Genomic DNA, 144,179 nt, shown 5'->3' with positions numbered 1-144,179 from the left:
GAGGAGGTCTGCTGGACGGAGAAAGAAGCTCTGGTGAAAGAGGAGGAGGAGGAGGAAGAGGAGGCTGTTACAATACAAAAACAAGTAGAGGGTGAGGCTGTTACAGTGAAAGAAGAAGAGAAAGACGTTACAGAGAAAGAAGAGGAAGACGCGTTCAGAGTGAAAGAGGAGGATGTTACTGTTAAAGAAGAGGAGGAAGATCCAGTTTTTGGAGTGGAGGATGAAGTGAAAGAAGATGAAGACGTTTTTGGAATGAAGGATGAAGAGGGGGGAGATTACTGTCACATTAGAGGAGGACGAAGAAGAGAAGACTGGAGAACTGATTAACACCAGTAAATACAGTGAGTACTATCTTATAAAACAGGGACATTGATCTGATTAACACCAGTAAATACAGTGAGTACTATCTAATAAAACAGGGACATTGATCTGATTAACACCAGTAAATACAGTGAGTACTATCTAATAAAACAGGGACATTGATCTGATTAACACCAGTAAATACAGTGAGTACTATCTTATAAAACAGGGACACAAACTCTGCAGTTGTTGAACTAATGTGTGATTTTTAAAAGGGCATTCTACACTCAAATATGTTTTTGTACTGTCGGAATTGTTCATGACGTCCTCTAGTGATTTAAAAAAAAACTTTTCCTGTTGAAAAGTGATATATAAATACAGTGAAGTATAAACACACTAAAAGGAAACAAATAAATGTTTTGAGCAAAATAGTGTTTTTTTAGACAACTGCAAACTAGACGGAGTGAGTGATGTCATAGTAAGGCCTCCAAGGAGTTGGCTTGATGGGAAGTCGTGATGTCATCCAATAGGAGACTGATCTTCATGTGAATATTCATTATTCTTTTAAAATCATTCATGTTCTGTCAAGTTGGTTGTTGTTCATTGCTAGAAAGCCATTTTCTAGTATTTCCGTAGACTTTCAAGACGATTTAAGTCCAAACTGTAACTAGGCCATTCAGGAACATTCAATGTCATCTTGGTAAGCTCCTCCAGTGTAGATTTGGCCTTGTGGTTTAGGTTATTGTCATGTTAGGACAGTTTTTTTGTATTCAGATCTCTGAAATGCTCTCTACCTACGTAACATTTAGTGTCTCCTTATGTTACGGTGGGAAAACAGTTTTCATGGGCACAGAAATCCTAAATGATTTCAGAGTTTACTAAATCCAATGGTTCTAACCAAGAGTCACCTTAACTTTATTGACAACACCCAAATGGATACTGTCATTAATGCGGTTCTTCAATAATTACACATAATTCTTAATTCTGTAGCTGTTTAGTTACAGTCACATGTTCAACTATCATCAGCTGATCCAGGAAATCATTTTCTGAATGACAGTCACATGACAAACATCACGACATGCAACAACAACCAAAGTGCTTCTTCATTCATTACTCTGGTAAAGACAGTTATGCTGTGCTCCACTTTGGATCCAACATCCCTAACAAATGGATGTTTATAGTGTGTTATTGTCTGCTTGATTTACAGTAGGGTCTCGTTAGTCTTTTTGGACACAGAGATACTTAGCTCATAATGTGTAGAGAACTGTTCCTTGATGGATAGGCTATTGTTCAACACACAGAGCTATTTTCCTTTATTCAGGACATTTAGAATGACAACACATTACAGAGTAGCCTCGTGGGATTATTCACAAAATTATCTGGTGATCAGGTTATGAAATGTCATGACAAAGACATTTTAGTTTCCTTGTTTCACCTGAAATATTAAATTATATATAGTCTTAGGTGAAGTTATGGGTCCTACAGTAGGTCTATGTTGTTGTTAGGTGAAGTTATGGGTTGTACAGTAGGTCTATGTTGTTGTTAGGTGAAGTTATGGGTCCTACAGTAGGTCTATGTTGTTGTTTGGTGATGTTATGGGTACTACAGTAGGTCTATGTTGTTGTTTGGTGATGTTATGGGTCCTACAGTAGATCTATGTTGTTGTTGGGTGGAGTTATGGGTCCTACAGTAGGTCTATGTTGTTGTTAGTTGAAGTTATGGGTCCTACAGTAGATCTATGTTGTTGTTAACCTCTATGGGCTAGGTGGGACGCTAGCGTCCCCCCCCGTGGTGCACTCCATCAACAGCAGGTGCATTTCAAGAGCGGCAAATTTGAAACCAAATAAATGTCAAAATTCAAATTTTTCAAACATACAACTATCTTACACCCTTTGAAAGATAAACATCTCCTTAATCTAACCACGTTGTCCGATTTCAAAAAGGTTTTACGGCGAAAGCATAAAGTTAGATTATGTTAGGAGAGTACATTGACAATAGCTGTGTGTAATGTTTTGTCAATTCAAAGACAGGGTCACCAAAACCATAAAACCAGCTAAAATCATGCACTAACCTTTTACAATCTCCATCAGATGACACTCCTAGGACATTATGTTAGACAATGCATGCATTTTTAGTTCTATCAAGTTCATATTTATATCCAAAAACAGCGTTTTACTATGGCATTGATGTTGAGGAAATCGTTTCCCTCCAATAACCGGCAGTCAAGTCAGCACCACAAATTAAATAATTAAAATTAGAAAACATTGGTAAAATATTATATTGTCATTTAAAGAATTATAGATTTACATCTCTTGAACGCAATCAACTTGCCAGATTTAAAAATAACCTTACTGGGAAATCACACTTTGCAATAATCTGAGCACTGCGCCCAGAAAAATACACGTTGCGATACAGACTAGCCGCCATGTTGGGGAGATCTAAAATCGAAAATACTATGTAAATAATCCATTACCTTTGATTCTCTTCATCAGATGTCACTTCCAGGTATCACAGGTCCATAACGAATGTAGTTTTGTTCAAAAAAGCTCATCATTTATGTCCAAAAATCTCCGTCTTGTTAGCACATGATCTAAGCCCGCCGGACTTCACTTCATGAACGAGGGGAAAAAATATATTTACGTTCGTTCAAACATGTCAAACGTTGTATAGCATAAATCATTAGGGCCTTTTTTAACCAGAAGATGAATAATATTCAAGGTGGACGAATGCATTCTCTTTTATAACGTATTGGAACGAGGGTACCCAACATGAACTCGCGCGCCAGAGTCTAATCGGCCATCACCGTTCCATGGCTCTTGTTCGGTCAGATCTCACAGTAAAAGACTCAAAACACTTTGTAAAGGCTGGTGACATCTAGTGGAAGCAATAGGAAGTGCCAAAACATTAATCAACCCCTGTGTGTTTCAATGGCATAGGCTTAAAGGTAATTCAACACATCAGGTATCCACTTCCTGTCAGAAAATGTCTCAGGGTTTTGCCTGCCAAATGAGTTATGTTATACTCACAGACACCATTCAAACAGTTTTAGAAACTTTAGGGTGTTTTCTATCCATATATAATAAGTATATGCATATTCTAGTTACTGGGTAGGATTAGTAACCAGATTAAATCGGGTACGTTTTTTTTATCCAGCCGTGAAAATACTGCCCCCTAGCCCCAACAGGTTAAATCAAATCAAATTTCAAATCAAATGTTTTTATGTAGCCCTTCTTACATCAGCTTATATCTCAAAGTGCTGTACAGAAACCCAGCCTAAAACCCCAAACAGCAAGCAATGCAGGTGTAGAAGCACGGTGGCTAGGAAAAACTCCCGAGAAAGGCCAAAAACTAGGAAGAAACCTAGAGAGGAACCAGGCTATAATGGGTGGCCAGTCCTCTTCTGGCTGTGGCGGGTGGAGATAATAACAATACATGGCCAAGATGTTCAAATGTTCATAGATGACCAGCAGGGTCAAATAATAATAATCACAGTAGTTGTCGAGGGTGCAACAGGTCAGCACCTCAGGATTAAATGTCAGTTGGCTTTTCATAGCCGATTATTGAGAGTATCTCTACCGCTCCTGCTGTCTCTAGAGAGTTGAAAACAGCAGGTCTGGGACAGGTTGCACGTCCGGTGAACAGGTCAGGGTGCCATAGCCGCAGGCAGAACAGTTGAAACTGGAGCAGCAGCACGGCCAGGTGGACTGGGGACAGCAAGGAGTCATCATGCCAGGTAGTCCTGAGGCATGGCCCTAGGGCTCAGGTCCTCCTCCGAGAGAAAGAAAGATAGAATTAGAGAGAGCATACTTAAATTCACACAGGACACTGGATAAGACAGGGTAACTACACTAGATATAACAGACTGATCCTAGCCCCCCGACACATAAACTACTGCAGCATAAATACTGGAGGCTGAGACAGGAGGGGTCAAAGAGACACTGGCCCCATCCGATGATACCCCAGACAGGGCCAAACAGGCAGGATATAACCCCACCCACTTTGCCGAAACACAGCCCCCATACCACTAGAGGGATATCTTCAACCACCAACTTACCATCCTGAGACAAGGCCAAGTATAGCCCACAAAGATCTCCGCCACGGCACAACCCAAGGGGGGGTGCCAACCCAGACAGGAAGACTACGTCAGTGACTCAACCCACTCAAGTGACGCACCCCTCCTACGGACGGCATGGAAGACAACCAGTAAGCCAGTGACTCAGCCCCTGTAATAGATAATAATAATAGATTAATTAATAATAATAATTAATAATGTAATAGAGTCAGAGAATCCCAGTGGAAAGAGGGGAACCGGTCAGGCAGAGACAGCAAGGGCGGTTCATTGCTCCAGTGCCTTTCCGTTCACCTTCACACTCCTGGGCCAGACTACACTCAATCATATGACCTACTGAAGAGTTGAGTCTTCAATAAAGACTTAAAGGTTGAGATCGAGTCTACGTCTCTCACATGGGTAGGCAGACCATTCCATAAAATGGAGCTCTATAGGAGAAAGCCCTGCCTCCAGCTGTTTGCTTAGAAATTCTAGGGACAATTAGGAGGCCTGCGTCTTGTGACCATAGCGTACGTGTAGGTATGTAGGGCAGGACCAAATCGGAAAGATAGGTAGGAGCAAGCCCATGTAATGCTTTGTAGGTTAGCAGTAAAACCTTGAAATCAGCCCTTGCCTTAACAGGAAGCCAGTGTAGAAAGGCTAGCACTGGAGTAATATGATACAATTTTTTGGTTCTAGTCAAGATTCTAGCAGCCGTATTTAGCACTAACTGAAGTTTATTTAGTGCTTTATCCGGGTAGCCAGAAAGTAGAGCATTGCAGTAGTCTAACCTAGAAGTGACAAAAGCATGGATTAATTTTTCTTTATCATTTTTGGACAGAACATTTCAGATTTTTGCAATGTTACATAAATGGAAAGAAGCTGTCCTTGAAACAGTCTTGATATGTTCGTCAAAAGAGAGATCAGGGTCCAGAGTAACGCCGAGGTCCTTCACAGTTTTATTTGAGACGACTGTACAACCATCAAGATGAATTGTCAGATTCAACAGAAGATCTCTTTGTTTCTTGGGACCTAGAACAAGCATCTCTGTTTTGTCCGAGTTTAAAAGTAGAAAGTTTGCAGCCATCCACTTCCTTATGTCTGAAACGCAGGCTTCCAGCGAGGACAATTTTGTGGCTTCACCATGTTTCATCGAAATGTACAGCTGTGTGTCATCCGCATAGTAGTGAAAGTTAACATTATGTTTTCGAATGACACCCCCAAGAGGTAAAATATATAGTGAAAACAATAGTGGTCCTGAAACGGAACCTTGAGGAACACCGAAATGTACAGTTGATTTGTCAGAGGACAAACCATCCACAGAGACAAACTGATATCTTTCCGACAGATAAGATCTAAACCAGGCCGGAACTTGTCCGTGTAGACCAATTTGGGTTTCCAATCTCCAAAAGAATGTGGTGATCAATGGTATCGAAAGCAGCACTAAGGTCTAGGAGCACGAGGACAGATGCAGAGCCTCGGTCTGATGCCATTAAAAGGTCATTTACCACCTTCACAAGTGCAGTCTCAGCGCTATGATGGGGTCTAAAACCAGACTGAAGCATTTCCTATACATTGTTTGTCTTCAGGAAGGCAGTGAGTTGCTGCACAACAGCTTTTTCAATTTTTTTTGAGAGCAATGGGAGATTCGATATAGGCCGATAGTCTTTTATATTTTCTGGGTCAAGGTTTGGCTTTTTCAAGAGAGGCTTTATTACTTTATTACAAGATAAAGCAAAGCAGTGCGACAGAAACAACAACACAGAGTTACACATGGAATAAACAAGCGTACAGTCAATAACACAATAGAAAAAAGGAAAGTCTATATACAGTGTGTGCAAATGGCATGAGGAGGTAAGGCAATAAATAGGCCATAGTAGCAGAGTAATTACAATTTAGCAGCTTAACACTGGAGGGATAGATGAGCAGATGATGATTAGCAGATGAAGGTGTGTAAGTAGTGATACTGGTGTGCAAAAGAGCAAGAAAGTAAATAAAACAATATGGGGATGAGGTAGGTAGATTGGCTGGGCTATTTACAGATGGACTATGTACAGCTGCAGCGATCGGTAAGCTGCTCAGATAGCTAATGTTTAAAGTTAGTGAGGGAAATGTAAGTCTCCAGCTTCAGTGATTTTTGCAATTCGTTCCAGTCACTGGCAGCAGAGAACTAGAAGGAAAGGCGGCCAAAGGAGGTGTTGGCTTTGGGGATGACCAGTGAGATGTACCTGCTGATATACCTGAATGTGAATATTGAAGTCACCAAAAATTAGAATATTATCTGCCATGACTACAAGGTCCAATAGGAATTCAGGGAACTCAGTGAGGAACGCTGTATATGGCCCAGGAGGCCTGTAAACAGTAGCTATAAAAAGTGAATGAGTAGGCTGCATAGATTTCATGACTAGAAGCTCAAAAGACGAAAATGTCAGGTTTTTTTGTAAATTGAAATTTGCTATCAATAAATGTTAGCAACACCTCCGCCTTTGCGGGATGCGCGGGGGATATGGTCATTAGTGTAACCAGGAGGTGAGGCCTCATTTAACACAGTAAATTCATCAGGCTTAAGCCATGTTTCAGTCAGGCCAATCACATTAACACATTAAAATTATGATCAGTGATTAGTTCATTGACTATAACTGCCTTTGAAGTGAGGGATCTAACATTAAGTAGCCCTATTTTGAGATGTGAGGTATCACAAGCTCTTTCAATAATGACAGGAATGGAGGAGGTCTTTATTCCAGTGAGATTGCTAAGGCGAACACCGCCATGTTTAGTTTTGCTCAACCTAGGTCGAGGCACAGACACAGTCTCAATGGGGATAGCTGAGCTGACTACCCTGACTGTGCTAGTGGCAGACTCCACTAAGCTGGCAGGATGGCTAACAGCCTGCTTCCTGGCCTGCATCCTATTTCATTGTGGAGCTAGGGGAGTTAGAGCCCTGTCTATGTTCAAATATAAGATTAAAGCACCCCTCCAGCTAGGATGGAGTCCGTCACTCCTCAACAGGCCAGGCTTGGTCCTGTTTGTGGGTGAGTCTGTCACGCGAATTTCTATCCCAATGTTCTAACTAAACTATTTTATATCTGTCTAATTCCTGAAGGTTGTAAATCTCCAGTTCAATGAAATAGACAGTCAGCCTGCAATAGATCAATTCATTATTCAGAGAGCGCTCTGTCTTTAAAATGAGAACAGTCTTTTTATAGCACACACACAATTGAACTCACATCAGTAGAAACTCCACCTCTCTTTAGGTGGACTGTATTTTTCCACAGTTCACATACATTGTTTATCACACTTCTGCAATATGTTTCATCTTCTGCAAGCCTAGCCGTTTCTAACAGTTTCTCTCCTCCCTAGGTTGGGGAGGCCTCTTTCCAGTTATTAGTTTCACCGTTATCACAAGTCGACAGTTCAGCTGTCCTTGAATGTCTCAACTATACCCTGCTCATATTGCGAAATAGTAACACAATGACCTAGTCTTAAAAAGTCACACACATTATTGGATTATGACTCTAACACATTTCATACAATTATATGGTTTCAGGGTGGAATACTTTAGTCATTATCTTAAACATACAAATTCTTCTATCAGAGTCCCAGAAAGAGGTCCAATTATCTACAAATTCTATCTTTTGGGAGGGGCAGAAAACAGTTTTCAACCAGCGATTGAGTTGTGAGACTCTGCTGTAGAGCTCATCACTCCCCCTAACTGGGAGGGGGCCAGAGACAATTACTCGATGCCGACATCTTTATAGCTGATTTACACGCTGAAGCTATGTTGCGCTTGGTGACCTCTGACTGTTTCATCCTAACATCGTTGGTGCCAACGTGGATAACAATATACCTATACTCTCTACACTTGCCAGTTTTAGCTTTAGCCAGCACCATCTTCAGATTAGCCTTAACGTCGGTAGCCCTGCCCCCTGGTAAACAGTGTATGATCGCTGTATGATTCGTTTTAAGTCTAATACTGCGGATAATGGAGTCGCCAATGACTAGGGTTTTCAATTTGTCAGAGCTAATGGTGGGAGGCTTCGGCGTCTCAGACCCCGCTCGGCCTCTAACTCCGACTCGCTGCTTAATGGGGAGAACCGGTTGAAAGTTTCTGTCGGCTGAATAAGCGACACCGCTTGAGCATTCCTACAGCATTTCCCTCCAGAAGCCATGAGGAAGTTGTCCGGCTGCGGGGAGCGTGCGAGGGGATTTATACTACTATCTGTACTTACTGGTGGCACAGACACTGTTTCATCCTTTCCTACACTGAAGTTACCCTTGCCTAACGATTGCGTCTGAAGCTGGGCTTGCAGCACAGCTATCCTACAGCTATCCTCGCTGTAAGGCGATCGTTCTCCTGTATATTATGAGTACAGCGACTGCAATTAGAAGGCATCATGTTAATGTTACTACTTAGCTTCGGCTGGTGGAAGTCCTGACGAACCATGTCCAGAGTGAAAAAGTTTAATGAAAATAGAAAGTTGAGTGAGGGAAAAACTAACAATATAAACGTAATTAAAAAGCTAAAAACCGTAAAGTTGTCAGGTAGCAAAGTAAGGTTAGCAACAAAACGCACAGCAGCACGTAACAAGTCTGCAAGTTGTGACCGGAGACTTGTTAGGTGAAGTTATGGGTCCTACAGTAGGTCTATGTTATTGTTAGGTGAAGTTATGGGTCCTACAGTAGGTCTATGTTATTGTTAGGTGAAGTTATGGGTCCTACAGTAGGTTTATGTTGTTATTAGGTGAAGTTATGGACCCTACAGTAGGTTTATGTTGTTAGGTGAAGTTATGGGTCCTACAGTAGGTCTATGTTGTTAGGTGAAGTTATGGGTCTTACAGTAGGTCTATGTTGTTGTTAGGTGAAGTTATGGGTCTTACAGTAGGTCAATGTTATTGTTAGGTGAAGTTATGGGTCCTACAGTAGGTCTATGTTGTTAGGTGAAGTTATGGGTCTTACAGTAGGTCTATGTTGTTGTTAGGTGAAGTTATGCGTCCTACAGTAGGTCTATGTTGTTGTTAGGTGAAGTTATTGGTCCTACAGTAGGTCTATGTTGTTAGGTGAAGTTATGGGACCTACAGTAGGTCTATGTTGTTGTTAGGTGAAGTTATGGGCCAGTTGGTTAAAAACTTAGTGTACGAACCCTTATTGTCAGGCTGATGGAAAAGCTAGCCAAAGAGCATTTTTGTAGTTGAAGTGTTTAAGTATAAAGCAGTTGATTTGCGACAGTAACACAAACATATTAAGCAGGGGATTCAAGCGAGCCTTACAATTAAAATCCAAAAGTAATGTGAAATGCACTCATATGCAACCTGTAAATGGAGGTTATTTTTTCTGTCAGCCTATGAGAACTCCCCTGAGTTTTCCCCCATGGTGGTGAATTAGTGAATAGACACAGAGCTTAATGTAAGTTTCCTTGAGTAGCACTCCTGATCTAGTGCTGTAATATTCAGAATGCTTTGTGAAAAACTAAAATCTTTCCTCACCATTTTTTGCTCCAGGCAGATATACTACATCCATAACTAGTGGTTTCCTCATTACCAGATATACTACATCCATAACTAGTGGTTTCCTCATTACCAGATATACTACATCCATAACTAGTGGTTTCCTCATTAGCAGATATACTACATCCATAACTAGTGGTTTCCTCATTAGCAGGGAGGAGTTTCTGCAATCAAATTGTGTGTGCATTGCCCTCGTGCTGCAATTTTAGCAAACACAGAAAGGGTCCCATATTGGAGGCCAAAAGTCATCTGGCACACTGCTTAGAGTTTCAACAACTTTAATAACTTATTTCTAGTTACTACTAATGTGAAAACAAGACAAAATATGATTGTTGCTAAGTTGACTGTCTTAATGGTCAAATAATTTAACAGACATCAATTGTTGTATAACTTCATGGGTATGATCTGGGCATCACCTTTTACCTCAAATAAACAATGGATTTCTGCTGTTGTGGGCCTTTAACCATCTGTCTGACTTTGTTGTTCACACAGGAGAGATACGGGACTATCGTGGATCCTCTGGGGAGCCTCATAAACCTCATGATGCTGACGAGGCAGAGAAGAGTCTCTCCACATCAGAACACCTCAAGAAACGCCAGCGGAGAACCACAGGGATAAGATCTCACCGCTGCTTTGACTGTGGGAAAAGATGCACCTCATTAGGCATTAAACTACACCGGAGAATTCACACAAGTGATAATTCTCACTGCTGCTCTGATTGTGGGAATTTTTTTAAATCTTCATCAGAACTCAAAATACACCTGAGAAATCACACAAAAGAGAAACCTTACTTCTGCTCTGACTGTGGGAAGAGTTTTCCTCTGTCAACCAGCCTGATATCACACCAGAGAACACACACAAGAGAGAGAACTTACAGTTGTGATCAATGTGGGAGGAGTTTTCCTATTTTAATCGCCCTGATATCACACCAGAGAACACACACAGGAAAGAAACCGTGTAGCTGTGATGAATGTGGGAAGAGTTTCGCTTCACCTGGTGGCCTGACAGCACACCAGAGAACACACACAGGAGAGAAACCTTTTGGCTGTAATCAATGTGGGAAGAGTTTTACTCTGCTAAGCAGCCTGATATACCACCAGAAAACACACACAGGAGAAAAACCTTATAGCTGTGCTCAATGTGGGAAGAGTTTTACTTACTTTAGCATGTGGACCAGACACCAAAGAACACACACAGGAGAGAAACCTTATAGCTGCAATCAATGTGGGAAGAGATACTCTCAAAAACGTTCTCTGATTAAACATCAGAAAATACATGAAGGAATTGATGGAGTTGTTTCATGATATCAATGAATTAATGTCACAATGTAGAATGTTTTAACATTGTAGTAGGAGTATTTTAATGATGTCACAATGTAGAACGTTTGTCCCCTGTTCTATTGATTTCAGCATGATATGGATATTAGCCTCAGGGGGAAAATCCAGGCTCTGAAATGGAAGAGTTACTATTTATGAGATTTAACAAAAAATGACTAACAAAAAAAGAGTTGTTACACTTACCACGTTGGTGACGCACTGGAATCAAAATGCAACACTTCAAAATGTATCTAGCTGTTTTATACAAGTTGTCCTCTAACCAGGGATGTACACATTATTCCCAGATTCCATGTGGTTTTTGAGCTGTTCGTTTTAACAGGACGTGCAACCTCATCTCCCTCCTCTCGGCACAATTGATTTTAGCATATCGATGAGTGATGACAAATAAGTTCCTTTGTTTAGCGACCCCTACATTTAAAATCATCACTCCAAAATGTAGCTGACTTTCTTTTGCTGGTTGTCCTCTAACCAGTGAGGTAAAATATATCTCCCATTTCCATGTGTTTTTTTAGTTGTGTTAGTTTCAACAGCATGAACAGCCTGATTTCCCCCCTAATCGATATCAGTGATTTATTGCTACTTGTCAAAACAAGGTGCTTGTTTAAAAAAAATACAAGTAATATGATTATTGTGGCAGATGTTTGTGTATATAGCACATTTTATGTTTAGGTTTTCAATTCATCCCAAGCTGTTTCTGCGTATTGGTTATTGATTTGGACACGTTAAAACTGTGTTTTGACATTGGGGCTATTTCATATTTTTATTTCATGTAACATTTAGTAATCATAATTATTTATGCAACCAACTGACAATGTTTTGGTACAATTATATTGACATTGTTGCCCTGTTTTTAGAATATCAGGGTTCATTCTCAGATGTGCCAAACCAAATGTACCAGAGCATGACATTGGGGACTGGGCCCCGATCCAACAACATGCCTATCTAGTGAACCCTGAAAAGAGAGAGAAGCTCTGCAGTGAGGTGGAAAGTTACTGCGGATATTGCAGGAGTTTCCTCTTGAAATCAGACATGTCTGTGTCCTATTGGAGATGAGTTTTGTTTGGGCTCGTTCCAAGAGGATGAGAGTTCTAGAAGCTAAGGAAGGATTGTATAGAACGAAAGATGAAGGAGAAAAGATACTGTATATTATTTAGAAATGTTTTTTCTTGTTTTTAATTGTTGAAAGCCAGTAGACACCATGTTTATATTGTAGAAGGGAATCAATTTAGTTGATTATAATGTGAAATAGAAGTTGTTTTCTGTTGGTGGTGAGCAAACTTGTCCAAAAGAAATGTAGGATATATTTGTTGTCTTAAGGGGGAAGGTGTTACAGGCTTTGGTTTTTCCATTTATGTTTTGAGGTTGGACTTTAGCACGTCTAGCTCGTTAGCACGTCTAGCTCGTTAGCGCGTCTAGCTCGTTAGCCCGTCTAGCTCGTTAGCACGTAGGACGCACTGATTGGTGTCACCTCGTTAGTCAGTATGTGTTACTCCTGTGCTGGCTTGTCCACCTCGTTAGTGGGAAGGTGTTTCACCTGAGCTGGTCCAGGTTCTATTTAAGAGTGTCTTGCCCAGTGCTCCAGTTGTCTTGATACATGTGGAGAGTCAACACCTTTAGTTGCTCCACCTTTTTGGTTTGTTTCCTGTCTTTAAGTTTGGTGTGGGTTTTTCTTTTGTTTTCCTCTTCTTGGGCAGATTTAGTGGGTCTCATGGTGGGTGTCTTTTAGGTCTCAGTTGTTGTTTCTAGTCAACTTTCAGTGTCCCAAGCTTATATTTTGGGTTGGATATTGCATCCAATTAACATTTTAATCATTCGTTTTTCAGTTTAGTCTTCTGTTTTTTATCCTCTTGTTTGTTGTGTACTAAATATTTCTGTTTATTTTCAATGTTTTTTAAAATCTTTTTCCTGTGAAGCCATTTTGTTGCATCGATGTCTGAAATGTGCTGTATGAATCAAGGTTGATTTTATTTGAACATATAATAAAACAAATTAACCCAATGACCGACCAACCACTTTTCCAGCCTGCTGAAGGCGTGGTGGAGTGGTAAACACCACCCCCGGCTCTACCAGGTGCTTGAGGTGGTCTCCCACAGCTCTGCTTATGTCATGTTCTGTGGCCTTGCTGTTCCATTTATTGACTGTCCCTGCAACACAGAAACACTTTTAGTCATATTATATATAACACTCAAAGTAATGGATATGGAGCACCTCTGGCCTCAGTTACACCTGGCACCTAAATGTGACTTCTGTCATCTGATCACTCCAAGCTGCATTAGGTTCAGATCTACCAGGATGGGCTTTTGATATAGTATGGATACAGTCAGGCCACCAAATAAGCATAAGCAATGTAAAGAGATGTTGGGAAAAGTACATTATACACAAATGACCTTCGTAATATCAAATAACAAATGCGTGTGCCTGAGGGGAAATTAACTTCATACAGCCAAGAGGGGTGAGAAATTACACCAATATCAGTGGACAATTTGCACTAATGTAAATAAACATAGATGGAACATATTCCCTTTTGCTGAAGTGATGAACCGCTAAGGGGACATAAATATTTACCATCTAAACCATGTGTGACCTCTCACCTCTCTGGCTGTAGAAGTGTTCTTCCTAACCAGTCCCTCAACAGCTCTCTGACTGAGCTCCACCCTCACTGGGTCTTCAGAGGAGAGGAAGGCTGAGGAGGGATGGAAGGATGAATGGATCAGTCAGTCAATAAAGTGTAGAGCTGCTGTCTGACAAAATCACTATTTTAGTAGTTCATTAAAGTAAATAAGGCTTTATGACTGCTGAATACCAACTATCAATCACTTAGATCATGTATTTTCAGGTAGAGATACATCCTTGGGACGTCCCTAGCCCGTTGAAGTTGACATTTAAAATGGTTAAGGTAGGGGTTAAGGTTAGGGTTTAGGGTAGGGATGTCCCAAGGATCCCAGATAGCATTGACCATTGTGCATTCTTCTGTCTATTTTACATAGCAGGTGATGGGTTCTGACTTCTGAACTTTTAAATATTAAATATCCTTATGTGAAATTGAATGAAACAATAATGTATGTTGATGCTAATATGATGTACAATATTCCATGATGTTTCTATATGATAACAATAGAGTAATATATTTAATATGATGTACAATATTCCATTATGTTTCTATATGATAATAATAGAGTAATATATTTAATATGATGTACAATATTCCATGATGTTTCTATATGATAACAATAGAGTGATATATTTAGTATGCCATATACTATTTTTTAACCGTTTCACAAATTCGTTTTAATTAACTTAATCATTATGATTCAACATCAGTTCACCGTCTCACCTCATACTGTATTGGAGCAGCAGCAGCTGACTGTCCAGTTCAACATCAGTTCACCGTCTCACCTCATACTGTATTGGAGCAGCAGCAGCTGACTGCCCGGTTCAACATCAGTTCACCGTCTCACCTCATACTGTATTGGAGCAGCAGCAGCTGACTGCCCGGTTCAACATCAGTTCACCGTCTCACCTCATACTGTATTGGAGCAGCAGCAGCTGACTGCCCGGTTCAACATCAGTTCACCGTCTCACCTCATACTGTATTGGAGCAGCAGCAGCTGACTGCCCGGTTCAACATCAGTTCACCGTCTCACCTCATACTGTATTGGAGCAGCAGCAGCTGACTGCGCGGTTCAACATCAGTTCACCGTCTCCCCTCATACTGTATTGGAGCAGCAGCAGCTGACTGCCCGGTTCAACATCAGTACACCGTCTCACCTCATACTGTATTGTAGCAGCAGCAGCTGACTGCCCAGTTCAACATCAGTTCACCGTCTCACCTCATACTGTATTGGAGCAGCAGCAGTTGACTTGATCGTTGATACTAATCATCATGTTTGAATCTGAGAGTAAATAGAGCCGACTACACTCTAAAAATGAAGGGTTCAACTGGAGTTGTTCTCAGATCCCCTAAGAACCGTTGGGTTCTTGGTCAATGAAAAACAGCCCCAAAAGGTTCTTCAAAGAACTTGTTAGAAGGTGGGTTCATCGAGGGACCTCCGTTGTTGCTGGACTTCTTCCGGGAACTTCGCAATTACAACTGAAAACGATGGTGACAAGTTTGGATGCGACAACAGTTAAAAGGGTTAAGTTGGGTTGATGTTTGGCTCTGAATATGTCTCGAAATCATTTATTATAATAATATAACATAGTAATAATGAATAACGAAGACAATGATGGTTTTCTGTGAATATCTTCCATAACGTTACTATAGTTAATGAACGTAAATATTAGAAAGCCGGGTTTGACCGTCGGCGTTGTATGAGCTACAGTACAGTACCGTTAGCTAGCTAGCTAACGTTATGTCCTAACTAGGCACAACTAGGTTTGGATTATTTCCTCAACTATATTCTTTCCCATATATTGTATATCGTTTCCATAAAGCCAACATGGCTTTACACTCTCATTAACGTAAGTTTCCAATCTAGAGCAGTTTTCACTTTTGTGATAATGAACTAGCTAACGTTAGCTTCGTTAACTAACTAACTAAGGACTGTGACCTGTCCAGACGAGATGTTACAACGAACTGAATCGTCAATGGAGGTCTTCCTCTTTATATAGCCTGCTACAGCTTGCAATACTATTAACTCACAAGGGGGCATAACGTTACATGGACAATACTATCCCATTTTGGAAACGTTACATGTACAATACTATCCCATTTTGGAAACGTTACATGTACAATACTATCCCATTTTGGAAACGTTACATGTACAATGCTATCCCATTTTGGAAACGTTACATATACAATACTATCCCATTTTGGAAACGTTACATGGACAATACTATCCCATTTTGGAAACGTTACATGGACAATACTATCCCATTTAGGAAACATTACATGTACAATACTATCCCACTTTGGAAACGTTACATGTACAATACTATCCCATTTTGGAAACGTTACATGTACAATACTATCCCACTTTGGAAACGTTACATGTACAATACTATCCCATTTTGGAAACGTTACATGTACAATACTATCCCATTTTGGAAACGTTACATGTACAATACTATCCCACTTTGGAAACGTTACATGTACAATACTATCCCATTTTGGAAACGTTACATGTACAATACTATCCCATTTTGGAAACGTTACATGTACAATACTATCCCATTTTGGTAACGTTACATGTACAATACTATCCCATTTTGGAAACGTTACATGGACAATACTATCCCATTTTGGAAACGTTACATGTCCGCCCCCTTGTGGAGGGAAATTAATATCTTAGATGGTAGCTGTAGATGGGATTCACTCCTCTCATACTGGGAAGAACCCTAAAGTGGACACACTCCAGTTTCTGAGACAACTGCCCAGACTTTGTACTGTTTAATAATGCTTAAAACTCATCTTTATCAAATTATCCATTAAAGATACCAACTCAAAACCTATGTTCGTCTACATATGGGTTGTTTAAATTGTATCTAATTATATTCCCAGTATTACTTTATCAAATCTCTAGTAATCGATTATACACACATACAATTCATCATATTTTCATATATTTACAGAATCCATATAAAACGTAAGAAATTCTCAGGTACTCACAACAACCATTCCATTTGCTTTTTCAAGGACTCTCCACAGCTACGAAGCAGCTCTCCAAACATGCACCCAGCAGAACCAAAAATAAACTTTTCTTTCCCAGACAATGACCATGGGATCCTCAACGGTTCTCTAACCTCCCAGAGACCACGGCAAAATCAAGCCTCCCAGGAACTATAGACCTTCCGCTGCTTTCTAAAATATCATCCCGCTTATTATCCACATTTCAATCATCTGATTCAGCAAATTTCTATATGTTACTATCCAGACGACAGATTAAGACTCATTTCCACAGTCACACAACTCTCATATCACAGTCACACAACTCTCATATCACAGTCACACAATACTATTCTCAAACATACCTAATCAATTAGTTGTTTTTCAACAATATTTTAACCTGCAGGAATATTTTCACATTTCTATCTCATGGTTAGTTCCTAGAATAATGCAACTCATACATTTACATCTTTCAATACTTCTAAAATGGGGTACAGGTTTAAAAAAATTACAGGTTTAAAACAATTACAGGTGCACCGTACTATCTTATACTTTACCATAAATGGTCTTAACTAGTAAACACAGATTCTAGTTTTCATCCAGTTCATACAGATAGCTGACTCAGCCTCAGAGCCTGCTGACTCAGCCTCAGAGCCTACTGACTGGGCCCTGTTTACACCTCCACACAGGAATACACACTCAGAGCCTCCTGACTGGGCCCTGTTTACACCTCCACACAGGAATACACACTCAGAGCCTCCTGACTGGGCCCTGTTTACACCTCCACACAGGAACACACACTCAGAGCCTACTGACTGGGCCCTGTTTACACCTCCACACAGGAACACACACTCAGAGCCTACTGACTGGGCCCTGTTTACACCTCCACACAGGAACACACACTCAGAGCCTATGAGGATTTTCTAAAAAATCCACTTTGTGTGTTTCGCTCACCTCTTTCTTTTTTTAAAACTATGTTCGAGATGTGGTATCCACTCGGCTCGCTGCCTCACAGATCAAAGGTGGGTCCATTTGCTCCGTTCCCGAAGTGTGGTCTCCCTGAGATCCCAAGTTAGAGGGATCCCTCGTGCACGATTTACCCAGGTCGTCAGGAATGGTCACCAAGTCAAGATACACATCCCCAAATGTGGTTAATTTCTTTAATATCAATTGAGGAGACAAACTTATCACACAAGTCAGAGTTATTCTAAAACTAAATCTTTATTCACTTATTAATACGGGAGCAGGTCAATACAACACACAAATATAAAGTGAATCAATTGAGTGTTCTACGATAAACGATGGCTGGTCGGCGAATCACCCCCAGATGATTCGTTGAGAGCCACGATACAAAAGTACAAAGGTATTTTACAGCCAAGATATACCCCTTTCAACCTACATGACCAACAACAGATGTATAGAACGGGTCACAAGGTTAAGATTTGTATGAATGATACTTAATATTCTCAGCAGACAGTATCTGCTGTAAAAACAGTACTCTTTGTGTAGAGACCAGGGTCTGGCCCTGGGGTCATATCTCATTTACATTTTAGTCATTTAGCAGACGCTCTTATCCAGAGCAACTTACAGTAGTGAATGCCTACATTTCATACATTTAATTTCATTTTATGCATTTTTTTGTACTGGCCCCCCGTGGGAATCGAACCCGCAACGCTGGTGTTGCACACACCATGCTGGCGTTGCAAACACCATGCTCTACCAACTGAGCCATCTCCCTGGTACCATATAGAACAGAAACATTAACTCATGCTCTGGAATGCGGTCTCTTTAGGTTTTATCCCCCAAAAGTCATTGTAAATCTCCTGTCAGTGTTTTCTCCCAGAGGCCCATCCTCAGTAGAACACACAGACACAATAGTTCAAAGAACCCTCTATTCTGTTGCATAAAACAACCATTTGATGCAATAAAAGTATTAAAACAATGTTGCAGTTTTGCTCTCAGTGTCCACTGAAAGTTGCCTAGTAACAACAACTGGGACATAAAAGACACCCACCATGAGACCCACTAAATTTGCCCAAAAAGAGGCAAACAAAAGAAAAACCCACACCAAACTTAAAGACAGGAAGCAAACTAAAAAGGTGGAGCAACTAAAGGTGTTGACTCTCCACATCTATCAAGACAACTGGAACACTGGGCCAGACACTCTTAAATAGAACCTGGACCAGCTCTGGTGAAACACCTTCCCACCAACGAGATGACAAGCCAGCACAGGTGTAACATATACTGACTAACGAGGTGACACCAATCAGTGCGTCCCTACGTGCTAACGAGCTAGACGTGCTAACGAGCTAGACGTGCTAAAGTCCAACCTCAAAACATAAATGGAAAAACCAAAGCCTGTAACACCTTCCCCCCAAAGACAACAAATATATCCTACATTTCTTTTGGACAAGTTTGCTTACCACCAACAGAAAACAACTTAATTTCCCAATATAATCAACTACAATGCTTCACCTTCACCAATATAAACATGGTGTCTACTGGCTGTCAACAATTAAAAACAAGAAAAAAACACGTATTTCTAAATAATATACAATAGTATCTTTTGTCCTTTTTCTTTCCATAGAATCCTTCCTAAAACTCACTAGCTTCTAGAACTCTCGTCTTCCTAAAACTAACTAGCTTCTAGAACTCTCGTCTTCCTAAAACTCACTAGCTTCTAGAACTCTCGTCTTCCTAAAACTCACTAGCTTCTAGAACTCTCGTCTTCCTAAAACTCACTAGCTTCTAGAACTCTCGTCTTCCTAAAACTCACTAGCTTCTAGAACTCTCGTCTTGCTAAAACTCACTAGCTCCTAAAACTCACTAGCTTCTAGAACTCTCGTCTTGCTAAAACTCACTAGCTTCTAGAACTCTCGTCTTCCTAAAACTCACTAGCTTCTAGAACTCTCGTCCCCTTGGAACGAGCCCAAACAAAACTAATCTCCAATACTGAAAAACGTGCAGTCAAAATAAATTGTGATCCATGGCAACGCACTGACTAAACGCAAAACACAAATCTTTTTGACTGCCCACCCTTGAGACAATCAGAAACCAAGTTGTCCTTACCACAGACATGTCTGATATTCTGCCTAGCAACAGGGACATGTGATCGATGCTGATATTCTGCCTAGCAACAGGGACATGTGATCGATAAGCCTGACTTCTCCCCTCTCTGGACCCAAGGTGATTGAGGCCCATTTGAGGGAGGAAGTGCAGCTGCCAACACCAGAGTCAGAAAGGAGACATTCTAATAGCAAGAGGTTAATAGTTCATATCAGCATATTCTGCAGATAAGACATCTTAATGATCTATGTTACCTAGCTAATTCTGATTTCTCCACCACAATCCTTCCCCAGAAACAGGCTCCAAAACAATGGCTCTGTTACTGGTGCACAGGATATAACCTTTACTCTGTGGAGGATCAAGAGGAACCAGTCAGTTTCTGTCATATTCTTGGCTGACAGTCCGAACATCATGGGTTCATTCTATACACCCAGAACAATTAGAACAGGCCTCTATCAACACACTTTTCTATGTTAATAGGAGTTAGGTTCTTTACCAATCTCAAGCCTAATGCCTCGGCTTAAACAATTATATTTTACTACACCAGCATTAGTAAGGTTTAATAGAAATTTCCCTCACAGTGCTAATGAGCTATATGGGCTAAAGTCCAACCTCAAACATAAATGGAAAAACCAAAGCCTGTAACACCTTCCCCCTTAAGACAACAAATATATCCTATATTTTTGTGAGACAAGTTTGCTCACCACCAACAGAAAACAACTTTAAAATCAATCAAAATCAATATTAAAATCAACTAAAATGCTTCACCTCCTGTCAACAATTAAAAACAAGAACACACTTATTTCTAAATAATAATATACAATTGAAATATTTTTTTCTCCTTTTTCTCTTCTTACTATAGAACCCTAAAACTCACTAGCTTCTAGAACTCTCATGTTCCAAAAACCCACTAGCTTCTAGAACTCTCGTCTTCCTAAAACTCACTAGCTTCTAGAACTCTCGTCTTCCTAAAACTCACTAGCTTCTAGAACTCTTGTCCCCTTGGAACGAGCCCAAACAAAACTAATCTCCAATACGTGCAGTCAAAATAAATTGTGATCCATGGTAACGCACTGGCTAAACACAAAACACATATTTTTGACTGCCCACCCCTGAGACAATCAGCAACCAAGTTGTCCTTACCACGGACATGTCTGATTTCAAGAGGAAACTCCTGCAATATCCGTAGTAACTTTCCACCTCACTGCGGAGCTTCTCTCTCTTTTCAGGGTTCACTCAATAGGCAGGTTGTTGGATCGGGCCCAGTCCCCAATGTCATGCTCTAGTACATTTGGGTTGGCACATCTGAGAATGAACCCTGATATTCTAAAAGCAGGGTAACAATGTCAATATAATTGTACCCAAAGATTGTCAGTTGGTTGCATAAATAATTATGATTACTAAATCTTACATGAATATTAAACATGAAATATAAAAACCAAATGTACACCCCTTTGTTAATATGTATTAGCAATAATTCACTTAATGGTGAGGCATAAAATGTATATTTTGTCAGGCTGGATGTTTGAAATATGATGTGATTTGAGTCATGCTTCTTCAGTAGTGGAATAAAGACATTTAGCACATGAATGTTGTAAATAAATACTGGAGTGATGTAGGATTGTTCATAAAATTGATTATAGACCAATTTATTATACTGCGTCCATGTGTATAGGCTGCAGGCACGTTGAAATGAAGTTGTTTTCAAGTCATTGACAAAACGACCAGAAAAGACATCTTCTCAACTTTCACTTTCAACTGCAACCGAACATATATTGGATGTCAGGCATAGTCTTATTTTCAACAACATGTTGCTAGGTGGGATAGCCCCAATGTCAAAACACAGTTTTAACGTGTCCAAATCAATAACCAACATGCAGAAACAGTTTGGGATATATTGAAAACCTGAAACATAAAATGTGCCATTCTGTATACACAAACATCTGCCACAATAATCATATTACTTGTATTTTTTTAAACAAGCACCTTATAAACTGCACAAGCACCAAAAACGCTGTTGTTTTGACAAGTAGCAATAAATCACTGATATCAATAAGGGGGAAATCAGGTTGTACGTGCTGTTGAAACTAACACAACTAAAAAAACACATGGAAATGGGAGATATCTTTTACCTCACTGGTTAGAGGACAACCTGCAGAAGACAGTCAGCTATATTTTGGAGTGATGCACTTTGATTCAAGTGGGTCACCAACGTGGTAAGTGTAACACAACTCTTTTTGTGTTAGTCACTGTTTGTTAAATCACATAAATAATACTCTTTCAATTCAGAGCCTGGATTTTCCCCCTGAAGCTAATATCCATATCACGCTGAAATCAATAGAACAGGGGACAAACGTTTAGGGTTCTACATTGTGACATCATTAATATACTCCTACAATGTTAAAACATTCTACACTGTGACATTAATTCATTAATTGAGGTATTTTATCAGATTATCTCTGGTCACACTGATCACAGCTGAAGTTTCTCTCCTGTATGTGTTATATGGTGTGTAGTCCGCTTGCTAGACGTAGTAAAACTCTTCCCACATTGAGCACTGCAATAAGATTTCTCTCCTGTGTGTGTTTTCTCTGGTGTGATATCAGGCTGGTTGACTGAGTAAAACTCTTCCCACATTGAGCACAGCTATACGATTTCTCTCCTGTGTGTGTTCTAAGGTGTTTAGTCAGACAGCTAGACTCAGTAAAGCTCTTCCCACATTGAGCACAGCTATAAGATTTCTCTCCTGTGTGTTTACTCAGACAGCTAGACTCAGTAAAGCTCTTTCCACATTGAGCATAGCTATAAGATTTCTCTCCTGTGTGTGTTCTCCGGTGTCTAGTCAGACCGCTAGATGTAACAAAACCCTTCCCACATTCATCACAGCTATAAGATTTCTCTCCTGTGTGTGTTCTCTGGTGTGATATCAGGCTGGTTGATTGAGTAAAACTCTTCCCACATTGAGTACAGCTAAAAGGTTTCTCTCCTTTGTGGATTCTCTGATGAATTTTAATGCCTGATGAGGAGGTGAATATCTTCCCACAGTCAGAGCAGCAGTGAGATCTCTTCCCTGTGGGTCTCTGCAGGTGTTTCTTGAGGTGTTCTGATGTGGAGAGACTCTTCTCTGCCTCCTCAGCATCATGAGGTTTTTGAGGCTCCCCAGAGGGTCCACGATAGTCACGTCTCTCTCCTGTGTGAACAACAAAGTCAGACAGACAGTTAAAGTCCCACAACAGCAGAAATCCACTGTTTATTTGAAGTAAAAGGTGATGCCCAGATCGTACCCATGAAGTTGTACAACAATTGACGTCTGTTCAATTATTTGACAATTAAGATAGTCAACTTAGCAACAATCATATTTTGTCTTGTTTTCACATTAGTAGTAACTAGAAATAAGGTATTAAAGTTGTTGAAACTCTAAGCAGTGTACCAGACGACTTTTGGTCTCCAATATAGGTCCCTTTCTGTGTTTTCTAAAATTGCAGCACGAGGGCAATGCACATGAAATTTGATTGCAGAAACACCTCCCTGCTAATGAAGAAACCACTCGTTATGGATGTAGTATATCTGGTAATGAGGAAACCACTAGTTATGGATGTAGTATATCTGGTAATGAGGAAACCACTAGTTATGGATGTAGTATATCTGCCTGGAGCAAAAACTGGTGAGCAAAGATTTTAGTTTTTCACAATGTATTCTGAATATTACAGCACTAGATCAGGAGTGGTACTCAAGGAAACTCACATTAAGCTCTGTGTCTATTCACTACTTCACCACCGTGGGGGAAAACTCAGGGGAGTTCTCATAGGCTGACAGCAAAAATAGCCTCCATTTACAGGTTGCTTACTTTTGGATTATAACTGTAAGGCTCGTTTGAATCACCTGCTTAATATGTTTGTGTTATTGTCGCAAATCAACTGATTTATAGTTAAACACTTCAACCAGTAAAATACTCTTTAGCTAGCTTTGCCATCAGCCTGACAATAAGGGTTTGTACACAAAGTTTTTAACCAATTGGCCCATAACTTCACCTAATAATAACATAGACGTACTGTAGGACCCATAACTTCACCTAACAATAACATAGACCTACTGTAGGACCCATAACTTCACCTAACAACAACATAGACCTACTGTAGGACCCATAACTTCACCTAACAACAACATAGACCTACTGTATGACCCATAACTTCACACAACAATAACATAGACCTACTGTAGGACCCATAACTTCACCTAACAACATAGACCTACTGTAGAACCCATACATTTATTTTTATTTTTTTTAATTTCACCTTTATTTAACCAGGTAGGCTAGTTGGGAACAAGTTCTCATTTGCAACTGCGACCTGGCCAAGATAAAGCATAGCAATTCGACACATAGTTACACATAGAATAAACAAAACATACAGTCAATAATACAGTAGAACAAAAGAAAACAAAAGTCTACATACAGTGAGTGCAAATGAGGTAAGTTAAAGCAATAAACAGGCCATGGTGGTGAAGTAATTACAATATAGCAATTAAACACTGGAATGGTAGATGTGCAGAAGATGAATGTGAAAGTAGAGATACTGGGGTGCAAAGGAGCAAGATAAATAAATAAATAAAATAAATAAATAAATAAATACAGTATGGGGATGAGGTAGGTAGATAGATGGGCTATGTACAGGTGCAGTGATCTGTGAGCTGCTCTGACAGCTGGTGCTTAAAGCTAGTGAGGGAGATATGAGTCTCCAGCTTCAGAGATTTTTGCAGTTCGTTCAAGTCATTGGCAGCAGAGAACTGGAGGGAAAGACAGCCAAAGGATGAATTGGCTTTGGGGGTGACCAGTGAGATATACCTGCTGGAGCGCGTGCTATGAGTGGGTGCTGCTATGGTGACCAGTGAGCTGAGAAAAGGCGGGGCTTTACCTAGCAGAGACTTGTAGATAACCTGTAGCCAGTGGGTTTGGCGACGAGTATGAAGCGAGGGCCAACCAACAAGAGCGTACAGGTCGCAATGGTGGGTAGTGTACGGGGCTTTGGTGACCAAACGGATGGCTCTGTGATAGACTGCATCCAGTTTGTTGAGTAGAGTGTTGGAGGCTATTTTATAAATGACATCACCGAAGTCGAGCATCGGTAGGATGGTCAGTTTTACGAGGGTATGTTTGGCAGCATGAGTGAAGGATGCTTTGTTGCGATATAGGAAGCCGATTCTCGATATAATTTTGGATTGGAGAAGCTTAATGTGAGTCTGGAAGGAGAGTTTACAGTCTAACCAGACACCCAGGTATTTGTAGTTTTCCACGTATTCTAAGTCAGAACCATCCAGAGTAGTGATGCTGGACGGGCGAGCAGGTGCGGGCAGTGATCGATTGAATAGCATGCATTTAGTTTTACTTGCGTTTTTTTTACATAGATGGCAATGGCAATAAAAGTTACTTTTAGATTTGTATAATTTTCATTTAGATAGAATGTAGATTAATCACAGACAATGATTTTGAGATACTATTATAAATTAAATGAAACTGTTCCAGTAAAATGTGCATATGAAAATCATAACTGGCACGCAGGTTGGTAGAAACGGTGAGATAACTTGCCACTCCAAATGGAAAAGGTTGTCGACCGCTGGTGTAGCCCATTACTGGAAACTATAGGAGCATAACGACCGCTGGTGTAGCCCATTACCGGAAACTATAGGAGCATAACGGCAGAATTCTTCTCCTTCTGGTTAGGTTATCTTGATCTCTGGCTCCCTCCAGTCATTTGTGTGTCTTAATTATTTGATCAAACAGCTTAAAGCATCAGACCAGTTCAGTACATACAGTTGATTTTATTAAAACACATGAGGTGTGTCTATATATGGAAAAATACACATAACATTTCAACCAATCGATTGGTAGAAATAACAGATGACTCTAATTGGGGACAGCACTAGAACATGATTTTGGGGCTCCTGAGTGGCGCAGCGGTCCAAGACATAAAATAGACTAAAATAAAAAGTAACACAATAAGATTAAAAATAACCAGGCTATATACAGGGGGCACCGGTACCGAGTCAGTGTGTGGGGGTACAGGCTAGTTGAGGTAATCTGTACATGAAGGTAGAGGCGTAGTGACTATGCATAGGTAACAAACAACCAGCGAGTAGCAGCAGTGCACAAAAGTGAGGGGGGTGGGGGGGTCAATGTAAATTGTCCAGTGGCGATTTTATGAATTGTTCAGCAGTCTTATGGCTTGGGGGTAGAAGCTGTTGAGGAGGCTTTTGGTCCTAGACTTGGCGCTCCGGTACCGCTTGCAGTGCGGTGGCAGAGAAAACTGTTTAAAACTTGGGTGACTGGAGTCTCTGACAATTTTATGGGCTTTCCTCTGACACCGCCTATTATATAGGTCCTGGATGGCAGGAAGCTTGGCCACAGTGATGTACTGGGCCGTTCGCACTACCCTCTGTAGCGCCTTATGGTCAGATGCCGAGCAGTTGCCATACCAGGCGGTGATGCAACCGGTCAGGATGCTCTCGATGGTGCAGCTGTATTAGCTTTTGAGGATCTGGGGACCCATGGAAAAGGTTTTGTTGTGCCCTCTTCACGACTGTCTTGGTATATACCCATGTGGGTGATTGAAAGATGAACTGAGGTCCACACCCCAGTCCAGTTGGTGGTGGTAAATGCACCTTAAAGTTGGTTGCCAACCGCCATATAAAGTCCAAAGAAGAAAAAGAAGCCCGAAGGAAGGAGAAATGACGAGAAACTAATTTGGTTTACCGTTTGGGGCGTTACTTGTTACGATGTGATATGAAAGTATTGTGTGAAATGATTTTGATGTGATATGAAAGTACAGTGATTTATGTTTCTAGAAACTTATCGCAATTGAGAATCGATTCATATTTAGATAAACTTCAGTTAGTGTTAAATACGGCTGCTAGAATCCTGACTAGAACCAAAACATTTGATCATATTACTCCAGTGCTAGCCTACACTGGCTTCCTGTTAAGGCAAGGGCTGATTTCAAGGTTTTACTGCTAACCTACAAAGCATTACATGGGGTTGCTCCTACCTATCTTTCCGATTTGGTCCTGCCGTACATACCTACACGTACGCTACGGTCACAAGACGCAGGCCTCCTAATTGTCCCTAGAATTTCTAAGCAAACAGCTGGAGGCAGGGCTTTCTCCTATAGAGCTCAATTTTTATGGAATGGTCTGCCTACCCATGTGAGAGACGCAGACTCGGTCTCAACCTTTAAGTCTTTACTGAAGACTCATCTCTTCAGTAGGTCCTATGATTGAGTGTAGTCTGGCCCAGGAGTGTGAAGGTGAACGGAAAGGCTCTGGAGCAACGAACCGCCCTTGCTGTCTCTGCCTGGCCGGTTCCCCTCTCTCCACTGGGATTCTCTGCCTCTAACCCTATTACAGGGGCTGAGTCACTGGCTTACTGGTGTTCTTCCATGCCGTCCCTAGGAGGGGTGCGTCACTTGAGTGGGTTGAGTCACTGACGTGGTCTTCCTGTCTGGGTTGGCACCCCCCCTTGGGTTGTGCCGTGGCGGAGATCTTTGTGGGCTATACTCGGCCTTGTCTCAGGATGGTAAGTTGGTGGTTGAAGATATCCCTCTAGTGGTGTGGGGGCTGTGCTTTGGCAAAGTGGGTAGGGTTATATCCTGCCTGTTTGGCCCTGTCAGGGGGGATCGTCGAATGGGCCACAGTGTCTCCTGACCCCCCTGTCTCAGCCTCCAGTATTTATGCTGCAGTAGTTTGTGTCGGGGGTCTAGGGTCAGTCTGTTATATCTGGAGTATTTCTCCTGTCTTATCCGGTGTCCTGTGTGAATTTAAGTATGCTCTCTCTAATTCTCTCTCTTTCTTTCTTACTCTCTCTCTCGGAGGACCTGAGCCCTAGGACCATGCATCAGGACTACCTGGCATGATGACTCCTTGCTGTCCCCAGTCCACCTGGCCGTGCTGCTGCTCCAGTTTCAACTGTTCTGCCTGCAGCTTTGGAACCCTGACCTGTTCACCGAACATGCTGCCTGTCCCAGACCTGCAGTTTTCAACTCTCTAGAGACAGCAGGAGCGGTAGAGATACTCTCAATGATTGGCTATGAAAAGCCAACTGACATTTACTCTTGAGGTGCTGACATGTTGCACCCTCGACAACTACTGTGATTATTATTATTTGACCATGCTGGTCATCTATGAACATTTAAACATCTTGGCCATGTTCTGTTATAATCTCCACCCGGCACAGCCAGAAAAGGACTGGCCACCCCTCATAGCCTGGTTCCTCTAGGTTTCTTCCTAGGTTTTGGCCTTTCTAGGGAGTATTTCCTAGCCACTGTGCTTCTACACCTGCATTGCTTGCTGTTTGGGGTTTTTGGCTGGGTTTCTGTACAGCACTTTGAGATATCAGCTGATGTAAGAAGGGCTATATAAATAAATTTGATTTGATGATGGAATATTTGACTATTTTAGCTGCCAGAGCCAGTCTACCTCTGAAAATAACATACAGTCCTTGGACCTTGAGGAGTAACGGGGGCAGCAATCAGCAGTAGAAACAATAACAAAGCGTACTCCCTGCCCGTTTCGGTAAAAAGCTGAGGGATGGGGCTGGAGAAATGCAACCATCCATGATATCAACATTCTAGTTTTAACCATGTTTTGAGGATATAGAGTGTTTGTTTATATTTACTGACAAACATTGGAGTTAAAAAAAGCTTATATTTTGGGTTCTGATGGGGTACGACAGTTGAACTAAGCTCATGAGGCATTTATAAGGGATTTCTTCAAGAAACAATGGGTACATATCATTAATGTATAAGTCCCAAAATGGATGTAACAACTGCTGATTGCCCCTTTAAGAGAACATCTTGGGCTAATCTAATAGGAGATATTGAGGACTACAGTATTTCAGGCATTGTCATTGGATGCATTTGATCAATTGTTAACGTTTTGTTGATGGTCCACTCTTGATGTTCTACACGTTACAGTGTAGCTTCAGCCATTCCTACAGAACAACATTAAAGTGTAGAACCCCTTTACTGCATATTAGCCTTCCCTGTAGCTCAGTAGCCTTCCCTGTAGCTCAGTTGGTAGAGCATGGTGTTTGCAACACCAGGATTGTGGGTTCGTTTCCCACGGGGGGCCAGCACAGATAAAAAATGTATGAAATGTATGAAATTGTATGAAATGTATGCATTCACTACTGTAAGTCGCTCTGGATAAGAGCGTCTGCTAAATGACGTAAATGTAAATGTATATTGGTTCAACGACTGCAGAGACGTTACTTACTGGTGTTAAACAGATCTCCAACGTCCTCTTCTTCCTACAATGTGACAGTCATCTCCCCCTCCTCCTCTTCTTTCACTCCAAAAACGGCATCCTCCTCTTCCTCCTCTTCTTTTACTGTAACATCCTCTTTCACTCTGAACGAGTCTTCCTCTTCTTTCACTGAAACGTCTTTCTCTTCTTCTTCTTTCACGGTAACAGCTTCACACTCTACTTGTTTTTGTATTGTAACATCTTTCTTTTCCTCCTCCTCTTTCACTAGAGCTTCTTTCTCCGTCCAGCAGACCATCTCGTCTATAGCAGGAGGAGAGTAGCTTAGTGAACTCATGGTCGGAGATGTTAGCTAGCTAGCATTAGCGACTAGCCTAGTTCTAAGCTAACTTAGCAAACCAGCTAGCTGACAAACAACGTAAATATATAATTAAATGGGCCAACAAGTACATACGACAGACGTGTGTTTAAAACACTGCGACTAATATACACCAAACCAGTGTAAAGAGCGTGAATGTTGTAGCTATGTTTGCTAGAAAGCGACCGAGGTGTCTGACTAACTGTTGTTGTTGAAGGAGCGTCCCGTCCACTAGATTATACGTCACACTGGCGTCATCGCCTGAACCTAAAAGACGCACATCGCCATCTGCTGACTGGAGGGCAACGCAGTTGAGGAACCAAACGTTTATTTTTCATTTATTTCAGAAAAGTTTAATATTATATTAAGTCGTTTAAAGAGAAGCATGTGTTGATTGATTTGTTTTTAATGAGTGAGAATTTAAAACAAACTTTACACCCACTACATATTTGCATTGAACCATACTTCTGACATGGATCATTTTGACCCCAGAGGCATATCTTTTATCATAGCCAAAATGTGGTTCATTCAATTCTTCCAATTTTTAATGACTTTGTCAAACAACTTGTTTTTAATATATATAAATCATGGTTTAGTGTTTCTTTATCAAAATGGACTTTTAATTCAAATCCTTTGGAGTCATTTTGACCCCAGAAAAAAGCACCTTTGATAAATAGGACGTTTATTTCAAATAAAAATCAAATCACATTTTATCATACACATGTTTAGCAGATATTAATGTGGGTGTAGCGAAATGCTTGTGTATCTATCTCCGACAGTGCAGTAATATCTGACAAGTAATATCTAACAATTTCACAACATATACCCAATACACACACATCTAAGTATTTGAATCTAGGTTTCTCTGTAGACATGATCCATCCCACCAGAGGGTAGAGGGGCACCTGTATCAGTGGTTTTGACCAGATAGACACCTGCAGATACACAGTATAGTGCCTCCCATGTACTCTCCTAAGATTGGACTTTTCTATGCCACGTATCACATGACTTTGAACAAAACTGCAAGAGGCAGCAGGGTAGCCAAGTGGTTAGAGCGTTGGACTAGTAACCAAAAGGTTGCAAGTTCAAATCTCTGAGCTGACAAGGTACAAATCTGTTGTTCTGCCCCTGAACAAGGCAGTTAAGCCACTGTTCATAGGTCACCATTGAAAACAAGAATTTGTTCTTAATTGACTTGCCTAGTTAAATAAAGGTTAAAAACAAATGTTAGAAAACTCTGCCAGCAATATACATACAATCCCAAAACAGGTTTTTAGACATTTTTACAAATGTACTTAAGTATTCAGACCATTTGCTATGAGACTCGAAATTATGCTCAGATGCATCCTGATTTCACTAATCATCCTTGAGATGTTTCTACAACTTGATTGGAGTCCACCTGTGGTAAATTCAATATATTGCACATGATTTAGAAAGGCACACACCTCTCTATATAAGGTCCCACAGTTCACAGTGCATGTCAGAGCAAAAACCAAGCCATGAGGTCAAAGGTATTGTCCGTAGAGTGCTGAGACAGGATTGTTTTGAGGCACAGATCTGGGGAGGGGTTCCAAAAATGTCTGCAGCATTGGAGGTCCCCTAGAACACAGTGGCCTCCATCATTCTGAAATGGAAGAAGTTTGGAACCACCAAGACTCTTCCAAGAGCTGGCCGCCCGGCCAAACTGAGCAATCGGGGGAGAAGGGCCTTGGTCAGGGAGGTGACCAAGAACCCGATGGTCACTCTGACAGAGCTCCAGAGTTCCTCTGTGGAGATGGGAGAACCTTCCAGAAGGACCATCATCTCTGCAGCACTCCACCAATCAGGCGTTTATGGTAGAGAGGCCAGACGGAAGCCACTCCTCAGTAAAAGGCACATGACAGCCCACTTGGAGTTTGCCAAAAGGCACCTAAAGGACTCTCAGACCATGAGAAACAAGATTCTCTGGTCTGATTAAACCAAGATTGAACACTTTGGCCTGAATGCCAAGTGTCACGTCTGGAGGAAAATTTGCACCATCCCTACGGTGAAGCATGGTGGTGGCAGCATCATGCTGTGGGGATGTGTTTTAGCAGCAGTGCAAATTGTCCACTGATATTGGTATAACTTCTCACCCCTTTTGGCTGTATGAAAGTTAATTTCCCCTCAGACACACACATTTGTTCTTTGATATAATGAAGGTCATTTGTGTAGAATGTACTTTTCCCCACCTCTTTATTTTTTTTCAAGAGAAAAACTGCTGATGCACAACCACATTTCTAAATGACACCTTGTCTATTCTTCTATTCTAACTCTCAACAGTAAGTTTAGACCCCGACTGATTAAAAAAAATATATATATATTATTATTTATTACAAAAAACACAAGGAAGGGGTAACATTAAAGTATTAGAACATGAAGGACAAACAATACAGCATCAAGACACTATCAAGCATGTATCAGTCTTTCCACAACAGAGCCATCCTTATGTGTGAGGGTGCGTGTGCATGATAGTGATATAAAATGTAGGTCATAGTTTCCTTTTTCACGATCACAATCTTTTAAAACCCGAACCTTCCAAGATCCCCCCACTGCTCCCCAATAGGGTTCCCTCATACCATTCGAGACCCCCCCCCCCCTCGGAAGAAAAAATAAAAAATACAATGAATTCCATTCCCCACCTCCAAGAACCCCCCAATGCACCAACAACCAAGAGAATGAACTAAAGAGAAAAAAGGAAAAGACAGAAGAAAACAGCAAACAACAATGCAAAAAAATTATAAAACAAAATAATACATTTAAAACAAATGACATCAAGGACAACTAAAATCATAACAGCAATGCCAACTGTCTATGTTTTTGTGCATGTCTGGCACTAGTACATGTATGTGTGTGTTCTTGTATGTGTTTATTTGAATGAGAGTGTGTGTATATGCATGTGTACCAACACCTGCACGGCATCAGCTTCAGGCAAACCGGCATTAGTTGTAAAAACACTGCCACTTAGTGTCATTCAAATGTACTTTTATTATGTTTTATTTAGATTTTTATCTTTTGACCATCATTCTATCTCCTATAATCTATCTACCATGAGGTAGTCACCTGGAATGCATTTCAATTAACAGGTGTGCCTTGTTAAATGTTCATTTGCGGAATTTCTTTCTTTCTTAATGCATTTGAGCTAATCAGTTGTGTTGTGACAAGGTAGGGGTGGTATACAGAAGATAGCCCTATTTGCTGAAAGACTAAGTCTATACTATGGCAAGAACAGCTCAAATAAGCAAAAATAAATGACAGTCCATCATTACTTTAACACATGAAGGTCAGTCAATGCGTAAACTTTCAAAAACTTTGAAAGATTCTTCAAGTGCAGTCGCAAAAACCATCCATCGCTATGATGAAGCTGGCTCTCATGAGGACTGCCACAGGAAAGGAAGACCCAGAGTTACCTCTGCTGCAGAAGATAAGTTCATTAGAGTTAACTGTGAAGACAACACAACTATGCCTATGAGATGGTTTGGGATGAATCGGACCGCAGAGTGAAGGATATGCTGCCAACAAGTGCTCAGCATATGTGGGAACTAACACAACGTGCCATTGGAACAAAGGAGTGATGGTTGCTGATAATGGGCCTCTTTACGTCTATGTAGATATTCTATAAAAAAACTGCGGTTTTCAGCTACAATTGTCTTTTACAACCTTAACAATGTCTACACTGTATTTCTGATCAATTTGATGTTATTTTAATGGACAAAAAATTTGATTTTCTTTCAAAATTAAGGACATTTCTAAGTGACCCCAAACTTTTGTACGGTAGTGTACATCTACATGATGTATTGTTACACCATGTAGGAGCAGTATAGACCTAGTCTGTTCATTATATACATCTAAATGATGTACAGTGAGGGAAAAAAGTATTTCATCCCCTGCTGATTTTGTACGTTTGCCCACTGAAAAAGAAATTATCAGTCTATAAATTTAATGGTAGGTTTATTTGAACAGTGAGAGACAGAATAACAACAACAAAAATCCAGAAAAACACGTCAAAAATTTTATGAATTGATTTGCATTTTAATGAGGGAAATAAGTATTTATTACACCATGTAGGAGCAGTATAGACCTAGTCTGTTCATTATATACATCTACATGATGTATTGTTACACCATGTAGGAGCAGTATAGACCTAGTCTGTTAATTATATACATCTACATGATGTATTGTTACACCATGTAGGAGCAGTATAGACCTAGTCTGTTAATTATATACATCTACATGATGTATTGTTACACCATGTAGGAGCAGTATAGACCTAGTCTGTTCATTATATACATCTACATGATGTATTGTTACACCATGTAGGAGCAGTATAGACCTAGTCTGTTCATTATATACATCTACATGATGTATTGTTACACCATGTAGGAGCAGTATAGACCTAGTCTGTTCATTATATACATCTACATGATGTATTGTTACACCATGTAGGAGCAGTATAGACCTAGTCTGTTCATTATATACAGCTACATGATGTATTGTTACACCATGTAGGAGCAGTATAGACCTACAGTAGCTGGCTACTTATTTATATGTTGTTTGACAGAATGAAACTGCCTTAAATGTGCTGTAGTAAACATTTTTTATTCTCACTAATCAATCACCACATTCCTGTCTTTGTATGTCTCAATATAATAGTATTATTTCATTAAATCCATGTAAAATAATCTTTGTCTGAAAATAAAATGTGATCCTCAACTGCGTTTCCCTCCAGTCAGCAGACGGCGATGTGCGTCTTTCAGGCGATGCTGCAGCGTGACGTATAATCTAGTGGACGGTTCTTCATAAACAGCTCGTCAACCACCTCGGTAGCTTGCTAGCCAACATAGCCGAAAGATTCAAGCTATTTAGACGCTTTCGGTGTATATTACCTACTGTGTTTTAGACACACTTCTGTCGTATCTACTTGTTAACCCATTTAATTTAATATTACGTTATTTTTTATTAGTCAGCTATAGTAGCTGGCTGGTTAAGTTAGCATTAGCCTAGTCGCTAATGATAGCTAGCTAGCTAACATCCCCGAACATGAGCTCCCTAAACTACTCCCCTCCTGTTAAAGAAGAGGAGGTCTGCTGGACGGAGAAAGAAGCTCTGGGGCTGAACATTGTCGTGAAAGAGGAGAAGGAAGAAGAGGATCTTACAGTAAAACAAGAAGTAGAGGGTGAGGCTGTTACAGTGAAAGAAGAAGAGAAAGACGTTACAGTTAAAGAAGAAGATGTGTTCAGAGTGAAAGAGGAGGAGGATGTTACAGTAAAAGAAGAGGAGGAAGAGGAGGATGTTACAGTAAAACAAGAAGTAGAGGGTGAGGCTGTTACAGTGAAAGATGAAGAGAAAGACGTTTCAGTTAAACAAGAGGAAGAAGAGGATGATGCTGTTTTTGGAGTGAAGAAGGAAGGAGAGATTACTGTCACATTGGAAGATGAAGAGGAGGAGACAGGAGATCTGATTAACACCAGTAAGTACCGCCTTCAATTAGTTTTTAACTTTGGATATTCGGAGTTGGCTCGTCAATACCTCTTCAACGGAGGGCCCTGGGATGATGACTGATATGTCTAGAATCAGACGGCGTAGAGACAAGCTACCCCTTGTTTTCTCCGTTCCTTTTCCAAAAAGTGACTTAACATATATATTTGAGAAGGGTCTATCTGCTGACCGCAGACTGGGGGCCACGGCATGTAGTGATTTTAATGTAGTGATGTTTTACTACACACCGTGTCCCCCAATAGAGCCATGTGAGAGTTGGGTTGGCTACACCAAAGATTATGGATATACTGACAAGATGTCTCTCTGCCCTAACAAGGGGAGTCGTTGTCCACAAAGCTGCACTGTGGGTTGTCTCGCTCCCACCTATCCTATCTTTGGATTGGTGGATTCATCTTATTATTGTAATCTATTGTTTATATTCTATGAGGGTTGTTGTCGTCAACCGCCTGTATTCAATGGAGAGAGATGCTAAGCTACTAGCATGAATATGCATAGCGATCTGGAGACAACTCCTATAGTGTTTTTATCAAAGTTGTCGGTATGTCACGTGTCCACATAACAACATAATCATTACGAAACTTCTGTTAGATCAAGTAAACCTCACGTAGCAAATAAGCCATTCATTTTGTTGTTGACCAAATTCAACACTTTCCACATTGGGTTGATAATTGTTTCCACTTGGATACAGCCAACTGTAACCTACTGGCATGACCTAGAGAGTTACAACCTACTGTAACCTACTGGCATGACCTAGAGAGATACAACCTACTGTAACCTACTGGCATGACCTAGAGAGTTACAACCTACTGTAACCTACTGGCATGACCTAGAGAGATACAACCAACTGTAACCTACTGGCATGACCTAGAGAGATACAACCTACTGTAACCTACTGGCATGACCTAGAGAGATACAACCTACTGTAACCTACTGGCATGACCTAGAGAGTTACAACCTACTGTAACCTACTGGCATGACCTAGAGAGATACAACCTACTGTAACCTACTGGCATGACCTAGAGAGATACAACCTACTGTAACCTACTGGCATGACCTAGAGAGATACAACCTACTGTAACCTACTGGCATGACCTAGAGAGTTACAACCTACTGTAGCCTACTGGCATGACCTAGAGAGTTACAACCTACTGTAACCTACTGGCATGACCTAGAGAGATACAACCTACTGTAACCTACTGGCATGACCTAGAGATACAACCAACTGTAACCTACTGGCATGACCTAGAGAGATACAACCTACTGTAACCTACTGGCATGACCTAGAGAGTTTCAACCTACTGTAACCTACTGGCATGACCTAGAGAGTTACAACCTACTGTAGCCTACTGGCATGACCTAGAGAGTTACAACCTACTGTAGCCTACTGGCATGACCTAGAGATATACAACCTACTGTAACCTACTGGCATGACCTAGAGAGTTACAACCTACTGTAACCTACTGGCATGACCTAGAGAGATACAAGCTACTGTAACCTACTGGCATGACCTAGAGAGATACAACCTACTGTAACCTACTGGCATGACCTAGAGAGATACAACCTACTGTAACCTACTGGCATGACCTAGAGAGATACAACCTACTGTAACCTACTGGCGTGACCTAGAGAGATACAACCTACTGTAACCTACTGGCGGGGCTAGGGGGCAGTATTTGCACGGCCGTATAAAAAACATACCCGATTTAATCTGGTTACTACTCCTGCCCAGTAACTAGAATATGCATATAATTATTGGCTTTGGATAGAAAACACCCTAAAGTTTCTAAAACTGTTTGAATGGTGTCTGTGAGTATTACAGAACTCATTTGGCAGGCCAAAACCTGAGAAGATTCCTTACAGGAAGTGGCCTGTCTGACCATTTCTTGCCCTCCTTGATCATCTCTAAAAAATACAGGGGATCTCTGGCATGACGTGACACTTCCTACGGCTCCCATGGGCTCTCAGAAGGCGGGAAAAAGCTGAACGATGTAATTCCATCCCCAGGCTGAAACACATTAGCGCGTTTGGCAAGTGCTCTATCAGAGGGCCATTAGACTGAGGCTCGTGCATGAGGGGATAGCATGCTTTTACTTTCACTCTCTTTGTAATAAAAACGATTTCCCGGTCGGAATATTATCGCTTTTTTACGAGAAAAATTGCATAAAAATTGATTTTAAACAGCGGTTGACATGCTTCGAAGTACGGTAATGGAATATTTAGAATTTTTTTGTCACGAAATGCGCCGTGCTCGTAACCCTTATTTACCCTTTCGGATAGTGTCTTGAACGCACGAACAAAACGCCGCTATTTGGATATAACAATGGATTATTTGGGACCAAACCAACATTTGTTATTGAAGTAGAAGTCCTGGGAGTGCATTCTGACGAAGACAGCAAAGGTAATAACATTTTTCTTATAGTAAATCTGACTTTGGTGAATGCTAAACTTGCTGGGTGTCTAAATAGCTAGCCCTGTGATGCCGGGCTATCTACTTAGAATATTGCAAAATGTGCTTTCACCGAAAAGCTATTTTAAAATCGGACATATCAAGTGCATAGAGGAGTTCTGTATCTATAATTCTTAAAATAATTGTTATGTTTTTGTGAACGTTTATCGTGAGTAATTTAGTAAATTCACCGGCAGTGTTCGGTGGGAATGCTAGTCACATGCTAATGTAAAAAGCTGGTTTTTGATATAAATATGAACTTGATTGAACAAAACATGCATGTATTGTATAACATAATGTCCTAGGGTTGTCATCTGATGAAGATCATCAAAGGTTAGTGCTGCATTTAGCTGTGGTTTGGGTTTATGTGACATTATATGCTAGCTTGAAAAATGGGTGTCTGATTATTTCTGGCTGGGTACTCTGCTGACATAATCTAATGTTTTGCTTTTGTTGTAAAGCCTTTTTGAAATCGGACAGTGTGGTTAGATTAACGAGAGTCTTGTCTTTAAAATGGTGTAAAATAGTCATATGTTTGAAAAATTGAAGTTTTTGCATTTTTGAGGTATTTGAATATCGCGCCATGGGATTACACTGGCTGTTGAGTAGGTGGGACGCAAGCGTCCCACCTAGCCCATAGAGGTTAAAGTATTAGAACATGAAGGACAAACAATACAGCATCAAGACACTATCCAACATGTATCAGTCTGTCCACAACAGAGCCATCCTTATGTGTGAGGGTGCGTGTGCATGATAGTGATATAAAATATATGTCATAGTTTCCTTTTTCATGATCACAATCTAGTGAAACCCGAACCCTCCAAGATCCCCCCACAGTTCCCCAATAGCTGTCCCTCAACCCTCCAAGATCCCCCCCACAGTTCCCCAATAGCTGTCCCTCAACCCTCCAAGATCCCCCCCACAGTTCCCCAATAGCTGTCCCTCAACCCTGCAAGAACCCCCCCCACAGTTCCCCAATAGCTGGCCCTCAACCCTCCAAGAACCCCCCCACAGTTCCCCAATAGCTGTCCCTCAACTCTCCAAGATCCCCCCACAGTTCCCCAATAGCTGTCCCTCAACCGTGCAAGAACCCCCCCCACAGTTCCCCAATAGCTGGCCCTCAACCCTCCAAGATCCCCCCACAGTTCCCCCTAATAAAAAAATACAATTAATTCCATTCCCCACCTCCAAGAACCCCCCAATGCACCAACAACCAAGAGAATGAACTAAAGAGAAAAAAGGAAAAGACAGAAGAAAACAGCAAACAATGCAAAACAATTATAAAACAAAATAATACATTTAAAACAAAGGACATCAAGGACAACTGAAATCATAACAGCAATGCCAACTGTATATGTTTGTGTGCATGTCTGGCACTATTACATGTATGTGTGTGTTCTTGTATGTGTTTGTTTGAATGAGAGTGTGTGAATATGCATGTGTTCCAACACCTGCACGGCATCAGCCTCAGGCAAACCGGCATTAGTTGTAAAAACACTGCCACTTAGTGTCATTCAAATGTACTTTTTATTATGTTTGATTTTGACTTTAAAAAAATTAAAAAACGTTTGTCTTTTGACCATCTCCTGTCATCTACCATGAGGTAGTCACCTGGAATGCATTTCAATTTACAGGTGTGCCTTGTTAAATGTTCATTTGTGAAATTTCTTTCTTTCTTAATGCATTTGAGCCAATCAGTTGTGTTTTGACAATGTAGGGGTGGTATACAGAAGATATCCCTATTTGTCTATATTATGGCAAGAACAGCTCAAATAAGCAAAAAGAAATGACAGTCCGTCATTACTTTAACCCCTGTGCATGCGGGACGGACATCCAGCGAAAAATCATATCGCCATTACCATAACAAAATGTAATAATTAAAACAAAAAAAACAAAAATTCAAATTATATCGTTTTATAGATACACCTCTCCTGAATCGAACCACGTTGTCCGATTTCAAAAAGGCTTCACAGCAAAAGCAAAACATTAGATTATGTTAGAGGAGTATATCGTAAAAGTAGCCACATAGCCATTTTCCGACCAACCACATGCATCACAAATAACCAAAAAACAGCTAAATGCAGCACTAACCTTTGACAATCTTCATCAGATGACACACTTAGGACATCATGTTACACAATACATGCATTCTTTTGTTCGATAAAGTTCATATTTATATATAAAAACAGCATTTTACATCGGTGCGTAACGTTGACTAACTATTTTCCCTCAAATGCATCCGATGAAACAGAGCTACAATTTACTAAATTACTATTCGAAAACGTTTTTAAAATGTAATATTTGTCATTCTAAGATTTATAGATGAATATCTCTTGAAAGCACCTGCAATGCCAGATTTAAAAATTAACTTTACTGGGTAATCATACTTTGCGATGAAAGGGGATGCGATACTCTGAAAAATAGGCTAACGTTACAGTTCAGCGCCATCTTGGAACAATCGCATATCACATCTAGTCTTGTATACTATTGTCAATAATCCCTTACCTTTGGTTGTCTTCATCAGAAAGCACTTCCAGGAATCCCAGGTCCACAACAAATGTATTTTCGTTAGAAAAAAATACTCCTTTATGTTCCAAGAGCTTGTTCTTGTGAGCGCGTCTGAAGGCTGCTCCAAAACTTCCGTCGTCCACGGGACAGCCATTTCGAGAAAATGCATTTTTTTCCCATTTAGGTTCGTTCAAACATGTCAAACGTTGTATAACATAAATCTTCAGGGCGTTTTTCAACAAGAGAGCCAATAAGATTCGAGGGGGACGATTGCATTGTGGTTCAAAACGTTTCGAAAGGGGAGGGTAACCAGGAGCGCCGGCGTCATAATGGTGATGGCCCTCTCCGTGTGACCACGTTCCACAGCGTCTCATTCATTCAATTTTAACAGTAGAAGGCTCAAACCAATTTGTGAAGACTGGGGACATCTAGTGGAAGCAATAGGAAGTGAACCATAGCTCACGATGTGATTAATAGGCAACGTGATGAAGTTGAGTTCACAATTCAGAATTCCACTTCCTGTTTCCATCTGTCTCGGGGTTTTGACTGCCATATAAGTTCTGTTATACTCACAGACACCATTCAAACAGTTTTAGAAACTTTACGGTGTTTTCTATCCACAAGTATTAATTATATGCATATCCTAGCTTCTGAGTTTGAGTAGGAGGCCGTTTAAAATGGGCACGAATTTTTCTCAAAAATCGCTTTAGCGCCCCCTATCCTAGGGGAACGCCAAGAGGTTAACACATGAAGGTCAGTCAATACGGAAACTTTCAAAAACTTTGAATGAATCTTCAAGTGCAGTCACAAAAACCATCCATCGCTATGATGAAGCTGGCTCTCATGAGGATTGCCACAGGAAAGGAAGACCCAGAGTTACTTCTGCTGCAGAAGATAAGTTCATTAGAGTTAACTGTGAAGACAACAACTATGCCTATGCGATGGTTTGGGATGAATCGGACCGCAGAGTGAAGGAAATGCAGCCAACAATTGCTCAGCATATGTGGGAACTCCTTCAAGACTGTTGGAAAAGCATTCCAGGTGAAGCTGGTTGAGAGAATGCCAAGAGTGTGCAAAGCTGTCATCAAGGCAAAGGGTGGCTACTTTGAAGAATTTCAAATATAAAATATATTTTGATTTGTTTAACACTTTTTTGGTTACTACATGATTCCATATGAGTTACTTCATAGTTGTGTTGTCTTCACTATTATTGTACATTTTTTACATTTTAGTTATTTAGCAGAAGCTCTTATCCAGAGCAACTTACAGTAGTGAATGCATACATTTCATGCATTTTTGTATTTTTTTTTGTACTGGCCCCCCGTGGGAATCTAACCCACAACCCTGGCGTTGCACACACCATGCTCTACCAACTGAGCCACAGGGAAGGCCAACTTAGACAACAGTTAAAATAAAGAAAAAACATTGAATTTGTAGGTGTGTCCAAACAATTGGCCGGTACTGAATATGCATTGTGGAGGAGAACTGATCTTAGATCTGTACAAAGGCATAACATTTACATTTACATTTTTGGTCATTTAGCAGACGCTCTTATCCAGAGCGACTTACAGTAGTGAATGCATACATTTCATGCATTTTTTATTTTTTTTTGTACTGGCCCCCCGTGGGAATCTAACCCACAACCCTGGCGTTGCACACACCATGCTCTACCAACTGAGCCACAGGGAAGGCCAACTTAGACAACAGTTAAAATAAAGAAAAAACATTGAATTTGTAGGTGTGTCCAAACAATTGGCCGGTACTGAATATGCATTGTGGAGGAGAACTGATCTTAGATCTGTACAAAGGCATAACATCTACAGCAGGAACAACTGTCTGTGTTAAAAAGGCCCAGCTGGATTGAATTTAGCTATTTAAAATGACATTTGAATGTCAAATGATTTGTTCTGTTTGTCAATACAAGACAGGGTCTGTGGAGGCTTGGTCTATTAGTGTTAGATTTGGGGGAGAATTTGAGTTGGAATAGTGATAGATTTTTGGAGGGACCCTTGTCACTACAGCCAATCAGTGAGCAGCGTCCCTTCCCCCACACCGTAGGCAGTTCTGTTACTCACAACACTTCCCCTGCTTTCCTCAACAATGGAAAAGCCCACTGAACTAAAGCCTTGCCATTTCAGATCTTTTTTAAAAGATTGGGGAATTTTTTACAATTAGGAAATAATATGTCATGTTTTACTCGTACCTCAGCCAGCATTGTGAATGGTTAGGAAATAATATGTCATGTTTTACTCGTACCTCTGCCAGCATTGTGAATGGTTTCTGATGCAGTGACATACTAGACCATGGCAGTAAATCTAATACTTAGGTGTTTTTAGTCATGCATGAAAGGTCTGGGGTGGTTCTGTGGTTATAAGTTACTGACCTTGGAATACATTTCTGGCCATGCTGGCAGGGTCTGAATCAAACCCAATGTCCACCTGGTACACTGGCAGGGTCTGAATCAAACCCAATGTCCACCTGGTACACTGGCAGGGTCTGAATCAAACCCAATGTCCACCTGGTACACTGGCAGGGTCTGAATCAACCCAATGTCCACCTGGTACTCTGACAGGGTCTGAATCAACCCAATGTCCACCTGGTACACTGACAGGGTCTGAATCAACCCAATGTCCACCTGGTACTCTGACAGGGTCTGAATCCACCCAATGTTAAGGGGAGGGAAGATTGGTCAAGAGGGTGATGATTATTGTTGTTCTACTGCCTGATTGTTATGCAACAACACTGTTTACAAAAGCTTTGTTAAATCAGCACAACAGTTTTCAGCTGTGCTAACATAATTGCAAAAGGGTTTTCTAATGATCAATTAGCCTTTTAAAATGATAAACTTGGATTAGCTAACACAACGTGGCATTGGAACACAGGAGTGATGGTTGCTGATAATGGGCCTCTGTACGCCTATGTAGATATTCCATAAACAATCAGCTGTTTCCAGCTACAATAGTCATTTACAACATTAACAATGTCTACACTGTATTTCAGATCAATTTGATGTTATTTTAATGGACAAAAAAAGTGTTTTTCTTTCAAAAACAAGAACATTTCTAAGTGACTCCAACCTTTTAAACGGTAGAGTTAATCATTTTAGAGTAAGGCTGTAATGTAACAAAATGTGGAAAAGGTGAAGGGGTCTGAATACTTTCCGAATGCACTGTATTGTTACACCATGTAGGAGCAGTATAAACCTAGTCTGTTCATTATATACATCTACATGATGTATTGTTACACCATGTAGGAGCAGTATAGACCTAGTCTGTTCATTATATACATCTACATGATGTATTGTTACACCATGTAGGAGCAGTATAGACCTAGTCTGTTCATTATATACATCTACATGATGTATTGTCACACCATGTAGGAGCAGTATAGACCTAGTCTGTTCATTATATACATCTGCATGATGTATTGTGTTAATGTTGCGACAGTTCGTTTCTGGTAACAGAACAAAATAGTCAGCACATAGTAACTTCTGATTTAGCTTTACTTTAATTAATGCAAACACGTGCGTGGTATATGTGTGGTTGGTATATATACGGTCTCGCTGTTTTACCTCGCAGGGCAAAACAGAGAAGAGAGCGACACATCCTATTGTTCTCTCTTTTATACTGACAGAGATAGTTCCCGCTCAATGCTGGCCTGTCCGAGGGAGGAGGAGCGTGGTTTAAACTTGCTCCTCCTGTCGTCAGCGTGTAGGCTGATCCCAGCGTCGTGACGCACTTCCTGTTGCCGGTTGTAGTTCTTCTTGTCTTCAGTTGATTTACTCGCAGTTCATATACTTAATATTGTAGCATAGCTTCCCCAGTATATTATATAAGTTATGCATACAAATAGCCAGTTCAACCCTAACAATCCCTTTTCACACGCCTTGGGGTGTGAACATACTCCAATAAGACATTTCAGGGTAATATAAGAGTCCCCCTTTTGACACCCCCTAGGGTATCACTCAACACAATTTGTATATCTCCATTTTAATGATTAGTTAATTCCTTATAAACCCTCACATCCTTCCGGCTACACCTCACTTGTACTAGGTTGACTATCAGTCACCCAGGAACTTCAAACCCTCACATCAGGAAAGACAAATAGTATACACGACAAATTCATAACATATTATTCAACACGTATAAAAAGAAAACCTTTTTGCGACAGTGGCTACACCTAACATGTGTGGGACAGACTCTTTGTCCCAGAACTTAAAACCTTCTCTTCCACCTGCCACTACATTCAATACATTTGAATTTATTGTGCATACGCTTTATTCAACCACTTCCTCAACAGTAAAACAAGGATCGTCCTCCGACAGATCCATCTTTGGCCCAGAGCTGGATTTAGTGTTCTCTGGGGTCAGTTCCATCAAAGGCATCATTCCGGTTGCTCTGACAACTTCTGTAAGAGACTTTCTTATGCAAGGGATTATACAGGCAGCACAACATATCAATAATAGGAACACAAGTACTAGGGTCAGAATTCCAGTAGCCACCATAGATGTGTACTTGCCAAAAAAGAAATTCATCTAATTTCCCTCGTCTACCCCTGCTTCACCCTTCATCTCAGCAGATAGCTTGTCAAGTCTCAATAGGGATTAAAATCATATCATTTCCATTACAATCCACCCGTTTTGCTAGATATTTCACATACATTATAACCCCTCTATTTTTATTGGATTCAATAATTTCCCACAAATTCAAACTAATTCATGCATCCCAATAGATGGTCTCATCTAACATGTGCTCCTCATATTTGAATGAATCCTCCACCTTGCTCGGCGGTAGGTACTTGTCGTCTCATTGGTCTGAACTTTGACTCGGTCCGTAGCTCACCATCTGCTCCGTTATCCATCTCTCTAGAGTTCTGGTGATTAAACCTCTCGCACACGGGACCAAACAACAACCACACAACCCAAACACACTCATACAGGTGAAAGCAGCCCATAATACAGTTCTTGCAACACTTTTCCATTTCCCAAACATTAGCTGTGTTATCAAAAATGTACGTACAGCAATGAACCTAATCATTCTACCTACACCATCCTCTTTGCCCGTAACCTATCGAGAGTCAGTCTATTTTACCAGGTCATGAGGGAGGTGGCGGATAATTGGTCAGAGAACCTCTTTACTGCATCCCCGGTTTCATTCATGAATCTCTGTTGATTATAAAAGATGTCATTAATTCAATCCACATTATTATTTATTGTCAACTACCAAAATAATGTAGTGTTAAAGCCTTCACATATTTGATTCATAACTTTGTATTCATCTGGAACCTCCCTGAGGATGCCAATGGCATCCATCTAGACAAAGCCATTCCCATCCTGATCAAAACTCCTCCTGTGCCTAGTTTAGCCTCCTATAACTGGTCTCTGATCACTAATTCAAACTGGTTGGACCAATAACCCCAGGGCGCAAACTCCTAACCCCCCTTTGTGGTATTTTCTGTCGTATGCGTCCTTTGCTGGTACTAGCCCACCCTTCATCAGTTATAGGTGCTATGAGGTTACACATTTTCTCCTGTGCTTTCAAACCTAAGTCAGTCACATTAACGATTACCATTCCAGCCATTAAAATCATCTTAATTCTCGGTGCCATTCTTGTATCTATCACACTGGTGCTCATCAGGAATTTAGGTGAACCGAGGTGGGTTGGCTGAGTACTTCAATCTGGCCAACCCCTATTCCTGTACAGTTGTCTGCTTCCCCAGGAAATTGTTTAATGTTTACCTTAAATTCTACATCTTGATCTTCTTTGATTCCTTATTCTGTAAGTCACTCATCAGTGTATTATATAGTTTATCTTTTACTTCTTCTCAATGACAACGGTAACCTATGTTTAGTACCCGTATGTGGTGGATCTGAATATATCAGAAAGATTAGACTATGATGCAGCTCAGAGTTTCTACTCTTCCCAAAAACCGCCAACCCTCTCCTGCCCTTAGTCTCTCTGCTAGGTACCACCCCGTACTCACACCTCTAGGACCACACACAGTGATGAACGGTCGGGATAGGAAATCTTCGTTAAGGAGGTAACCCCCGGGCCCTGTTGGTACTCGGTTCTTCTCCTAACTCTGTGTGTGTGATCAGCAGTGCTCATATGTGTACATACCTTCTTGCAGTGGATAACGTGGACCCAAGTGTCTCTCTCAGCTTTTCTAATGGCAAAGGCAATGGTTTAACAGCACCTGGTATGGGCCTTCCCCACGGGGCTGCTTCCAGTCTTTTCTCCTCAGGGACTGGATCCACACCCAGTCTCCTAGTTGGATTGAGTGAATCACCTTCTCCTGTAATTCACCTGTTGGACACAAAATCTTGGACATACGGGTTTGGTTAACAAACAGTCTTCTCATGTGCTCTGCTAGTATTTCTTCAACTTCTATGTCTACCTGTTCTGGTCTCTCTAACTCTGGCATTCTATAGGCTCTACCTAATTAGCTAAAATGTCATCCATCATTTAAAGAGATAGATCCCAGTATCAACACTAGGGATAATATCTTGTCCTAATATTCTAGCTACCATAATCATGTCCACCAAGTAAGTTGGGAACGCTTCTACCCATTTGCTATGCTTATCTGTTATTTTTAAACACCCCTTCTTCCCCTCAATTCGGAATAGTTCAATAAGTCTATTTCCAAATGTTGGAATGGACATTCTACAAAAAATGTTTTTGTTCTAGTAGCATCCTATCCTGTTCTATCACCTGCTCTACCATACTCCCCCTTTTTATACATGGCTCAAGCCATGTATCAATTTTGCTGCATTTCTTAACAATGTCTTTGGTAAGGTTAGTAAATTATCCTTATGTCAGCCCTTCTCTTGTAGCATTGCCCCCTTTTACTTTCCACATGTCCAATTCTCCCTGTGGCATTCCTCCTTAGCTACCCTGTGCATTTCTCTATCAAGTGTCTTATCTTCTTTAAGATTTAACAGATTTCAACTAAATTATCATATCTTTTCCTAGCGAATTTTACCAAACATAACTTAAAATCAAAACTAAAATACATGCTCATGGAGCCGATAGTCTCTTCATGAACTAATATCCTAAAGCTAAATGAACCAAACTAAATTATCTTCCTATCTTTTATTCCTATGTCTTTTCTGTCTCTCCCAGTGTTATTTCTGTCCTCACCCGTTTATAATTTAACTATGCTGGTCTCCACTCACTAACCGTTATCTAATTCTTTTGTTTCACATTTATCTTCTCTTCCTTGCTTATGCTCTCCTCCTGTTACTTCCAACCCATCAAGGTCTCAGCAGTGCAGGGGAGTACTAGATGTCTCATTGTCCTATTCCATAGCTACTTAAATTTATCTCGATACACTCAATGATCCTGGATCACCTACAGATGTCATATATTCCTGTCCTGTTGGCTTAGAATATATCCTAATGCTTGACATAAGTCTACCATTTAAAACTTATTTAACAACAAAATATAATATTACTATTATATTAATTCCAGTCTTGTTGTGTTAAATCTCTTCCACTAAATACAACCACAGCTGACTTCCTAAGGGAAAATAAACTTATCTAGATAATGTAAAAAGTACTCTTGCTTATTAATCTGAACTACTCCACTAAAAAATGTATTATACCCTTGTTGTCATTCTGTCTTTTCATTAGTTCAAATTATCACTTGTGTCCAAGAACTTTAACTCCATCATAATTATCAGTTCTCCAAATTTCCTTAAAGTCAGTATCACAAATGACCTTAAATTCACCATCCAAATGGCTTTTCATTGCGGCTGATCAGACCACAAAAGGAAAAGTCACCAGTGGGGTCAAAAATCATACCACCCTTTCAGAACCGTATTTCTTACTATATTAGACAAATGAAGCTAGTAACTTTATCTACATTTTTATCTCAATTTCCCAGAACATTCCCTATTAAAAGAATTTCACGTGTTTAAATAAAACTCTGAAAACAAAACTTCAAAATGCCATGTGTGTCTACCCCTTTAAGATATCCTGTCCCTAGGAACTTTTCCCAAAGTGCTCCTTTTTCCATAAAATAACCACTTGGTCAGCATTTCCTCATACTACACCGATTCAGAAACCCAAAAGTTAACTACAAACAAAACCTAAAAATGCTTGTACTTCCATTGTACTCCCCCCAATCATTAGTTTTAAACTTAAATGAACATGCGCTACCCTTGGATACAATACTGTACTTCAATTTATGAAACCCCATATTTTAACGTACTATTTAATCAATTTGACCCAAGATTGCTTAAAACCTTAAAACCCTTTCAGTTTGTCTGCAAACCGGCCCATTCTGTTTGCTAGGAATACCCTGCCATTATACACAACTGTGTTTAATGTGCACCGTCCCTGTTATTATAAAATTAACTCCACCTGTAATTCACCTTAATGACTTGATATATTTCCTTGCAATGTTCAATTCACTGGTGTTACTAAACAATCAATACCACGAATCAATAACCAGAATTTATCACAAAACAAAACGCTTCTTTCCCGCCAAACATAGCCCAGCGATTACCTCTTTTCAAACAGCGTTCTGCCTTTCCTCTATCGCAAGATTAAAACCAATGTTCCAACTGTATCTCTCTTTCGGCTTCACACTTATGAAATGTCTATGACCTTATATGTACCATGTAAATCGCCAAATTTATATAATACTTAATACAATTTATTACTACTCCCTTTAATCCTATCCGCTCATTATAATTCATTAGATTTCGGTAACTGTCTCTTCATTTTAAACTAAACAAGCCATCAAAACGTTCGGTTTATATCTTAACTTCTCTAGGGAAATCAGCCCTTGCCTTAACCTCTCTAGGGTCGGCGGGACGAAATCGTCCCACCTACGTAACAGCCAGTGGAATCCTGTGGCGCGTTATTCAAATACCTTAGAAATGCTATTACTTCAATTTCTCAAACATATGACTATTTTACACCATTTTAAAGACAAGCCTCTCGTTAATCTAACCACACTGTCCGATATCAAAAAGGCTTTACAACGAAAGCAAAACATTAGATTATGTCAGCAGAGTACCCAGCCAGAAATAATCAGACACCCGTTTTTCAAGCTAGCATATAATGTCACAAAAACCCAGAAGACAGCTAAATGCAGCACTAACCTTTGATGATCTTCATCAGATGACACACCTAGGACATTATGTTATACAATACATGCATGTTTTGTTCAATCAAGTTCATATTTATATCAAAAACCAGCTTTTTACATTAGCATGTGACGTTCAGAACTAGCATACCCCCCGCAAACCTCCGGTGAATTTACTAAATTACTCACGATAAACGTTCACAAAAAGCATAACAATTATTTTAAGAATTATAGATACAGAACTCCTCTATGCACTTGATATGTCCGATTTTAAAATAGCTTTTCGGTGAAAGCACATTTTGCAATATTCTCAGTAGATCGCCCGGCATCACAGGGCTAGCTATTTAGACACCCAGCAAGTTTAGCACTCACCAAAGTCAGATTTACTATAAGAAAAATGTTATTACCTTTGGTGTTCTTCGTCAGAATGCACTCCCAGGACTTCTACTTCAATAACAAATGTTGGTTTGGTCCCAAATAATCCATAGTTATATCCAAATAGTGGCGTTTTGTTTGTGCGTTCAAGACACTATCCGAAGTGTAAATAAGGGTCATGCGCATGACGCATTTCGTGACAAAAAAATTCTAAATATTCCATTACCGTACTTCGAAGCATGTCAACCGCTGTTTAAAATCAATTTTTATGCCATTTTTCTCATAAAAAAGCGATAATATTCCGACCGGGAGCGGTGGTTTTCGTTCAAAGATAAAACATGGAGTCCACTCGTGCACGCGCCCGAGTCTCACAGTACTGTTACCGGCCACTATCCAAACGCGCTACTTTTTTTCAGCCAGAGCCTGCAAAGCCACGATTCAGCTTTTTACCGCCTTCTGAGAGCCCATGGGAGCCGTAGGAAGTGTCACGTAACAGCAGAGATCCCCTGTAATGGATAGAGATAATCAAGAAGGCCAAGAAATTGTCAGACAGGGCACTTCCTGCATGGAATCTTCTCAGGTTTTGGCCTGCCAAATGAGTTCTGTTATACTCAGACACCATTCAAACAGTTTTAGAAACTTTGGAGTGTTTTCTATCCAAAGCTAATAATTATATGCATATTCTAGTTTCTGGGCAGGAGTAATAATCAGATTAAATCGGGTACGTTTTTTATCCGGCCGTGAAAATACTGCCCCCTAGCCATAACAGGTTAACCTATTTAATTTAATATTACGTTATTTTTTATTAACCAGCCAGCTACTAGTAGCTGGCTGGAAGTTAGCATTAGCCTAGTCGCTAATGATAGATAGCTAGCTAACATCCCCGAACATGAGCTCCCTAAACTACTCCCCTCCTGTTAAAGAAGAGGAGGTCTGCTGGACGGAGAAAGAAGCTCTGGGGCTGAACATTGTCGTGAAAGAGGAGAAGGAAGAGGAGGATCTTACAGTAAAACAAGAAGTAGAGGGTGAGGCTGTTACAGTGAAAGAAGAAGAGAAAGACGTTTCAGTGAAAGAATAAGATGTGTTCAGAGTGAAAGAGGAGGAGGATGTTACAGTAAAAGAAGAGGAGGAAAAGGAAGAGGAGGATGTTACAGTAAAACAAGAAGTAGAGGGTGAGGCTGTTACAGTGAAAGATGAAGAGAAAAACATTTCAGTTAAACAAGAGGAAGAAGAGGATGATGCTGTTTTTGGAGTGAAGAAGGAAGGAGAGATTACTGTCACATTGGAAGATGAAGAGGAGGAGATAGGAGATCTGAGTAACACCAGTAAGAACCGCCTTCAATTAGTTTTTAACTTTGGATATTCGGAGTTGGCTCGTCAATACCTCTTCAACGGAGGGCCCTGGGATGATGACTGATATGTCTAGAATCAGACGGCGTAGAGACAAGCTACCCCTTGTTTTCTCCGTTCCGTTTCCAAAAAGTGACTTAACATATATATTTGAGAAGGGTCTATCTGCTGACCGCAGACTGGGGGCCACGGCATGTAGTGATTTTAATGTAGTGATGTTTTACTACACACCGTTCCCCCCAATAGAGCCATGTGAGAGTTGGGTTGGCTACACCAAAGATTATGGATATACTGACAAGATGTCTCTCCGCCCTGACAAGGGGAGTCGTTGTCCACAAAGCAGCATTGTGGGTTGTCTCGCTCCTCTTACCTATCCTGTCTTTGGATTGGTGGATACATCTTAATATTGTAATCTATTGTTTATATTCTATGAGGGTTGTTGTCGTCAACCGCCTGTATTCAATGGAGAGAGATGCTAAGCTACTAGCATGAATATGCATAGCGATCTGGAGACAACTCCAATAGTGTTTTTATCAAAGTTGTCGGTATGTCACGTGTCCACATAACAACTTAATCATTACAAAACTTCTGTTAGATCAAGTGAACCTCATGTAGGAAATAAGCCATTAATTTTGTTGTTGACCAAATTCAACACTATCCACATTGGGTTGATAATTGTTTCCACTTGGATACAACCAACTGTAACCTACTGGCATGACCTAGAGAGATACAACCTACTGTAACCTACTGGCATGACCTAGAGAGTTACAACCTACTGTAACCTACTGGCATGTCCTAGAGAGTTACAACCTGCTGTAACCTACTGGCATGACCTAGAGAGATACAACCTACTGTATTCTTTCTACCAATTGATTGGTTGAAATTTTATGACGTGTATTTGTTCATATAGACACACCCCATGTGTTTAATAAAATCAACTGTATGTGCAGAACTTAAATTGAACTGATGCTTCAAGCGTTTGATTAAATAATTAACACACACAAATTACTTGAGGAAGCCAGAGGTCAATATAACCAGAAGAAAATAACCAATTCCCCACCTGCAGCTGGCCTTCGTTAATTCTGACGTTATGCTCCTGAAGTTTCCGGTAAAATAGGCAAACTTTTTCCATTTCCTTTTGAAGTGCCAATTTATCTTACCATTTCTACCGATCTGCGTGCCAGTTATGAACGAGTTACAACACCTGTTTGGCTCCGCCACTTCCTGGGTCGGTGAAGTGAGGTATTAAATTTAAGGATTAAATCATTTAAGGAATATATCCGAGTCTCACGCTCATCACCTGTGGAATGCGGGGCTTCCAGCGAGGTGTGGATTTAATAGTATGTTGTACCTAGTTCCCCTCCTTCAGGGAACAGTAGTTATAGTCATAACGTTAAGCTTGTCATATGATGAACTTTAACTTATATACTGGATCTTGCTGTCGGACAGTTTTTTGTATTCAGATCTCTGAAATGCTCTCTAACTACGTAACATTTATTGTCTCCTTATATTACGCTGGGAAAACAGTTTTCATGGGCACAGAAATCCTAAATCATTTCAGTTTACTAAATCCAATGGTTCTAACCGAGAGTCACCTTAACTTTATTGACAACTCCCAAATGGATACTGTCATTAATGCGGTTCTTAAATAATTACGCATAATACTTAATACTGTAGCTGTTTAGTTACAGTCACATATTCAACTATCATCAGCTGATCCAGGAAATCAGTAAAGACAGTTATGCCGTGCTCCACGTTGGATCCATCATCCCAAACAAATCGATATTTATAATGTGTTATTGTCTACTTGATTTACAGTAGGGTCTCGTTAGTCCGTTTGGAAACGGAGATACTTAGCTCATAATGTGTAGAGAACTGTTCCTTGGTGGATAGGCTATTGTACAACACACAGAGCTATTTTCCTTTATTCAGGACATTTAGAATGACAACACATTACAGAGTAGCCTAGTGGGATTATTCACAAAATGATCTGGTGATCAGGTTATGAAATGTCATGACAAAGACATTTTAGTCTCCTTGTTTCACCTGAAATATTAAATGATTTATAGTCCTAGGTCTATGTTGTTGTTAGGTGAAGTTATGGGTCCTACAGTAGGTCTATGTTATTGTTAGGTGAGATTATAGACCATTTTGGCGTGGACAAAATCTCATTGTCAGGCTGATGTCAGGCTGATGGAAAACTAGCCAATGATCATTTTACTGGTTGAAGTTGTTTTTAAATATAAAGTAGTACATTTTCGACAATAACACAAACATTATATTAAATCAGGACATTCAAACGAGCCTTACAATTATAATCCAAAGTAGTGTCAAATGATGATAATAATAATCATAATCAACCTGGAAATGGAGGCTATATTTGCTGTCAGCCTATGAGAACTCCCCTGAGTTTCCCCCACGGTGGTGAAGTAGTGAATAGACACAGAGCTTAATGTGAGTTTCCTTGAGTAGCACTCCTGATCTAGTGCTGTAATATTCAGAATACATTGTGAAAACAAATTTTTGCTCACCATTTTTTAAATATATATATTTTTTTCACCCCTTTTTTCTCCCCAATTGGTACTTACAGTCTTGTCTCATCGCTGCAACTCCCATACGGACTCTGGAGAGGCGAAGGTCGAGAGCCATGCGTCCTCTGAAACACAACCCAACCTAGCCGCGCTGCTTCTTGACACAATGCCCATCCAACCCGGAAGCCAGCAGCACCAATGTGTCGGAGGAAACACCGTACACCTGGCGACCTGGTCAGTGTGCACTGCGCCCGGCCCGCCACAGGAGTCGCTAGTGCTTGATGAGACAAGGATATCCCTGCCGGCCAAACCCTCCCCTAACCCGGACGACGGTGGGCCAATTGTGCGTCGCCCCATGGGCCTCCCGGTCGCGGCCGGCTGCAACAGAGCTTGGACTCGAACCCAGATCTCTAATGGCACAGCTTAGGCCACTTGCTCACCATTTTTGCTCCAGGCAGATATACTACATCCATAACTAGCGGTTTCTGCATTAGCAGGGAGGTGTTTCTGCAATCAAATTGTGTGCGCATCGCCCTTGTCGCAATTTTAGCAAACACAGAAAGGTGCCTATATTTGAGAACAAAAGTCGCCTGGCACACTGCTTAGGAGTTCAACACCTTTTACTTATTTCTAGTTACTACTAATGTGAAAATAAGACTAAATATGACTATTGTTGCTCACTTGACTGTCTTAACCTCTATGGGCTAGGCGGGACGAATTCGTCCCACCTACGTAACAGCCACTTGAAGCCTGTGGCGCGATTTTCAAAACCTTAAAAATCCTATTACTTCAATTTCTCAAACATATGACTATTTTACAGCTATTTAAAGACAAGACTCTCGTTAATCTAACCACACTGTCCGATTTCAAAAAGGCTTTACAACGAAAGCAAAACATTAGATTATGTCAGCAGAGTACCAAGCCAGAAATAATCAGACACCCATTTTTCAAGCTAGCATATAATGTCACAAAAACCCAGAAGACAGCTAAATGCACCACTAACCTTTGATGATCTTCATCAGATGACAACCCTAGGACATTATGTTATACAATACATGCATGTTTTGTTCAATCAAGTTCATATTTATATCAAAAAACTGCTTTTTACATTAGCATGTGACGTTCAGAACTAGCATACCCCCCCGCAAACTTCCGGGGAATTCGCTAACATTTTACTAAATTACTCACGATAAACGTTCACAAAAAGCATAACAATTATTTTAAGAATTATAGATACAGAACTCCTCTATGCACTCGATATGTCCGATTTTAAAATAGCTTTTTGGTGAAAGCACATTTTGCAATATTCTAAGTACATAGCCCAGGCATCACGGGCTAGCTATTTAGACACCCGGCAAGTTTAGCACTCACCACTATCAGCTTTACTATTATAAAAGTTTGATTACCTTTTGTTGTCTTCGTCAGAATGCACTCCCAGGACTGCTACTTCAATAACAAATGTTGGTTTGGTCCAAAATAATCCATCGTTATATCCGAATAGCGGCGTTTTGTTCGTGCGTCCCAGACACTATCTGAAATGGTAAATCAGGGTCGTGCGCATGGCGCAATTCGTGACAAAAAAAATCTAAATATTCCATTACCGTACTTCGAAGCATGTCAACCGCTGTTTAAAATCCATTTTTATGCCATTTTTCTCGTAGAAAAGCGATAATATTCCGACCGGGAATGTCCATTTAGCTAAACTGAGGAAAGTAAACAAAGCTTTCGGTCGACGCGGGCACGAGCCTGAGTCTCACAGTACTGTAACCAGCCACTACCCAAACGCGCTACTTTTTTTCAGCCAGAGCCTGCAAAGCCACGATTCCGCTTTTTGCCGCTTTCTGAGACCCTATGGCAGCCGTAGGAAGTGTCACGGGACAGCTAAGATCCTCACTCTTCAATAAACAGAGACAAGAAGAACGACACCTTGTCAGACAGGCCACTTCCTGCCTGAAACCTTGTCAGGTTTTTGCCTGCCAAATGAGTTCTGTTATACTCACAGACACCATTCAAACAGTTTTAGAAACTTTAGGGTGTTTTCTATCCATGTGTAATAAGTATATGCATATTCTAGTTACTGGGTAGGAGTGGTAACCAGATTAAATCGGGTACGTTTTTTATCCAGCCGTGTCAATACTGCCCCCTATCCTAAACAGGTTAAGACAATTGTCAAGTAATACTAACATTCATTACAGACGTCAATTGTTGTACAGTATCATGGCTACGCTGTTGGCATCACCCTTTTCAGTGGATTTCTGCTGTTGTGAGCCTTTAACTATCTGTCTGACTTGTTCACACAGGAGAGAGACGTGACTATCATGGATCCTCTGGGGAGCCTCAACATCATGATGCTAACGAGTCAGAGAAGAGTCTGTCCAGATTCTATCACCTCAAGAAACACCAGCAGAGACCCACAGGGAAGAAATCTATCTGTTGCTCTGACTGTGGAAAACATTGCAAATCTTCATCAGAACTTAAAATACACCAGCGAACACACACAGGAGAGAAATCTCACCACTGTTTTGATTGTGGGAAGAGTTACTTAAGATTAAAAGCACTAAAAGTACACCTGAGAATTCACACTGGAGAGAAACCTTACAGCTGTGATCAATGTGGGAGGAGTTTTACTACATTTTTCTCTCTGACTCTACACCAGAGAATACACACAGGAGAGAAACCCTACAGCTGTACTCAATGTGGAAAGAGTTTTTCTCAGTCAAGCAACCTGTTGTCACACCAGAGGATACACACAGGAGAGAAATCTTTTAGTTGTAATCAATGTGTGAAAAGTTTTATTTCATCTAGTTACCTGACTGTACACCAGAGAACACACACAGGAGAGAAACCTTATAGCTGTGATCAATGTGGGAAGACTTATATTTCATCTTGCCATCTGACTAGACACCAGCGAGTACACACAGGAGAGAAACCTTATAGCTGTAATCAATGTGGGAAGAGTTTTACTCGGCCAGACAGCCTGATATCACACCAGAGAACACACACAGGAGAGAAACAATATAGCTGTAGTCAATGTGGGACAAGATTTGCTTGGCTAACAAGCCTAGTATCACATCAGAAAACACACACAGGAGAGAAATCTTATAGCTGTGATCAATGTGGGAAGAGTTTTGCTGCATCTGGCTCTCTGACTCTACACCAGAAAACACACACAGGAGAGAAACCTTATAGTTGTGGTCAATGTGGGAAGAGTTTTACTACATCTGGCTCTCTGACTCGACACCAGAGAAGACACACAGGAGAGAAACCTTATAGCTGTGGTCAATGTGGGAAGAGTTTTACTACATCTGGCTATCTTACTCTACACCAAAGAACACACACAGGAGAGAAACCTTATAGTTGTGGTCAATGTGGGAAGAGTTTTACTACATCTGGCTCTCTGACTCGACACCAGAGAAGACACACAGGAGAGAAACCTTCTAGCTGTGGTCAATGTGGGAAGAGTTTTACTACATCTGGCTGTCTCTCCAGATCAAAACACCTCAAGAAACACCTGCAGAGATCCACAGGGAAGAGAACTCACTGCTCCTCTGACTGTGGGAAGACATTAACATCTTCATCAGGCATTAAAATTAATCAGAGAATCCACACAGGAGAGAAATCTTTTAGCTGTGGTCAATGTGGGAAGAGTTTTACTAGGTCAACCAGCCTCATATCACACCAGAGAATCCACACAGGAGAGAAACATTTTAGCTGTACTCAATGTGGGAAGAGTTTTACTTCGTCTAGCCATCTTACTCTACACCAAAGAACACACACAGGAGAGAAACTTTATAGCTGTGATCAATGTGGGAAGAGTTTTGCTGCATATGGCTCTCTGACTCTACACCAGAGAATACACACAGGAGAGAAACCTTATAGCTGTGATCAATGTGGGAGGAGTTTTGCTAAATCTTTCTCTCTGACTCTACACCAGAGAATACACACAGGAGAGAAACCTTATAGCTGTGATCAATGTGGGAAGAGTTTTGCTGCATCTGGCTCTCTGACTCGACACCAGAGAAGACACACAGGAGAGAAACCTTATAGCTGTGGTCAATGTGGGAAGAGTTTTACTACATCTGGCTGTCTGACTCGACACCAGAGAACACACACAGGAGAGAAACCTTATAGCTGTGATCAGTGTGACAAGAGATTCTCCGGTAAAAGACATCTGATCAAACATCAGAAAATACATGAATGAGTTGTTTCATGATATCAATGATATAATGTCACAATGTAGAATGTTTTAACATTGTACTAGGAGTATTTTAATAGTGTCACAATGTAGAACCCTAAACGTTTGCCCCTGTTCTATTGATTTCAACATGATATGGATATTAGCCTCGGGGAAAATCCAGGCTCTGAAATGGAAGAGTACTATTTATGAGATATAATAAAAAGTGACTAACAAAAAAAGAGTTGTGTTACACTTACCATGTTGGTTACGCACTTGAATCAAAATGTATCTGGCTGTTTTCTACAAATTGTCCTCTAACCAGTGATGTACACATTATTCCCAGATTCCGTGTGGTTTTTGAGCTGTTAGTTTTAACAGGACGTGCAACCTCATCTCCCTCCTCTCGGCACAATAGATTTCAACATGATATCGATGAGTTATGACAAATAAGTGTTGTGTTCCTTTGTTTAGGGACCCCTAAATTTAAATGCATCACTCCAAAATGTAGTTGTCTTCTGCAGGTTGTCCTCTAACCAGTGAGGTAAAATATATCTCCATTTCCATGTGTTTTTTGTTTTGTTGTGTTAGTTTCAAGAGCAGGTTCTACCTGATTTCCCCCCAAATGGATATAAGATATGTGTTTTGCGTTTAGCTAGTGCGTTGCTATGGATCTTTATTTATTTTGACTGCACGTTTTTCCGTATTGGAGATGAGTTTTGTTTGGCCTCCTTCCAAGGAGACGAGAGTTCTAGAAGCTAGTGGGATTTAGAAAGAGGAGAGTTCTAGAATCTAGTGAGTTTTAGGAAGACGAGTGTTCTAGAAGCTAGTGGGATTTAGGATTCTATAGAAAGAAAAAGGAGAAACAAATAATACTATTGTATATTATTATTTAGAAATACGTGTTTTTTTCTTGTTTTTAATTGTTGACAGCCAGTAGACACCATGTTTATATTGGTGAAGGTGAAGCATTGTAGTTGATTATAATGTGAAATGGAAGTTGTTTTCTGTTGGTGGTGAGCAAACTTTTCCAACAAAAATATAGGATATATTTGTTGTCTTAAGGTGTTACAGGCTTTGGTTTTTCCATTTATGTTTTGAGGTTGGACTTTAGCACGTATAGCTCGTTAGCACGTATAGCTCGTTAGCACGTATAGCTCGTTAGCACGTATAGCTCGTTAGCACGTATAGCTCGTTAGCACGTATAGCTCGTTAGCACGTAGGACGCACTGATTGGTGTCACTTCGTTAGTCAGTATGTGTTACACCTGTGCTGGCTTGTCCATCTCGTTAGTGGGAAGGTGTTTCACCTGAGCTGGTCCAGGTTCTATTTAAGAGTGTCTGGCCCAGTGTTCCAGTTGTCTTGATACATGTGGAGAGTCAACACCTTTAGTTGCTCCACCTTTTTGGTTTACTTCCTGTCTTTAAGTTCGATGTGGATATGTCTTTTGTTTTCCTCTTCTTGGGCAGATTTAGTGGGTCTCATGGTGGGTGTCTTTTAGGTCCCAGTTGTTGTTACTAGTCAACTTTCAGTGGACACCCCCATAGTGTCTTTCAGAGCCCCTCCTAAAAACATGCTTATATTTGGGGTTGGATGTTGCATCCAATTAATATTTTAATCAATGGATTTTCCTTAGAATGCTAATTCGTCTTTCAGTTGTTAATCTTATGTTTGTTGTGGTAAATATTTCTGTTTATTTTCATTGTTTTATTTTTTTCCTGTGAAGCATCCATGTCTGAAATGTGCTGTATAAATAAAGCTTGATTTGAACATATTGCAAAATAAATGAACCCAATGACTGACAATCAACAGACTCTTGCAAAACCAATACGTATCTTGGTCCATCTTATTATGAAAAAAGTCAAAATAGTGCTGGTATGTACGTTTAGTATCACTTTTCAAGCAACCCAGTGCATTTGTTGAAGATAAATGTTTAATTCAACAATACGTCAAAGGATTCAACTACTGCAAACCGAAACAAACAAATGGATCAACCAGATCAATCCCACTTTTCCAGCCTGCTGAAGGCGTGGTGGAGTGGTAAACACCACCCCCGGCTCTACCAGGGGCTTGAGGTGGTCTCCCACAGCTCTGATTATGTCATGTTCTGTGGCCTTGCTGTTCCATTTCTTGACTGTCCCTGCAACACAGAAACACATTTAGTCATATTATATATTACACTCAAAGTAATGGATATGGAGCATCTATGGCCTCAGTTACACCTGGCACCTAAATGTGACTTCTGTCATCTGATCACTCCAAGCTGCATTAGGTTCAGATCTACCAGGATGGGCCTTTGACAAAGTCTGGATGCAGCCAGGCCACTGAATATGCATCAGCAATGTAAAGAGATGGGGTGAATGAGTGGGGAAAGGTACATTTGACACAAATGACCTTCATAATATCAAAGAACAAATGTGTGTGTCTGAGGGGAAATTAACTTTCATACAGCCAAAAGGGGTGAGAAATTACACCAATATCAGTGGACAATTTGCACTAATGTAAATTAACATAGATGGAACATATTCCTTTTTGCTGACGTGATGAACCGCTAAGGGGACATAAATATTTACCATCTAAACCATGTGTGACCTCTCACCTCTCTGGCTGTAGAAGTGTTCTTCCTAACCAGTCCCTCAACAGCTCTCTGACTGAGCTCCACCCTCACTGGGTCTTCAGAGGAGAGGAAGGCTGAGGAGGGATGGAAGGATGAATGGATCAGTCAGTCAATAAAGTGTAGAGCTGCTGTCTATGCTGTCTGACAAAATCACTATTTTAGTAGTTTATTAAAGTAAATTAGGCTTTATGACTGCTGAATACCAACTATCAATCACTTAGATCATGTATTTTCAGGTAGAGATACATCCTTGGGACGTCCCTAGCCCGTTGAAGTTGACTTTTAAAATGGTTAAGGTAGGGGTTAAGGTTAGGGTTTAGGGTAGGGATGTCCCAAGGATCCCAGATAGCATTGACCATTGTGCATTCTTCGTCTCTTTTACATAGCAGGTGATGGGTTCTGACTTCTGAGCTTGAAAATATGAAATATCCTCATTATGTGAAATTGAATGAATCAATAATGTATGTTGATGCTAATATGATGTACAATATTCCATGATGTTTCTATATGATAACAATACAGTAATATATTTAATATGATGTACAATATTCCATGATGTTTCTATATGATAACAATAGAGTAATATATTTAATATGATGTACAATATTCCATGATGTTTCTATATGATAACAATACAGTAATATATTTAATATGATGTACAATATTCCATGATGTTTCTATATGATAACAATACAGTAATATATTTAATATGATGTACAATATTCCATGATGTTTCTATATGATAACAATAGAGTAATATATTTAATATGCCATAAACTACAGTTTCACTAATTCATTTTAATTAACTTAATCATTATGACACACCCCTCACTATTGTCATTGGTTACACTAATTGCACTGTTTGTCTACATAACCTGGTTCAAGTATTCATGACATCACCCTGAGGAAGGCACAGTGATGCCGAAACGTTGGTAAATACCCTTTACAGTGCCTTGCGAAAGTATTCGGCCCCCTTGAACTTTTTGACCTTTTGCCACATTTCAGGCTTCAAACATAAAGATATAAAACTGTAATTTTTTGTGAAGAATCAACAACAAGTGGGACACAATCATGAAGTGGAACGAAATTTATTGGATATTTCAAACTTTTTTAACAACAAAAAAAACTGAACAATTGGGCGTGCAAAATTATTCAGCCCCCTTAAGTTAATACTTTGTAGCGCCACCTTTTGCTGCGATTACAGCTGTAAGTCGCTTGGGGTATGTCTCTATCAGTTTTGCACATCGAGAGACTGACATTTTTGCCCATTCCTCCTTGCAAAACAGCTCGAGCTCAGTGAGGTTGGATGGAGAGCGTTTGAACAGCAGTTTTCAGTTCTTTCCACAGATTCTCGATTGGATTCAGGTCTGGACTTTGACTTGGCTATTCTAACACCTGGATATGTTTATTTGTGAACCATTCCATTGTAGATTTTGCTTTATGTTTTGGATCATTGTCTTGTTGGAAGACAAATCTCCGTCCCAGTCTCAGGTCTTTTGCAGACTCCATCAGGTTTTCTTCCAGAATGGTCCTGTATTTGGCTCCATCCATCTTCCCATCAATTTTAACCATCTTCCCTGCCCCTGCTGAAGAAAAGCAGGCCCAAACCATGATGCTGCCACCACCATGTTTGACAGTGGGGATGGTGTGTTCAGGGTGATGAGCTGTGTTGCTTTTACGCCAAACATAACGTTTTGCATTGTTGCCAAAAAGTTTGATTTTGGTTTCATCTGACCAGAGCACCTTCTTCCACATGTTTGGTGTGTCTCCCAGGTGGCTAGTGGCAAACTTTAAACGACACTTTTTATGGATATCTTTAAGAAATGGCTTTCTTCTTGCCACTCTTCCATAAAGGCCAGATTTGTGCAGTATACGACTGATTGTTGTCCTATGGACAGAGTCTCCCACCGCAGCTGTAGATCTCTGCAGTTCATCCAGAGTGATCATGGGCCTCTTGGCTGCATCTCTGATCAGTCTTCTCCTTGTATGAGCTGAAAGTTTAGAGGGACGGCCGGGTCTTCGTAGATTTGCAGTGGTCTGATACTCCTTCCATTTCAATATTATCGCTTGCACAGTGCTCCTTGGGATGTTTAAAGCTTGGGAAATCTTTTTGTATCCAAATCCGGCTTTAAACTTCTCCACAACAGTATCTCGGACCTGCCTGGTGTGTTCCTTGTTCTTCATGATGCTCTCTGCGCTTTAAACGGACCTCTGAGACTATCACAGAGCAGGAGCATTTATACGGAGACTTGATTACACACAGGTGGATTCTATTTATCATCATTAGTCATTTAGGTCAACATTGGATCATGCAGAGATCTTTCAGTTTTATATCTTTATGTTTGAAGCCTGAAATGTGGCAAAAGGTCGAAAAGTTCAAGGGGGCCGAATACTTTCGCAAGGCACTGTAAATTACTGGGAGTTTATATATGGAGTGTGCGACTTTCTTTATTTTGATAGTTTATAGTTTATTTGCCGTTAGTCAGCACCTCCACACAAACTATTTTTCTGGGTGTGGCCAGCTCATGTTTTTTAAGGGTAGGTAACAACACATCCGCCACACTGATCCTCAACACAGGGGCTCCTCAGGGGTGCGTGCTCAGCCCCCTCCTGTACTCCCTGTTCACTCATGACTGCACAGCCAGGCACGACTCCAACACCATTATTAAGTTTGCCGATGCCACAACAGTGGTAGGCCTGATCACCAACAACGACGAGACAGCCTATAGGGAGGTCAGAGACCTGGCCGTGTGGTGCCAGAAAAACAACCTCTCCCTCAACGTGATCAAGACAAAGGAGATGATTGTGGACTACAGGAAAAAGAAGACTGAGCATGCCCCCATTCTCATCGACGGGGCTGTAGTGAAGCAGGTTGAGAGCTTCAAGTTCCCTGGTGTCCACATCACTAACAAACTATCATGGTCCAAACACACCAAGACAGTCGTGAAGAGGGCACAACAAAACCTATTCCCCCTCAGGAGACTGAAAAGATTTAGCATGGGTCCTCAGATCCTCAAAAGCTTCTACAGCTGCACAATCGAGAGCATTCTGACTGGTTGCATCCCTGCCTGGTATGGCAACTGCTCTGCCTCCGACCACAAGGCACTACAGAGGGTAGTGCATACAGCCCAGTACATCACTGGGGCCAAGATTCCTGCCATACAGGACCTCTTTACCAGGCGGTGTCAGAGGAAGCCCCCCCACACACACACTCTGTTATCATCTATGCATAGTCACTTTAATAACTCTACCTACATGTACATATTACCTCGACTAACCGGTGCCCCCACACATTGACTCTGTACCGGTACCCCCTGTATATAGTCTAGCTATTGTTATTTAACTTCTGCTCTTTAATTACTTGTTCCTTTTATTTATTATTCTTATTTGTACTTTTTAAAACTGCATTGTTGGTTAGCGGCTTGTAAATAAGCATTTCACTGTAAGGTAAAATTCGATTTGATTTGATAGACTCATAGTACAGAATGAATGAGTGACTGCCCAGTTCAACATCAGTTCACCGTCTCACCTCATACTGTATTGGAGCAGCAGCAGCTGACTGCCCAGTTCAACATCAGTTCACCGTCTCACCTCATACTGTATTGGAGCAGCAGCAGCTGACTGCCCAGTTCAACATCAGTTCACCGTCTCACCTCATACTGTATTGGAGCAGCAGCAGCTGACTGCCCAGTTCACCGTCTCACCTCATGCTGTATTGGAGCAGCAGCAGCTGACTGCCCGGTTCAACATCAGTTCACCGTCTCACCTCATACTGTATTGGAGCAGCAGCAGCTGACTGCCCAGTTCACCGTCTCACCCCATACTGTATTGGAGCAGCAGCAGCTGACTGCCCGGTTCACCGTCTCACCTCATACTGTATTGGAGCAGCAGCAGCTGACTGCCCAGTTCACCGTCTCACCTCATACTGTATTGGAGCAGCAGCAGCTGACTGCCCAGTTCAACATCAGTTCACCGTCTCACCTCATACTGTATTGGAGCAGCAGCAGCTGACTGCCCGGTTCAACATCAGTTCACCGTCTCACCTCATACTGTATTGGAGCAGCAGCAGCTGACTGCCCAGTTCACCGTCTCACCTCATACTGTATTGGAGCAGCAGCAGCTGACTGCCCGGTTCAACATCAGTTCACCGTCTCACCTCATACTGTATTGGAGCAGCAGCAGCTGACTGCCCAGTTCACCGTCTCACCCCATACTGTATTGGAGCAGCAGCAGCTGACTGCCCGGTTCACCGTCTCACCTCATACTGTATTGGAGCAGCAGCAGCTGACTGCCCAGTTCACCGTCTCACCTCATACTGTATTGGAGCAGCAGCAGCTGACTGCCCGGTTCAACATCAGTTCACCGTCTCACCACATACTGTATTGGAGCAGCAGCAGCTGACTTGATCGTTGATGCTAATCATCATGTTTGAATCTGAGAGTAAATAGAGCCGATTACAACTCTAAAAATGAAGGGTTCAACTGGAGTTGTTCTCAGATCCCCTAAGAACCGTAGGGTTCTTGGTCAATGAAAAACAGCCCCAAAATGTTCTTCAAAGAACTTGTTAGAAGGTGGGTTCATCGAGGAACCTCCGTTGTTGCTGGACTTCTTCCGGGAACTTCGCAATTACAACTGAAAACGATGGTGACAAGTTTGGATGCGACAACAGTTAAAAAGGTTAAGTTGGGTTGATGTTTGACTCTGAATATGTCTCGAAATAATTTATTATAATAATATAACATACTAATAATGAATAACGAAGACAATGATGGTTTTCTGTGAATATCTTCCATAACGTTACTATAGTTAATGAACGTAAATATTAGAAAGCCGGGTTTGACCGTCGGCGTTGTATGAGCTACAGTACAGTACCGTTAGCTAGCTAGCTAACGTTATGTCCTAACTAGGCACAACTAGGTTGGGATTATTTCCTCAACTATATTCTTTACCATATGTTGTATATCGTTTCCATAAAGCCAACAACAGCTCTTATTCCTTCCCTTTCTCTAATGTATTTTGTAATAAAATGAGCAAGTGTAGTGAGATCAATGCTTTACTTTACTAGGACTGGAGACCACAGCAGTGATTCTGCTCTTGCCCTACCTCTTCAATGAGGACCCGAGTGGCCTTTATGTCCGTGACAAGGTATGCCTATGCACCAATCATCTGTTTCTTCATAAACATAGGTGTGCATGCTTATATAAAACTACAGCTGAACATTTGTTCTGTTCTTTGTTAATTGTATGTGTATTCATCTTTTCTTACTTTTGTTGACACAGATTTCACCGCTCTTCACTCCTTTACTGCACATCGGTGGAAACCCATTTCACCATGAGAGTGAAATCCCGCTGGCCTTTGATGGGGAGAACATCCAGGCCCTCGAGGACGTCCCCGTGGGACTTGGGGCTCTGCTACGGCTGTATTTTTATTTTCCCTTAAATTTCCCCAAAATTTCAGAAAAACACTTATGTTCTTTAGTTAATGTGTTCTGGAGATAAGAGAAGTTGGGGTGAAGTTACCAGGGCATATATATATTATACACACATACAATTCATCATATTTTAATATATTCACAGAATCCATATAAAACGTAAGAAATTCTCAGGTAGTCATGACAACCATTCCATTTGCTTTTTCAAGGACTCTCCATGGCTACGAAGCAGCTCTCCAAACATACTCCCAGCAGAACCAAAAATAAACTTTTGTTTCCCAGACAATGACCATATTTCAACGGCATTCACACAACTCCCATATAACACAGCCACACAATGCTATTCTCAAACATACCTAATCAATTAGTTGTTTTTCAACAATATTTTAACCTGCAGGAATATTTTCACATTTCTATGTCATGGTTAGTTCCTAGGATAATGTAACTCATACATTTACATCTTTCAATAATTCTAAAATGGGGTCCAGATATAAAACAATTTTAGGTGCACCTTACTATCTTATACTATATCATAAATGGTCTTAACTAGTAAACACAGATTCTAGTTTTCATCCAGTTCACACAGAGAGCTGACTCAGCCTCAGAGCCTCCCTGTTTATACCTCCACACAGGAATACACACTCAGAGCCTACGAGGCTTTTCTAAAAACTACACTTTGCGTGTTTCTCTAACCTCTTTTTTTTTTTTTACTAGGTTTGAGATGTATCCACTCAGCTCGCTGTCTCTCAGGTCAAAGGTGGGTCTATCTGCTCCATTCCCAAAGTGTGGTCTCCCTGAGAACAAGTTTGAGGGATCCCTGGAGCACCACTTACCCAGGTCATCAGGAGCGGTTTTAACATCCCCAAATGTGGTTAATTTCTTTCATAACAAATGAAGAGACAAACTTGTCACACAAGTCAGAGTTATTCTGAAACTAAATCTTTATTCACATATTAATAAGGCAGCAGGTCAATACAACACACACATATCAATTGAGTGCTCTACGATAATGATGGCTGGTCGACGAATCACCACCAGATGATTCATTGAGAGCCCCGAGACAAAAGTACAAAGGTCTTTTACTGCCAAGATACACCCCTTTCAATCTACATGACGAACAACAGATGTATAGAACGGGTAACAAGGTTAAGATTTGTATGAAAGATACTGTCTGCTGAGAATAATAAGTATCTGCTGTAAAAACAGTACTCTTTGTGTAGAGACCAGGGTCTGGCCCTGGGGTCATCTCTCCCTGGTACCATATAGAACAGAAACATTAACTCATGCTGTGGAATGTGGTCTCTTTAGGTTTTATCACCCAAAAGACATTGTAAATATCCTGTCAGTGTTTTATCCCAGAGGCCCATCCTCAGTAGAACACACAGACACAATAGTTCTAAGAACCCTCTATTCTGTTGCATTAAACAACCATTTGATGCAATAAAAGTATTATAACATAATCTTGTAGTTTTGCTCTCAGTGTCCACTGAAAGTTGACTAGTAACAACAACTGGGACCTAAAAGACACCCATCATGAGACCCACTAAATCTGCCCAAGAAGAGGAAAACAAAAGAAAAACCCACACCAAACTTAAAGACAGGAAGCAAACCAAAAAGGTGGAGCAACTAAAGGTGTTGACTCTCCACATCTATCAAGACAACTGGAGCACTGGGCCAGACACTCTTAAATAGAACCTGGACCAGCTCAGGTGAAACGCCAGCACAGGTGTAACACATACTGACTAACGAGGTGACACCAATATGTACCCAAGACACATTTCAGTTGAATGCATTCAGTTGTACAATCAATCAATTCAGATCAAATGTATTTATATAGCCCTTCTTACATCAGCTGATATCTCAAAGTACTGTACAGAAACCCAGCCTAAAACCCCAAACAACAAACAATGCAGGTGTAGAAGCACGGTGGCTAGGAAAAACTCCCTAGGAAAAACTCCCTAGAAAGGCCAAAACCTAGGAAGAAACCTAGAGAGGAACCAGGCTATGAGGGGTGGCCAGTCCTCTTCTGGCTGTGCCGGGTGGAGATTAGAACAGAACATGGCCAAGATGTTTAAATGTTCATAGATGACCAGCAGGGTCAAATAATAATAATCACAGTGGTTGTCGAGGGTGCAAAAAGTCAGGACCTCAGGAGTAAATGTCAGTTGGCTTTTCATAGCCAATCATTCAGAGTATCTCTACAACTTCCATTTCACATTATAATCATCTACAAAGCTTCACCTTCACGAATATAAACATGGTGTCTACTGGCTGTCAACAATTAAAAACAAGAAAAAACACATTTCTAAATAATAATATACAATCAACAAATAAAAACAAGAAAACAAAATAATAATTATTTATTACACGTATAATTTTTTTTATCCTTTTTCTTTCTATAGAATCCTAAAATTCTAGCTTCTAGAACACTCGTCTTCCTAAAACTCACTAGCTTCTAGAACTCTCGTCTTCCTAAAACCCACTAGCTTCTAGAACTCTCGTCTTCCTAAAACCCACTAGCTTCTAGAACTCTCGTCTTCCTAAAACCCACTAGCTTCTAGAACTCTCGTCTTCCTAAAACTCACTAGCTTCTAGAACTCTCGTCTTCCTAAAACTCACTAGCTTCTAGAACTCTCGTCTTCCTAAAACCCACTAGCTTCTAGAACTGTCGTCTTCCTAAAACCCACTAGCTTCTAGAACTCTCGTCTTCCTAAAACTCACTAGCTTCTAGAACTCTCGTCTTCCTAAAACTCACTAGCTTCTAGAACTCTCGTCTTCCTAAAACCCACTAGCTTCTAGAACTCTCGTCTTCCTAAAACTCACTAGCTTCTAGAACTCTCGTCCACTTGGAACGAGCCCAAACAAAACTCATCTCCAATACGGAAAAACGTGCAGTCAAAATAAATTGGGATCCATGGCAACGCAATGGCTAAACACAAAATATTTTTGACTGCCCACCCCTGAGACAATCAGCAACCAAGTTGCCCTTAAAACGGACATTTCTGATTTCAAGAGGAAACTCTGGCAATATCCGTAGTAACTTTCCACCTCAGCTTCTCTCCCTTTTCAGGGTTCACTAGATAGGCATGTTGTTGGATCGGGGCCCAGTCCCCAATGTCATGCTCTAGTACATTTGGGTTGGCACATCTGAGAATGAACACAGATATTCTAAAATGACATTATAAAATGATCCCTGATATTACGTCAATATAATTGTACCCAAAAATGGTCAGTTGGTTGCATAAATCATTGATTACTAAATGCTACATTAATTGTAAATATGAAATATCAAACCAAATGTACACCCCTTTGTTAATATGTATTGGCAATAATTAACTTAATGGTGAGGCATAAAATAATAAAACATGTATCTTTTGTCAGGCTGAATGTTTGAAATATGAGGTGATTTGAGTCCTGCTTCTTCAGTAGTGGAATAAAGACAATTAGCACTTGAATGTTGTCAATAAATGCTGGAGTGATGTAGGATTGTTAATACAATTGATTATAGACCAATTTATAATACTGAGTCCATGTGTATAGGCTGCAAGTACGTTGAATTTAAGTTGTTTTCAAGTCAATGAAAAAACGACATCTTCTCAACTTTCACTTTCAACTAAAACTGAATGTGTATTGGATGTTGGGCATAGTCTTATTTTCAACATCTTTTCAATTACATTTTGCTAGGTGGGATATTTTCCATGCATGGAAAGGGGTTGGAGGCAAAGGACAAATAAATAAGTGCTACCAAACATAACAAGCATTTCACAAACACTACAGTGTATAAATAAGACGCATTAAATAAAACAACAATGAGGACAAGTTTTCATTAATCATTGGGTACATCGTACGAAAAGCATCAGAATTATCTTAAATAGGGAAATAATTCAAGTTCAGAATCACAACATAAAATACATAGGCATTTCATCATTAAGTCCTTTAGGAAATAATGTCTGGTGGGGTGTCCAAATCAAAAACCAAAATGCAGAAACAGTTTGTGATATATTGAAAACCTAAACATAAAATGTACAATATACACAAACATCTGCCACAATAATCATATTACTTGTATTTTTATTAAACAAGCTTCTTATAAACTGCACAAGCACCAAAAACACTTGTTTTGACAAGTAGCAATAAATCACTGATATAGTCAGGGGGGAAATCAGGTTGTACTGTTGTTGAAACTAACACAAATAAAAAAACACATGGAAATGGGAGATATATTTTACCTCACTGGTTAGAGGACAACCTGCAGAAGACAGTCAGCTACATTTTGGAGTGACGCATTTAAATGTAGGGGTCGCTAAACAAAGGAACACAACACTTATTCATCGATATCATGCTAAAATCATTTCTGTGACAGGAGGGAGATGAAGTTGCACGTCCTGTTAAAACTAACAGCTCAAAAACCACACGGAATCTGGGAACAATGTGTACATCACTTGTTAGAGGACAACTTGTAGAAAACAGCTAGCTACATTTTGAAGTGTTGCATTTTGATTCAAGTGGGTCACCAACGTGGTAAGTGTAACAACCCTTTCAGAGCCTGGATTTTCCCCAAGGCTAATATCCATATCATGTTGAAATCAATTGATGAAGGGGCAAACGTTTAGGTGTCTACATTGTCCTACTACAATGTGTTAACATTCTACATTGTGAAGTTTATTTATTGATATCATGAAACAACTCCATGTATTTTCTGATATTTGATCAGAGATCTTTTATCAGATTATCTCTGGGCAGAGCTAAGAGGTTTCTCTCCTCTATGTGTTCTCTTGTGTACAGTCAGATTCCCAGAATGAACAAAACTCTTCCCACATTGATCACAGCTATAAGATTTCTCTCCTGTGTGTATTCTCTGGTGTACAGTCACATTCCCAGAATGAACAAAACTCTTCCCACATTGATCACAGCTATAAGATTTCTCTCCTGTGTGTATTCTCTGGTGTAGAGTCAGATTGCTAGATGCAGCAAAACTCTTCCCACACTGATCACATGTATAAGGCTTCTCCCCTGTGTGTATTCTCTGGTGTAATGTCAGTTTGCTAGATCTTATAAAACTCTTCCCACATTGATCACAGCAATAGGGTTTCTCTCCTGTGTACAGTCAGACTCCCAGAATGAACAAAACTCTTCCCACATTGATCACAGCTAAAAGATTTCTCTCCTGTGTGTAGTCTCTGGTGTAATGTCAGTTTGCTAGATCTTATAAAACTCTTCCCACATTGATCACAGCAATAGGATTTCTCTCCTGTGTGTATTCTCTGGTGTTGAGTCAGATTGCTAGATGCAGAAAAACTCTTCCCACATTGATCACAGCTATAAGGCTTCTCTCCTGTGTGTATTCTCTGGTGTCTTGTCAGATTGCCAGATTCTGTAAAACTCTTCCCACATTGATCACAGCTATAAGGTTTCTCTCCTGTGTGTATTCTCTGGTGTAGAGTCAGATTGCTAGATACAGCAAAACTCTTCCCACATTGATCACAGCTATAAGGCTTCTCTCCTGTGTGTATTCTCTGGTGTACAGTCAGCTGCCCAAATTGACCAAAACTCTTCCCACATTGATCACAGCTATAGGGTTTCTCTCCTGTGTGTATTCTCTGGTGTTGAGTCAGATTGCTAGATGCAGAAAAACTCTTCCCACATTGATCACAGCTATAAGGCTTCTCTCCTGTGTGTATTCTCTGGTGTCTTGTCAGACTGCCAGATTCTGTAAAACTCTTCCCACATTGATCACAGCTATAAGGTTTCTCTCCTGTGTGTATTCTCTGGTGTAGAGTCAGATTGCTAGATGCAGCAAAACTCTTCCCACATTGATCACAGCTATAAGGCTTCTCTCCTGTGTGTATTCTCTGGTGTTGAGTCAGATTGCTAGATGCAGAAAAACTCTTCCCACATTGATCACAGCTATAAGGCTTCTCTCCTGTGTGTATTCTCTGGTGTCTTGTCAGACTGCCAGATTCTGTAAAACTCTTCCCACATTGATCACAGCTATAAGGTTTCTCTCCTGTGTGTATTCTCTGGTGTAGAGTCAGATTGCTAGATGCAGCAAAACTCTTCCCACATTGATCACAGCTATAAGGCTTCTCTCCTGTGTGTATTCTCTGGTGTACAGTCAGCTGCCCAAATTGACCAAAACTCTTCCCACATTGATCACAGCTATAGGATTTCTCTCCTGTGTGTATTCTCTGGTGTAGAGTCAGATTGCTAGATGCAGAAAAACTCTTCCCACATTGATCACAGCTAAAAGGTTTCTCTCCTGTGTGTATTCTCTGGTGTAATGTCAGTTTGCTAGATCTTGTAAAACTCTTCCCACATTGATCACAGCAATAGGGTTTCTCTCCTGTGTGTATTCTCTGGTGTAGTGTCAGATTGCTAGATGCAGCAAAACTCTTCCCACATTGATCACAGATAAAGGGTTTCTCTCCTGTGTGTATTCTCTGGTGTAGAGTCAGATTGCTAGATGAAGCAAAACGTTTCCCACATTGATCACAGCTAAAAGGTTTCTCTCCTGTGTGTGTTCTCTGGTGTAATGTCAGCTGGTGAGATTGAACAAATGTCTTCCCACATTGACCACAGCTATAAGGTTTCTCTCCTGTGTGTGTTCTCTGGTGTACAGTCAGCTGCCCAAATTGACCAAAACTCTTCCCACATTGATCACAGCTATAGGATTTCTCTCCTGTGTGTATTCTCTGGTGTAGAGTCAGATTGCTAGATGCAGTAAAACTCTTCACACAATGATCACAGCTATAAGGCTTCTCTCCTGTGTGTATTCTCTGGTGTCTTGTCAGATTGCCAGATCCTGTAAAACTCTTCCCACATTGATCACAGCTATAAGGTTTCTCTCCTGTGTGTCTTCTCTGGTGTACAGTCAGATTGCTAGATGCAGCAAAACTCTTCCCACATTGATCACAGCTATAAGATTTCTCTCCTGTGTGTATTCTCTGGTGTAATGTCAGTTCACAAGATCTTGTAAAACTCTTCCCACATTGATCACAGCAATAGGGTTTCTCTCCTGTGTGTATTCTCTGGTGTAATGTCAGCTGGTGAGATTGAACAAATGTCTTCCCACACTGATCACAGGTATAAGGCTTCTCTCCTGTGTGTATTCTCATGTGTACAGTCAGCTTCCCAGAATGAACAAAACTCTTCCCACAATGATCACACCTATAAGGTTTCTCTCCTGTATGTATTCTCTCAGGTTTTTTAAGGTCTGTTGACTGGGTGCATCTCTTCCCACATTGAGCACAGCTATAAGGTTTCTCCCCCGTGTGTATTCTCTCCTGTGATTTTAAATGTCCTGGAGAAACAAACCTCTTCCCACAGTCAGAGCAGCAGTGAGTTCTCTTCCCTGTAGATCTCTGCGGGTGTTTCTTGAGGTGTTCTAATGTGGAGAGACTCTTCTCTGCCTTGTCAGCATCATGAGGTTGTTGAGGCTCCCCAGAGGACCCACGGTAGGTCCGTCTCACTCCTGTGTGAACAACAAAGTCAGACAGATGATTAAAGGCCCACAACAGCGGTAATCCACTGTAAAAGGTGATGCCAACAGCGTAGCCATGATGTTGTACAACAACTGACATCTGTAATGAATGTAAAAATTTGACATTTGCCTTAAAATGAGCAAGAATAGTCATATTTTGTCTTGTTTTCACATTAGTAGTAACATCGATGATTGTAGGCTAGAAATAAGATATTCATGTTGTTGAAACTCTAAGCAGTGTGCCAGACAACTTTTGGTCTCCAATATAGGCCCCTTTCTGTATTTGCTAAAATTGCAGCACGAGGGCAATTTGATTGCAGAAACTCCTCCCTGCTAATGAGGAAAGCGATAGTTATGGATGTACTATATCTGCCTGGAGCAAAAATGGTGAGCAAAGATTTTAGTTTTTCACAATGTATTCTGAATGTGAATGGGGGAAATTCAGGGGAGTAACATCCATTTCCAGGTTGCTTATGAGTACATTTCACACTACCTTGGATTATAATTGTAAGGATATTTGAATCTCCTGTTTAATATGTTTCCTAAAGCATTAAGAATTATGTGTAATTATTGAAGAACCGCGTTAATGACAGTATCCATTTGGGTGTTGTCAATAAAGTTAAGATTTTAGTTATTTACTTAACCAGGTAGGCCAGTTGAGAACAAGTTCTCATTTACAACTGTGACCTGGCCAAGATAAAGCAAAGCAGTGCGACACAAACACAGAGTTACACGTGGGATAAACAAATGTACAGTCAATAACACAACAGAAAAATCTATATACAGTGTGTGCAAATGGAGTAAGGAGGTAAGGCAATAAATAGGCCATAGTAGCAAAGTAATTACAATGTAGCAAATTAACACTGGAGTGATGGATGTGCAGATGATGATGTGCAAGTAGAGATACTGGGGTGCAAAAGAGCAAAAGAAGTATATAAAAACATGGGGATGAGGTAGGCAGTTGGATGGGCTATTTACAGATGGGCTGTGTACAGCTGCAGCGATCGGTAAGCTGCTCAGATAGCTGATGCTTGAAGTTAGTGAGGGAGATATAAGTCTCCAAAGTCAGCAATTTTTGCAATTCGTTCCAGTGATTGGCAGCAGAGAACTGGAAGGAAAGTCAGCCAAAATAGGTGTTGGCTTTGGGGATGACCAGTGAGATATACCTCCTGGAGTGCATGCTATGGATTGGTGTTGCTATGGTGACCAGTGAGCTGAGTTAAGGCGACCTTAGCAAAGACTTGTAGATGACCTGGAGCCAGTGGGTTTGGCGACGAATATGTAGCGAGGGCCAGCCGACGAGAGCATACAGGTCGCAGTGGTGGGTGCTATATGGGGCTTTGGTGACAAAACGGTTGGCACTGTGATAGACTGCATCCAGTTTGCTGATTGGAGTGTTGGAGGCTATTTTGAAACTGACATCACCGAAGTCAAGGATGGGTAGGATAGTCAGTTTTACAAGGGTATGTTTGGCAGCGTGAGTGAAGGAGGGTTTGTTGTGAAATAGGAAGCCGATTCTAGATTTAATTTTGGATTGGAGATGCTTAATATGAGTCTGGAAGGAGAGTTTACAGTCTAACCAGACACCTAGGTATTTGTAGTTGTCCACATATTCTAGGTCAGAACCGTCCAGAGTAGTGATGCTAGTCGGGCGGGTTGGTACGGGCAGCGATCGGTTGAAGAGCATGCATTTTGTTTTACTAGCATTTAATAGCAGTTGGAGGCCACCGAAAGAGTGCTGTATTGCATTGAAGCTCGTTTGGAGGTTTGTTAAAACCTCTTAGGGATAGGGGGCAGTATTTTCACGTTCGGATGAAAAACGTACCCAAATTAAACTGCCTCCTACTCAGACTCAGAAGGTAGGATATGCATACTATTAGTAGATTTGGATAGAAAACACTCTGAAGTTTCTAAAACTGTTTGAATGATGTCTGTGAGTATAACAGAACTCATACTGTATCTACATACTGTATCTACTAAAACCTGAGAAAAATTCAAACAGGAGGTGGGAAATCTGAGAATTGTAGTTTTTCTTTTAAATTCCTATCAAAACTACAGTGTCTAAGGGGTCATGTTGCACTTCCTAAGGCTTCCATTGGCTGTCAACAGTCTTTAGAAACTGGTTTACATTTACATTTTAGTCATTTAGCAGACGCTCTTATCCAGAGCGACTTACAGTAGTGAATACATACATTTTTTTTGTACTGGCCCCCCGTGGGAATCGAACCCACAACCCTGGCGTTGCACACACCATGCTGGCATTGCAAACACCATGCTCTACCAACTGAGCCACAGGGGGGCCTGCAGGGGGGTTTCATCCTTCTCCTGTTACTAGGCAGAAAACAGGAGCTCAGTCAATGAGTGGCCTGTCTGAGGACATGGGACTTGGTGATGCGCGCCTTTCCTTCTTTTCCTTCTGGAATGAATACGCTATTGTCCGGTTGGAAAATTATCGCATTTTTACATAAAAAATACCCCAAAGATTGATTGTAAACATCGTTTGACATGTTTCTACAAACTGTAATGGAACTTTTGAGCTTTTCGTCTATTTATTTGCGCCCCCGTCTCGTGCCTTTGGAATAGTGTTCTGGACGCGCCAAAAAAACGGAGGTATTTGGACATAAATTATGGACTTTATCGAACAAATGAACATTTCTTGTGGAAGTGGGAATCCTTCGAGTGCATTCTGCCGAAGATCAGCAAAGGTAAGGAAAGATTTATAACACTATTTTGAAGTTTTGCAGACGCCATGACTTGGCGGGTAACTGTATAGCTTGCTTTGATGGCTGAGCTCTGTACTCAGAATATTGAACAATGTGCTTTCCCCGTAAAGTTGTTTTGAAATCTGACACAGCGGTTGCATTAAAAGTAGTATATCTATAATTCTTTAAATAATTGTTATGTAATTTGTCAACGTTTATGACGAGTATTTCTGTAATATGTGTGCACATTGTGTGTGAACATTTTCTGAACATCACGGGCCAATGTAAAATGCTGTTTTTGGATATAAATATGAACTTGATCGAACAAAACATACATGTATTTTGTAACATGATGTCCTATGAGTGTCATCTGATGAAGATCGTCAAAGGTTAGTGCTTAATTTTAGCTGTATTTCGGGTTTTTGTGACGCATCTCCTTGCTAGGAAAATGGCTGTGTGGCTTTTCTTGTTTTGGTGGTGTCCTATCATAATGTAATGTATTGCTTTCGCTGTAAAGCCTTTTTGAAATCGAACAATGTGGTTGCATTAACGAGAAGTGTATCTTTAAAATGGTGTAAAATAGTTGTATGTTTTAAAAAATGGAAATTATTAGAATTTTGTTGTTTTAAAATTTCACGCCATGCTATTTTGTCAAACAATCCCGTTAACGGGATCCTATCTCGAAGCAAGAGGTTAACACAGTCTCCAAAGAAGGGCCAGATGTATACAGAATGGTGTCGTCTGCGGAGAGGTGAATCAAGGAATCACACGCAGCAAGAGCGACATCGCTGATATATGCAGAGAAAAGAGTCGGCCCGAGATTTGAATCCTGTGGTACCCCCATAGAGACTGCCAGAGGTTCGGACAACAGGCCAGGTCAATGAAGACGGCTGCACAGTACTGTCTTTTAACGATCGCGGTTATGATATCGTTTAGTACCTTGAGCGTGGATGAGGTGCAACAATGATCAGTTCGGAAACCGGATTGCACAGCGGAGAAGGTACGGTGGGATTCGAAATAATCAGTGATCTGTTTATTAACTTGGCTTCGAAGACTTTAGAAAGGCAGGACAGGATGGATATAGGTCTGTAACAGTTTGGGTCTAGAGTGTCACCCCCTTTGAAGAGGGGGTTGACCACGGAAGCTTTCTGATTTTTAGGAATCTCGAACTATACGAAAGAAAGGTTGAACAGTCTAGTAATAGGGGTTGCAACAATGGCGGCAGATAATTTTAGAAAGAGGGTCCAGCTTGTCTAGCCCAGCTGATTTGTACGGGTCCAGGTTTTACAGCTCTTTCAGAACATCACCTATCTGGATTTTGATGAAGGAGAAGCTGGGGAGGCTTGGGCAAGTAGCTTCGGGGGGTGCGGAGCTGTTGGCCGGGGTTGGGGTAGCCAGGAGGAAAGCATCTCCAGCCGTAGAGAAAAGCTTATTGAAATTCTCCATTATTGTGGATTTATCGGTGGTGACAGTGTTTCCTAGCCTCAGTGCAGATTGGCAGCTGGGAGGAGGTGCTCTTAGTCTCCATGGACTTTACAGTGTCCCAAAACTTTTTGGAGTTAGAGCTACGGGATGCACATTTCTGTTTGAAAAAGCCTTTGCTTTCCTAACTGACTGTGTGTATTGGTTCCGGACTTCTCTGAAAAGTTGCATATCGCGGGGACTATTCGATGCTAGTGCAGTACGCCAGAGGATGTTTTTGTAATGGTCGAGGGCAGTCAGGTCTGGAGTGAACCAAGGGCTATATCTGTTCTTAGTTATACATTTTTTAAAGGGGCATGCTAATTTAAGAAAATCCTTATTTAGGAAATTACTTTTAAAGAACAACCAGGCATCCTATACTGATGGGATGAGGTCAATGTCCTTCCAGGATACCCGGGCAAGGTCGATTAGAAAGGCCTGCTCGCAGGAGTGTTTAACAGTGATGAGGGGTGGTCGTTTGACCACGAACACATAACAGATGCAGGCAATGAGGCAGTGATCGCTGAGATCCTGATTGAAAACAGCAGAGGTGTATTTGGAGGGCAAGTTGGTCAGGATAATATCTATGAGGGTGCCCATCTAGCTTGGATTGTAGGATGGCCGGGGTGTTAAGCATATCCCAGTTTAGGTCACCTAACAGAACAAACTCTGAAGATAGATGGGGGGCAATCGATTCACATATGGTGTCCAGGGCACAGCTGGGAGCTGAGGTGGGTCTATAACAGCTGGCAACAGTGAGAGACTCGTTTCTGGAGAGATTCATTTTTAAAATTAGAAGCTCGAACTGTTTGGGCATAGACCTGGAAAGTATGACAGAACTTTGCAAGCCATCTCTGCAGTAGATTGCAACTCCTCCCCCTTTGGCAGTTCTATCTTGACGGAAAATGTTGTAGTTGGGGATGGAAATTTCAGAATTTTGGTGGCCTTCCAAAGCCAGGATTCAGACACGGCAAGGACATCAAGGTTGGCGGAGTGTGCTAAAGCAGTGAGTCAAACAAACTTAGGGAGGAGGCTTCTGATGTTAACATGCATGAAACCAAGGCTTTTACGGTTACAGAAGTCAACAAATGAGAGCGCCTGGGGACACACAGGGCCTGGGTTAACCTCTACATCACCCGAGGAACAGAGGAGTAGGATGAGGGTACGGCTAAAGGCTATCAGAACTGCTCGTCTAGTGCGTTGTGAACAGAAAATAAAAGGAGCAGAATTATGGGTAGTATAGATTCAAGGCCTAATGTACAGACAGGGGTATGGTAGGGTGCGGGTACAGTGGAGGTAAACCTAGGCGTTGAGTGACAATAAGAGAGGTTGCATCTCTGGAGGCACCAGTTATGCTAGGTGAGGTCACCGCATGTGTGGGAGGTGGGACAAAAGAGTTCTCTGAGGCATGTTGAGTGGGACTAGGGGCTCCGCAGTAAAATAAAACAATGATAACTACCCTAAACAACAGTATACAAGGCATATTGACATTAGAGAGACATAAAGCGAGGCAAAAAGCAATCACAGGTGTTGATTGGGAGAGCTAGCTAAGACAACAACGGGTAAGACAACAGTTAATCAGCTAAGACAACAACAACAGGTAAAATGGTGATGAATGGGCAGAGGGTCAGTTAACTACACACAGGGCCTGAGTTCGAGGCTGGGGCCAACAGATAAACAAAACAGAGTACCGTGATTAATGAACAGTCCAGCAGGCATCAGCTATGTAGCCAAGTGATCATAGGGTCCAGTGAACAGGAATATATGAACCAGGAAAGCCGTTAGGTAGCCGTTACTACGCTAGCCGGGAGATGCGCCTGGCTCGAGGCTAACTGGTGCTAGCTTCGGGACAAGGGCATCACCGAAGGCACATCAGACGGAATTGCGTCGACAGACCAGTCGTGATGGATCGGCGGGGCTCCATGTTTACAAAGGGTCCAGGCCAATTGGCAAAAGAGGTATTGTAGCTGGAGTAATTTTGTTTGCTAGCCGGGAGATACACCCGGCTCGAGGCTAACTGGTGCTAGCTTCGGGACAAGGGCGTTAGCCACTATAGCCACTCCGGTGCAAAGGTCCAGAGCTTACGGCAGGAATCCGGTGATGTAGTGGCTTCTAGTCGTCTTAGTGAAGAGTCCGGGAGGCGTCAGCTGTGTAGCTGAGTGATCCTAGGGTCCACTGAGCAGGCCGGGAGATGGGCCTGGCTCAAGGCTAGCTTTGAGGCTAGGTCACTCGGTAGCAGCTAGCTAGCTGCGATTATCCGGTGTAATGGTCCAGAGCTTACGGCAGGAATACGGTGATGTAGTGGAGAAAAACAGTTCGATATGCTCAGGGTTGATATCGCGCTGTGCAGACTGGCAGGTATTATCCAGGCTAAAAGCAGCTGGTGTCTGAGCTAAAAAGGTAAAGACATCTAGCAGTGGTTAACAATGACTAAATAGCTTCCAGCTAATTAGCTGGTTAGCTGCTGATGGAGGTTCTAGCTATAAGGCCTAAAAAATAGCAGATCCGTATCATAATGGGTGAGGCGGGTTGCCGGAAGGTATATTTAATTTAAAAATGGAAAAAAAGATTGAAATATATTGCAATATATTTTAAAAAAGACGAAAAAAACAACATTTACAACACGCCATCTAGGATTACAAGATGAATCTCAGTTAAAAACCATTGGATTTAGCAAACTCTGAAATTATTCAGTATTTCTGTGCCCACGAAAACTGTTTTCCCAGCATAACATAAGGAGCCACTAAATGATACATAATTCGAGTGCATTTCAGAATTTAAAAAAAACTGTCCGACAGCAAGATCCAGTATTTAAGTTGAAGTTCATCATATGACAAGCGTAACGTTATGACTATAACTACTGTTCCCTTTCAGTCGGTCAACTTCGGTACAACATACTATAGACAATCAATTCCCATGCCGACCCAAACGGACACTAAATGAAACGGACCCTGGCAGACCACCCAGACCCGACCTCGCAATTTATTAATTGTCTTTGCTTGAAACACTCCTGTCAATGTTGAGTAAGGACGCACACCTAATTACGCGTATAGAAGTAGGACTAGTCTACCTGGCCTGCACGCAAATGTAGGCCTATAAATGTGCCCATTTGGGGATGTCTGAAAGTATTTCTGATTGTCTTAATGCACCACCACTAATGAGTTGTGGAGCTTCTCAAAGTAATTTTTCCTTCACCTCAAACAGCAAGTAAACAAAGTCTAATCAAAATCAATTGCGTACGACAATAGTTCCTCTAAGTATTTTCGTAAAATATTTCCACTCGGCATGAAAGGGAAAAATGTTATGCTCTGATCCAGTGGAAATGTCATAAAATACCTGATTACTTATTTTCCTTTGCACAAATAGCCGACAGCTGTGTCTGTCCTGAACTCACTGGCGCCGGGAAACTGAGGGCCGAGAATATTTTATACAATGTTGCAAGCTTGCTATCACAAGTTTCGGAGGACCCAGTTGATAGTTGATACAATGTTTCAAGTTTATTTTTACATAGTTGGCAATGGCAATAAAAGTTACTTTTAGATTTGTATAATTTTCATTTAGATTAAGATAGAATGTAGATTAATCACAGACAATGATTTTGAGATACTATTATGAATTAAATTAAACTGTTCCAGTAAAATATGCATATGAAAATCATAACTGGCACGCAGATCGGTAGAAATGGTAAGATACATTGTCACTCTAAATGGAAAAGTTTTACGACCTCTGGTGTAGTCAATTACTGAAAAAAACTTCAGGAGCAAAACGGCAGAATTTACGAAGTCCAGCAGCAGCGGGGGGAGGAGGAGGGAAGAGTTTTTCTTGGTTAAATTGGTGACTGGCTCCCTCGAGTAACTTGTGTATCTGTAATTATTTAATCAAACAGCATGCTTACAGCATCAGACAAGTTACGTACATATAGTTGATTTTATTAAAACACATGGAGCGATTGGTAGAAAGAACAGATGACTCTTGGTTGACCAAGAGATATTTTAGTTGGGGACAACACTAGAACATGATTTTGGGGCTCCCGAGTGGCACAGCGGTCTAAGACACTGCATCTCAGTGCTTGAGGCGTCACTACAGGCTGTATCACAACCGGCCGTGATTGGGAGTCCCATAGGTTGGTGCACAATTGGCCCAGTGTTGTCCGGGGTAGGCCATCATTGGAAATAAGAATTTGTTCTTAACTGACTTGCCCAGTTAACTTGTTGGGGATAGGGGGCAGTATTTTCACGGCCGGATAAAAAACGTACCCGATTTAAACTGGTTACTACTCTTACCCACAAACAAGAATATGCAGATAATTAGTAGATTTGGATAGAAAACACAGAAGTTTCTAAAACTGTTTGAATGGTGTCTGTGAGTATAACAGAACTCATATGGCAGTCAAAACCCTGAGACAAACCCTAACAGGAAGTGGAAATCTGATTTGTGGAATCACTTTCAACCCTTTGCCTATGAAACACACCGTGAGTTAGGATTCATTTAGCACTTCCTAAGGCTTCCACTAGATGTCAACAGTCTTTACAAAGTGGTTTGAGTCTTCTCCGGTAAAAACTGACCGAACGAGAGGCCTGGAAATTTTGTCATAGAGGGAGGGCCATTACTACTATGATGCGCGTGCCCGTGGGTACTCTCTCGCTCCGAAACGTTTAGTAAGACAATGCAATCGTCCGCCTTGAATATTTTTGAAGTTCTGATTGAAAAAGGCCCTAAAGATTTATGTTATACAACGTTTGACATGTTTGAACGAACGTAAATACATTTTTTTTTGCACATTCGTGAGGACAAGTCCCGCGCGCTTCGTAAATTATGAGTAGCCTTCGGAACGCGCTAACAAGAAGGAGCTATTGGGACATAAATTATCAACTTTTTCGAACAAAACTACATTTGTTGTGGACCTGGGATTTCTGGAAGTGCCTTCTGATGAAGATAATCAAAGGTAAGTGAATATTTACAATAGTATATTTGATTTTAGATGAGTCCAAGATAGCGCTAACCTGTATCGCCTAGCCTATTTTTCTGAGCATAGCACCTCGTTTATTGCAAAGTGTGATTTCCCAGTAAAGTTATTTTTAAATCTGGCAATGCGGTTGCATTCACGAGATGTTAATCTATAATTCTTTGAATGACAATATTATATTTGATTCACCGGAAGCATTTGAGGGAAAATATTTTCTGAACGTCACGCGCCGATGTAAAATGCTGTTTTTATATATAAATATGAACTTTATCGAACAAAATATGCATATATTGTGTAACATGATGTCCTAGGAGTGTCATCTGATGAAGATTGTCAAAGGTTAGCGCTGCATTTAGCTGTGTTTTGGGGTATTTGTGATGCATGCTAGTTGCTTTGAAAATGGCAGTGTGATTATTTTTGGCAGGGTACTCTCCTAACATAATCTGTTTTGCTTTTGCTGTAAAGCCTTTTTGAAATCGGACAACGTGGTTCGATTCAGGAGAGGTGTATCTATAAAATGGTGTAAAATAGTCATATATTTGAGAAATTGAAGTGATAGCATTTATGAGGTATTTGTATTTCGCGCGACACGATTCCACTGGCTGTTGACTAGGGTGGGACGCAAATGTCCCACGTTGCCCAGACAGGTTAAATAAAGGTAACATATAAATAAGTGTTTTTTGACAAACCGTTTTTCACAAATCCATCAAGGCACCAACTTTGAGAAGGGTTTAAAACAAAGGTTTCAAACCAATTCATGAATGTAATTGAATCTAGGAATGTTTCGCCTTTTATGTAATGGCATGAAAAAATTGGCTGAATATTATACAATGACTTATCAACAGCTGTAATAATTTGACCCCCACAGGAAATCTACACTGGTAATTCTAGAATATACTATATAGTCTAGAAACCTGGTTAAACTATCATTATGACATCATGGATGAATTCTAGAATATACTATAAAGCCTAGAAACCGGGTTAAACTATCATTATGACATCATGGATGAATTCTAGAATATACTATTTAGCCTAGAAACCTGGTTAAACTATCATTATGACATCATGGACAGCCAGTCTTTGTATTCATAGTGTAGTGAATTCAGGGGATAGCCTGAAGGTTGCTACAATAGCTTTCTCTTTCAATTTGAGAGTGATTACATTTCTCCTTCCCCCATCCCTCAGCTGTTTACCAAACCAAGTCTCTAGGCAGCCATTTTGTTGCTGTTTAAAAAAACTCACACAGCAATCACTCAACCAATCTGCGGTTCAAACACTGTTTTGGTAATAAGATGATGGGTTTGGAGAAATGTAACTACTTTCAAATGCATAGACAGACCTATGGATGCAATGACTGACCATCCATGATATCAACATTACAGTTTTAACCATGTTGAGGCTGTACAGTGTTGATTTACATTGTTTCTAGATGTTGGAGTAAAAAAAAGCTTATTTGGGGATCTGATGGGGTAAACTAAGCTCATGAGGCATGTGTTATATTCTTCAAGAATCAATGGCTATATATAAATAATTTAAAAGTCCAAATATGGATGTAGAAATGTTATATTTCCCCTTTAACACCAAACATCAGTTCAACAACTGCAGAGTTTGTGCCTCTGTTAAGACAGTACTTACTAGTGTTAATCGGGGAACGGTTTCTCAAAACCATCTTATGGCTAAGTTCACCGTTAGAACCATTGGATGCCTTAACCTCTTGGGGCTAGGTGGGACGCTAGCGTGCCACCCGTGGTGCACTCCATCAACAGCAGGTGCATTTCAAGAGCGGCAAATTTGAATCCAAATAAATGTCAAAATTCAAATTTTTCAAAAATACAACTATGTTACACCATTTGAAAGATAAACATCTCCTTAATCTAACCACGTTTTACGATTTCAAAAAGGTTTTACGGCGAAAGCATAAATTTAGAGTATGTTAGGACAGTACATTTACAAGAGTTGTGTGTAATGTTTTGTCAAGTCAAAGACAGGGTCACCAAAACCATAAAACCAGCTAAAATGATGCACTAACCTTTTACAATCTCCATCAGATGACACTCCTAGGACATTATGTTAGACAATGCATGCATTTTTAGTTCTATCAAGTTCATATTTATATCCAAAAACAGCGTTTTACTATGGCATTGATGTTGAGGAAATCGTTTCCCTCCAATAACCGGCAGTCAAGTCAGCGTCAGAAATTAAATAATAAAAATTAGAAAACATTGGTAAAATATTATATTGTCATTTAAAGAATTATAGATTTACATCTCTTGAACGCAATCAACTTGCCAGATTTAAAAATAACCTTACTGGGAAATCACACTTTGCAATAATCTGAGCACTGCGCCCAGAAAAATACGCGTTGCGATACAGACTAGACGTCATGTTGGGGAGATCTAAAATCGAAAATACTATGTAAATAATCCATTACCTTTGATTCTCTTCATCAGATGTCACTTCCAGGTATCACAGGTCCATAACGAATGTAGTTTTGTTCAAAAAAGCTCATCATTTATGTCCAAAAATCTCCGTCTCGTTAGCACATGATGTAAGCCAGCCGGACTTCTCGTCATGAACGAGGGGAAAAAATATATTTCCGTTCGTTCAAACATGTCAAACGTTGTATAGCATAAATCATTAGGGCCTTTTTTAACCAGAACATGAATAATATTCAAGGTGGACGAATGCATACTCTTTTATAACGTATTGGAACGAGGGTACCCAACATGAACTAGCGCGCCAGGTGTCTAATGGGACATCACCGTTCCATGGCTCTTGTTCGGTCAGATCTCCCTCCAGAAGACTCAAAACACTTTGTAAAGGCTGGTGACATCTAGTGGAAGCAATAGGAAGTGCCAAAATATTCCTAAACCCCTGTGTTTTTCAATGGCATAGGTTTAAAGTCAATACAACACATCAGGTATCCACTTCCTGTCAGAAAATGTCTCAGGGTTTTGCCTGCCAAATGAGTTCTGTTATACTCACAGACACCATTCAAACAGTTTTGGAAACTTTAGAGTGTTTTCTATCCATATATAATAAGTATATGCATATTCTAGTTACTGGGTAGGATTAGTAACCAGATTAAATCGGGTACATTTTTTTTATCCAGACGTGCAAATGCTGCCCCCTAGACCCAACAGGTTAAGTTGCGTTTGGAAAACCGGGCCCAGAAATCCAGTTTCTTCCTCCTCCTTTATCGACATAACAGTCATCTCCTCCTCATCTTTCACTCCATAAACTGCATCCTCCTCCTCTTTCACTCTGAACGAGTCTTTTTCTTCTTTCACAGTAACGGCCTCACCCTCTACTTCTTGTTTTACTGTGACATCCTCCTCCTCTTTCACTCTGAACGCGTCTTTTTCTTCTTTCACAGTAACGGCCTCACCCTCTACATATTGTTTCACTGTGATGTCCTCATCTTCTTTAGTAGGAGAGTAGCTCAGTGACCGCATGGTCGGAGAAGTTAGCTAGGCTAATGCTAACTTAACCAGCCTGCTAGTGTGGTGGAAAATTGTCTTAAGAATAACACTTCTTACAAGAACTTGTAAATTTAATATAGACTTTAATACAGAGCAGTAAAGCCGAGCCGGTCCGCGGAACAACGACTCCCTTCCTTAGGCCCCGGCTCTGCTTTTATGCACATACAATACATAGGTCCACCCTTTATGTAAATGAAGTAAAACCATGCGTTCTGCCACCATTTTCTTTCAACCCAATGGATAACGCCCTCATCTGCTTTTAGCTCTAACATTTTGGTGGCTAGATTCTCCTCATATGGATATGAAAATAAGGCATGCTTTGCATGCTTACGCTTGGCATATATTTAGTCATGGCCATACATTCAGCTTGCCTGGCCGTTGCGTGGTTCCTACTTGGGGATGTATGGCCACCTGTTAACCCCACTCAGGGTCAGCTGCCAGTCTCCTCTTTCGCTAGCTAATGTATTTATATTTCTTTCCCTCAGCAGTCTCCCACATAAATCCCTCCTCTGGGACTAATTAGTCCCACATCAAACCTGATTAAACTAGAGACAATAAGGATGGAAGCAAAATAATAGATACATAGAATAGTAAGTGTGTTGAACGAAATGTGAACAGATAAAACATAATCATATACTGGACCAAACATCTCCAATCCAATAACATGGGTAGGAGTAAAAGATCCAGTCAGGCTTAAAATAGTAAATGAGGATACACATAACAAATTAGTATACTATGAAGAAGCATGAGCATGTAGTACATAGCCTTGCCTGAGGTTATCTCAGTTATGTAGAGTATAGAATATAACAAGAATTTAAAAGAATAATAAACATAATAGACCTAATTAAAGTTAATATTCTTACTATGAATCTGAACAAGGCCTGAGTGAGCAAAAATAAAAGTTACAGACAACATTCCAAATTGAGACACTCTAACACGATTCTTCCTCGCGGACCCCTTTCTAACAGAAATTAAGCATACATCACTCATTACTGCTAGAAGATTAAGGGCATGGTCCGTAGACACTTGTAACCGGAATACCTTCTGTTACCTAGCGTGTAATAAATGATCCTCATTTTAGGAAGGCAAAACTGGCTTAAATTTAAAAGAAAATGCATACATTTATATATGTATGAAAACCATAAAACAAACATAAAATACGACATACACTTAAGGTTTGTTCAAAGTCATACCAGAATTTACGTCATAGGGCCACATTCCTTATTTCCACATATAGGGCAATCCTCTCTTTGACACATTGCACAGAATAAGGGTTCAGGATGATGGTAATGTCCATCATTGTCCTCTTGGGAGCACCACTTGCAACGCCTGGGTTGCAGACATTTTTTGTGTACATGGACAAGCACTATCTCATCCGAATCGGGGTCTTTGGCATACACAGGAAACCCACCAGGACGCCAATCATGGCACTCATAACCTCCCCCAAGAATTACCCCATGACGACAGTTAGGATTACCAAAAGGGCAATCAAGGGGTCCTCCAACAGCATTGCAAGGTTTTCCATACTTGTCCGTATAATGTCCAGGGTTACCAGGGACAGGATTGATTATGAGAGGTGGATCCAGTATATGTTCCTTAAACTTCTTTCTTGACCCCCTCTTATGTCTAGGGTCTGCTCCATGTACTGCCATCTGTTTTTAACAGTGGTTTTGACCACAAGTGATTTAACCAAAGGCACCACACAGCAAAATACAATGCCCAATGCTACTAGACCTCCACCCATCATAATGGCCAGCCTAGTAAACATAGCACCCCATTTTCCCAAAGCCAGGTCCAACCAATCCCAGGCATGAGAATCAAACCCCGCATTCGCCTTTACTTCTGCTCTTAACCCTTTAAGTTTATTCATAGCTAGGGAAAATGTTCCATTAGGTGCAGTGTTGTTGGGAATAAAAGTACAACAAGCATCTCCATACATTACACAAACTCCCCCCTTTTCTGCCAATAGCCAGTTGAGAGCTTCCCTATTCTGCCATGTCATCTGGCTTGTGGCCTTTACCTGTTCTCCTAAGGCTGTCAAGGCAGAGTCAGTATAATTAATACATCTTTGTTGGTTATAGTATATATAATTAATCCACTCTAAATTCTTATTGGGTGTTACCCACAAAAATATAGATTCAAATCCAGATTTAATCTCATCTCTGGCCTTAAACTCGTTGGGCACACCTCTGGGTTGTCCAATTGAATCAAGGTACACTCTAGGATCTGATTCATACTCCCTCCTAGTTCTTGTTTTAACATGCTCCTCCTGTGGTGTTTTGATGATGGTAACCTGTTGGACTGCTCTGACTAAAGCACATAATCCAGTCCATTCTTCAGGAAGAACATTCAGAAGTTTGTTTTTCCCACACATCCAAAAGCTATCAGCAATACCTCTATCTTGGGTTTTTAACATAGTAAGAGATGGTGCAACCTGAGTGATGTGGCCACACGAACCCCTCCTATTGGTAGTTAATCCTTTCTCATCAAATTTGCAAATCCCCGCAATCTCTAACACCCAGATAGTGTCACATTTAACAGTTGTGTTTCCTACGTTAATCCCACCAATACCATAGTTATAGAAACATTCATATTTTCCCTTAACCACAGTACTTTTTTCTATCTGAGGTCTAGTTAAATCAGTTTTAATGTTGTATGCAGCACATTCCTTATTAGCCAGTACAGTCTCATTTAACATAGTTTTACCCCTAGTACTACCCAAGGCCATTCTGCATTCAATGTCACAAAGGAATATGGTACTTTCCCGGTTTACAATTTGCATTTTTCCAATTAGCACAACTGTCAAATGATGCAGGTTCAGGTACTATTAACACTTCAGACAAGGGTGATTTGCTGCACAAGATACAATCGTCCATTCTATGTCTGTCCGCCGTATACCTAGCCCATTTATACCAATCATTCTTTACCGCTTCTTCCAATGTTTTGTCCTTGAGCGGTTCTGTTTCTAACATACTTGCTGTTTCATCCGCGTCGTCCTCTTGTGGTGGACTGTTGGGTTTTGTCAACAAGTTCCAAATGTCAGTAAAGAACCCTCCTGTTTCTGATGCTTTTGGTTTCGTTGTAGGTATAGTGGATTTCTCACCCAGAGTAGTAGTTGGTACTCCGGTGGTGACCACTGTGGTGTGTACAGCAGCTGCCACAGTCGTCGTGGTTCTAGTCGTTGTAAGCACCTCTAGATTGGGTGCCGGTGTGAATTCGATTTTCATGGTGGTTGAACTGCTCCCTTCAGTCAGTCCTGTACGTGCCAGTTCAACTATAAATTCTTCTCCTTCAACGGGTTCAATGTTATTTATGCTGAGCACCCATTCATTTTCTTCTTTGGTTATTGTTAAGTCACATCCTTTCGGATCCCAAATCACTTCTCCCTTCGTCTGATGATGAGTCCATCCACAGTACGCGACATCAGGTAGGGGTTTTACCCTGTATATCGTGACCGATCTTTGTTCTCCTGTTTCCGTTATGATCTGAGGCGGGACTGGAATGCTAACCTTGTTTGTCCTACCCGGTTGTTCGGCAGGTTCCTCTCTTTTTTTCCTATTCAATTGTTCATCAAGGGGACCGGGTGAGTGTCGAGAAGTCAATTGTGGGAAAAGTCCCTTGCCCTTCGAACGTCTCCCTCTTTTCTCCATTGGGAAGTTTCTCCTCCTGCTGTTTGAGTAGTTTCTCCTTCGGCAGCTCCTGTTGGGCTCGTCTCTCCTTCAGTAGCTTCTGTTGGGATATTTCCTTCTTCAGTGGCTCCTGTAGGGCTATTTCCTTCTTTAGCTTGTGGATCTCCCTCCTCTGACCCACCTGGCTCCCCATCTGGGTAGTCATTAATTCCAGGGAAGAATTGTTCCCATTCTCTGGGGTGTACTTCTGGGTCCCATTGTATTGGGCCTTCGCCATAGATATCTGCCACAGCAGGCATATCACCAGGAGTATCAGGCATATCGTTCCCCCCCTCCCCTTGGAGTCTCTGGTCCCACAGGTTTGAATATTGTTGGTTGGCAGGTTTCTTCTCCCGCCCTGTTTCTTCGTTTACTTCTTCTGAGAGCAGTTGGTGGTGTATCAGTTGTTTCTTGGCTTCCACTTGGCCTGTTAGCTTCCTGGCTTCCTTTTGGAGCCACAATTTCTTCCGCTGCTTCTTCTCCTGTCGCGCCCCCGTTTGGTGTATCAGCATCCTCTTTTCTATCCGGTTGTTTCTTCCTTTCTGTTGGGACTCTGGTGCAGTGGTTGAGATGATACCACGTCTTGCTTCCTTTCACCTGGACGGCTGTTGATGTTGCTTCGGCCACCTCGTAGGGTCCTTCTCTCCTTGGTTGATCCCACTTTCTCCGGAACACCCGAATGTAGACCAGGTCCCCTGGTATTACCTGGCGTGGCCCCTCTGGTCTCTACTCCGGTTCCTTCTTTTTCTCCTGTGAATATATAACTTCATGTATCTTGGTTAGGTGCTTTACATATGATTTTAGTTCTGTTTCTAGTATGTCTAAAGAGGGACCTTTGTACAGTCCCCCTAGTGATGGCACAGGCATGGGTCGACCCGTTAGCATTTCATGCGGTGACAAGTGCGTGTTTCTGTTAGTTTCCATGCGACTGCTCATTAGTGCAAGCGGCAAAGCATCTACCCAGTTAACCTCTTACATCTAGACGTTCCGCTAGCGGAACACCTGCTCCAATATCCAATGATAAGCGTGGCGCGAATTACAAATTCCTCAAAAATACAAAAACTTCAATTTTTCAAACATATGACTATATCACAGCATTTTAAAGACAAGACTCTCCTTTATCTAACCACACTGTCCCATTTCAAAAAGGCTTTACAGCGAAAGCAAAACATTAGATTATGTCAGCAGAGTACCAAGCCAGAAATAATCAGACACCCATTTTTCAAGCTAGCATATAATGTCACAAAAAACAAAACCACAGCTAAATGCAGCACTAACCTTTAATGATCTTCATCAGATGACACACCTAGGACATTATGTTATACAATACATGCATGTTTTGTTCAATCAAGTTCATATTTATATCAAAAAACAGCTTTTTACATTAGCATGTGATGTTCAGAACTAGCATACAGAACTAGCAAACTTCCGGGGAATTTGCTAACAATTTACTAAATTACTCACGATAAACGTTCACAAAAAGCATAACATTTATTTTAAGAATTATAGATACAGAACTCTATGCACTCGATATGTCCGATTTTAAAATAGCTTTTTGGTGAAAGCACATTTTGCAATATTCTAAGTACATAGCCCAGCCATCACGGGCTAGCTATTTAGACACCCGGCAAGTTTAGCCTTCACCAAAATCAGATTTACTATTATAAAAGTTTGATTACCTTTTGTTGTCTTCGTCAGAATGCACTCCCAGGACTGCTACTTCAATAACAAATGTTGGTTTGGTCCAAAATAATCCATCGTTATATCCGAATAGCGGCGTTTTGTTCGTGCGTCCCAGACACTATCCGAAATGGTAAATCAGGGTCGCGCGCATGGCGCAATTCGTGACAAAAAAATTCTAAATATTCCATTACCGTACTTCGAAGCATGTCAACCGCTGTTTAAAATCAATTTTTATGCAATTTATCTCGTAAAAAAAGCGATAATATTCCGACCGGGAATCTCCTTTTCGGCAAACAGAGGAAAAATCACAAAGACGGGGGCGGCCAGGGCACGCGCCTAAGCCCACAGTCCCTTGATCGGCCACTTGAGAAAGGCGATAATGTGTTTCAGCCTGGGGCTGGGATGACGACATTCAGGTTTTTCCCGGGCTCTGAGCGCCCATGGAAGTGTCACGTTAGAGCAAAGATCCTTTGTAAAAGATAGAGATGGCAAAGAAGTTCAAGAAATGGTCAGACAGGCCACTTCCTGTAAAGGAATCTCTCAGGTTTTGACCTGCCATTTGAGTTCTGTTATTCTCATAGACATCATTCAAACAGTTTTAGAAACTTTGGAGTGTTTTCTATCCAAAGCCAATAATTATATGCATATTCTAGTTACTGGGCAGGAGTAGTAACCAGATTAAATCGGGTACGTTTTTTATCCAGACGTGAAGATACTGCCCCCTAGCCATAACAGGTTAAGCCCTGTGGATAGGCAAATCTTTAATGCAAGGCTGCCAATCCCTGATAACAGGGTGGGTAGCCTTGGGCTACTGGATCTAATTTAGTACTTTAGCGCGCAATAGGCTGTTTCTTCCTACCACTACATGTTTCCTGCATGAGAATAGCAGCCGCATAGTTGTCACACCTATTTGCTACGTATAACAAAAATGGTTTAGTGTAGTCGGGGGCCGCTAGGGCCGGTGCTGTCTGCATCTCTTTTTTAAGTGTTTCAAACGCAACTACAGCATCCGCGTTCCACTCCAGCGGTGCTCTTAGATTAAGCTGTCCTGCTTCCTTCATTTTTTCTCTCAGAGGAGCTGTCTTGACTACATACTCCTTTGTCCAGTCAGGTTAAGTCCTGTCATTCCTAAAAAGGTCATCATTTGCGCTACCGTTTGTGGTAATGGTGCTTTGCTAATTCCCTCTAGCTGTCCTGGAGCTATGGCTTTGGTTCCATGGGCTATTGTTCTGCCTAAGTACTCAACCTGGGGTTGACAGTACTGTAATTTTGTTTTAGAGACCTTGTGTCCTCTGTCTGCTAACCGCTGCAGTACTTTTAGTGAGTCTGAGTGGCACTGTTCTACTGTGGAGGCACAGATTAACAGGTCATCTACATATTGGATCAGAGTGCCGTCAAGCATTAATTCTTCTAGATCTGCTCTCAATATTTGATTGAACAAGTGCGGGCTATTTTTAAATCCTTGGGGGAGACGAGAGTAAGACAGACTTTTTCCTCTGTACCTAAATGCAAACAAGTACCTACATTCCTCCGCCAGGGGGACACTAAAAAATGCTCCACATAGATCAATCACGGTGAAGTATTTGGCATCTGGGGGAACGTTAGTCAACAGCGTGTGAGGATTGGGAACTTCCGCTGGACAATCTTGTGCTATATCATTAATAGCCCTTAAGTCATGTACCAATCTCCATTTTCTACCATCGGCTTTAAGCACAGGTAGCAAAGGTGTATTGCAAACACTTGGCATCTCAATCAATACTCCTGTCTTGATCAATCCTTCAATTGTTGAATTTATTCCTTCTTCAGCTTCAGGCTTCATAGGATACTGGGCTTTCCAGGGGAGTTTGGCGTCTGGTTTTACTTTTATGTTGATCGGACTTGCTGATTTGACAAGCCCCACGTCGGTGTCATGTTGTGACCATACTTCTGATGGTATGGTTTTTTTCCATTTCTTCTCTAAGCTCACTAAGTAGCCCTATCCCTTCACCTAACACTACTTGTTGGCCTGCACTGACCTCTATCTCCCTAGGATCGCCAATCATCATGGTAGTGGTTACTATCTTGATAAATGCTTTATCTTCGGAATGGAAGATCAATGGATTGTCTGTTTTGTCCCATATTGTCTTTTTAGCTTTCCTCATCATGGGTCCTAGATCTTTTGATGTGAAACCTTGATTCACCAGCAATGTGATGTGAGGGATAGAGTCAGAAACATTGAACCATTTTTTGTACAAATTCAGATCCATCTTCGTCCATCACATCCATGGCTGCTCCCTGTTCTCCAATGATTATATATTGGGACATAATTGGTGCTTTCCTACCATTTGCCCCCATAACCCAGAGCTGTTCTAATAATGGGTCCTGATGAGGGTCAAATTGCATTGTGCAGTGATATTCAGATTTTGCTCTAACGGCTTTAGGTATTTGGGCCTGAATAAATTTACCCCATCTCCTCGCTGTTCTGTCTACATCTGTCTCAATTCCTCCTAACCAATATACGTTGGCCATGACTCCTGTGCTTACCACTGGTGATTGTAGTCCTATTTTTTCTATTATCACCCCGTCGGGGGAACATTTAATTTGTATACCCATTTTGCATAGGGCATCTCTTCCTAAAAGATTAACCGGTGTTTGATCTGATACCAGTATTGGGATTGTGGCTGACTTACCATTGGCAGTAAGATGAACTGGAGCGGTCATTGGAATTAGCTGCGTATTTCCCGAGAATCCTATTGTTTTGGCATATTTACCAGACATGGGGAGATGAGAGGCATAATTTGAACTCACACATGTGTAAGTGGCTCCAGTATCTATCATCATGGGTATGTCTTTATTCTCTATTTGAACCTGCAACACAGGTTCTTGGTCAGCTCTTGTGGTTAGAATTGGGAACTGACCCTCCCCTTTAGGATTCTCTGGGCACCCCTAGTACGTCTGATTGGGTCCTGACCATGGGTTCACAGGGCCCGGGGGTGGGTTTTGGCTGCCCTGCCATCCCCCAGTAGGGCCCCAGCCATTCTGGTTTCCACCAGCAGGTGGCCGCCAGCCACCGGAGCTGTTGTTTGTTGGTGGACGCCTATTGTAGGTGTTATCCCCAGTCCGATCCTGCCACGGGTTTGCGGGACATTCACGTCTGGTGTGTCCTGGTTGGTAGCAACCCCAACACACACCAGGTGGCCCCCGCGGGGTCCTGGGCCCTCTCCCTTGATCCACCTGTATGTTTTTCTGTTGTCTATTCCCACCATTCCAATTCGGAGGCTGTGCATACACATTTGCTACTGGCAATGGGGCAGGCACTTGGGTCCGGCCGGGGGTTAACGGTTGCGGCCCTCCTGGGGAAACAGCAGCCATTGTTCCTATCTCGGGCACAGGAGTGGTTACCGAGGCCTGGATTTTCTTCTTTCCCTTGGTCAGTTCTTCCAGCTGCAACTGGGCCAACCTTCTCTGGATTTCCTTTCCTTGTTCAGCTTGTTTCTGCTCTTCCTTTCTATGTTTCTCCACAGCGTGAATTACATAGTCACAGAAATTCTTTGTAAGGTTTTGAAGTAAGTCCCACTACGTCCTCCAGTTGGTTCCTTACTGGCTGGGGCATGGCTTCCACCACTGACGTCTGGAACATTGTTGTCATCAGTTCATTTTCCTCCGGGTCCTGCTCTGTTTCCATTCTCCATCTTTTCAATTGTCCATGCAGGTATGCAGCCGGGTTTTCTGTAGCTCCAATGGCCTCTCCCCTTAGTGCCTTGGGGTCCACTTTTGTTGGGTATGCTGCCCTTAGGGCCCTCCAGACGGCAGGCCTATACCTGTCAAACATCAGTCCATTCCTTGACACTTCCCACTCTGTGCCGTTGATTCCTCCCTCCTGCATGATTTCTCCCATTCTCTGCACGCTCGTTACCCATGCCAACAATGCCCTTATGTCGCCTACCGCCAGCAATTTCCCCATTGTAAATTCTTCAAAGGTCCTGATCCACTTTCCAGCTCCCTAATGGAGGTCCGGCAACCGGGCAACCAACCCTTCCAGGTCCTGCGTAGCCCATGGTATGTAGTGTCCTTGATTTCCTTTAATCAGGATTGGACATTGTTTATTCGGAACTAGACTAGTGTCCTGCTTTCTTCTTTGCCCCTTCTCTGAGTACTCTGCGATCTGTTTCTGTGGGCTCATATCTCAGGCTCTCCTGTAGGTTGCGAGCTATCGCCTCATCTTGTCTTTCTTGCTCTTGTACATATTCTTCCTGTGCTCGTTCATACTCCTCTTGTATCTGTTGTGTTAATAGTTTACTTCTTCTTTCTAGTTGATTTATACCAAGTCTACCACTTTCTTCCTCTTCTTCAGATTCTTCACCAAGACTGTCCCCTATTTGGGATTCCTCTGGTGTTTAAAAGGGCTTCCTTGGTTGCTCTTTCTTCTGGTCCTTTTCTTTTCTTCCTTCTTTTGTGTGTTGTTTCAATGTTTCCTTTTTCCCTATTTCTGTTTCCATTGCTTTTAGGGCTTTCATCAATCCACCATAGCAATTGAAACCTTCTTCTTCAATTCTTGTGTGTCTCTTTGTTTTTGTTGGGCCTCTTCCTGTTGAGTGAGAGGGTGCGCATACTGCTCCAGGTGTGCAGGCCCCCTCTTCCTCCGTTACTTCTACCGTTCCTCTTATTTCCATGTTTCCAGTTATCATGGGAAACTGTCCATGGGAGTAAGGTGGGGGTTTGTTCTCCCAATCCCCCTTTTCCTCATTTTCCTTGTAATTTTTCTTCAGCATTTCTCTTGCCATTTTCATGCTTCGTAATAGGCCCATTCCTTCTTCTTTAAACATTTTTAATATTTCATTTTCTCTTTCCCGTTTGTCCTTTCTGTCTTTTGTCGTTTGGTTTATAGTTCTTTATTAAAATCTCCATTTCCTCACACACAGAGACATCCAATGTCCCCACTGCAGGCCACTTAGTGTTCAATTTTCTGGTGCGTTTTTTCCCATTTTTCAGACGTTTTCTTTATTTCATCTTTACTTAACCTGTTAGGGCTAGGGGGCAGTATTTACACCGCCGGATAAAAAACGTACCCGATTTAATCTGGTTACCACTCCTACCCAGTAACAAGAATATGCATATACTTATTACATATGGATAGAAAACACCCTAAAGTTTCTAAAACTGTTTGAATGGTGTCTGAGTATAACAGAACTCATTTGGCAGGCAAAAATGTGAGAAGGTTTCATTCAGGAAGTGGCCTCGTCTGACAAGGTGTCGTTCTTCTTGTCTCTGTTTATTGAAGAGTGAGGATCTTAGCTGTCCCGTGACACTTCCTACGGCTGCCATAGGGTCTCAGAAGGCGGTAAAAAGCTGAATCGTGGCTTTGCAGGCTCTGGCTGAAAAAAAGTAGCGTGTTTGGGTAGTGGCTGGTTACAGTACTGTGAGACTCAGGCTCGTGCCCGCGTCGACCGAAAGCTTTGTTTACTTTCCTCTGTTTAGCTAAATGGACATTCCTGGTCGGAATATTATCGCTTTTTTACGAGAAAAATGGCATAAAAATGGATTTTAAACAGCGGTTGACATGCTTCGAAGTACGGTAATGGAATATTTAGATTTTTTTTGTCACGAATTGCGCCATGCGCACGACCCTGATTTACCATTTCAGATAGTGTCTGGGACGCACGAACAAAACGCCGCTATTCGGATATAACGATGGATTATTTTGGACCAAACCAACATTTGTTATTGAAGTAGCAGTCCTGGGAGTGCATTCTGACGAAGACAACAAAAGGTAATCAAACTTTTATAATAGTAAATATGATTATGGTGAGTGCTAAACTTGCCGGGTGTCTAAATAGCTAGCCCGTGATGGCTGGGCTATGTACTTAGAATATTGCAAAATGTGCTTTCACCAAAAAGCTATTTTAAAATCGGACATATCGAGTGCATAGAGGAGTTCTGTATCTATAATTCTTAAAATAATTGTTATGCTTTTTGTGAACGTTTATCGTGAGTAATTTAGTAAAATGTTAGCGAATTCCCCGGAAGTTTGCGGGGGGTATGCTAGTTCTGAACGTCACATGCTAATGTAAAAAGCAGTTTTTTGATATAAATATGAACTTGATTGAACAAAACATGCATGTATTGTATAACATAATGTCCTAGGGTTGTCATCTGATGAAGATCATCAAAGGTTAGTGCTGCATTTAGCTGTCTTCTGGGTTTTTGTGACATTATATGCTAGCTTGAAAAATGGGTGTCTGATTATTTCTGGCTTGGTACTCTGCTGACATAATCTAATGTTTTGCTTTCGTTGTAAAGCCTTTTTGAAATCGGACAGTGTGGTTAGATTAACGAGAGTCTTGTCTTTAAATAGCTGTAAAATAGTCATATGTTTGAGAAATTGAAGTAATAGGATTTTTAAGGTTTTGAAAATCACGCCACAGGCTTCAACTGGCTGTTACGTAGGTGGGACGAATTCGTCCCGCCTAGCCCAGAGAGGTTAAGGGGTGTCTGGCCCCCAAGGTTTCTACTGGCGTCCTATTCATTTTGAGGGTTATCTATACCTCAGCTTTACTTTATTCAATCCTTTTTTTTTTTCCTTCTAATGTCTATTGTTTTCTTTTTATATTTATTGCTTCTTATTGCTTCGTTCCTATTTTATTCTGTCTATCTTAGTCCTGGTTCCTATTTTTCAGGGTTTTTCCAGCTCCTCTCTGTCTCTCCTAGTTATCGTAATCTGATCCTTTTTCCCTAGGCTGCGGCCCCCTAGGGAACCAGCAGCTCTATGGTATTTTATTCTTTACTAGTGTTTCTACTGCGCTATGCTATAACTTTATATCGCGGTTGGGTGTTTTATCTTAGCTAGAATAAAATAACTTGGCTTTATTTAACTACTCTCTGTAGTTTATATTTTATTCGTATGTTTTTCCTTTCCTGCCTACACACTATGTGTATGCGTTTACTGCTTTTTATTGTATCCTATGTATTTCCCAGTTTTATCAGTTCAACATACTTTATTATATCAATGTTCTATTTTTACATATAGCTTTCCTTATCCGTTATCTATTGGTTTTGTCGCCTTTTCCCCAACGAGAGTTTAACCCCACTCTCCCTCCTATATCATATATCAAGCGGCTGTCACAGCGCCTCACAGTTCCTCCTATGTCCCAAAATAGCGCACACACACACACACACACTATTTCTTCTTCTTGCTCCACACTTCTGGCTCGCTTGGATATACCTCCTCAGCCTAGAGAAACTTTCACTCATCAGCCTGAAACTGAGGGTTTGTACATTATGTGTTTAACAAGTTGGCCCATAACTTCACCTAGCAACAACATAGACCTACTGTAGGACCCATAACTTCACCTAACAACAACATAGACCTACTGTAGGACCCATAACTTCACCTAACAACAACATAGACCTACTGTAGGACCCATAACTTCACCTAACAACAACATAGACCTACTGTAGGACCCATAACTTCACCTAACAACAACATAGACCTACTGTAGGACCCATAACTTCACCTAACAACAACATAGACCTACTGTAGGACCCATAACTTCACCTAACAACAACATAGACCTACTGTAGGACCCATAACTTCACCTAGCAATATCATACACCTACTGTAGGACCCATAACTTCACCTAACAACATCATAGACCTACTGTAGGACCCATAACTTCACCTAACAATATCATAGACCTACTCTAGGACCCATAACTTCACCTAACAATAACATAGACCTACTGTAGGACCCATAACTTCACCTAACAACAACATAGACCTAGAACTATAAATCATTTCATATTTCAGGTGAAACATGGACACTAAAATGTCTTTGTCGTGACATTTCATAACCTGATCACCAGATAATTTTGTGAATAATCCCACTAGGCTACTCAGTAATGTGTTGTCATTCTAAATGTCCTGAATAAAGGAAAATAGCTCTGTGTGTTGTACAATAGCCTATCCACCAAGGAACAGTTCTCTACACATTATGAGCTAAGTATATCTGTGTGCAAACAGACTAACGAGACCCTATAGTAAATCAAGCAGACAATAACACATTATAAACATCAATTTGTTAGGGATGTTGGATCCAACATGGAGCACGGCATAACTGTCTTTACCAGAGTAATGAATGAAGAAGCACTTTGGTAAAAAAATTTATTTAACCTTTATTTAACCAGGAAGGCTAGTTGAGAACAAGTTCTCATTTACAACTGCGACCTGGCCAAGATAAAGCAAGGCAGTGCGACAAAAAAACAGCACATGGGATAAACAAAAGTAGTCAATAACAATAGAAAAATCTATATACAGTGTGTTTTCAAATGGAGTAAGGAGGTAAGGCAATAAATAGGCCATAGTAGTGAAGTAATTACAATTTAGCAAATTAACACTAGAGTGATAGATGTGCAGATGATGATGTGTAAGTAGAAATACTGGTGTGCAAAAGGGAGAAAAAAATATAAATAAAAACAATATGGGGATATGGTAGGTAGTTGGATGGGCTATTTACAGATGGGCTATGTACAGCTGCAGTGATCGGTAAGCTGCTCAGATAGCTGATGTTTAAAGTCTCCAGCTTCAGCAATTTTTGCAATTCGTTCCAGTCACTGGCAGCAGAGAACTGGAAGGAAAGGCGGCCAAAGGAGGTGTTGGCTTTGGGGATGACCAGTGAGATATACCTGCTGGAGCACGTGCTATGGGTGGGTGTTGCTATGGTGACCAGTGAGCTGAGATAAGTTGGAGCTTTTACTAGCAAAGACATATAGATGACCTGGAGCAAATGGGTCTCACGACGAATATGTAGCGAGGGTCAGCCGACGAGAGCATACAGGTCGCAGTGGTGGGTGGTATATGGGGCTTTGATGACAAAACGGATGGCACTGTGATAGACTGCATCCAGTTTGCTGAGTAGTGTTGGAAGCTATTTTGTAAATGACATCGCCGAAGTCGAGGATCAGTAGGATAGTCAGTTTTAGGAGGGTATGTTTGGCGGCGTGAGTGAAGGAGGCTTTGTTCCTCTGAGGAGATGGGAGAACCTTCCAGAAGGACAACCATCTCTGCAGCACTCCACCAATCAGACCTTTATGGTAGTGGCCAGACAGAAGCCACTCCTCAGTAAAAGGCACATGATAGCCTGCTTGGAGTTTGACAAAAGGCACCTTAAGACTCTAAGACTATAAGAAACAAGATTCTCTGTCTTGATGAAACAAAGATTGAACTCTTTGGCCTGACTGCCAAGAGTCATCTCTGGAGGAAACCTGGCACCATCCCTACGGTGAAGCATGGTGGTGGCAGCATCATGCTGTGGGGATGTTTTTCAGCAGCAGGGACTGGGAGACTAGTCAGATCGAGGGAAATATTAACAGAGCAAAGTGCAGAGAGATCCTTGATGAAAGACCTGCTCCAGAGTGCTCAGGACCTCAGACTGGGGTGAAGGTTCACCGTCCAACAGGACAACGACCTTAAGCACACAGCCAAGACAACGCAGGAGTGGCTTCGGGATAAATCTCTATGTCCTTGAGTGGCCCAGCCAGAGCCCGGACTGGAACCTGATCTAACATCTCTGGAGAAACCTGAAAATAGCTGTGCAGTGACGTTCCCCATCCAACCTGACAGAGGGGTCTGAATACTTTCCGAATGCACTGTATACAGCAACACCTCCCCCATAGGCATTCCTGTCTTTTCTGTAGTTGTTATATTCCTGTATTGCTACTGCTGTATCAAAGGAATTATCTAAGTGAGTTTCAGAGATGAGCACTACAGTGCATTCCAAATTCAATAGGCAGGCTAGTAAACAAAAGTTTCCAAAGAAAAACTTTTCCAGAAAATGTCAAAACGTATAATGCCCGTCCAAGAGACTGTCGACCAATCGCATTTCACATTGTGATGCTGTGACACACAGTTCCTAAGCTAATTGTCACAAAATCTCTTTTAAAAGCCCGGGGGAACACAAGTAAGCTTCATTCACCAGAAGTTATGCATGCTAGCCAACGTTAGTCAGGAGGCTCTTTAGTCTATCTAGGCTAGGTAGGGCTGGGCAATATGGACAAAATGTTCACTATTTTTTTATTCAAAAAGTTGGTGAAGCAGCAACTGTACTGGAATGAGAACAATATAGATGCTACTTCGAGAACACAAACTCTCATCTTTCACAGCAAAGAGCAGGGAGTCCAGGGGATCACTGGAGGAGCAATGGAGGAAGCATTGTGGGATTCTCTTGGTGTGAGTACAGTTGTGCAGACTGAGTGGACGATGGTGAAGAACAGTGACTCTGTACAGTTGTGCAGACCGTCAGGAAGTTCTGTACCCAGTTGCACAGGGCGGGGTCGAGACCCAGGGTCTCGAGCTTAATGACGAGTTTGGAGGGTACTGGGGTGTTAAATGCAGATCTGTAGTCGATGAACAGCATTCTTACATAGGTATTCCTCTTGTCCAGATGGGTTAGGGCAGTGTGATTGCGTCGTCTGTGGACCTATTGGGCTGGTAAGCAAATTGGAGTGGGTCTAGGGTGTCAGGTAGGGTGGAGGTGATATGGTCCTTGACTAGTCTCTCAAAGCACTTCATGATGACGGAAGTGAGTGCTACGGGGCGATAGTCATTTAGCTCAGTTACCTTACCTTTCTTGGGAACAGGAACAATGGTGGCCCTCTTCAAGCATGTGGGAACAGCAGACTGTCATAAGGATGGATTCAATATGTCCGTAAACACACCAGCCAGCTGGTCTGCGCATGCTCTGAGGACGCGGCTAAGGATGTCGTCTGGGCCGGCAGCCTTGCGAGCGTTAACACGTTTAAATGTTTTACTTACGTTGGCTGCAGTGAAGGAGAGCCCACAGGTTTTGGTAGCGGGCTGTGTCGGTGGCACTGTATTGTCCTCAAAGCCTTTAGTTTGTCTGGGAACAAGACATCGTGGTCCGCGACGGGGCTGGTTTTCTTTTTGTGGTCCGTGATTGACTGTAGACCCTGCCACATACCTCTCGTGTCTGAGCCGTAAATTGCGACTCTACTTTGTCTCTATACTGACGCTTAGCTTGTTTGATTGCCTTCCGGAGGGAATAGCTACACTGTTTGTATTCGGTCATGTTTCCAGTTGCCTTGCCCTGATTAAAAGCAGTTGTTTGCGCTTTCAGTTTTGCGCGAATGCTGCCATCAATCCACAGTTTCTGGTTGGGGAAGGTTTTAATAGTCGCTGTAGGTACAACATCCCTGATGCACTTGCTAATAAACTCGCTCACCGAATCAGCGTATTCATCAATGTTATTGTCCGACGCTATGCGGAACATATCCCAGTCCACGTGATCGAAGCAATCTTGAAGCGTGGACTCCGATTGGTCGGATCAGCGTTGAACAGACCTGAGCGTTTCCTGTTCTAGTTTCTGTCTATAGGCTGGGAGCAACAAAATGGAGTTATGGTCAGATTTTCCGAAAGGAGGGCGGGGGAGGGCTTTGTATGTGTCGCGGAAGTTAGAATAACAATGATCTAGGGTTTTTGCCAGCCATGGTTGTGCAATCGATATGCTGATAGAATTTGGGGAGCCTTGTTTTCAGATTAGCCCTGTTAAAATCCCCCAGCTACAATAAATGCAGCCTCAGGATATGTGGTTTCCAATTTACATAGAGTCCAATTAAGTTTTTTCAGGGCCGTCTATGTGTATGCTTGGGGCGGGATATACACGACTGTGATTATGATCGAAGAGAATTCTCTTGGTAGATAATGCGGTCGGCATTTGATTGTAAGGAATTCTAGGTCAAGTGACCAAAAGGACTTGAGTTCCTGTATGTTGTTATGATCACACCACGTCTCGTTAATCATAAGGCATACACCCCCGCCCTTCTTCTTACCAGAGAGATGTTTGTTTCTGTCGGCGCGATGCGTGAAGAAACCAGGTGGCTGTACCGACTCTGATAACGTATCCCGAGTGAGCCATGTTTCCGTGAAACAAAGAACGTTACAATCTCTGATGTCTCTCTGGAAGGCAATCCTTGCTCGGATTTCGTCTACCTTGTTGTCAAGAGACTGGACATTGGCGAGTAGTAAACTCGGGAGCGGTGCGCGATGTGTCCGTCTACAGAGCCTGACCAGAAGACCGCTCCGTCTGCCCCTTCTGCGGCGCCGTTGTTTTGGGTCGTTTTTTGTTTTGGGTCGCCGGCATTAATAACTCATTTCTAGTTAACACTAATGTGAAAACAAGACAAAATATGACTTGTTGCTAACTTGTCTGTCTTTATTGTCAAATCATTTAACAGACGTCAATTGTTGTAGAACTTCATGGGTATGCTCTGGGCATCACCTTTTACCTCAAATAAACAGTGGATTTCTACTGTTGTGGGCCTTTAACCATCTGTCTGACTTTGCCATTCACACAGGAGAGAGGCGGGACTATCGTGGATCCTCTGGGGAGCCTCAACAACATCATGCTGACGAGGCAGAGAAGAGTCTCTCCACATCAGAACTCCTCAAGAAAAACCAGCAGAGACCCACAGGGAAGAAATCTCATTTCTGCTCTGACTGTGGGAAGAGATTCAACTCTTCAGGAGACCTTAAAATACATCAAAGAATTCACACTGGAGAGAAACCTTATGGCTGTGATGAATGTGGGAAAAGTTTTGTTCAGCTACAAACCCTGAAATCACACCAGAGAATACACACGGGAGAGAAACCTTTTGGCTGTGATCAATGTGGGAAGAGTTTTACTCAGCTAAACAGCCTGATAGTACACCAGCGGGGACATACAGGAGAAAAACCGTATAGCTGTAAGCAATGTGGGAGAAGTTTTTCAACATCTAGCTATCTAACTATACACCAGAGAACACACACAGGAGAGAAACCTTATAGCTGTGGTCAATGTGGGAAGAGTTTTACTCAGCTAAACAACCTGATAGTACACCAGCGTACACACACAGGAGAGAAATCTTATGGCTGTGATCAGTGTGTAAAGAGTTTTTATACATCTAGCCAGCTGTCTTCACACCAGAGAACACACACAGGAGAGAAATCTTATAGCTGTGATCAGTGTGTAAAGAGTTTTTATACATCTAGCCAGCTGTCTTCACACCAGAGAACACACACAGGAGAGAAATCTTATAGCTGTGATCAGTGTGTAAAGAGTTTTTATACATCTAGCCAGCTGACTTCACACCAGAGAATGCACACAGGAGAGAAACCTTATAGCTGTGATCAATGTGGGAAGAGTTTTACTATATCTAGCCAGCTGACTTCACACCAGAGAACACACACAGGAGAGAAACCTTATAGCTGTGATCAATCTGGGAAGAGTTTTACTACATCTAGCCAGCTGACTTTACACCAGAGGATGCACACAGGAGAGAAATCTTATAGCTGTGATCAATGTGGGAAGAGTTTTACTACATCTCGCCAGCTGACTTCACACCATAGAACACACACAAGAGAGAAACCTTTTAGCTGTACTCAATGTGGGAAGAGTTTTAGTCACCCAAGCATCCTAATATCACACCGGAGAACTCACACAGGAGAGAAACCTTATAGCTGTGGTGAATATGACAAGAGATACTCTGATAAAAGATCTCTGATCAAACATCAGAAAATACATGAACGAGTTGTTTCATGATATCAATGAAATTATGTCACAATGTAGAATGTTTTAACATTGTAGTAGGAGTATTTTAATGATGTCACAATTTACCTCATTTGGTGGATATTCAACAATTATTTACTTAACAAACAGTAAGATATTTCTGTCCTGCTAATTCTGAGTTTTATGGTGTCCACTCTAGCTTCCTGCAGCTAGTCTGGGAGTCGAGGACATGGGTTTCACTAGAGATGGCTTGAAGCTGACAATTGATTAATGTCTCGTGATTAAAAACCAAACGGCCACATTCCATTCTATGATTAGTGGTGCAGGTGAGACATATGTCTCCGGTCTGATTGAGCCTGCATTCCATAGACAAGATATGGTCTATGTTTAGCTGGGATAGAGAGGAGTAGAACAAAGGCCTCAATGGTCCGTAGACATCCTGGCATCTGGGAAATTAGGCCAGGGTCCGGGTTTAATATAACACCAGGTGCAGATGAAGACAGGATGAGCCCAAAGTGGCTTATGGTGCCCCCCAATCTCGATGGGAGGGGTGGATCCAAGCATTCTGGGTATAAGCTATATAAACTGTGTATTGTCTGTAAAGGGTAGACTCTCAGCCTAACAGTCAGTTAAGACTGTTGGGCTGATGGTTTCTTTATTGCAATAATTAATCAATATTAAATAAAGGTGATTGTTTGACCAAGTCTCTCTCTCTACTGAATTTCCACGACACCACCAAAATGACTTAAATGTAAATGTAAATGAATCAAAATGCAACACTCAAATGTATCTAGCTGTTTTCTACAAGTTGTCCTCTAACCAGGGATGTACACATTATTCCCAGATTCCGTGTGATTTTTGAGCTGTTAGTTTTAACAGGATGTGCAACCTCATCTCCCTCCTCTCGGCACAATTGATTTCAACATGATATCGATGAGTTATGACAAATAAGTGTTGCGTTCCTTTGTTTAGCGACCCCTACATTTAAATGCATCACTCCAAAATGTAGTGTTGGGTTATATTTTCTTAAACTAGTTGTGGTGCATGGCTTATGAATACTAATGCTAAACATAAGAGGTTTATATTGTATTAACATAGATGGAGCAACATATACTGCTAAAAAAAATAAAGGGAACATTTAAACAACACAACCTAGATCTGAATGAAACACCTGCGTGGTGTTTCAGTGAGCCCGTATATACGAACATCATATTTACCATTCAAGTGTTTGCATTAATTAAAGTACGAAGAAATCAGAAGTTACTCCGTGCTGACTATTTTTGTTCTGATACCAGATTCGAATTGACGCAACCCTAACAGTAGCTAACTGTCTTCTACAGGTTGTCCTCTAACCAGTGAGGTAAAATATATCTCCCATTTCCATGTGTTTGTTTAGTTGTGTTAGTTTCAACAGCACGTACAACCGGATTTCACCAATAATTGATATCAGTGATTTATTGCTACTTGTCAAAACAACAGCGTTTCTGGTGCTTGTGCAGTTTATATGATTACTATTGTGGCAGATGTTTGTGTGTAAATAGTGTAACCGGTGCTGTACTGCACCTCTGTAACTGCGTTGTGTGTGGTTGATAGACGTGGACTTTGGAGATCAGGGCGTTTTAATTAAGCAGAATTCACTCTCTGCATCCAAAAGAAAAGAAAACATTTGTAGAGCAGATATGTTCTGCGAATCGTCGCCTCTTTCTACAACAGATGCACAATACAAGGGACTGGGATCATTCGAGGAGCACACATACAATAGCCTGCTAATACCTTAGCTATTAACCACATGTTGAATTCAGAATGTTGATATCATCCTAAAAAGTACAATTACAAGAGCATCTTAACAATACCATCCACTTATGAGTAACCTCTAAATATACAACATTATTCATGAACAAAACAGTGTGTATGACTTTGTGCTTAAAATAATCAAACTTTTCTGAAGATGACAGAAAAAGCGTGCCTACCTCTCATAGTGCATCAAAATGATTTGAGCACGAGCACGCAGGGCAAAACGTAAGTACACACTCCCCTACTCCCAGGATGCAGACATGCATAATAACAAATCAACATGCCATATTAATATATGAACTTGGGGAAATTCACACAGTACTTTAACAACTGTTACATGAAGGCTACCTGTGTCCTGCGTAACTTCATGAGGATGGACACGAGGACCAGGAGGGGATCTGCAGCTCGCCGCCGTGTGCCAGAGGAGGAGTCTGCTGCTCTGCAGGATGTTTCAAGGATGGGGTCCAACAACGCAGCAAGAGAGGCAATCCGTGTGCAGGAGATCTTCACCTCCTACTTCTTCAAAGAGGGTGCTGTTCCCTGACAACACCATAGACTACACTATGCACAAACAAAGGCTCTTTTAAAAGCCATTCACATTGCAATAAGATTATTCTTCTATTTACTTAGCTATGTCAACTGCAGTTATTCAATTCACAGTTTCTCTCCCTTTGATTTCTACTTCTCAGGTGAGGGTGCTGTTTAGGTAAGGGTGTGATGTCTGTGCAAAAACAAAACAGGCTATTTTAAATCACCCATATTGAAAAAATGTAGAACAATTAGACACCCTATAACCCACACCTACACACTCATGAATCAATCTGATTGATGGATTGTGTTGTGCAGTAAGCAGGTTCAGGCGTATATAACTGTGGCTCCTTCCACCTTCAAAGAATAGGCAAGAGGGCCAACCATGGAGAATAGTAAGACACTTCATTATTTCTATAACTACGCTGTATTGTTTGTCCTCGTGTGTCCGTTCATTTTTTTCAGCATAAAGTACTCTGCAGTCACTTAGTGTGGTGTGAACACCAGGTGAGGCCACACACAGATTCCTGTGAACACTGTCGCTTTAACTACCTTATTTTCTCAATAACAGTCTCTCTCCTTCACTTCATCCCTCTCTCCTCTTCTCCCTAAATCCTCTAGGTTATATCAGCTGTGTCGGTGAACCCCTCCTGCATCTGAACTGGCTACATAGAGGGCACAGCATGATCAGAGGTGAGAGGTCACCTGGTCAGGTCAACAGGAAGTATTATTAAAGAGATGCTTTACATTGAAATACAGACAGAGATGCAGTAGTCACAGAGTTAATGATCCAAGGTCAGTTTTTTATTTCACCTCCTGATTGATGACTAACAATGTTAGAATAAAAAATAAAAACACAAGGTTTAAACATGCTCTCTCCATCTGTCTCTCGTCTGCAGATATGTTTTGATGTGAGAGGAGGCCAACCCCCAGTCCTGTCATCGCCACCTCACCTGCTTTTAAGAACCTTTGGGCCGACGAGAGATACTATTATGTAATTGTGATGAACTGAGAGAATATTTATATAGCACTGTGATTCATTAATCATGTGCTGCCTTCCCTGCTCCTATGTGCTTACCTCTTTCCCTTTCTGTCTTTTACACCTCTCTCGCCACCTCCTCTTTCTTCCTCTGTTTTTATAGTGCACAACAGATGTGCATTTCACATTCTCTACTGGTTGAAATGAAGTGCAATGTGATGAAATACTCCACCTATCCTGTGTTTATCAGATCAATGCAGATGAAGGGCATTAGATGTTGAGATGAACCAGTGTTAGAGTATTTACATGATGCATAGGAAGTGTAGTGTACTGTTTTTTAACATTATATTTCTGTATATATGAATTAACTAGTTAAATCCTGTTTCTAGTCTATTAGTTACAATGTGTAACCATTGATGTCCCAGGACCAAAATTGGTAAACACTGTTGAAGTGTATAATTGTAATACATGCATGCAGACACAGCGTCATTCAAAGACTGGAATTTGATACTCCTGGTATTGGATATGACTGAAAAATAATCTCAAAGACATTCATACCTAAACTGCACCTTTATTTGCCAAGGTAGAGTACATGATCAGTGAATATATTAAATGTACAGGCTACAATGTGGGGATCTCATGCATGGTAATAACTACATGTATATACGACTTGCATCCTTGGCACAAAGTTATATTATATTCTACTCAATCCATAGGCTTCATTAATGTCATTCAGGCTGTTTTGAAGTTGATACAACTGGCTATGATAGCTGAGGTTCATAGGTTCTGAACTAATATGTATACCAAACGTTTGGGTCCATACACAGATCGGCTAGATAGCTAGCTACACATCCATAGGCATACAGGTATTTTAATCATCCACTGCACAATAAGCAAGAACATAGCTAGCTACGTTATTTCATCTATCTGCATGGCAAATATCAGCAAGGCAAGCTTACGAAATTGTACATTCAATTTACAGTAAATTCTTCAGCTGGCTAGATTCTATACATCCACTGTTTCACAAAACGACAGCCTGGATTGCTGGTTGTTTCAGGAGTCCCTAAAACAGCCAGAATGACAATTTCATACTCATGTCACAACACCCATAATGCTAGTCAGCTAGCTGGCTAATGTTAGCTAGTCAGCTAGCTGGTTAATGTTAGCTAGTCAGCTAGTTGGTTAATGTTAGCTAGTCAGCTAGCTGGTTAATGTTAATGTTAGCTAGTCAGCTAGCTAGCTAAATCGCAATTTTCGTAAATGAACTTTACGATAAAAAAAATGCATAATCGTTTGTCTCTACATTAACTAACATTCCTGTCAACTGTACATGTTTTTGCATGATTCGTTATGACGTTATAATCCCTTACATTTGCTTCCATCCTAGTATTTCTGTCCGCCATCTTTGATCCAGTTCAGTTCTGTGTAGGGGTACCCCTCTCTCCTAGTGTTTCTGTCCGCCATCTTTGATCCAGATCAGTTCTGTGTAGGGGTACCCCTCTCTCCTAGTGTTTCTGTCCGCCATCTTTGATCCAGATCAGTTCTGTGTAGGGGTACCCCTCTCTCCTAGTATTTCTGTCCGCCATCTTTGATCCAGTTCAGTTCTGTGTAGGGGTACCCCTCTCTCCTAGTGTTTCTGTCCGCCATCTTTGATCCAGATCAGTTCTGTGTAGGGGTACCCCTCTCTCCTAGTATTTCTGTCCGCCATCTTTGATCCAGTTCAGTTCTGTGTAGGGGTACCCCTCTCTCCTAGTGTTTCTGGCCGCCATCTTAGATCCAGTTCAGTTCTGTGTTGGGGTACCCCTCTCTCCTAGTATTTCTGTCCGCCATCTTTGATCCAGTTCAGTTCTGTGTAGGGGTACCCCTCTCTCCTAGTATTTCTGTCCGCCATCTTTGATCCAGTTCAGTTCTGTGTAGGGGTATCCCTCTCTCCTAGTATTTCTGTCCGCCATCTTTGATCCAGTTCAGTTCTGTGTAGGGGTACCCCTCTCTCCTAGTATTTCTGTCCGCCATCTTTGATCCATGTTCAGTTCTGTGTAGGGGTACCCCTCTCTCCTAGTATTTCTGTCCGCCATCTTTGATCCAGATCAGTTCTGTGTAGGGGTACCCCTCTCTCCTAGTATTTCTGTCCGCCATCTTTGATCCAGTTCAGTTCTGTGTAGGGGTACCCCTCTCTCCTAGTGTTTCTGGCCGCCATCTTAGATCCAGTTCAGTTCTGTGTTGGGGTACCCCTCTCTCCTAGTATTTCTGTCCGCCATCTTTGATCCAGTTCAGTTCTGTGTAGGGGTACCCCTCTCTCCTAGTATTTCTGTCCGCCATCTTTGATCCAGTTCAGTTCTGTGTAGGGGTATCCCTCTCTCCTAGTATTTCTGTCCGCCATCTTTGATCCAGTTCAGTTCTGTGTAGGGGTACCCCTCTCTCCTAGTATTTCTGTCCGCCATCTTTGATCCATGTTCAGTTCTGTGTAGGGGTACCCCTCTCTCCTAGTATTTCTGTCCGCCATCTTTGATCCATTTCAGTTCTGTGTAGGGGTACCCCTCTCTCCTAGTATTTCTGTCCGCCATCTTTGATCCAGTTCAGTTCTGTGTAGGGGTACCCCTCTCTCCTAGTATTTCTGTCCGCCATCTTTGATCCAGTTCAGTTCTGTGTAGGGGTACCCCTCTCTCCTAGTATTTCTGTCCTCCATCTTAGATCCAGTTCAGTTCTGTGTAGGGGTACCCCTCTCTCGTAGTATTTCTGTCCGCCATATTTGATCCAGTTCAGTTCTGTGTAGGGGTACCCCTCTCTCTTAGTATTTCTGTCCGCCATCTTAGATCCAGTTCAGTTCAGTGTAGGGGTACCCCTCTCTCCTAGTATTTCTGTCCACCATCTTTGATCCAGTTCAGTTCTGTGTAGGGGTACCCCTCTCTCCTAGTATTGCTGAAGAAAGTCTAACAGTCACTAGTGCAGCAGCAGCCTCCCCCGGTCCTAGTGCCGGCCTGGTAAAAAGTTTAAGATGCGATGGAACGGTTGACGAAAAAAGAAAAATCACAGAAAAATATATTGACTGATATTGATTTATTTAGGGGGGGGGGGGGCTAATGAATATTTTAGGACCAGCGATGTTCCTTATTCCTACCCTTTAACTTTTTGTCTGACAAAATTAACATTTTACTCAACTGCGTTACCCACTCCAGTCAGCAGATGGCGGTCTGGGAATTTCAGGCGATGCTGTTGGTGTGACGTATAATGTAGTGGACGGAACGCTTCTTTCAACAGCAACAACAGTTAGTCAGACACCACGGTAGCTTGCTAGACAAAATAGCCGAACCGATAAAGCTCTTTAGACACGTTAGTGTATATTAGCCACTGTGTTTTAAACCCACTACTGTCGTCTAGTTAGTTATCCGGTTTAATTTCATATTTACGGTGTTGTTGTTATTATTCAGCTAGCGGGCTGGTTAAGTTAGCATTAGCCTAGCTAGCTAACATCTCCGACCATGCGGTCACTGAGCTACTCTCCTGCTAAAGAAGAGAATATCACAGTAAAACAAGAAGTAGAGGGTGAGGCCGTTACTGTGAAAGAAGAAAAATACGCGTTCAGAGTGAAAGAGGAGGAGGATGTTACAGTAAAAGAAGAGGAGGATGCAGTTTATGGAGTGAAAGAGGAAGAGGGGGAGATGACTGTTACATCGATAGAGGAGGAAACTGGACATCTGGGCCCGGTTTCCCAAACGCATCTTAAGGCGTCCAATGGTTCTAACGGTGAACTTAGCCATAAGATGGTTTTGAGAAACCGTTCCCTGATTAACACTAGTAAGTACTGTCTTAAATACAGAGGCACAAACTCTGCAGTTGTTGAACTGATGTGTGGTGTTAAAGCGGAAATATGCAATAGCTACATCCATATTGTGACTTTTAAATTATTAATTTATAGCCATTGATTCTTGAAGAATATAACACATGCCTCATGAGCTTAGTTCAACTGTTGTACCCCATCAGAACCCCAAATAAGCTTTTTTTTACTCCAATGTTTAGAAATGTAAACCAACACTGTATAGCCTCAACATAGTTAAAACTATAATGTTGATATCATGGATGGTCAGTCCTTGCATCCATAGGTCTGTCTATGAATTTGAAAGTAGTTACATTTCTCCAACCCCATAATCATCTTATATATCAAAACAGTGGTGGAATGACAGCTTTGTTGTTGTATGAACTGCAGATTGCTGGGTTGTGTGGGTTTTTTCAACAGTAACAAAATGGCTGCCCAGAGGCTTGGTTTGGTAAACAGCTGAGGGATGGAGGAAGGAGGAGTGTAACCACTCAAAATTATTCATCCATGATGTCATAATGATAGTTTGACCAGGTTTCTAGGATATATAGTATATTCTAGAATTCATCCATGATGTCATAATGATAGTTTAACCAGGTTTCTAGGATATATAGTGTATTCTAGAATTCATCCATGATGTCATAATAATAGTTTAACCAGGTTTCTAGGCTATATAGTATATTCTAGAATTCATCCATGATGTCATAATGATAGTTTAACCAGGTTTCTAGGCTATATAGTATATTCTAGAATTCATCCATGATGTCATAATGATAGTTTAACCAGGTTTCTAGGCTATATAGTATATTCTATAATGCATCCATGATGTCATAATGATAGTTTAACCAGGTTTCTAGGATATATAGTATATTCTAGAATTCATCCATGATGTCATAATGATAGTTTAACCAGGTTTCTAGGCTATATAGTATATTCTATAATGCATCCATGATGTCATAATGATAGTTTAACCAGGTTTCTAGGATATATAGTATATTCTAGAATTCATCCATGATGTCATAATGATAGTTTAACCAGGTTTCTAGGATATATAGTATATTATAGAATTCATCCATGATGTCATAATGATAGTTTAACCAGGTTTCTAGGATATATAGTATATTATAGAATTCATCCATGATGTCATAATGATAGTTTAACCAGGTTTCTAGGATATATAGTATATTCTATAACTGCCAGTGTAGATTTCCTGTGGAGGCAAATTATTAGAGCTGTTGATAAGTCATTGTATAATATTCAGCCAATTGTTTTTCATGCCATTACATTAAAGGCAAGACATACCTAGATTAAATTACATTCATGAATTGGTTTGAAACCTTTGTTTTAAACCCTTCTCAAAATTGGTGCCTTGCCGGATTTGTAAAAAATGGTTTGTCATGAAACTCTATTTTTTAAATGTATTTAAATGTAACCTTTATTTAACTAGACAAGTCAGTTAAGAACAAATTCTTATTTACAATGACTGCCTACCCCGGACAACGCTGGGCCAATTGTGCGCCGCCCTATGGAACTCCCAATCACGGCCGGTTGTGATACAGCCTGGATTTGAACCAGGGTGTCTGTAGTGAAGCCTCAAGCACTGAGATGCAGTGTCCGCTGCGCCACTCGGGAGCCCCAAAATCATGTTCTAGTGCTGTCCCCACCTAAAATATCTCTTGGTCAACCAAGAGTCATCTGTTCTTTCTACCAATCGCCCCATGTCTTTTTATAAAATCAACTATATGTACTGAACTTGTCTGATGCTTTAAGCATGCTATTTCATTAAATAATTAAAACACACAAATGACTGGAGGGAGCCAGTCATCACTATAACCTGACTAGAGGGAGCCAGTCATCACTATAACCTGACTAGAGGGAGCCAGTCATCACTATAACCTGACTAGAGGGAGCCAGTCATCACTATAACCTGACTAGAGGGAGCCAGTCATCACTATAACCTGACTAGAGGGAGCCAGTCATCACTATAACCTGACTAGAGGGAGCCAGTATTCACTATAACCTGACTAGAGGGAGCCAGTCATCACTATAACCTGACTGGAGGGAGCCCTTAGTCAACATAACCTGACTGGAGGGAGCCGACCAGTTCTGAAAGCCTTTTGCCGTACCCTCATCCTACTCCTCTGGTGATGTAGAGGTTATCCCAGGCCCTGTGTGTCCCCAGGCGCTCTCATTTGTTGACTTCTGTAACCGTAAAAGCCTTGGTTTCATGCATGTTAACATCAGAAGCCTCCTCCCTAAGTTTGTTTTACTCACTGCTTTAGCACACTCCGCCAACCTTGATGTCCTTGCCATCTGAATCCTGGCTTTGGAAGGTCACCAAAAATTCTGAAATTTCCATCCCCAAATACAACATTTTCCATCAAAATGAGAGGAGTTGCAATCTACTGCAGAGATGGCCTGCAATGTTCTATCATACTTTCCAGGTCTAAGCCCAAACAGTTCGAGCTTTTAATAAAAAAAATGAATCTCTCCAGAAATAAGTCTCTCACTGTTGCCGCCTGTTACAGACCCCCCTCAGCTCCCAGCAGTGCCCTGGACACCATATGTGAATTGATTGGCCCCCATCTATCTTCAGAGTTTGTTCTGTTAGGTGACCTAAACTGGGATATGCTTAACCTCTCTAGGGGGTGTGGGACGCTACCGTCCCACATGGCCAACATCCAGTGAAATTGCAGAGCACCAAATTCAAAAACAGAAATACTCACTATAAGAATTCATAAAACATACAAGTGTTATACATCGGTTTAAAGATTAACTTCTTGTTAATCAAACCACAGTGTCAGATTTCAAAAAGGCTTTACCGTGAAAGCATACCATGCGATTATCTGAGAACAGCGCCCAGCAGACAAATCATTACAAACAGTTACCAGCCAAGTAGAGGAGTTACACAAGTCAGAAATAGCGATAAAATGAATCACTTACTTTTGATGATCTTCATATCGTTGCAACTCACAAGACTCCCATTTACTCAATTAATGTTCGTTTTGTTCGATAAAGTCTCTCTTTATATCCAAAAACCTCCGTTTTGTTCATGCGTTTTGTTCAGTAATCCACAGGCTCAAAGGCAATCACAACAGCCAGACGAAAAATCCGAAAAGTATCAGTAAAGTTCGTAGAAACATGTCAAACGATGTTTATAATCAATCCTCAGGTTGTTTTTAGCCTAAATAATATATAACATTTCAACCGGACAATAACGTCGTCAATATAAAAGGTAAACAAGAAAGGTGCGCTCTCGGGCTCACGCATGAAAAATCTCTGAGATACTGAATGGTCCACTCATTCAGAGTGGTCTTACACTCTCATTTTTCAGGATGCAAGCCTGAAACTATTTCTAAAGACTGTTGACATCTAGTGGAAGCCATAGGAAGTGCAATTTGAGACCTAAGTCAATGGAATCTGTATAGGCAGTCAATGGAAAACTACAACAACAACAAAAAATCCCACTTCCTGGATGTATTATTCTCAGGTTTTTGCCTGTCATATCAGTTCTGTTATACTCACAGACATTATTTTAACAGTTTTGGAAACTTTAGAGTGTTTTCTATCCAAATCTACCAAGTTTACTTTGGCACGCTTTTCATCCGGAGGTGAAAACAGTGCCCCCTACCCTAGTGAGGTTAACACCCCGGCCGTCCTACAATTCAAGCTAGATGCCCTCAATCTCACACAAATTATCAAGGAACCCACCAGGTACAACCCCTAAATCTGTAAACATGGGTACCCTCATAGATATTATTCTGACCAACTTGCCCTCCAAATACACCTCTGCTGTTTTCAATCAGGATCTCAGCGATCACTGCCTCATCACCTGCATCCGTTATGGGTTTGCGGTCAAACGGCCACCCCTCATCACTGTCAAATGCTCCCTAGAACACTTCTGCGAGCAGGCCTTTCTAATCGACCTGGTATACATATTCGTCGCCAAACCCACTGGCTCCAGGTCATCTATAAGTCTTTGCTAGGCCGACTTCACTCAGCTCACTGGTCACCATAGCAACACCCACCCATAGCACGCGCTCCAGGAGGTATATCTCACTGGTCATCCCCAAAGCCAACACCTCCTTTGGCCGCCTTTCCTTCCAGTTCTCTGCTGCCAATGACTGCAACGAATTGCAAAAATCGCTGAAGTTGGAGACATATATCTCCTTCACTAACTTCAAGCATCAGCTATCTGAGCAGCTTACCGATCGCTGCAGCTGTACACAGCCCATCTGTAAATTGCCCATCTGTAAATAGCCCATCCAACTGCCTACCTCATCCCCATGTTTTTATTTACGTTTTTTTGCTCTTTTGCACACCAGTATTTCTACTTGAACATCTATCACTCCAGTGTTAAATTGTAATTACTTCACTACTATGGCCTATTTATTGCCTTACCTCCGTACTCCATTTGCACACACTGTATATAGATTTTTCTATTGTGTTATTGACTGTTCGTTTGTTTATCCAACGTGTAACTCTGTTTTTTTTTGTCGCACTGCTTTGCTTTATCTTGGCCAGGTTGCAGTTGTAAATGAGAACTTGTTCTCAACTAGCCTACCTGGTTAAATAACCTGTTGGGTCTAGGGGGCAGCATTTGCACGTCTGGATAAAAAAAATGTACCCGATTTAATCTGGTTACTAATCCTACCCAGTAACTACAATATGCATATACTTATTATATATGGATAGAAAACACTCTAAAGTTTCCAAAACTGTTTGAATGGTGTCTGTGAGTATAACAGAACTCATTTGGCAGGCAAAACCCTGAGACATTTTCTGACAGGAAGTGGATACCTGATGTGTTGTATTGACTTTAAACCTATCCCATTGAAAAACACAGGGGTTTAGGAATATTTTGGCACTTCCTATTGCTTCCACTAGATGTCACCAGCCTTTACAAAGTGTTTTGAGTCTTCTGGAGGGAGATCTGACCGAACAAGAGCCATGGAACGATGATGGCCCATTAGACACCTTGCGCGCGAGTTGATGTTGGGTACCCTCGTTCCAATACGTTATAAAAGAGTATGCATTCGTCCACCTTGAATATTATTCATGTTCTGGTTAAAAAAGGCCCTAATGATTTATGCTATACAACGTTTGACATGTTTGAACGAACGGAAATATATTTTTTCCCCTCGTTCATGACGAGAAGTCCGGCTGGCTTACATCATGTGCTAACGAGACGGAGATTTTTGGACATAAATGATGAGCTTTTTTGAACAAAACTACATTCGTTATGGACCTGTGATACCTGGAAGTGACATCTGATGAAGAGAATCAAAGGTAATGGATTATTTACATAGTATTTTCGATTTTAGATCTCCCCAACATGACGTCTAGTCTGTATCGCAACGCGTATTTTTCTGGGCGCAGTGCTCAGATTATTGCAAAGTGTGATTTCCCAGTAAGGTTATTTTTAAATCTGGCAAGTTGATTGCGTTCAAAAGATGTAAATCTATAATTCTTTAAATGACAATATAATATTTTACCAATGTTTTCTAATTTTAATTATTTAATTTGTGACGCTGACTTGACTGCCGGTTATTGGAGGGAAACGATTTCCTCAACATCAATGCCATAGTAAAACGCTGTTTTTGGATATAAATATCAACTTGATAGAACTAAAAATGCATGCATTGTCTAACATAATGTCCTAGGAGTGTCATCTGATGGAGATTGTAAAAGGTTAGTGCATCATTTTAGCTGGTTTTATGGTTTTGGTGACCCTGTCTTTGACTTGACAAAACATTACACACAACTCTTGTAAATGTACTGTCCTAACATACTCTAAATTTATGCTTTCGCCGTAAAACCTTTTTGAAATCGTAAAACGTGGTTAGATTAAGGAGATGTTTATCTTTCAAATGGTGTAACATAGTTGTATTTTTGAAAAATTTGAATTTTGACATTTATTTGGATTCAAATTTGCCGCTCTTGAAATGCACCTGCTGTTGATGGAGTGCACCACGGGTGGCACGCTAGCGTCCCACCTAGCCCCAAGAGGATAAAGGTGAAATACATTTTTTTTTTTGAAATCTTAGCTTTATTGACAACACTCAAATGGATACTGTCATTAACGCAGTTCTTCAATAATTACACATAATTCTTAATACTGTAGATGTTTAGTTACAGTCACATGATCAACTATCAGAAGATCCAGGAAATACTTTTCTGAATGCCAGTCAAATTACAAACATCACGACATGCAACAACAACCAAAGTGCTTCTTCATTCATTACTCTGGTAAAGACAGTTATGCCGTGCTCCACGTTGGATCCAACATCCCTAACAAATCTATGTTTATAATGTGTTATTGTCGGCTTGATTTACTGTATGGTCTCGTTAGTCTGTTTGGACACAGAGATACTTAGCTCATAATGTGTAGAGAACTGTTCCTTGATGGATAGGCTATTGTACAACACACAGAGCTATTTTCCTATATTTGTTGTTAGGTGAAGTTATGGGTCCTACAGTAGGTCTATGTTATTGTTAGGTGAAGTTATGGGTCCTACAGTAGGTCTATGTTATTGTTAGGTGAAGTTATGGGTCCAACAGTAGGTCTATGTTGTTGTTAGGTGAAGTTATGGGCCAATTTGTCAAACAGTGTACAAACCCTCATTGTCAGGCTGATGAAAAAGCCAAAGAGCATTTTACTGGTTGAAGTGTTTTTTAAGTACAAAGCGGTTGATTTGCGATGATGACACAAACATATTAAGCAGGAGATTCAAGCGAGCCTGACAATTATAATCCAAAGTAGTGTGAAATGAACTCATAAGCAACTTGGTAATGGAGGTTACTCCCCTGAGCAAAAATCTTTTCTCACCAGCAAACATAGAAAAGGGCCTCCAATCTTAGATGTTACTACTAATGTGAAATCAAGACAAAATATGACTATTGTTGCTCATTTTAAGACAAATGTCAAGTAATCATTACATTCATTACAGATGTCAATTGTTGTTCAACATCATGGCTACGCTGTTGGCATGACCTTTTACAGTGGATTTCTGCTGTTGTGGGCCTTTAACCATCTGTATGACTTAGTCACGTCTCTCTCCTGTGTGAATGACAATCGTGGATCCTCTGGGGAGCCTCAACAACCTCATGATGCTGACAAGGCAGAGAAGAGTCTCTCCAGATCAGAACTCCTCAAGAAACACCTGCAGAGATCCACAGGGAAGAAAACTCACTGCTGCTCTGACTGTGGGAAGAGATTCACCTCATCAGCAGGCATTAGAATTCATCGGAGAAGCCACGCAGTAGAGAAAGCTTATTGCTGTACTCAATGTGGGAAGAGTTTTGATACATCTAGCCATCTTATTGTACACCAAAGAACACACACAGGAGAGAAATCTTATAGCTGTGATGAATGTGGGAAGAGTTTTACTCGTTCAACCAGCCTGAAATTACACCAGAGAACACACACAGGAGAGAAACCTTTTAGCTGTGATCAATGTGGGAAGAGTTTTACTCAGCTAATCAACCTGATAACACACCAGAGAACACACACAGGAGAGAAACCATATAGCTGTGATGAATGTGGGAAGAGTTTTACTCAATCAACCAGCCTGAAATTACACCAGAGAACACACACAGGAGAGAAACCTTTTAGCTGTGATCAATGTGGGAAGAGTTTTACTCAGCTAATCAACCTGATAACACACCAGAGAACACACACAGGAGAGAAACCATATAGCTGTGATGAATGTGGGAAGAGTTTTACTCAATCAACCAGCCTGAAATTCCACCAGAGAACACGCACAGGAGAGAAACCTTTTAGCTGTGATCAATGTGGGAAGAGTTTTACTCAGCTAATCAACCTGATAACACACCAGAGAACACACACAGGAGAGAAACCATATAGCTGTGATGAATGTGGGAAGAGTTTTACTCAATCAACCAGCCTGAAATTCCACCAGAGAACACGCACAGGAGAGAAACCTTTTAGCTGTGATCAATGTGGGAAGAGTTTTACTCATCGAAGCAGCCTGATATCACACCAGAGAATACACACAGGAGAGAAACTATCGAGCTGTGATGAATGTGGGAAGAGTTTTACTCGTTCAACCAGCCTGAAATTACACCAGAGAACACACACAGGAGAGAAACCTTTTAGCTGTGATCAATGTGGGTAGAGTTTTACTCAGCTAATCAACCTGATAACACACCAGAGAACACACACAGGAGAGAAACCGTATATCTGTGATGAGTGTGGGAAGAGTTTTACTTGCTTGCGCAATCTGACTCTTCACCAGAGAACACACACAGGAGAGAAACCCTATAGCTGTACTCGATGTGGGAAGTTTTTTTTTAAATCTAACCATCTGAAGATACACCAAAGGAGACACACAGGAGAGAAACCCTATAGCTGTACTCAATGTGGGAAGAGTTTTGTTCAATCTGGCGAACTGAAGACACACCAGAGAAGACACACAGGAGAGAAACCTTATAGCTGTACTCGATGTGGCAAGAGTTTTGTTCAATCTGGCGAACTGAAGATACACCAGAGAAGACACACAGGAGAGAAACCCTATAGCTGTACTCAATGTGGGAAGAGTTTTGTTCAATCTGGCCAGCTGACATCACACCAGAGAACACACACAGGAGAGAAACCTCATGGCTGTGGTCAATGTGGGAAGAGTTTTACTACTTCTAGCCATCTGACATCACACCAAAGAACACACACGGGAGAAAAACCTTATAGCTGTGGTCAATGTAACAAGAGATACTCCGATAAAAGACATCTGATCAAACATCAGAAAATACATGAAGGAGTTGTTTCATGATATCAATGAATTAATGTCACAATGTAGAATGTTTTAACATTGTAGTAGGAGTATTTTAATAGAAGAGTACTATTTATGAGATTTAATAAAAAGTGACGAACACAAAAATAGTTGTTTTACATTTACCATGTTGGTGACCCACTGGAATCAAAATGCAACACTTCAAAATGTAGCTAGCTGTTTTCTACAAATTGTCCTCTAACCAGGGATGTACACATTACTCCCAGATTCCATGTGGATTTTGAGCTGTTCGTTTAACCTCTATGTGACCGGCGGGACGAATTCGTCCCACCTACGTAACATCCACTGCCAGCCTGTGGCGCGATTTTCAAAATCTTCAAAATCCTATTACTTCAATTTCTCAAACATATGACTATTTTACAGCCATTTAAAGATAAGACTCTCGTTAATCTAACCACACTGTCCGATTTCAAAAAGGCTTTACAACGAAAGCAAAACATTAGATTATGTCAGCAGAGTACCAAGCCAGAAATAATCAGACACCCATTTTTCAAGCCAGCATATAATGTCACCAAAACCCAGAAGACAGCTAAATGCAGCACTCACCTTTGATGATCTTCATCAGATGACAACCCTAGGACATTATGTTATACAATACATGCATGTTTTGTTCAATCAAGTTCATATTTATATCAAAAACCAGCTTTTTACATTAGCATGTGACGTTCAGAACTAGCATACCCCCCGCAAACTTACGGGGAATTCGCTAACATTTTACTAAATTACTCACGATAAACGTTCACAAAAAGCATAACAATTATTTTAAGAATTATAGATACAGACCTCCTCTATGCACTCGATATGTCCGATTTTAAAATAGCTTTTTGGTGAAAGCACATTTTGCAATATTCTAAGTATATAGCCCAGGCATCACGGGCTCGCTATTTAGACACCCGGCAAGTTTAGCACTCACCATAATCATATTTACTATTATAAAAATGCCATTACCTTTTGTTGTCTTCGTCAGAATGCACACCCAGGACGTCTACTTCAATAACAAATGTTGGTTTGGTCCAAAATAATCCATCGTTATATCCGAATAGCGGCGTTTTGTTCGTGCGTTCCAGACACTATCCGAAATAGTAAAGAAGTGTCGCGCGCTTGGCGCAATTCCTGACAATAAAATTCAAAGTATTCAATTGCCGTACGTCGAAGCATGTCAACCGCTGTTTAAAATCAATTTTTACGTCATTTTTCTCGTAGAAAAGCGGTAAAATTCCGACAGGGAATCTCCTTTTCGGCAAACAGAGGAAAAAATCCCAAAGGCGGGGGCGGTCGGGGTCACGCGCATAAGCTAGTGTCTCTTGATGGGCCACTTGAGAAAGGCGATAATGTGTTTCAGCCTGGGGCTGGAATGACGACATTCTGTTTTTTCCCGGGCTATGAGAGCCTATGGACGACGTGGGAAGTGTCACGTTAGAGCAGAGATCCTTAGTAAATGATAGAGATGGCAAAGAAGTTCCAGAAATGGTCAGACAGGCCACTTCCTGTAAAGGAATCTCTCAGGTTTTGACCTGCCATTTGAGTTCTGTTATACTCACAGACACCATTCAAACAGTTTTAGAAAATTTAGGGTGTTTTCTATCCATATGTAATAAGTATATGCATATTCTAGTTACTGAGTAGGAGTGGTAACCAGATTAAATCGGGTATGTTTTTTATCCAGCCGTGTCAATGCTGCCCCCTAGCCCTAACAGGTTAACAGGACGTGCATCCTCATCTCCCTCCTCTCACACAATTGATTTCAACATGATATCGATGAGTGATGACATAAATGTTGTGTTCCTTTGTTTAGCGACCCCTACATATAAATTCATCACTCCAAAATGTAGCTGACTGTCTTCTTCAGGTTGTCCTCTAACCAGTGAGGTAAAATATATCTCCCATTTCCATGTGTTTTTTTTTTGTTTTGTTAGTTTCAACATCACGTACAACCTGATTTCCCCCCTAATCGATATCAGTGATTTATTGCTAAACTGTTTCTGCATTTAGACTATTGATTTGGACCCGTTTAAACTGTGACATTGGGGGATATCTCACCTAGCAAAATGTCGTTCAAAATAAGACTATGCCCGACATACAATATAAGTTTGGTTTTAGTTGAAAGTGAAAGTTGAAAAGAAAACAATTTAATTTCAACATACTTACAGCCTATACACATAGTCGCATTACAATAAATTGGTCTATAATCAATTATATGAACAATCCTACATCACTCCAGTATTTATTTACAACATTCATGTGCTAAATGTCTTTATTCCACTACTGAAGTAGCAGGTCTCAAATCACCTCATATTTCAAACATCCAGCCTGACAAAATATACATTTTATGCCTCACCATTTAGTGAATTTTTGCTAATACATATTAACATAGGGGTGTACATTTGGTTTTTATATTTCATGTTTAATATTCATGTAAGATTTAGTAATCATAATTATTTATGCAACCAACTGACAATCTTTGGGTACAATTATATTGACATTGTTACGCTGCTTTTAGAATATCAGGGTTCATTCTCAGATGTGCCAAACCAAATGTACTAGAGCATGACATTGGGGACTGGGCCCCGATCCAACAACATGCCTATTGGGTGAACCCTGAAAAGAGAGAGAAGCTCCACAGTGAGGTGGAAAGTTACTACGGATATTGCAGGAGTTTCCTCTTGAAATCAGACATGTCCGTGTTAAGGACAACTTGGTTTCTGATTGTCTCAAGGCTGGGCAGTCAAAAAGATGTGTTTTGTGTTTAGCCAGTGCGTTACCATGGATCACAATTTATTTTGACTGCACGTATTGGAGATTCGTTTTGTTTGGGCTCGTTCCAAGGGGACAAGAGTTCTAGAAGCTAGTGGGTTTTTGGAACACGAGAGTTCTAGAAGCTAGTGAGTTTTAGGAAGACGAGAGTTCTAGAAGCTAGTGAGTTTTAGGATTCTATAGTTAGAAGAGAAAAAGGAGAAAAAAATATTTCAATTGTATATTATTATTTCGAAATAAGTGTGTTTTTCTTGTTTTTAATTGTTGACAGGAGGTGAAGCATTGTAGTTGATTATCATGTGAAATGGAAGTTGTTTTCTGTTGGTGGTGAGCAAACTTGTCCAACAAAAATATAGGATATATTTGTTGTCTTAAGGGGGAAGGTGTTACAGGCTTTGGTTTTTCCATTTATGTTTGAGGTTGGACTTTAGCACGTCTAGCTCGTTAGCACGTCTAGCTCGTTAGCACGTCTAGCTCGTTAGCACTGTGAGGGAAATTTCTATTAAACCTTACTAATGCTGGTGTAGTAAAATATAATTGTTTAAGCCGAGGCATTGGGCTTGAGATTGGTAAAGAACCTAACTCCTATAACATAGAAAAGTGTGTTGATAGAGGCCTGTTCTAACTGTTCTGTGTGTGTAGAATGAACCCATGATGTTCGGACTGTCAGCCAAGAATATGACAGAAACTGACTGGTTCCTCTTGATCCTCCACAGAGTAAAGGTTATATCCTGCACACCAGTAACACAGCTATTGTTCTGGAGCCTGTTTCTGGGGTAAGATTGTGGTGGAGAAATCAGAATTAGCTAGGTAACATAGATAATTAAGAAGTCTTATCTGCAGAATATGCTGATATGAACTATTGACCTCTTGCTATTAGAATGTCTCCTTTCTGACTCTGGTGTTGGCAGCTGCACTTCCTCCCTCAAATGGGCCTCAATCACCTTGGGTCCAGAGAGGGGAGAAGTCAGGCTTATCGATCACATGTCCCTGTTGCTACGCAGAATATCAGACATGTCTGTGGTAAGGACAACTTGGTTTCTGATTGTCTCAAGGGTGGGCAGTCAAAAAGATTTGTGTTTTGCGTTTAGTCAGTGCGTTGCCATGGATCACAATTTATTTTGACTGCATGTTTTTCCGTATTGGAGATGAGTTTTGTTTGGACTCTCTCCTGTGTGAATTCCAAGGGGACGAGAGTTCTAGAAGCTAGTGAGTTTTAGGAAGACGAGAGTTCAAGAAGCTAGTGAGTTTTAGGAAGACGAGAGTTCTAGAAGCTAGTGAGTTTTAGGAAGACGAGAGTTCTAGAAGCTAGTGAGTTTTAGGAAGACGAGAGTTCTAGAAGCTAGTGAGTTTTAGGAAGACGAGAGTTCTAGAAGCTAGTGAGTTTTAGGAAGACGAGAGTTCTAGAAGCTAGTGAGTTTTAGGAAGGATTCTATGGAAAGAAAAAGGACAAAAGATACTATTGTATATTATTATTTAGAAATACGTGTTTTTTTCTTCTTTTTAATAGTTGACAGCCAGTAGACACCATGTTTATATTGGTGAAGGTGAAGCATTGTAGTTGATTATATTGGGAAATTAAGTTGTTTTCTGTTGGTGGTAGGCAAACTTGTCCTAAAGAAATGTAGGATATATTTGTTGTCTTAAGGGGGAAGGTGTTACAGGCTTTGGTTTTTCCATTTATGTTTTGAGGTTGGACTTTAGCACGTGTAGCTCATTAGCACGTGTAGCTCGTTAGCACGTGTAGCTCGTTAGCACGTGTAGCTCGTTAGCACGTCTAGCTCGTTAGCACGTAGGACGCACTGATTGGTGTCACCTCGTTAGTCAGTATGTGTTACACCTGTGCTGGCTTGTCCATCTCGTTAGTGGGAAGTGTAGTTTCTAGAAAAGCCTCGTAGGCTCTGAGTGTGTTTTCCTGTGTGAGGGGGGGACCTTGGAGGTGTAAACAGGGCCGAGGCAGTAGGCTCTGAGGCTGAGTCAGCTATCTGTGTGAACTGGATGAAAACTAGAATCTGTGTTTACTAGTTAAGACCATTTATGATATAGTATAAGCTAGTAAGGTGCACCTGTAATTGTTTAAACCTGGACCCCATTTTAGAAGTATTGAAATATGTACATGTATGAGTTACATTATCCTAGGAACTAACCATGAGATAGAAATGTGAAGATATTCCTGCAGGTTAAAATATTGTTGAAAAACAACTAATTGATTAGGTATGTTTGGGAATAGCATTGTGTGACTGTGATATGAGAGTTGTGTGACTGTGATGAGAGTTGTGTGACTGAGTCTTAATCTGATGTTTGGATAGTAACATAGAGATCTATAGTTCCTCCTAGAGATCTATAGTTCCTCACAGACATCTATAGTTCCTCACAGACATCTATAGTTCCTCACAGAGCTCTATAGTTCCTCACAGAGATCTATAGTTCCTCCTAGAGATCTATAGTTCCTCCTAGAGGTCTATAGTTCCTCATAGAGATCTATAGTTCCTCCTAGAGATCTATAGTTCCTCAAAGAGATCTATAGTTCCTCACAGAGGTCTGTAGTTCCTCACAGAGATCTGCAATTCCTCCTAGAGGTCTGTAGTTACTCACAGAGATCTATAGTTCCTCACAGAGATCTATAGTTCCTCCTAGAGATCTATAGTTCATCCTAGAGACCTATAGTTCCTCACAGACATCTATAGTTCCTCACAGAGATCTATAGTTCCTCACAGAGATCTATAGTTCCTCCTAGAGATCTATAGTTCCTCCTAGAGGTCTATAGTTCCTCATAGAGATCTATAGTTCCTCCTAGAGATCTATAGTTCCTCCTAGAGATCTATAGTTCCTCACAGAGGTCTGTAGTTCCTCACATAGATCTGTAGTTCCTCCTAGAGGTCTGTAGTTCCTCACAGAGATCTATAGTTCCTCACAGAGATCTATAGTTCCTCACAGAGATCTATAGTTCCTCCTAGAGATCTATAGTTCCTCCTAGAGATCTATAGTTCCTCCTAGAGATCTATAGTTCCTCACATAGATCTATAGCTCCTCACAGAGATCTAAAGTTCCTCACAGAGATCTAAAGTTCCTCACAGAGATCTATAGTTCCTCACAGAGGTCTGTAGTTCCTCACAGAGATCTGTAGTTCCTCCTAGAGGTCTATAGTTCCCCACAGAGGTCTGTAGTTCCTCACAGAGATCTGTAGTTCCTCACAGAGATCTATAGTTCCTCCTAGAGGTCTATAGTTCCTCCTAGAGGTCTATAGTTCCTCCTAGAGATCTATAGTTCCTCCTAGAGATCTATAGTTCCTCCTAGAGATCTATAGTTCCTCCTAGAGATCTATAGTTCCTCCTAGAGATCTATAGTTCCTCCTAGAGATCTATAGTTCCTCCTAGAGATCTATAGTCCCTCTCAGAGATCTATAGTTCCTCACAGAGATCTATAGTTCCTCCTAGAGATCTATAGTTCCTCACAGAGATCTATAGTTCCTCACAGAGATCTGTAGTTCCTCCTACAGGTCTGTAGTTCCTCACAGAGATCTATAGTTCCTCCTAGAGATCTATAGTTCCTCCTAGAGATCTATAGTTCCTCCTAGAGATCTATAGTTCCTCCTAGAGATCTATAGTTCCTCACAGAGATCTATAGTTCCTCCTAGAGATGTATAGTTCCTCACAGAGATCTATAGTTCCTCCTAGAGATCTATAGTTCCTCACAGAGATCTATAGTTCCTCCTAGAGATCTATAGTTCCTCCTAGAGATCTATAGTTCCTCACAGAGGTCTGTAGTTCCTCACATAGATCTGTAGTTCCTCCTAGAGGTCTGTAGTTCCTCACAGAGATCTATAGTTCCTCACAGAGATCTATAGTTCCTCACATAGATCTATAGTTCCTCCTAGAGATCTATAGTTCCTCCTAGAGATCTATAGTTCCTCCTAGAGATCTATAGTTCCTCACAGAGATCTATAGCTCCTCACAGAGATCTAAAGTTCCTCACAGAGGTCTATAGTTCCTCACAGAGGTCTGTAGTTCCTCACAGAGGTCTGTAGTTCCTCACCGAGATCTATAGTTCCTCACAGAGGTCTGTAGTTCCTCACAGAGATCTGTAGTTCCTCACAGAGATCTATAGTTCCTCCTAGAGGTCTATAGTTCCTCCTAGAGGTCTATAGTTCCTCCTAGAGATCTATAGTTCCTCACAGAGATCTATAGTTCCTCCTAGAGATCTATAGTTCCTGCTAGAGATCTATAGTTCCTACAAGAGATCTATAGTTCCTCCTAGAGATCTATAGTTCCTCCTAGAGGTATATAGTTACTCCTAGAGGTCTATAGTTCCTCCTATAGGTCTATAGTTCCTCCTAGAGGTCTATAGTTCCTCCTAGAGGTCTATAGTTCCTCCTAGAGGTCTATAGAGGTCTATAGTTCCTCCTAGAGGTCTATAGTTTCTCCTAGAGGTCTATAGTTCCTCACAGAGATCTATTGTTCCTCACAGAGATCTGTAGTTCCTCCTAGAGATCTATAGTTCCTCACAGAGATCTATAGTTCCTCCTAGAGATCTATAGTACCTCCTAGAGATCTATAGTTCCTCCTAGAGGTCTATAGTTCCTCTCAGAGATCTATAGTTCCTCTCAGAGATCTATAGTTCCTCACAGAGATCTATAGTTCCTCACAGAGATCTATAGTTCCTCACAGAGATCTGTAGTTCCTCACAGAGATCTATAGTTCCTCCTAGAGATGTATAGTTCCTCACAGAGATCTATAGTTCCTCCTAGAGAACGAAAGTTCCTCACAGAGATCTATAGTTCCTCATAGAGATCTGTAGTTCCTCCTAGAGGTCTGTAGTTCCTCACAGAGATCTATAGTTCCTCCTAGAGATCTATAGTTCCTCCTAGAGATCTATAGTTCCTCATAGAGATCTATAGTTCCTCCTAGAGATCTATAGTTCCTCCTAGAGATCTATAGTTCCTACAAGAGATCTATAGTTCCTCCTAGAGGTCTATAGTTCCTCCTATAGGTCTATAGTTCCTCCTAGAGGTCTATAGTTCCTCCTAGAGGTCTATAGTTCCTCCTAGAGGTCTATAGAGGTCTATAGTTCCTCCTAGAGGTCTATAGTTCCTCCTAGAGGTCTATAGTTCCTCACAGAGATCTATAGTTCCTCCTAGAGATCTATAGTTCCTCCTAGAGATCTATAGATCCTACAAGAGATCTATAGTTCCTCCTAGAGATCTATACTTCCTCCTAGAGGTCTATAGTTCCTCCTAGAGGTCTATAGTTCCTCCTATAGGTCTATAGTTCCTCCTAGAGGTCTATAGTTCCTCCTAGAGGTCTATAGTTCCTCCTAGAGGTCTATAGAGGTCTATAGTTCCTCCTAGAGGTCTATAGTTCCTCCTAGAGGTCTATAGTTCCTCACAGAGATCTGTAGTTCCTCCTAGAGATCTATAGTTCCTCACAGAGATCTGTAGTACCTCCTAGAGATCTATAGTTCCTCACGGAGATCTATAGTTCCTCCTAGACATCCTAGAGATCTATAGTTCCTCCTAGAGATCTATAGTTCCTCCTAGAGATCTATAGTTCCTCCTAGAGATCTATAGATCCTACAAGAGATCTATAGTTCCTCCTAGAGATCTATACTTCCTCCTAGAGGTCTATAGTTCCTCCTAGAGGTCTATAGTTCCTCACAGAGGTCTGTAGTTCCTCCTAGAGGTCTATAGTTCCTCCTATAGGTCTATAGTTCCTCCTAGAGGTCTATAGTTCCTCCTAGAGGTCTATAGTTCCTCACATAGATCTATAGTTCCTCCTAGAGATCTATAGTTCCTCCTAGAGATCTATAGTTCCTCCTAGAGATCTATAGTTCCTCACAGAGATCTATAGCTCCTCACAGAGATCTAAAGTTCCTCACAGAGGTCTATAGTTCCTCACAGAGGTCTGTAGTTCCTCACAGAGGTCTGTAGTTCCTCACCGAGATCTATAGTTCCTCACAGAGGTCTGTAGTTCCTCACAGAGATCTGTAGTTCCTCACAGAGATCTATAGTTCCTCCTAGAGGTCTATAGTTCCTCCTAGAGGTCTATAGTTCCTCCTATAGATCTATAGTTCCTCACAGAGATCTATAGTTCCTCCTAGAGATCTATAGTTCCTGCTAGAGATCTATAGTTCCTACAAGAGATCTATAGTTCCTCCTAGAGATCTATAGTTCCTCCTAGAGGTATATAGTTACTCCTAGAGGTCTATAGTTCCTCCTATAGGTCTATAGTTCCTCCTAGAGGTCTATAGTTCCTCCTAGAGGTCTATAGTTCCTCCTAGAGGTCTATAGAGGTCTATAGTTCCTCCTAGAGGTCTATAGTTCCTCCTAGAGGTCTATAGTTCCTCACAGAGATCTATTGTTCCTCACAGAGATCTGTAGTTCCTCCTAGAGATCTATAGTTCCTCACAGAGATCTATAGTTCCTCCTAGAGATCTATAGTTCCTCCTAGAGATCTATAGTTCCTCCTAGAGGTCTATAGTTCCTCTCAGAGATCTATAGTTCCTCTCAGAGATCTATAGTTCCTCACAGAGATCTATAGTTCCTCACAGAGATCTATAGTTCCTCACAGAGATCTGTAGTTCCTCACAGAGATCTATAGTTCCTCCTAGAGATCTATAGTTCCTCACAGAGATCTATAGTTCCTCCTAGAGATCTATAGTTCCTCACAGAGATCTATAGTTCCTCATAGAGATCTGTAGTTCCTCCTAGAGGTCTGTAGTTCCTCACAGAGATCTATAGTTCCTCCTAGAGATCTATAGTTCCTCCTAGAGATCTATAGTTCCTCATAGAGATCTATAGTTCCTCCTAGAGATCTATAGTTCCTCCTAGAGATCTATAGATCCTACAAGAGATCTATAGTTCCTCCTAGAGATCTATACTTCCTCCTAGAGGTCTATAGTTCCTCCTAGAGGTCTATAGTTCCTCCTAGAGGTCTATAGTTCCTCCTATAGGTCTATAGTTCCTCCTAGAGGTCTATAGTTCCTCCTAGAGGTCTATAGTTCCTCCTAGAGGTCTATAGAGGTCTATAGTTCCTCCTAGAGGTCTATAGTTCCTCCTAGAGGTCTATAGTTCCTCACAGAGATCTATAGTTCCTCCTAGAGATCTATAGTTCCTCCTAGAGATCTATAGATCCTACAAGAGATCTATAGTTCCTCCTAGAGATCTATACTTCCTCCTAGAGGTCTATAGTTCCTCCTAGAGGTCTATAGTTCCTCCTATAGGTCTATAGTTCCTCCTAGAGGTCTATAGTTCCTCCTAGAGGTCTATAGTTCCTCCTAGAGGTCTATAGAGGTCTATAGTTCCTCCTAGAGGGCTATAGTTCCTCCTAGAGGTCTATAGTTCCTCACAGAGATCTGTAGTTCCTCCTAGAGATCTATAGTTCCTCACAGAGATCTGTAGTACCTCCTAGAGATCTATAGTTCCTCACGGAGATCTATAGTTCCTCCTAGACATCCTAGAGATCTATAGTTCCTCCTAGAGATCTATAGTTCCTCCTAGAGATCTATAGTTCCTCCTAGAGATCTATAGATCCTACAAGAGATCTATAGTTCCTCCTAGAGATCTATACTTCCTCCTAGAGGTCTATAGTTCCTCCTAGAGGTCTATAGTTCCTCACAGAGGTCTGTAGTTCCTCCTAGAGGTCTATAGTTCCTCCTATAGGTCTATAGTTCCTCCTAGAGGTCTATAGTTCCTCCTAGAGGTCTATAGTTCCTCACATAGATCTATAGTTCCTCCTAGAGATCTATAGTTCCTCCTAGAGATCTATAGTTCCTCCTAGAGATCTATAGTTCCTCACAGAGATCTATAGCTCCTCACAGAGATCTAAAGTTCCTCACAGAGGTCTATAGTTCCTCACAGAGGTCTGTAGTTCCTCACAGAGGTCTGTAGTTCCTCACCGAGATCTATAGTTCCTCACAGAGGTCTGTAGTTCCTCACAGAGATCTGTAGTTCCTCACAGAGATCTATAGTTCCTCCTAGAGGTCTATAGTTCCTCCTAGAGGTCTATAGTTCCTCCTAGAGATCTATAGTTCCTCACAGAGATCTATAGTTCCTCCTAGAGATCTATAGTTCCTGCTAGAGATCTATAGTTCCTACAAGAGATCTATAGTTCCTCCTAGAGATCTATAGTTCCTCCTAGAGGTATATAGTTACTCCTAGAGGTCTATAGTTCCTCCTATAGGTCTATAGTTCCTCCTAGAGGTCTATAGTTCCTCCTATAGGTCTATAGTTCCTCCTAGAGGTCTATAGAGGTCTATAGTTCCTCCTAGAGGTCTATAGTTTCTCCTAGAGGTCTATAGTTCCTCACAGAGATCTATTGTTCCTCACAGAGATCTGTAGTTCCTCCTAGAGATCTATAGTTCCTCACAGAGATCTATAGTTCCTCCTAGAGATCTATAGTACCTCCTAGAGATCTATAGTTCCTCCTAGAGGTCTATAGTTCCTCTCAGAGATCTATAGTTCCTCTCAGAGATCTATAGTTCCTCACAGAGATCTATAGTTCCTCACAGAGATCTATAGTTCCTCACAGAGATCTGTAGTTCCTCACAGAGATCTATAGTTCCTCCTAGAGATGTATAGTTCCTCACAGAGATCTATAGTTCCTCCTAGAGAACGAAAGTTCCTCACAGAGATCTATAGTTCCTCATAGAGATCTGTAGTTCCTCCTAGAGGTCTGTAGTTCCTCACAGAGATCTATAGTTCCTCCTAGAGATCTATAGTTCCTCCTAGAGATCTATAGTTCCTCATAGAGATCTATAGTTCCTCCTAGAGATCTATAGTTCCTCCTAGAGATCTATAGATCCTACAAGAGATCTATAGTTCCTCCTAGAGATCTATACTTCCTCCTAGAGGTCTATAGTTCCTCCTAGAGGTCTATAGTTCCTCCTAGAGGTCTATAGTTCCTCCTATAGGTCTATAGTTCCTCCTAGAGGTCTATAGTTCCTCCTAGAGGTCTATAGTTCCTCCTAGAGGTCTATAGAGGTCTATAGTTCCTCCTAGAGGTCTATAGTTCCTCCTAGAGGTCTATAGTTCCTCACAGAGATCTATAGTTCCTCCTAGAGATCTATAGTTCCTCCTAGAGATCTATAGATCCTACAAGAGATCTATAGTTCCTGCTAGAGATCTATACTTCCTCCTAGAGGTCTATAGTTCCTCCTAGAGGTCTATAGTTCCTCCTATAGGTCTATAGTTCCTCCTAGAGGTCTATAGTTCCTCCTAGAGGTCTATAGTTCCTCCTAGAGGTCTATAGAGGTCTATAGTTCCTCCTAGAGGTCTATAGTTCCTCCTAGAGGTCTATAGTTCCTCACAGAGATCTGTAGTTCCTCCTAGAGATCTATAGTTCCTCACAGAGATCTGTAGTACCTCCTAGAGATCTATAGTTCCTCACGGAGATCTATAGTTCCTCCTAGACATCCTAGAGATCTATAGTTCCTCCTAGAGATCTATAGTTCCTCCTAGAGATCTATAGTTCCTCCTAGAGATCTATAGATCCTACAAGAGATCTATAGTTCCTCCTAGAGATCTATACTTCCTCCTAGAGGTCTATAGTTCCTCCTAGAGGTCTATAGTTCCTCCTAGAGGTCTATAGTTCCTCCTAGAGGTCTATAGTTCCTCCTATAGGTCTATAGTTCCTCCTAGAGGTCTATAGTTCCTCCTAGAGGTCTATAGTTCCTCCTAGAGGTCTATAGAGGTCTATAGTTCCTCCTAGAGGTCTATAGTTCCTCACAGAGATCTGTAGTTCCTCCTAGAGATCTATAGTTCCTCACAGAGATCTGTAGTACCTCCTAGAGATCTATAGTTGCTCACGGAGATCTATAGTTCCTCCTAGACATCCTAGAGATCTATAGTTCCTCCTAGAGATCTATAGTTCCTCCTAGAGATCTATAGTTCCTCCTAGAGATCTATAGTTCCTCACAGAGATCTATAGTTCCTCACAGAGATCTGTAGTTCCTCCTAGAGGTCTGTAGTTCCTCACAGAGATCTATAGTTCCTCACAGAGATCTATAGTTCCTCACAGAGATCTATAGTTCCTCACAGAGATCTATAGTTCCTCACAGAGGTCTGTAGTTCCTCACAGAGATCTGTAGTTCCTCCTAGAGATCTATCGTTCCTCACAGAGATCTATAGTTCCTCACAGAGATCTATAGTTCCTCAAAGAGGTCTGTAGTTCCTCACAGAGATCTATAGTTCCTCCTAGAGATCTATAGTTCCTCACAGAGATCTATAGTTCCTCCTAGAGATCTATAGTACCTCCTAGAGATCTATAGTTCCTCCTAGAGATCTATAGTTCCTCTCAGAGATCTATAGTTCCTCTCAGAGATCTATAGTTCCTCACAGAGATCTATAGTTCCTCACAGAGATCTGTAGTTCCTCCTAGAGGTCTGTAGTTCCTCACAGAGATCTATAGTTCCTCCTAGAGATCTATAGTTCCTCCTAGAGATCTATAGTTCCTCACAGAGATCTATAGTTCCTCCTAGAGATGTATAGTTCCTCACAGAGATCTATAGTTCCTCCTAGAGATCTATAGTTCCTACAAGAGATCTGTAGTTCCTCACAGAGATCTATAGTTCCTCCTAGAGGTATATAGTTACTCCTAGAGTTCTATAGTTCCTCCTAGAGGTCTATAGTTCCTGCTAGAGGTCTATAGTTCCTCACAGAGATCTATAGTTCCTCACAGAGATCTGTAGTTCCTCCTAGAGATCTATAGTTCCTCACAGAGATCTGTAGTTCCTCCTAGAGGTCTGTAGTTCCTCACAGAGATCTATAGTTCCTCACAGAGATCTATAGTTCCTCACAGAGATCTATCGTTCCTCCTAGAGATCTATAGTTCCTCCTAGAGATCTATAGTTCCTCCTAGAGATCTATAGTTCCTCACAGAGATCTAAAGTTCCTCACAGAGATCTATAGTTCCTCAAAGAGGTATGTAGTTCCTCACAGAGATCTATAGTTCCTCCTAGAGATCAATAGTTCCTCACAGAGATCTGTAGTTCCTCCTAGAGATCTATAGTACCTCCTAGAGATCTATAGTTCCTCCTAGAGATCTATAGTTCCTCTCAGTGATCTATAGTTCCTCTCAGAGATCTATAGTTCCTCACAGAGATCTATAGTTCCTCACAGAGTTCTGTAGTTCCTCACAGAGATCTTTAGTTCCTCCTAGAGATCTATAGTTCCTCACAGAGATCTATAGTTCCTCACAGAGATCTATAGTTCCTCAAAGAGGTCTGTAGTTCCTCACAGAGATCTATAGTTCCTTCTAGAGATCTATAGTTCCTCACAGAGATCTATAGTTCCTCCTAGAGATCTATAGTACCTCCTAGAGATCTATAGTTCCTCCTAGAGATCTATAGTTCCTCTCAGAGATCTATAGTTCCTCTCAGAGATCTATAGTTCCTCACAGAGATCTATAGTTCCTCACAGAGATCTGTAGTTCCTCCTAGAGGTCTGTAGTTCCTCACAGAGATCTATAGTTCCTCCTAGAGATCTATAGTTCCTCCTAGAGATCTATAGTTCCTCACAGAGATCTATAGTTCCTCCTAGAGATGTATAGTTCCTCACAGAGATCTATAGTTCCTCCTAGAGATCTATAGTTCCTCCTAGAGATCTATAGATCCTACAAGAGATCTATAGTTCCTCCTAGAGATCTATACTTCCTCCTAGAGGTCTATAGTTCCTCCTAGAGGTCTATAGTTCCTCCTAGAGGTCTATAGTTCCTCCTATAGGTCTATAGTTCCTCCTAGAGGTCTATAGTTCCTCCTAGAGGTCTATAGTTCCTCCTAGAGGTCTATAGAGGTCTATAGTTCCTCCTAGAGGTCTATAGTTCCTCCTAGAGGTCTATAGTTCCTCACAGAGATCTATTGTTCCTCACAGAGATCTGTAGTTCCTCCTAGAGATCTATAGTTCCTCACAGAGATCTGTAGTTCCTCCTAGAGGTCTGTAGTTCCTCACATAGATCTATAGTTCCTCACAGAGATCTATAGTTCCTCACAGAGATCTATAGTTCCTCACAGAGATCTATAGTTCCTCCTAGAGATCTATAGTACCTCACAGAGATCTGTAGTTCCTCCTAGAGATCTATAGTTCCTCTCAGAGATCTATAGTTCCTCTCAGAGATCTATAGTTCCTCACAGAGATCTATAGTTCCTCACAGAGATCTGTAGTTCCTCCTAGAGGTCTGTAATTCCTCACAGAGATCTATAGTTCCTCCTAGAGATCTATAGTTCCTCCTAGAGATCTATAGTTCCTCACAGAGATCTATAGTTCCTCCTAGAGATGTATAGTTCCTCACAGAGATCTATAGTTCCTCCTAGAGATCTATAGTTCCTCACAGAGATCTATAGTTTCTCCTAGAGATCTATAGTACCTCCTAGAGATCTATAGTTCCTCCTAGAGATCTATAGTTCCTCTCAGAGATCTATAGTTCCTCTCAGAGATCTATAGTTCCTCACAGAGATCTATAGTTCCTCACAGAGGTCTGTAGTTCCTCACAGAGATCTGTAGTTCCTCCTAGAGATCTATAGTTCCTCACAGAGATCTATAGTTCCTCACAGAGATCTATAGTTCCTCAAAGAGGTCTGTAGTTCCTCACAGAGATCTATAGTTCCTCCTAGAGATCTATAGTTCCTCCTAGAGATCTATAGTTCCTCACAGAGATCTATAGTTCCTCACAGAGGTCTGTAGTTCCTCACAGAGATCTGTAGTTCCTCCTAGAGATCTATAGTTCCTCACAGAGATCTATAGTTCCTCACAGAGATCTATAGTTCCTCAAAGAGGTCTGTAGTTCCTCACAGAGATCTATAGTTCCTCCTAGAGATCTATAGTTCCTCACAGAGATCTATAGTTCCTCCTAGAGATCTATAGTACCTCCTAGAGATCTATAGTTCCTCCTAGAGATCTATAGTTCCTCTCAGAGATCTATAGTTCCTCTCAGAGATCTATAGTTCCTCACAGAGATCTATAGTTCCTCACAGAGATCTGTAGTTCCTCCTAGAGGTCTGTAGTTCCTCACAGAGATCTATAGTTCCTCCTAGAGATCTATAGTTCCTCCTAGAGATCTATAGTTCCTCACAGAGATCTATAGTTCCTCCTAGAGATGTATAGTTCCTCACAGAGATCTATAGTTCCTCCTAGAGATCTATAGTTCCTCACAGAGATCTATAGTTTCTCCTAGAGATCTATAGTACCTCCTAGAGATCTATAGTTCCTCCTAGAGATCTATAGTTCCTCTCAGAGATCTATAGTTCCTCTCAGAGATCTATAGTTCCTCACAGAGATCTATAGTTCCTCACATAGGTCTGTAGTTCCTCACAGAGATCTGTAGTTCCTCCTAGAGATCTATAGTTCCTCACAGAGATCTATAGTTCCTCACAGAGATCTATAGTTCCTCAAAGAGGTCTGTAGTTCCTCACAGAGATCTATAGTTCCTCCTAGAGATCTATAGTTCCTCACAGAGATCTATAGTTCCTCCTAGAGATCTATAGTACCTCCTAGAGATCTATAGTTCCTCCTAGAGATCTATAGTTCCTCTCAGAGATCTATAGTTCCTCTCAGAGATCTATAGTTCCTCTCAGAGATCTATAGTTCCTCACAGAGATCTATAGTTCCTCACAGAGATCTGTAGTTCCTCCTAGAGGTCTGTAGTTCCTCACAGAGATCTATAGTTCCTCCTAGAGATCTATAGTTCCTCCTAGAGATCTATAGTTCCTCACAGAGATCTATAGTTCCTCCTAGAGATCTATAGTTCCTCACAGAGATCTATAGTTCCTCCTAGAGATCTATAGTTCCTCCTAGAGATCTATAGATCCTACAAGAGATCTATAGTTCCTCCTAGAGATCTATACTTCCTCCTAGAGGTCTATAGTTCCTCCTAGAGGACTATAGTTCCTCCTATAGGTCTTTAGTTCCTCCTAGAGATCTATAGTTCCTCTCAGAGATCTATAGTTCCTCTCAGAGATCTATAGTTCCTCACAGAGATCTATAGTTCCTCACAGAGGTCTGTAGTTCCTCACAGAGATCTGTAGTTCCTCCTAGAGATCTATAGTTCCTCACAGAGATCTATAGTTCCTCACAGAGATCTATAGTTCCTCAAAGAGGTCTGTAGTTCCTCACAGAGATCTATAGTTCCTCCTAGAGATCTATAGTTCCTCACAGAGATCTATAGTTCCTCACAGAGATCTATAGTTCCTCACAGAGGTCTGTAGTTCCTCACAGAGATCTGTAGTTCCTCCTAGAGATCTATAGTTCCTCACAGAGATCTATAGTTCCTCACAGAGATCTATAGTTCCTCAAAGAGGTCTGTAGTTCCTCACAGAGATCTATAGTTCCTCCTAGAGATCTATAGTTCCTCACAGAGATCTATAGTTCCTCCTAGAGATCTATAGTACCTCCTAGAGATCTATAGTTCCTCCTAGAGATCTATAGTTCCTCTCAGAGATCTATAGTTCCTCTCAGAGATCTATAGTTCCTCACAGAGATCTATAGTTCCTCACAGAGATCTGTAGTTCCTCCTAGAGGTCTGTAGTTCCTCACAGAGATCTATAGTTCCTCCTAGAGATCTATAGTTCCTCCTAGAGATCTATAGTTCCTCACAGAGATCTATAGTTCCTCCTAGAGATGTATAGTTCCTCACAGAGATCTATAGTTCCTCCTAGAGATCTATAGTTCCTCACAGAGATCTATAGTTTCTCCTAGAGATCTATAGTACCTCCTAGAGATCTATAGTTCCTCCTAGAGATCTATAGTTCCTCTCAGAGATCTATAGTTCCTCTCAGAGATCTATAGTTCCTCACAGAGATCTATAGTTCCTCACAGAGGTCTGTAGTTCCTCACAGAGATCTGTAGTTCCTCCTAGAGATCTATAGTTCCTCACAGAGATCTATAGTTCCTCACAGAGATCTATAGTTCCTCAAAGAGGTCTGTAGTTCCTCACAGAGATCTATAGTTCCTCCTAGAGATCTATAGTTCCTCACAGAGATCTATAGTTCCTCCTAGAGATCTATAGTACCTCCTAGAGATCTATAGTTCCTCCTAGAGATCTATAGTTCCTCTCAGAGATCTATAGTTCCTCTCAGAGATCTATAGTTCCTCTCAGAGATCTATAGTTCCTCACAGAGATCTATAGTTCCTCACAGAGATCTGTAGTTCCTCCTAGAGGTCTGTAGTTCCTCACAGAGATCTATAGTTCCTCCTAGAGATCTATAGTTCCTCCTAGAGATCTATAGTTCCTCACATAGATCTATAGTTCCTCCTAGAGATGTATAGTTCCTCACAGAGATCTATAGTTCCTCCTAGAGATCTATAGTTCCTCCTAGAGATCTATAGATCCTACAAGAGATCTATAGTTCCTCCTAGAGATCTATACTTCCTCCTAGATGTCTATAGTTCCTCCTAGAGGTCTATAGTTCCTCCTATAGGTCTTTAGTTCCTCCTAGAGGTCTATAGTTCCTCCTAGAGGTCTATAGTTCCTCCTAGAGGTCTATAGAGGCCTATAGTTCCTCCTAGAGGTCTATAGTTCCTCCTAGAGGTCTATAGTTCCTCACAGAGATCTATAGTTCCTCCTAGAGGTCTATAGTTCCTCACAGAGATCTATAGTTCCTCACAGAGATCTGTAGTTCCTCCTAGAGATCTATAGTTCCTCACGGAGATCTATAGTTCCTCCTAGACATCCTAGAGATCTATAGTTCCTCCTAGAGGTCTGTAGTTCCTCACAGAGATCTATAGTTCCTCACAGAGATCTATAGTTCCTCACAGAGATCTATAGTTCCTCACAGAGATCTATAGTTCCTCACAGAGGTCTGTAGTTCCTCACAGAGATCTGTAGTTCCTCCTAGAGATCTATAGTTCCTCACAGAGATCTATAGTTCCTCACAGAGATCTATAGTTCCTCAAAGAGGTCTGTAGTTCCTCACAGAGATCTATAGTTCCTCCTAGAGATCTATAGTTCCTCACAGAGATCTATAGTTCCTCCTAGAGATCTATAGTACCTCCTAGAGATCTATAGTTCCTCCTAGAGATCTATAGTTCCTCTCAGAGATCTATAGCTCCTCTCAGAGATCTATAGTTCCTCACAGAGATCTATAGTTCCTCACAGAGATCTGTAGTTCCTCCTAGAGGTCTGTAGTTCCTCACAGAGATCTATAGTTCCTCCTAGAGATCTATAGTTCCTCACAGAGATCTATAGTTCCTCCTAGAGATCTATAGTACCTCCTAGAGATCTATAGTTCCTCCTAGAGATCTATAGTTCCTCTCAGAGATCTATAGTTCCTCTCAGAGATCTATAGTTCCTCACAGAGATCTATAGTTCCTCACAGAGATCTGTAGTTCCTCCTAGAGGTCTGTAGTTCCTCACAGAGATCTATAGTTCCTCCTAGAGATCTATAGTTCCTCCTAGAGATCTATAGTTCCTCACAGAGATCTATAGTTCCTCCTAGAGATGTATAGTTCCTCACAGAGATCTATAGTTCCTCCTAGAGATCTATAGTTCCTCACAGAGATCTATAGTTTCTCCTAGAGATCTATAGTACCTCCTAGAGATCTATAGTTCCTCCTAGAGATCTATAGTTCCTCTCAGAGATCTATAGTTCCTCTCAGAGATCTATAGTTCCTCACAGAGATCTATAGTTCCTCACATAGGTCTGTAGTTCCTCACAGAGATCTGTAGTTCCTCCTAGAGATCTATAGTTCCTCACAGAGATCTATAGTTCCTCACAGAGATCTATAGTTCCTCAAAGAGGTCTGTAGTTCCTCACAGAGATCTATAGTTCCTCCTAGAGATCTATAGTTCCTCACAGAGATCTATAGTTCCTCCTAGAGATCTATAGTACCTCCTAGAGATCTATAGTTCCTCCTAGAGATCTATAGTTCCTCTCAGAGATCTATAGTTCCTCTCAGAGATCTATAGTTCCTCTCAGAGATCTATAGTTCCTCACAGAGATCTATAGTTCCTCACAGAGATCTGTAGTTCCTCCTAGAGGTCTGTAGTTCCTCACAGAGATCTATAGTTCCTCCTAGAGATCTATAGTTCCTCCTAGAGATCTATAGTTCCTCACATAGATCTATAGTTCCTCCTAGAGATCTATAGTTCCTCACAGAGATCTATAGTTCCTCCTAGAGATCTATAGTTCCTCCTAGAGATCTATAGATCCTACAAGAGATCTATAGTTCCTCCTAGAGATCTATACTTCCTCCTAGAGGTCTATAGTTCCTCCTAGAGGTCTATAGTTCCTCCTATAGGTCTTTAGTTCCTCCTAGAGATCTATAGTTCCTCTCAGAGATCTATAGTTCCTCTCAGAGATCTATAGTTCCTCACAGAGATCTATAGTTCCTCACAGAGGTCTGTAGTTCCTCACAGAGATCTGTAGTTCCTCCTAGAGATCTATAGTTCCTCACAGAGATCTATAGTTCCTCACAGAGATCTATAGTTCCTCAAAGAGGTCTGTAGTTCCTCACAGAGATCTATAGTTCCTCCTAGAGATCTATAGTTCCTCACAGAGATCTATAGTTCCTCACAGAGATCTATAGTTCCTCACAGAGGTCTGTAGTTCCTCACAGAGATCTGTAGTTCCTCCTAGAGATCTATAGTTCCTCACAGAGATCTATAGTTCCTCACAGAGATCTATAGTTCCTCAAAGAGGTCTGTAGTTCCTCACAGAGATCTATAGTTCCTCCTAGAGATCTATAGTTCCTCACAGAGATCTATAGTTCCTCCTAGAGATCTATAGTACCTCCTAGAGATCTATAGTACCTCCTAGAGATCTATAGTTCCTCCTAGAGATCTATAGTTCCTCTCAGAGATCTATAGTTCCTCTCAGAGATCTATAGTTCCTCACAGAGATCTATAGTTCCTCACAGAGATCTGTAGTTCCTCCTAGAGGTCTGTAGTTCCTCACAGAGATCTATAGTTCCTCCTAGAGATCTATAGTTCCTCCTAGAGATCTATAGTTCCTCACAGAGATCTATAGTTCCTCCTAGAGATGTATAGTTCCTCACAGAGATCTATAGTTCCTCCTAGAGATCTATAGTTCCTCACAGAGATCTATAGTTTCTCCTAGAGATCTATAGTACCTCCTAGAGATCTATAGTTCCTCCTAGAGATCTATAGTTCCTCTCAGAGATCTATAGTTCCTCTCAGAGATCTATAGTTCCTCACAGAGATCTATAGTTCCTCACATAGGTCTGTAGTTCCTCACAGAGATCTGTAGTTCCTCCTAGAGATCTATACTTCCTCACAGAGATCTATAGTTCCTCACAGAGATCTATAGTTCCTCAAAGAGGTCTGTAGTTCCTCACAGAGATCTATAGTTCCTCCTAGAGATCTATAGTTCCTCACAGAGATCTATAGTTCCTCCTAGAGATCTATAGTACCTCCTAGAGATCTATAGTTCCTCCTAGAGATCTATAGTTCCTCTCAGAGATCTATAGTTCCTCTCAGAGATCTATAGTTCCTCTCAGAGATCTATAGTTCCTCTCAGAGATCTATAGTTCCTCACAGAGATCTGTAGTTCCTCCTAGAGGTCTGTAGTTCCTCACAGAGATCTATAGTTCCTCCTAGAGATCTATAGTTCCTCCTAGAGATCTATAGTTCCTCACATAGATCTATAGTTCCTCCTAGAGATGTATAGTTCCTCACAGAGATCTATAGTTCCTCCTAGAGATCTATAGTTCCTCCTAGAGATCTATAGATCCTACAAGAGATCTATAGTTCCTCCTAGAGATCTATACTTCCTCCTAGATGTCTATACTTCCTCCTAGATGTCTATAGTTCCTCCTATAGGTCTTTAGTTCCTCCTAGAGGTCTATAGTTCCTCCTAGAGGTCTATAGTTCCTCCTAGAGGTCTATAGTTCCTCCTAGAGGTCTATAGAGGCCTATAGTTCCTCCTAGAGGTCTATAGTTCCTCCTAGAGGTCTATAGTTCCTCACAGAGATCTATAGTTCCTCCTAGAGGTCTATAGTTCCTCACAGAGATCTATAGTTCTTCACAGAGATCTGTAGTTCCTCCTAGAGATCTATAGTTCCTCACGGAGATCTATAGTTCCTCCTAGACATCCTAGAGATCTATAGTTCCTCCTAGAGGTCTGTAGTTCCTCACAGAGATCTATAGTTCCTCACAGAGATCTATAGTTCCTCACAGAGATCTATAGTTCCTCACAGAGATCTATAGTTCCTCACAGAGGTCTGTAGTTCCTCACAGAGATCTGTAGTTCCTCCTAGAGATCTATAGTTCCTCACAGAGATCTATAGTTCCTCACAGAGATCTATAGTTCCTCAAAGAGGTCTGTAGTTCCTCACAGAGATCTATAGTTCCTCCTAGAGATCTATAGTTCCTCACAGAGATCTATAGTTCCTCCTAGAGATCTATAGTACCTCCTAGAGATCTATAGTTCCTCCTAGAGATCTATAGTTCCTCTCAGAGATCTATAGCTCCTCTCAGAGATCTATAGTTCCTCACAGAGATCTATAGTTCCTCACAGAGATCTGTAGTTCCTTCTAGAGGTCTGTAGTTCCTCACAGAGATCTATAGTTCCTCCTAGAGATCTATAGTTCCTGCTAGAGATCTATAGTTCCTACAAGAGATCTATAGTTCCTCCTAGAGGTCTATAGTTCCTCCTAGAGGTCTATAGTTCCTCCTAGAGGTCTATAGTTCCTGCTAGAGGTCTATAGTTCCTCACAGAGATCTATAGTTCCTCACAGAGATCTGTAGTTCCTCCTAGAGATCTATAGTTCCTCACAGAGATCTGTAGTTCCTCCTAGAGGTCTGTAGTTCCTCACAGAGATCTATAGTTCCTCACAGAGATCTATAGTTCCTCACAGAGATCTATCGTTCCTCCTAGAGATCTATAGTTCCTCCTAGAGATCTATAGTTCCTCACAGAGATCTAAAGTTCCTCACAGAGATCTATAGTTCCTCAAAGAGGTCTGTAGTTCCTACAAGAGATCTATAGTTCCTCCTAGAGATCTATAGTTCCTCCTAGAGGTATATAGTTACTCCTAGAGGTCTATAGTTCCTCCTAGAGGTCTATAGTTCCTCCTAGAGGTCTATAGTTCCTGCTAGAGGTCTATAGTTCCTCACAGAGATCTATAGTTCCTCACAGAGATCTGTAGTTCCTCCTAGAGATCTATAGTTCCTCACAGAGATCTGTAGTTCCTCCTAGAGGTCTGTAGTTCCTCACAGAGATCTATAGTTCCTCACAGAGATCTATAGTTCCTCACAGAGATCTATCGTTCCTCCTAGAGATCTATAGTTCCTCCTAGAGATCTATAGTTCCTCCTAGAGATCTATAGTTCCTCACAGAGATCTAAAGTTCCTCACAGAGATCTATAGTTCCTCAAAGAGGTCTGTAGTTCCTCACAGAGATCTATAGTTCCTCCTAGAGATCTATAGTTCCTCACAGAGATCTGTAGTTCCTCCTAGAGATCTATAGTACCTCCTAGAGATCTATAGTTCCTCCTAGAGATCTATAGTTCCTCTCAGAGATCTATAGTTCCTCTCAGAGATCTATAGTTCCTCACAGAGATCTATAGTTCCTCACAGAGGTCTGTAGTTCCTCACAGAGATCTGTAGTTCCTCCTAGAGATCTATAGTTCCTCACAGAGATCTATAGTTCCTCACAGAGATCTATAGTTCCTCAAAGAGGTCTGTAGTTCCTCACAGAGATCTATAGTTCCTCCTAGAGATCTATAGTTCCTCACAGAGATCTATAGTTCCTCCTAGAGATCTATAGTACCTCCTAGAGATCTATAGTTCCTCCTAGAGATCTATAGTTCCTCTCAGAGATCTATAGTTCCTCTCAGAGATCTATAGTTCCTCACAGAGATCTATAGTTCCTCACAGAGATCTGTAGTTCCTCCTAGAGGTCTGTAGTTCCTCACAGAGATCTATAGTTCCTCCTAGAGATCTATAGTTCCTCCTAGAGATCTATAGTTCCTCACAGAGATCTATAGTTCCTCCTAGAGATGTATAGTTCCTCACAGAGATCTATAGTTCCTCCTAGAGATCTATAGTTCCTACAAGAGATCTGTA

General features: G+C 41.2%; 3 protein-coding genes, 2 long non-coding RNA genes and 1 pseudogene across 5 annotated transcripts in view; 4 read left to right on the top strand and 2 right to left on the bottom strand.

Annotated features, from left to right (window-relative positions):
* Nucleotides 1–13,187, top strand: part of LOC145863445 (uncharacterized) — a 13,438-nt gene extending 251 nt beyond the window's left edge. The window contains exons 1-2 of the long non-coding RNA XR_014382469.1: nucleotides 1–341; nucleotides 10,345–13,187. The exon at nucleotides 1–341 is cut by the window's left edge and continues 251 nt beyond it. This is a non-coding gene — a long non-coding RNA (uncharacterized LOC145863445). The remainder of the gene's footprint in view (nucleotides 342–10,344) is intronic.
* Nucleotides 13,188–21,479: 8,292 nt separating this feature from the next.
* LOC145863456 (uncharacterized) lies at nucleotides 21,480–29,689 on the bottom strand. The gene is made up of 2 exons (XR_014382470.1): nucleotides 29,125–29,689; nucleotides 21,480–23,050 (listed from the first exon to the last, which is right to left on the bottom strand). It is a non-coding gene; the product is annotated as an uncharacterized LOC145863456 (long non-coding RNA).
* A 25,893-nt stretch (nucleotides 29,690–55,582) lies between these two features.
* On the top strand, nucleotides 55,583–59,272 carry LOC145864277 (uncharacterized; the record flags this gene model as incomplete). The annotated part of the gene is made up of 1 exon (XM_082969757.1): nucleotides 55,583–59,272. A coding segment is annotated over one exon (1,908 nt), but the record flags the coding sequence as incomplete, so codon positions are not given.
* Nucleotides 59,273–68,420: 9,148 nt separating this feature from the next.
* On the bottom strand, nucleotides 68,421–85,575 carry LOC145864275 (uncharacterized). Its single transcript, XM_082969750.1, is given in 3 exon segments — nucleotides 68,421–70,619; nucleotides 70,621–72,811; nucleotides 85,509–85,575. Coding segments are annotated over 3 exon segments (2,637 nt in total). The 3' UTR covers nucleotides 68,421–70,240.
* A 15,709-nt stretch (nucleotides 85,576–101,284) lies between these two features.
* On the top strand, nucleotides 101,285–105,189 carry LOC145864273 (uncharacterized). Its single transcript, XM_082969748.1, has 2 exons — nucleotides 101,285–101,300; nucleotides 103,364–105,189. Exons 1-2 carry the CDS (start codon nucleotides 101,285–101,287, stop codon nucleotides 104,521–104,523), a joined length of 1,176 nt encoding a protein of 391 aa, XP_082825874.1. The 3' UTR covers nucleotides 104,524–105,189.
* A 463-nt stretch (nucleotides 105,190–105,652) lies between these two features.
* Nucleotides 105,653–119,600, top strand: LOC145864271 (uncharacterized; annotated as a pseudogene).
* The last annotated feature ends 24,579 nt before the right edge of the window (nucleotides 119,601–144,179 follow it).

This window comes from Salmo salar, chromosome 02 (assembly GCF_965601325.2).
Source record: "Salmo salar chromosome 02, fSalSal1, whole genome shotgun sequence".
NCBI classification, from domain to species: domain Eukaryota; kingdom Metazoa; phylum Chordata; class Actinopteri; order Salmoniformes; family Salmonidae; genus Salmo; species Salmo salar.
This window is presented reverse-complemented; position numbering and strand designations above follow the sequence as displayed.